The sequence below is a fragment of the Hibiscus syriacus genome, unplaced genomic scaffold, assembly GCF_006381635.1.
Source record: "Hibiscus syriacus cultivar Baekdansim isolate YM2019G1 unplaced genomic scaffold, ASM638163v2 tig00112343_pilon, whole genome shotgun sequence".
In the NCBI taxonomy this organism is placed as follows: Eukaryota; Viridiplantae; Streptophyta; class Magnoliopsida; order Malvales; family Malvaceae; genus Hibiscus; species Hibiscus syriacus.
The window spans coordinates 471,670-612,278 of NW_024063306.1; the positions used below are offsets into that span (position 1 = coordinate 471,670).

A 140,609-nucleotide genomic window follows, 5' to 3' on the forward strand; every position below is an offset into this window, starting at 1 on the left:
TTTGTCGGATTTCAGAAGTTCAAGTCGGCGTTTAGACGGTTTTCCGTTACGACGATTGTCGACTTTACTTGTTTGCACGAATATTGTAGTATAAAGACTATAGATTGATCGGTTTTGTACAGTTTTGGCCATGGCAGATGACTATGAACAAGCTTCCATTTTGTTGTCCTGTAACTACGGATGATTATATTTATTCAATACGGTAGGAATTGGATTTATTTGTTCCTTTAAATGCGTAAAATTGAATTAGAATAAAAACACTTGTGTATAATTAAATTAAATTCCAAATTTTATATAAAATATTGTAATAAATTAAAATTTGTGTATTATATAGCACGTTATACCAAAAGTAATGATTTTTAAACAAGTTGTTTGGTATACAATGCACTTTTGAACACGGAATATAACGTAGTAGTATCTGTTTAAAGATTTTCAATCGACAATGAAAGTTCATACTCCTATCGCTGTTCAGACTCCTTTAAGAAGAATAACAAGTTTCTTAACCATTGAGATGGCTTGGTTCATACGCAATATATTAATTTTTATTTTTGAATTTATCTTTGTAATTTGGATTTGAGCAATATAATCAATATATGTTCATGAGTTTAAATTTATCCTTTTCTAAAAAAAACTATTCATTATTCATAGCTCAACATAGTAAATAAATAAGGGTTTAGATATTATGATACCGTGAAGTTTAAAATATTTAATAATATATATAATTAAATTTTTATAATTGGTGTATTATTGTTATATGTGAAGTTTTCAAATTATTTAAAAATGTGTTTTAATTTAATTGGACTAGAAATAAAAAAATATATGTTTTTAGATTATAACACACCCAATTTAACGACATACATCCTAAATCATTGGTATTTGATGTAGTTTATCCAAATAATAATTAATTATGTCGATATTATCCGTTTAGATTAATTGATATTTTTAGGGTAAACTACACATTTAGTCTCTAAACTATTAGTTTTAGTTCGTTTTAGTATATTAACTTTTTTTTTTTAAAATCATACCTAATGTTTAGTTTCATTTCATTCAAGTACCCGTCTTTAAAGTTTTTGTCCGTTTTAATAAACTTTAAAAAAATTCAAAACTTAATTCTAAATTTTGAACGAGGATACTAAAATGATACAAAACTAAAGTTTTAAATGACGAGTACTAAAATGAAACAAAAACTAAACTTCGGGTATGATTTTGAAAAAATCAAAAGTTTAGGGATTAAAACAGATCAAAACTGATAGTTTAAGTATTAAATATGTTATTTACCCTAATTGTTAAGTATAATAAAAGAATAGGGATTAAATATAGAAATGAAGTGAAGTGGAAGGATCCTAACTGTAGTTCGACCAGAAATAAAACCCTGGCTAAAACCCACTGTAAGCGTTGCTTAACTGCTGCAAGTCTAATCTGCTTCCCCGTTTGTTTTTCTGGTTTACACTCACTCTCGCGGCCGTTTTGATTTTGCGGCCAATTCCTCTTCAGAAAACAAGAGACCAAAAATGGCGGGGCTTGTACCTCCTGGTACTACGGCGGTTCCGGCCGATGTTTCCCACACGGCTCACACCAAACATGACGAGAAAACCGATTACATGAACCTCCCTTGCCCTATTCCTTATGAAGAACTCCACCGTGAAGCTCTCAGTCAGTTTTCTTTTCTCTCTTCATTTTGTGTATATGTGGTTTCTTTGTTGACCGTAACTGTATCTTTAGATCATCGATGCGGTTCTTTTGTTCTTTAAATAAAAAGAAGAAAAACTTAGATGTTCCTTTCTTGATCTATAGGTTTATGTGGAATTCGACGGTTCAACATAATGAATTAGAGATTGTGAAGTCACTTGAAAGGAGAGGATAGAGATTTAGCTTTTCGTTGTTGAGTCCCTTTCTTAGAACCCTAGCTGCTCTGATTAGTGACTGATGTTTTGATGATGAAGTCATTTTTTTTCTCTTAAGAAGATTGATAGGATTTTGGTTTTTAATTGATCTTAAGTGAATTTTTTTTAAAGAAATTGCTGCTTAAGGTTTGGGGTAGCAGTGTCCCTGGATTTCATAAAATGAACAAGTAGACCAGTAATAACACACCCGATTATACATTATAGTGGTTTCTTAAGCTGCTGTGTGACAAAAGCATGGCCAATGGATAGTAATGTTTGGCAATGAGGGGCAGAAATGGTTTATGAGTGATACACTACTAAGATTTTTTTAGTAAAATGTTGCTAGGTTATTGAGGTTCAAATAAGGGTTCTTTGTGTGGATCTTTATCTTAAGTTCTTTGAAATTTGATATTTCTCTAGTGGCGTATCTTCTTCGACATCTTTTACATGCTAGGTGTCCTGTTCAGTTGTGTCTTCTTATGCATATTGGGATTCTAGGGTATTATGATGCATCTTTAGCAGAGTTATAATAGAGAAAGAAGAATGTTCTCAAAAGGTGGTTCGGTTCTGTTCTTTTTGTTGAAACACTAATATTTATCGCTTGAAAAATGTTTGGCAGTGTCTTTGAAGCCTGAAACTTTTGAAGGGTTGCGATTCGATTTCACCAAAGGACTAAATCAGAAATTTTCTCTCAGTCACAGGTAGCTTCAGCTCCTTCAATATTCTATTTTATTTATTTATAATTACTACTATTTTCTTTAATCTTTTTCTCTTCTATCTTAATTGATTCTGGTATCTGTTTGTTCTCAAACATTTCTCAGTGTCTTTATGGGCCCAACAGAAATTCCTTCTCAATCTGCCGAAACCATTAAAATTCCTACTTCTCACTATGAGTTTGGTGCCAACTTCATTGACCCGAATGTAGGTGGCTTCTCTCATTATCTCTACTCTTCTAGTTCACCCTCTTGTCCTCAATTTTTTCATCCTAATAAATCAAGTTAAAAGTGGGATCAATTATGGTCTTCTAGTTGATGCTTATTGGGAGGGTGCTGACTGATGGTAGACTCAATGCAAGAGTGAAATGGGATTTGACAGACAATCTTACTGTGAAGGCTAATGCTCAGGTAAATCATGTTTTCATATATCGTTTAGTCTTTTGCTTTTCTTGTTTAGTTGCATTATATGTTTTTCTCGTGTAAACACATTGATATTTTCTTGTTTCTTGTTCCAGCTCACAAATGAGCCTCATATGTCGCATGGCATGTTCAACTTCGATTACAAGGTCTGTCACTCTTAAACTGTATTATATCTTGCCTAGTTGACTTTCAACCATGTATTTTTGTTTGTGTCATCATTGCAAGTGTCATACCTGATATTCTGATTTTTTTGAGTTTATTCATCATTATTTTTGTGCTTGTAAACAAAATTTATGTGGTGGTTTGGGCTTGCCGTCATGAAATATGAGTTTGTCTTTCGTTTTGTGACTTTTTTTTCCTTGTGAAGGGTAAAGACTTCAGGTCTCAGTTCCAAATGGGAAATGGTGCCTTATTTGGTGCTAGTTATATCCAGGTAAATAATCTGAAGCCACATTATGATTTTGAATTCAGCTTAGGAACAATTTATTGGATGATGCCTAGAAAAATCACTTTTACTATACCCAGACGCAAAATAATGTGGTATTGTGATTTCTCTTGTATTGCTATAGTTTCGGTTCTCTCAATAAAAAATGCTTTAAGATACATATACCAATATTGATGCAAGCAACCTAGATCTTCTTTATGGAAGGCCTTCTGCATTGTGCATTCTGTTTCCTGTTCTAAAGAGGCATTGCATACATTAATTGTCAATATTCTGTTGAATCTGCTACCTCTGCAGGTATGATTCTGTTTGTTGTTATTAATATACTGAATCTAAGCCAAATTTGTGCAGAGTGTGACACCACATTTTTCCTTGGGGGGTGAAGTATTTGGGCTGGTCAGCACCGAAAGTCGGGCATTGGTTATGCTGCCCGATATGAAACAGATAAGATGGTAATGTAATTTTTTCCTTTATCATTGGCTTGTCAATATTTTGTGCATTTCCAATGCTTTTCTAACTTTGTTTCTAGACATGTTACCAAACTCTCCAATAACGTTTGCCTAGTTGTTAGAATCAGGATTTCCTTTCTTTCAATGTCTTTTGGGCAAACAAAGTCATTGGAATCAATTACATGGTTTAATGTTGCTTTTCTGATGGTAAAACTGAATGTGCATTCAAACTAGTTAGTATGTTTTTCATTTTTAGCAAGTTAAACTTCAAGTGGGCATGTGTGTTACAGACACGAAAGAAGATCTTGGTTTAAGGGTTTAAGCTCCGTGAAGGTTTAAGATATTCAGAATACCTGTTGGTCAATGGATATTTGATGGCAATGCTTCTTACAAATCTGAGTTTTTATCTATAAAATACTTAATTTGCTTCTTATCCCTGCCGAGATGTGGAATTGTAATTTTAATGTAAGAAATATCATCCGCTGGCTATATGCGCATGATACCCAACGAAAGCTGTCTTTGGTTCCAGGTTGCCACAGGGCAAGTTGCAAATACTGGAATTGTTGCTTTGAGCTATGTTCAGAAGGTATCTGATAAGGTAAGACTTCTCTCTTCTAATTATATTGCAATTTGATTCCTAGTAATTCTTACCAATATTTATTTCTATCAAGGTTTCTCTTGCGTCAGATTTCATGTATAACTACTTGTCAAGAGATGCAACTGCAAGTGTCGGCTATGATTACATCCTTAGACAGGTAAACATTTGGCTGCTTCATTTTCATTAATGTTCTCTGCATGCCTGTAAATGTTAGGGTTTAGCATTTATATTGTTCTATGTATTCACCGAATTGCCTTTCTCAAAGCAGTCTTTGGTTTCCTCTAAATACTTTGGTTGGCTCTTGCATGCAGTTTTTGTCGATTTTAACTGGACCATCATTCTGGTGAATTAATTTTTTTTCCACATTTTCAGTGTCGGTTGAGGGGAAAGATCGATTCGAACGGATGCACGACTTCATATCTGGAAGAGCGATTAAATATGGGCTTAAACTTAATTCTCTCTGCAGAGGTAAGATAAAAGAGAGACGTTTTGTTTAGTCCTTTTCGTGTTTATTGAACGGAGCCTTACCGTTTTGTTTAGTCCTTTTAGTGTTTATTGACTGGAGCCTTGCCGATTTTCACCGGTGTTGTGTTTTGCAGATAGATCATAGGAAGAAAGACCACAAATTTGGATTCGGATTGACTGTGGGGTGATTCCTCCATTTAGAAATCCGGGTTGAAGATTTATGGAACAAAATCTTAATGGTTGTTACCAGGTTGATGTATTTCTGAAAATCAAATGCAGTTTGAGATTCTTATCAAAAAAAAAATGCAGTTTGAGATGTTCAATAATTTCAAAGGATTGTTGCGATCTACGATCTAATTCGAAATGTCCAATTCTAGATTGATTAAATTTTTACTTTGATTAAGCACGAGCAGTAGAGATAAATTTTTACAAGCCTGATTTGTTGTAATGTAAAATGTCATGTTTCTATAGGTAACATTGTCCGCAAGACATGTTTTAACAAAACAATCATGAGTTGTGTCAGTGACAAAGTCAATTCATACATTACCTAATAAAACAATATCTTCATATTTTGTGAGGGCTTTCAATCATGACAAACCCTAAGCTCTCCAGAAAAAATAAAAATAAATATTGTATACGAAAACTTCATAGTTACTAACTCTTTTAAAGCATACAGTTCTTGCAATAAAAGGAAGTGAATGATTGAATCCTATTGTTGTATCTATCATCTTCAAAATGGAAAATACACACAGAGGCTCAAATACAGAGTAAGCAATGCATCTAAATGATCGTTTATGGATCAAAGGACTTGCCTATCGTGAAATTTGGGCATTCAGCGGAACTCGTCGTGATATTTGTAGTCATCTTCAGCTTCACTGAAGATGGCACTATAAAATACATATGGGTTCTCTATCATCTCGATTAAGCTCAAACGACCATCTTTATCAGAATCTGCCTGCAGTGAAAAAAAAAACAATTTTTTTTAGTACACAAAAGGAAGTGTAAGAGGAACAAGGGATCTCTCCTCTTTAAAAACTCCACATCAAACCCAGATTCCGTTGTCGGCATCGTATTTTCACATGGTTCTCCTTTCTCTGTTTGTCCATCTATCCATCTAGCATCAACACATGATAACAACCTTGAGAACACCCCAGTTTTGCCACTCGAAACAATCCGGATTTAGTATATTTTACCTCAGCTCTATTCTTCCTCACCATTTTTGAAACACCAAAAATACCAAAATACCTGGCAACCTTGAAGCATCATTATGATGTCATTGGTTGCCATGTCAAAATACACCAGTCTAACACCTTCTGTCGACCCCCATGTCGCACGGGTGATCGACAAAAAAAAGTGCCACAAACACAGTCAGCATCTGATGCATTAAAATGTTCCTCTGTCCACCAGCCCATATCATAGCCAAAAGAATTGTTGTCTGGAAAAGGGAACACAGTAAATTACCACGCGGTTGTTTTGTACAACAGATCACGGACGTTTACAGTGTTTCGGCTTCATGCCTCTATTATCTCTCAATAAATCAGAAAACTAATGGGATTATATAAAGCAACTAATTTTTGAAATCCACCCATCAAACACTTCAAGCCAAATAACAATTCAGCCTTAAAAACAAACCAAAATCACAAAACTAGAAGATATAGCAAAAGCACAGAGGATTTACACCGTTAAATGAATTAAAGTTATGTAATGGCATAAACAACTAACCATTCTTCACCCAACTGGGAGGCTCATACTCTGCAAATGAAACAAACCCATCGTGGTTCTTGTCACGAGTTTCCATCTCTCTCATAGACCTGTGCAAGACTTCCTTCGCTGCTTGTTCCAGGTTCCAATCGGTCAATTCGTTCTCAGTCACCAAACCATCTGCTGGGTTGACATCAATCTGGGAAATAGCAATACCAACCTGTTCATTACATTAAACCTCCACTCGATCAAAATCAATCAAAATGTTACTCTCGATGCATCCACAAGCATATAAGCACGGGTGCCAAGTTTACATAAACATTGCATCACCATGCAAACATATACATGGTACTATCAATTCATATTAACGGTGAAATCATCGCAATTTACCCATTAAACAAGTAATTTACAAAAAGTAAAGCCTACTCATATCACACTAGTTACGATAACAAAGAAATCTAGCATGTCTTTATTAATGAATATGGCTGTCCCTTGTTCCCATATGTAATGGGGTAAGGGGATGTAAGATAGTAGGCTGCCCCCAACACTTGAGAGCAGCTTTCGTAGAAGACCTCCGAATTATGAAATGACTTTAATGAATATGAACAAATGAAAAACTTATCTGAATATAGCCATTAGCAAAAAAACTAAAAGTAAGCATCGATGTGAACAAATAAAACACAGCTTCCTCGTGAATAGTAGCAGTAATCGAGTTTTTAAGCATGTGACTTCACAAAGCATCAATTTTTAACTACAATAGGCAGCTAAAGTATTAATCGAAGCTTCAAACTTTGGAACACTTGATAACCAAAAGAAGCACCAACATGAACTTAAAAGTGAATTTTAAATGTGATACCACGGACCTGTTGGTAACGTTGAACTTCTCCTCGTCATTCAAGTAATCCTCAGCGTTCATGAAATCCTCCCACTCGGGCTGCGACTCGTGACCCGGGGCGTGGTCAACAGTAAACTCGGGATGCGTGTGCTCCAAGTACTGCTTCTCCCATTGTCGGTCTTTACGGCGGCGCTCGATGTCAGCGACGAGAGGTTCAAAAGGCACGGGCTCGTGGCGGGTGGGATTGCTGAAGCTGAAAGAAGAGCGGAGCTTTAGGCGGCGATGGCGGGTGGCCGGAGTGTTTCTTAGGGGAGTGTGAGATTAGAAAGAGCTAGAAGAGTACGGTACTGATACGATGGCTGAAACTTTTCCCATATCAGAAACCACCAAAGAGTTGATGAAAATTTGTTCTGAAAAAAGTGATCTACTTAGAAGAATCTGGAAAAAAGGGTCATAAAAATATCAGAGTTTAAGACAATGCAAACAAGAGATCCGATCTTAAAATTGAAGCAAAGAGGAGAACTTTTTAGAGAGGTTGAAAATTTTGGACAGAGAATTGACAGACGACGAGCGATGGCTTCGGTGGAAGCGTCCTCAGTGTACATTTAGCTCATCCTCATCGTATCCATACGAGATTTAGTTTTTTTTTTAATTGAAAAGAGCCTAAACACTAGGGACAAACTAAAATCAGCTGCCAGAATCATGAGTGGAAACATTTGCTTCCAGAATGACGATGTCAGCGACTTCCATTGGAGGCAGGGCATATTTGTATCAAATCAAAATGTTCCACCGGGCTAGCTTTGCAATCTATCAGCCACCTTATTGCGAGAACGTGGAATCCATCAAAGGAAACTTCCCAGTTGGAGGAGCAAAGCTTTGCAATCGCGCGAACAAGGGAGAGTTGGTTGCGTCTTGGATTTACTTCGGTTACTAGAGCGATAGCTGAGAACTGTCAGATGGATATTTAGTTAGCACATCCAATAGACTTGGCAAGGAGAAGACCCTCATAAATGCCCCAAAGCTCAGCTTGGAGCACAGTACTTGACCCAATATTTCTGCTGAAGCCAATTTCCCAGCCACCGTCGTGATACGGATAATCTCACCAATTTTTCCGGCTCCATTAACCGTTGTCATGGCACCATCCGTATTTAAACAACACCAACCCGAGGGGGTTTAGTCAGCCTTTGTCTTCAACAATCGGCTTCTGCCTTCGTGCTATACCTGCAGAATTATCATAATACTTTGCCGACTAATGCTTCGATGAAGGGTCGTACCTGACGAGTGTGGAGTACCATGAAAGATATACTCATTTCGCTGTTTCATATTTGCCAAACAGCAGCTGCAAATAAAGAAGACCAAGAGACCCCACCAGCTTTCGCAAGGTTGACTTCATAGAGATTGGTGAGTATCAGTGGCGAAGGTCCATTTAAAAAATGTTGTGAACCGATGATGGGATGAAACTAGTCCCATACCACACGAGTATATGGACAATCTCTTAATTTAATGACCAATCACATAAACCTAATCATAAATTGAAGTTTAAATAATATAATGGGGATGACATGATAATTTTAAAATTTATACAATAACACATTTAGTTTTCATATTATATATTTAATCAGATTAGTCTTAATTTAAAATATGATTAATAATTTTTAATATTTATAAATTAATCAATTTAATATTATTTAATTCTAAATAGTTTAATAAATGTAACCATCTAATAAAATAGAAATAAATATCCTCGTATTGAATTTTTTTAAAATTTAGTGACCAAAATAGAAGAGAAGAAATAGTTGAGTGATGAAATGTGTGATTTACCCATTTAATCAATAAGAATTAACATAACCTTGGTCAAAGGGTCACATTGAGTTCTTTTTTTGAGTTGGAGGGTCACATTTAATAAAAAAACCCGATAGGGGCCACATTGATTTTTTTTTTTTAAAGTTTGAGGGCCTTGAATGCCTTTTGCTGAGTTTTAAATAAAAAGAGTTAGTTTATAATAGATTTTAAATATTCCTAAATACCAAATACAAACCGGTTAGCAGGAGGATTTTTTAATGATATAAGAAATAAGCAAAAGAACTAGTTGTTTCTATTATGCATGGAGCTTCATGCATCTCCTCCTGGACATTTTGAACGCTTGCATCGGGGTTGTTCAAAAAATTTGTAATAATGCCGGTTATGATCATGCCAATCTCACCATGTTATCCGCTACCTTATTCCTCTCCTAGGTACAAAGACGTATTCCTCAATCCGATCTAACTATAATTTCACTAAGAGCTTCCTTGTTATCAGTTTCCATAATGATGGTGTTCAATCACTAATTCCAAGCAATCAATATCCTTCAAAATTGCCCTAAAGTTCTGCATCAAGAATCGAACACTTTCCAATGATTTTGGAATATCCCACGATCCATCTTCCTTCATGGTCTCGAATTACACCTCCGCAGGTCGAAAAACCTACTACGTTGCAGCAAGCACCATCTGAATTAATATTACGCCATCCTTCAGGGGGCATTGCCAAGAGAGATACAGTTTACATTGCTTTCTCTTCTAGCTTCCCAAATCGGGCTATTGGCGATGGTATTGTGCTTCTGATTGGATCCGCTGCTTTGCACTATAATGTTCTATAAACACATGATTTCATCAAATAGAATTCGATTTCGACGGTTCCATAAACACCAAATAACCGAGCCAAATAAGAGGTCCAGTCAGCGGCGTTAAGAGGAAAGTGTTGAGGTCGAGGTAAATTCTTTTCAATCCAATCTTCTAGCGACAGACTATAGAATTCTCCACCAAGTTTGTTTTAATTAAACCATTCCAAACAGTTCGAGCGGCCACGTAGTCCCGAACGATGTGTAAGTTCGACTCAATCATCCACCACAGACTACAAATGGCTATCCATCGTCATGTGTCTCCTATAACGCTCCTCATTTGATTGAAGCTTATTCCGAGCCAGTAACCATAGACACATCTTTACACGCGGAGGACCGCGATAATGCATGATTTGGTGCCAGTCTAAAACGTTTCATTCTCCATTAGAGGACCTACTCGTTGTTTATAAGCGCTCTTAACTGTGAAATGCTGTGTTTGTCCCATTTCCAGATTGGGATTTCAAATCTCCATTGTCCACTGGTGGTTGATAGCAGCAATGAAAGGATAAATCTTCTTGGGCAGTACACCATTTAGATAATTCCAATCCCAGCTTCCGTAACTATCAACCATATCTTGCACCTTATTTTGTTATTATATCCAACTATTGAGCCAGAGTAAAACTCCTTTAAAGGGCCGAGTTCTTCAATCCATGTATCATTCCAAAATTCAACAACCGAGCCATGTCTAAGACTCCAACAGAAACCCTGGCGTACCTCTTCCCAAACCAAATTCAATCCTGACCACAGACGCGAACAACCTGTGCGATAATATGTTCTGGAACAATATCAATCATCTTGTATTTGGAGCGCAGTAAATAAGGAGATAACGGGTCCCCTTGGCGGATCCCTCATGACGGCGTGAATTCTTCTGTTTTGCTTCCATTCCATAAAATTTGAGTTACGGCAGTCTGTCATAGCTTTTTCAATGTCATAAAATTTGAGTTGGCGGATCCCTCTTGACGCAATTCATTATCATTCTACGGAATCCAATCGATATACCGACATCCGAAAGAGTATCATCTATAAAACTCCACTTGAGTCTGTCATAGGCATTTTCAATGTCGATTTTAATCGTCATCCATCCAATTTTTCCCTGCTTGCGTTTCATCGAATGTACTGCTTCCTGGGCTATAATGATGTTCGAAACACTAGGTCCCGGAACAAAACACGTTTGTCTTTCTGATATCCAATCTCGTAGGAATGATTTTAATCGGTTAACCACCACCTTCGTAATTATCTTGTACAGGACAGTACTGAGATTGATGGGTCTAAAACTTGCAAAATTTTCCGGTGACAAAATCTTCGGGATAAGAACTAATAAAGTGCGATTTACTTCAGTTGGTACCGCTCCACGATCAAAGCAGTCTTGGACAAAACGAATGACAGAGTGTCCAACAACCTCCCAGTTTCGCTGGTAGAAGAACGCTTGTAATCTATCAACACCCGGCGCCTTACTCGGATTCATATCAAAAGCAGTCTTGATTTCCTATTCCGACACTTCCTTCGAAAGTACTTGTATACACTCAGTTTCCAGCCGAGGGAAATTCCACGAACAGTGTAGGTATTCTCCCCCATAATTACTGGAAAATAGCTTTGAAAAGTAAGCTACAGCCCCTTGTCGAAGTACCTGCTGGTTTGAAACCCAATTCCCCTCATCTAAACGTAAAGAAGATAGTATTTATCCTCCTTCGACTCTTCGCACACGCATGAAAGAACTGATTCTATTTATCCCCAAAGTTTTGCCCTTCTCCCAGTTTGCTTTCTGAACTTCTGTTTCCCAACTGAGTTCCTATGTGTTCCCCATAAGTGATTTCATCCAAATAAATGACGAAATAACAACATTCTAGCTGCTTGGAGAGCCACGTGAATTTCAATTCTGTCAACTTTTGTTTTCCATTTCTTTTCCTTTGTTGTTTCTTGGTTTTATTAGAATGGGAAACCTATTTAAGCCAATTTACTAACCTCGCTATTCACATCAACCTGCTTACCCCACATTTTCGGCTTTACCATGTTTTTAATCCGTCCAACCACTTCAGGAACTAATAACCTGCCCACCAAAGAGCCTGTGGTTCCTCGCCTTCATATCATAGTTATATGACAGTTATAAGCCAACTTCAATCCCCAAGATCGAAACGACTTACCCTTCAGATTACTACAAGCTCATCGGAGTTCACCCTCCCAACTCATGACTGCCCTATTAACCTGGCAAAGGCCAAGGATATCCTGCCAAACCAAGAGAGACACCTCGCACTCAAAGAATAAATGATCTCTAGTTTCCACATTCGCACATAGCCCACAACCACCAACAATGTCAAGGCCAAAGGAAATAAGCCTACTTTTGGTAGGCAACCTATCTAACACGGCCATCCAAGCAATGAGAATTTTTAGGGATACGTCCCGGATGCTAGACCAAACGCTCCCAAGGAACCTTTTCCTTCTTACTCCGAATCCCTCCCCATATCATCGAAACCGACGGAAGTCTATAACCCTGGCACCGAACCCGCCTTGTCCCTAAAATGCAACAACGAGCTCCAACTACAATGTTGAGGACAAGAGAGATTCCAAAAAGAATTGTTCTTGATAATGTAAGAATGTATCCAAGCTACCCAATCGAGCCATCCTTCAACAAAACCTTCCTAATTAGGACAAAAACACGCCTGTTCCAACATTTCAGGTCTTTGAGACTGAGCCCCCCTTCTGATATCGGATAACAAATCGAGCTCCATCCTACTCTCGCAGCCTTATAGTCTCAGTAGATTTTGTATGCGCTAAAACATATTTTGGTGTGTCAAAATCTGCACAATATCGACTCTGCGTAAATAATCAGAATACTTGAAAGTCGAGTGGCTAAAAGAGCTATGGGTGTTAAGACAGTTCTTTTCTTTTGGATGTTTTAGTATCCTGTGACGAGTTAGTATCCCTGAAGATGATGGTTTTAGAGTTTCTTCTTCTTCTTCTTCTTTATTTTGGTCTATAGTGCCTTCTCCTAGCCTAGAGGAAATGTCCATAACCAGAATCTGTAGTTTGGGGCTCATCATATTACATTTTTAAATGTATGTTTAGTCACCCTATCCCTTTATCTTGAAAACAGGTTATTTCTTCTTGTTTGGGAAATATGGGAAAGGTGACTCGCGATCATATATCGGAACTTTGTTGTCACAAGAACGCCAACACAAGTTGCAAGTCACGCACAAAAATATTTCATTCTATTGAACTCCATAAACAAAGATAGGAGGCGATCTAGCATCCATGATATTACCAGTGTTGGCAATGGAGATATTTAAGCACCCCAAGACCGATCACTGGTCAAGCAAATGGTGCAGCAGCCGGAGTTTCATCAGTAAAGTCAGCCAAACAGCCCTCTCAACATCCCTCTTCGCCCTGCTGTTGGCATGTAGGTACTCCAACTATAGGGCAACCATGGTAGGAGGTCCCCTTGTCTCTGCAGTTGGCAGGCCAGTGAATCTTCCTGCCCGACACATATGGGCTACGGATCACAGTTCCCGGCACAAATGAACATGGATCCTGCAACATAGCCAATGCCGCATACAACCGCTCATAGGTAACATGATGTTGTGCTGCCATATAGACGATAGATACTACTCGGTTATGCGGATATGGGTTTCTGGATTTTCCATTCTTACCCGATAAGATAAGCTTTTTTGCAAACACAAGTTGTGTCTGTAATTTGTTAATCTCTAAATAAGCCATGGGTGAGAGTTTACATGAATCCATATGTGGGCAACTGTGGAATGGGAAATGTTAAATGTGGCAGATTTATGAGGGGCAGCATTTTTGCAACTATTTTTTCTTCCCTTTTCTATTGCAGCCATTAGCATTAGAACTAGTCAATGCGTTAGAGATTGTATGTCATAAGCTGCAAAAAGAAACCTTATATATATTTTGCTAATAAGAAGCCTATATATGTGTGTGTCTATATGCAGGAACATGTCGAACAATGGGCTTTTTCAGGTATGAGTTTCTGTTTACAGTTGATACTGTGTTCTCGGGGTATCTATGCGTGTTTTTAGCTTTGGAATTGTCTACCGACCCTTAGGAGGGTTACAGGGACCGTCTCGCGAACGTTCACACGATTTTAGAATCGTGTGGGAGCCATAAGAGTTACAGAGCGCTTGCACCAGTGGGGTGGGGCTCGAAGTCATGTCCAGAAAGAGATCCGGAATGCCCCTGATGTGGAAGTTTTAATGCTGCAAAGAGCATTAAAGTACAAAGTCATCCCATGGTATTCATTCCTTGATTCCCATCGTTCTTTTGTTCCTTTCATGTTAGCAAAAGCTTTCATTAGATCACAGTCCTCTGATTTTGGCACTGGAAAAAGCTGGAGGGATAGGCATGGCCTACTGCCCTTTCATTTCCAGTTAAGCATATGACAACAGCTTCATTTTCTTTGACCAATGAAAAAGCGTTTCATCCCCTTTTCAAAAGAGGTTTCTTTATGGATCCATGGGCTGATAGTGGAAAACAGAAGCAAATAAAATGAAGGTTTTGCTTCTTTTATTTCCCGGTACCGAATCGAGTTACTTTTGGATGCCAATAAGGGGTTAAGATTAGGGATGAGCATGGTTAGGTTGGACAGGATTTTTTGATCCACCCGACCCGACCTAAGAACAAGAAATCCTCCACCGAACTCGATCCATCAATCAAATAGATTTCAATCCGACCCAAATCCGACTCAATATAAATTAAAGACTCGACCCCACAAATAATAAAAAATATTATTTTTATTTAATAAAACAATGACTTAATTGAAAAAATAAATAGAGGGTATTATTATAATTATTCCTAAATATAAGGTAAAATTATATTTTTTCAAGTCGGATATTTTCACCCTAAACACGAACCCGACCCGACCAAAACAAGATTTCACCCGACCCAACCTAACCTGATATATAAATTAAAATCCGACCCGATCTGAATAATAAAAAATATTATTTTTATTTAATAAAAAACAGTGACTTAATTGGAAAAATATATATAGAGGTTTTATTGTAATTATTCCAAATACATAAGGTAAAATTATATTTTTTTCAGTTCGGATATTTTTTACCCAAAAGCTGAACCCGACCCGATCGGTCGGAACCCGTCGGGTTTGAGTCACATGCCCATCCCTATTAAGATCACCATTTCTTTATATAACATGAACTGAGCGATTTCAGTGGTAAAAGAAGTGTTGTTATTCTTGGAGGTTCTGGATTCGAACACTAAAAATATTAAAAGTGTGAGCGTTTAATGTCAAATAGTCGAGAATTATCTATACACAAATATTGTCATACACTTATTTCAGATTAATCGATTTATTCTTGGAGGTTCTGGATTCGAACACTAAAAATATTAAAAGTGTGAGCGTTTAATGTCAAATAGTCGAGAATTATCTATACACAAATATTGTCATACACTTATTTCAGATTAATCGATTTATTTTAGGAATTTTAATAAATTCGATTTTAGTTAAAATCACTTTTACGAATTTATCCTTAGATAGAGAGAAGTACAAAGTGTAAAGCAGTGTTTTGAAAACCGGACCGGACCGGCCGGTTCAACTGAGAACCGCTGCCTTGTCCGGTCCATTCTACCCTGGTTGAACTGGTTCTAGTGAACCGCAAGGAATCGTTCGAACCGGCTTTAAACCGTTTGAACCGGACCAGACCATGAATCGATTCAACATAATTTTTTTAAATTTGTTATTAAATGTTTTTAGTATTTTTATTTATTTTTTTAAATAATTATGATGTCGTCCGATTCTTACGACTGATCTGACCGATTTGACTGATTGAACCAGTAAACCGATAACAAAATCAATTCGCTGACCGATCCGATTCCGAAAACCATGGTGGAAAGCAAATGAATTCATTACTTAAGTCAAAAACTTTGGAGCGAGCTACTAGTGCTCTCTATCATGTTCATTATTGGAAAGCAAAGATGACCACTTATTACGCAAGTTGCATTTATTATATCATTTTAGTTGGGGGTAAATAGAAGTCGTTTCAATTCTAAATATCAACTTGAAAAAAAAATTAAATAAACTACTCAATTTAATTAATTCAACAAATTTTTAACTTCTCACTCAACTCGAATTTCATAAACTCGACATGACCAAAAAAATTTCAAATGAAATTTGAATCCTAAAAGAATTCACTGACTCAAATAATTAATTTTTTTACGCGACTTAATTCAATTTAATATTCGCCTTTAATTTTAATATTCACCACAAAGCTACAATGACAGTTTCAAAATCACATCTTATATAAAAGGGTAAGTTCCAAATTTTATCATTGAACTTTAATCTCTCCCCTATTTTATTCACAAAACTTTAAAAGTTTACAATTTTCTCATTGGTCTTAATGCATCAGGTTTTTTTGTCACTAAATTTTACTTTCTCTCCTATTTTGGTCACTCCACCGTTAAATAATTAATGGCGTTAAAACAATACCATTTTAAAAAGAAAATTTTCACCAAAACGATATCTTTTTGTATATATATAGTAACCCATTTCAACGTCATTAACTATTTAGTGGCCGAGTGAAAAATATCCAATGTCCTAAGTTCAATGAAAAAATTGAAAAGATTTAAAGTACAGTGAGTAAAATAGGGGAAAAAGTAAAGTTCACTTACCAGATTTATAATTTACCCTATATAAAAAGTTGCTTTAAAAAGGTTGTCCCAACTGTACACGGTATAGATCTTTTCACACTGGAGCTTTCGAAGATTTACTCGAAAGTTAATTAATTTAAACCAAATTAATTAGTTCCTTTTCTTCTCTTTTAATATTTCAGGTGGTTTCACAGTTTCTAATAGCTTGACATTTCTAATGGAGTTTTCTAGCTTTTCATGTTTGATATATCTTAAATACCGGGACGAAAGTAGACATTTACGTTAGGGATACGAACTTAAGAAGTTATATTACTTTTTTTTTATAAAATCAGATAATCAATAGAAAATACAAAGAAAAAATCTAAGCTATAAGGGAATCTAAAAATTCTAGGAGTGCGATTGCACCCCCATTACCCACGACGGTCCATCCCTAATTCGATACATTTTAGTCGATTACTGCATATAGACAAGATTTTTGATAGACAAGTCTCTGATAGATTAGCATATTACGCCATAACAAAATTTATAGTCTTAACTATCAAATCTACCTAAAATATCAACTTACAAATAGTCATGATAATCGTACGACTGACTCACTCTAAAAGTCTCTATAAATACCCTAAATTAGAATTGATAATTCACTTTCTTCCTCCTTCAAATACCGACCCATGATCGTTTTACTATGATTCTCTATTCACATTAGAAGGAGTAAAACGCGAACAAATGACGAATTAAACTTATTACCATCAAAATATATATATATATATATATATATGAAAAATCCGAATATATTTGTATCGTATCAACACGTTGAAGTACTTCATTAAGAAGAAGTTGAAACACTTCGTTAAGAATCTGAACCTTTTACTTGAAAGAAACCAAATCTTCTTATCACATTTTACTTTAAAATTTCATCTTTAAAAAGTGATGAGCGTATTACTGACGTAAGCGGCAAAAGAGTTGGATTCGACATCCACATCCCCTCTATATACACACCATTTGCCAGGAAACCAGATTCACCACAAAACATTCAATTCAACTGCTCATTTGAGTTCCATTTCTTTCATTAAAACAGAAAACAATGAATATTCAGCTGCTTCAACGAGTTATCGGAGTCCCAACGACAGATGGAGTTGAAAGAACGTCAAGGCTGTGCTTACCTGATGCCACCGGCCAATACCAAATTTCATCACAAGGGTCTGCAAAAAGTAGGTCTCTCTTCCGGTATTTCCTAGTTATGGGAACTTTCATGGTGAAGTTGTTTCCTTTTACTAATGGGAAAGTGTTCCTTTTGCAGGCAAAGGAAACTTTGTTCTTAAAAGGATGAACTTGCTGGGGAAGAAAGCTGACACTATCGCCCATGGAGTCCGAGAACTGGTATGAATCATGAAACACACATGTAGGATCTAAATGAGATGATTAGAAATCGAGCATTGATGAGCTCGATTAGACTTGAAAAAGTTTAAAGTTGTGTTTTCAAATTGGATTTAACTCGATTTGATTTGGAATCTCACGAGTTTAAAATTATCAAACTCAACTCGAATTCGAAATCAAAAAATCTACTTGAGCTTGAAGAAAATTGAATCTCGAAATATTCTCGAACTTAGCTACCTAGTTGGGTTGAAGCTTGAACTCAAGTTTGAACCTTAACATTAAATACATTAAAACCACATTTGAAAAAAATTATATAAATGTTAATATTGTTGATAATTTAATTTAAAAATTAAAATTTTATTTTTTCGAGTTATTCACTGTCTTTTCAAATTATGTATTAAGCAGTTCGTTTCGATTTATTAAGAATTCGAGTTTGAGTCAAGTCTACTTAAGTGTTGACCAAATTTGAACTAAATCGAAGTCGACTAACTTACCATAAATCTCGTCCCAGTTATGGCCTCACACATGCTAGGGTAAACTACACATTTAGTACTTAAACTATCAGTTTTGTTCAATTTTAGTACCTAAACTTTTAATTTATTCGAAAACATGTTTAACGTTTAGTTTTGTTTCATTTAGTACCCGTTAAAAACATAACGCGTTTAGTACATAAACTACTAGTTTTGGTCCGTTTTAGTACCTTAACTTTCAATTTTTTTCCTCAGAATTTAACGTTAAATTTCTAATAGAGGTATTAAAACAAAACAAAAATTAAACTTTAGGTATGATTTTAAAAAAAATTGAAAGTTTAAGTATTAAAACGGATCAAAATTGATAGTTTACCTATTAAACGCGTAATTCACCCCACGTGCTATATGCTTCAACATTCAATACTGTGAAATGGAAGCTAAAGTTTACTTCTTTTTTTGAAAACTGCAGTGAGATTGGGCCTAAAGATGAGTGAAACAGTGAAGGGGAAGTTGAGTTTGTGGGCAAGGATTCTTCAAGTAGGGGGCTTGGAGAAGATTTTCAAGCAACTATTTAGCATGAGAGAAGGGGAGAAGCTTTGAAGGCTTGCCAATGTCACTTATCAACAATAGCAGGCCCCATTGTTGGTTTGCTCTTCATATCATCCAAGAAGGCAACATTTTGCAGTGACAGATCAATCAAGGTCCCCTGTGGTAATGGAGAATTCCTCAGGATCCATTACAAGGTCTCGGTTCCACTGGAGAAGATTAAGGTTGTTAACCGGAGGGAGAACTTGATGAACCATCTCAAAAGTACATCCAGATCGTGACAGGATGGTTTTGACATCTGGTTAATGGGGTTCTTCAATCATCACAGGCCTTCAGTATCTTCAACAAGCAATATCAGTAAGGCAAGATGATGTACAAGTTACTTTCTAAGTGTTTTTTTATAACTATCTGTATTTGATATTGTCGTAACCGTCTTTCGATTGGGTCCCGGAATTGGGCTTCGACTTGAAAATGTGGATTGGAGTCGCCACCGACCACTTTAAAACGAATTTAGGTGGGCCGGACACCATCTTACCTGATCTGCGTTGTACCAGAAACGTATCGAGTTCGGGAGTCGGTTACGGTCAAGGAAGGATTAGCACCCTTGAACCGCCCTTTCGGTACCAATTAATTTGTCGGTTGTCTTTATAGCAAAAACTAGACATTTAAATTAAAATTTAAAAAATTCGATTCAAATTACTTACCTTTGATTTGTTGGAATTTATCTACAAAATTAAAAATGTTAGTGAAGACAAATGAAAGAAATTTTTAATAAAAATAGATATAAAAAATATTAAATAAAAATGAAATAAAGAAATAGTAAGAGGTAATAATAATAATATAAAAAAAAATAAAAACAAATGTACGAAATTGGAAATAAAATGAAAAGAATGAATAAATAAATAAAAGGGACCAATTTGGAAGGAAATGTAATTAGGGGACAATATTCGAATTAATGGGTGAACGTAAATTGAAACAAAATACGGGGGACCTGAAACGGGATTAACCCGCAGATAAATGCAAAACCCCCCTCTTCACAACGACGTCGCATGGGGGGGTATATATCTACCAAAAACGGCCCAGAACCCCTCCCCTGTTCTCATTTCTCACTCGGGTCTCTCTCTCAAACGAGAGAACTGAATCTCTCTCTGGCCTCTCTCCTCAAGGCGATTTCCGGCCGCCCCTCCGGTGGCCCCTCGTTGCTCCGACCGCCGTCTCGGCCGCCGCTCGCGTCGGCCGAAAAACCAAGACTCACCCCAAACGCTCGTCTCACTGCCCCCAACCCGAAACTGAAACCTAAACACTCAAGAAATCCCCCCACCGGCGTAGATCTACGCTTAAAGCTTCGTCTTTTGCCTTTCTCGTCGGTGGCTTTTCGACTTCCGGCGTGATCTGGTTATTTACTAGTTTTGCTCTCCTTGCATGTGGGTTTTGAAATGTTTTTTGTTTCGTCTTTGGTTGGTTTCGTAGTTTTCGTGGGTACTGTTGTTGTTGGCTTTCTGTGGGTTATGTGTGGTGGTTGATGTTTACCGTTTCGGTATTGTGGATTCTCTGTCTCGGTTTACTGTTTCTGTTGATGATCTTTGTTCTCTGTTTGGGTATGATGATGTCCTCCACACCGTGGGTACCGTCCCCTTTGCATGGCCTAACGGGGGCTTTTTTTAGCCCCGGTGTTGGCCGTTCAGGTTCCGATGAGCGGATCGTGGTGGGTTGTTGCCGAGTACCTCGGGATGGTTCAGTCCCGGGATCTCGGCCGGACTCTGGCCGTTTGGCATGACTGGCCGTTTGGCATGACTGGCCGTGTTGGTTTCCCATACGGCGCAGTGCTGTGAGACATGTGGGAAACCCTAAGGGTCTTGGGCTGGTTCAGGCCCAACTACTTGACCTGTGCACTGGACTGGATTCTTGGACCTGTACAAACACCCAAAAACGATAAAAAATAATAAAAACAAAACAAATAATAAATAAAAAGAATAAAATACTAATGATAAAAATGTTTTAAACTTTATATAATATATATCTCAAAGATATTTTCAAAATCATATATTATATAAATTTAAAAACGTTTTAAAACTATATTATATGTTTCAAAAAAAAATTTCAACTATATATTATATAAATTTCAAAATGATTTTAAAACAATTTATTATATAAGTTTTCAAAATGGTTTAAAAAACTATATAATATATGGTTTCAAAAATATCTTCAAAACTATATAATATATGTTTTCAAAAAAATGTTTTTTAAAACTATAATATATATGTTTTCAAAATGTTCAAAAACTATATATATATATATAAGTTTTCAAAATGATTTTAAAATTATATATTATATATTTTCTAAAATGTCTTTTTTAAAACTATATATTATATAGTTTTAAAAATATTAAAACTATATATTATATACGTAGTTTCAAAATATGTATATATATAAATATGTAGGTACATATAAAGGGGGAAAAAATGTGTCGACGAAAATTAGTGTCTACAGCTGCCCCTCTTTGTCCTTTTTCGTGGAACGAAAAGTAGGACAAAGATAAAAGACACAATTTTCGTTATGTGGAGTTGAAAAATAACTCCCTGTCGAATTGGGTTGCGGATGACTCCTCCGTCGTGAAGCCGAGTTCATCTTGGAATGATATAGAATTGAAGCCGTAGTTCGGATTGAATCGGGATGTGGCTTCTCGTTGTAGTCTGCCTCGGTCTTTTCCTCGGTTTAAAGACTCTGATTGGAAATTCGACTGGAAAGTAGTTCATTGACTCCATCATGTGGTTGATAGGCCCTCGAGCTGAACGAACTCGAACTCGAAAGGTCTTTGTTGACAGATAGCTTTTCTCGACTTAAGCTATACTGCCGGAAAATAGTTTCTTTGTTACCGAGGCACGATTAACCCGAGTCTTCTTCTTGACTTAGAAACCTCGACTGCAACCGAAAAGTAGTGAATGATGTGCCGTCGAGCTGAATGGAATCAAACTCAACGATTTTGTTGATAGATAGCTCTTCTTGTCTTGAGCTATTCTGTAAATATGATGTGCCTTGGAGCTGAGCGTAGTCAAACTCGAAGGTCTTTGTTGACAGATAATCCTTCTTTGAGTTGGATATCCTTCGTCGCGAGGTTCAAATCCAATCTAGAGATTGATGCTGCTTGTGTGCACGATTCCCTTCGTCATGAAGTTGAAACCGCGGGTGACCCTTCGTCGTTAAGCTGAGCCTGGAATTGGATATCCTTCATCGTGAAGTTTGAAATCCAAGTAAGTTGTATTGTTCCAAGTCCAATATCCTCCGCCGTGAAGTTGAAATTGGCTCTGGAACCGGGAAATTGTTTGTCGACAACCAGCGGTCCCTTCGTCGTGAAGTTGAACTTGCGTTGTCTGGAGTCCAATATCCTTCGTTGTGAAGTTGAAATTGGCTCTAAAATTGGGAAATGTTTGTTGACAACCAGCGGTCCCTTCGTCGTGAAGTTGAACATGCGTTGTCTGGAGTCCAATATCCTTCGTTTGTGAAGTTGAAATTGGCTCTGAAATTGAGAAGTTGTTTGTTGACAACCAGCGGTCCCTTCGTCGTGAAGTTGAACTTGCGTTGTCTTGAGTCCAATATCATTCGCCGTGAAGTTGAAATTGGCTCTGAAATTGGGAAGTTGTTTTTGACAACCAGCGGTCCCTTCGTCGTGAAGTTGAACTTGCGTTGTCAGGAGTCCAATATCCTTCGTTGTGAAGTTGAAATTGGCTCTGAAATTGGGCAATATTTATTGACAACCAGCGGTCCCTTCGTCGTGAAGTTGAACTTGCGTTGTCTGGAGTCCAATATCCTTCGTTGTGAAGTTGAAATTGGCTCTGAAATTGGGAAATGTTTATTGACAACCAGGGGTCCCTTCGTCGTGAAGTTGAACTTACGTTGTCTGGAGTCCAATATCCTTCGTTGTGAAGTTGAAATTGGCTCTGAAATTGAGAAATGTTTGTTGACAACCAGCGGTCCCTTCGTTGTGAAGTTGAACTTGCGTTGTCTTGAGTCCAATATCATTCGCTGGGAATTTGAAATTGGCTCTGAAATTGGGAAGTTGTTTATTGACAACCAGCGGTCCCTTCGTCGTGAAGTTGAACTTGCGTTGTCAGGAGTCCAATATCCTTCGTTGTGAAGTTGAAATTGGCTCTGAAATTGGGAAATATTTATTGACAACCAGCGGTCCCTTCGTCGTGAAGTTGAACTTGCGTTGTCTGGAGTCCAATATCCTTCGTTGTGAAGTTGAAATTGGCTCTGAAATTGGGAATGTTTATTGACAACCAGCGGTCCCTTCGTCGTGAAGTTGAACTTGCGTTGTCTGGAGTCCAATATCCTTCGTTGTGAAGTTGAAATTGGCTCTGAAATTGAGAAATGTTTGTTGACAACCAGCGGTCCCTTCGTTGTGAAGTTGAACTTGCGTTATCTTGAGTCCAATATCATTCGCTGGGAATTTGAAATTGGCTCTGAAATTGGGAAGTTGTTTTTGACAAGCAGCGGTCCCTTCGTCGTGAAGTTGAACTTGCGTTGTCTGAAGTCCAATATCCTTCGTGCTCATGGTTGAGTTTGTGTCGAACTGGATTTGTTTTGAACTGGTTCTCGAACCTATCTGAAATTGGTTCTAAGATGTCAAGTCGGTTGAGGTGTAGCTTCTTACTGCCAAGTTAATCAACCACCATCCTTCTTTGAAGGCGCTTGAGAATCGAGTATCCTTCATCCTGAAGTCAAAACTTGACTCTAAAAGCTGCAAAAACGTGTATGCTAAAATGATGAACGTGATGCACCTAAGTATGTTTAAGATGCATGCGATATGAATGAATTATGTGTTATCTTCTGGATGGAGTCTCGTGCTTTGTCTGTCAATCAGGTCCTTGGAATGGATCGTGCCCCATTTGCTTCCCGAGCTTTGGCTTACAGACCTTTCATATCTGAGACTGTTTTGCTTGAAAATGTTTTTCTCCTTTTTCTTGTTTTAAGAGAGACATGATAAAAATGTTGTAAAATATTGTTCGCAATTGAATCAAATTGTAAATGTGAGTTCAAAGATATCAAAGGAATCAATAGCTCTTTTAAACGTTTTCAGAGTTACAGCTCTTTGACAAATGTTCAAATGGATGGGTTGGCTTTCGCTTGACCTCTTTCTAAGGTTTGGAAAAAAATGTCATCATTTTTTTTAAAGTATCTTGACATGCTTTGGCACTTCAATTGGGTGCGGACAAGATGACGCAACTAGCATGATCACTTACTAGACCTTTTATTTCAGTCCTCTGAAATCTTCTATTTGTTCAAGCTTTGTAGGCTCCTCTAACAAAGGCAGTGCAAAACATCGGTCTAAAAATGAAATTCTTGATTGCTCGTGTGTAGTTGACTATAACAGGTGTTCCTTAACTCCCTTAGTCCGTTTTACCAAAAATTTCTTGCTTAGATAAATTTGATTTAACTTGTCATTATCTGGCTAGCTGAATCCATAAAGCCGGGGCATTAAACCAATTGCTTTAGAGGGACAGCTTAATATTATAATCACTCTTATCAAGTTAACTGAAGGGTTCATCTCATCACAGAGTCTTCGGCCTGACAAGAGCAGTGGAGCAAACACCGAATTGCCAAGTGTCCGAGCAATGTCATGGTTTGAACGTAATCTACTCATAAGGCCAGGGCTTTCAAGTTTCCTCTATAACCAATTGCCTTAGCGGAATAGCTTAATTTTTACGGATTCAATTTCTTAAGATTGTCAAGAAGAACCTGTTATAGTCTAGGTGTTTGTTGAAAGTAAAAAAATTTCATCTTTAGAGTTCAATTTTCAAGCAATTGACCTAAACTAGATTCACTTACTCGACTATTCCATCTGTGAAGATCGTTATCATCACTGAACGTCTTTAAATAAAAAGTATAATAATGTCATATGCAAAAGGATGCCCCATGTTGTCCGCACCTTATGAAAGGAAAATGTTATATTGGTTAATTTCAAGAGCAGGGTACGGTGTTTGAGTGTACATTCTGGGTAAAGTCAAATTCCTTGTTTTAAATCAAGTTACTTCGTCAAAGATATGTAACTTTGAACCATTTCAGAGTTTCTTAATTCAAATGATATTCAAAGAATTGCAAGTTTGCAAATGTGATCCATTGCTTAACATCTTTAAAGTAACATAAATTTATTTAAAAATCCTTATAAAAACTTGAGAAAAAAAATGAAAAAACAAATTCAAACAAAATGTCTCAAATGATGAAATGGTCTTCCTCACTTGGATGCCCCCAAGTTGTTGAAGTCGATCCGATTCTTGTTACGTACTTTCTGTATGATTCTCTTGATTGTGGAGTAATTCTCGATAGTGCGCCCTGGGACTCCGCTGCAATGAGCGTTCTCATCATACTACCTGGGGTACGGGGCTTCATGGATTTCTCTGGATATGGTGAAACCACATGTGCGTCGAACAAATGTTGGTAAAGCTCCTTATATGTCATAGGGTCGAAGTGTTCTCATTTTTGATGAATCATGTGAAGATAGTTAATGTGAATGTAAAGAAATGAACAAAATGCAAAATATTTAAATGCATGAAGCATGAAATGTCCGAGGCATTGATCCGAAAAAATGTGCCTATTATTCTGAATAATCCTTATTGGGGACAAAAATGTTACGTCTGAAGAGACAAAAAACTTTTTGATGGTATAGATCCCGCACAGCCTCTGGCAAGTTGATTCGTCTTCCGCTTCTTCACCGGTTGAATATCCTGTCGAACCGTTCCAGCTCCTTTGGCTAAACTTGTGCGGGTGACGAGTTGCTTGCCCCAAAAAAGATCTCGAATGACTGCATCTCCGGCCTTCACTCTATGCCGAGCTCGTTCCAAACGAAAGTGTCTTTGGAGCCTTCCATCCGAAGTTTGTCGACTTGTTTTTGGAATTCATCAATAATGGTCTGCAAGCTTAGCTGGGGTTCCGCCACTTGTTATCGTAGTTTTCAAAAGGAGTTTCTGGGCCAGCAACATTTTCCTCGTCTGCCCCTGCAACCTTTGCCTCTGAGTATTCTTGACCACGGCTGACTTCTGAGCTTTTTATCTCTTTGTATTATAACCCCTTTGTCCATTAATACAAATTATCATGTTTAACAACACATTTTTGGTGGATCAACACCCCGTTTTAATGATGCGAATGATAAAAACATAATAAAAGAAGACAAAAAATTAAAGAGTTAGTGAGGTAAATCAAAACAAAAATCCTACCCCACATGATATCTACCCCACATGCTTTAATTCCTGCCCGGACATGATCTCTATCCCGCATGCTAATTTCAAACAAATCCTAACCGCATATTTGTCTAGTTCGCATGCTTTGAACAGAAAATAAAGTAGGAAATAAAACATCCTAGGGTTTGGAATGAGGTTTTGGGGCGGGCTCTAATTCCCTGTACTCTCCCGGTTTAGGTTCTAAAAACGGTACTCGAGTTTCCTTGCCGGTGCCCCTTGGGCTTACCAGACCCTTAGTCCTAAACCCATCACAGGCTTGTGTGGACTAAGTTAAACTCGAGAGGACACTTCCCTTATGCCCATCGGAGAATAAATTCACACGAAGGCATAAGGTATATGAATCCCGAAGGCTACTTGCTAGGCATATGCGGTGAATAAATTCACACGAATGCGTCGCTTTCACCCCCACTTAAAATGGGTCCGGAGCTCGGTTTAGAGCTTAGAGATGACAATTTTGAAAAAAAATCTCCGGAGTCGTTTAGAGCTTAGAGATGACATTTTGAAAAAAATCTGAAATCATTAAAAAAACATCAGTACAACTATTTATTTGAAACAAAATAATCAAAGGTAAATAATTGGAATCGAATAGATAAATTAAAATTTAAATTTACAATTTTCGCATAAAAAGACAACGGAAAATTAATTCTGGCCTGACTCACTTACCTATCCCCAGCGGAGTCGCCAAGCTGTCGTAACCGTCTTTCGGTTGGGTCCCGGAATTGGGCTTCGACTTGAAATGTGGATTGGAGTCGCCACCGACCACTTTAAAACGAATTTAGGTGGGCCGGACACCATCTTACCTGATCTGCGTTGTACCAGAAAGTATCGAGTTCGGGAGTCGGTTACGGTCAAGGAAGGATTAGCACCTTGAACCGCCCTTTCGGTACCAATTAATTTGTCGGTTGTCTTTATAGCAAAAACTAGACATTTAAATTAAAATTTAAAAAATTCGATTCAAATTACTTACCTTTGATTTGTTGGAATTTATCTACAAAATTAAAAATGTTAGTGAAGACAAATGAAGAAATTTTTAATAAAAATAGATATAAAAAATATTAAATAAAAATGAAATAAAGAAATAGTAAGAGGTAAATAATAATAAATAAAAAAAAAATAAAAAACAAATGTACGAAATTGGAAAAAAATGAAAAGAAATGAATAAATAAATAAAGGGACCAATTTGGAAGGAAATGTAATTAGGGGACAATATTCGAATTAAATGGGTGAACGTAAATTGAAACAAAATACGGGGGACCTGAAACGGGATTAACCCGCAGATAAAAATGCAAAACCCTCTTCACAACGACGTCGCATGGGGGGGTATATATCTACCAAAAACGGCCCAGAACCCCTCCCTGTTCTCATTTCTCACTCGGGTCTCTCTCTCAAACGAGATAACTGAATCTCTCTCTGGCCTCTCTCCTCAAGGCGATTTCCGGCCGCCCTCCGGTGGCCCCTCGTTGCTCCGACCGCCGTCTCGGCCGCCGCTCGCGTCGGCCGAAAAAACCAAGACACCCCAAACGCTCGTCTCACTGCCCCCAACCCGAAACTGAAACCTAAACACTCAAGAATCCCCCACCGGCGTAGATCTACGCTTAAAGCTTCGTCTTTGCCTTTCTCGTCGGTGGCTTTTCGACTTCCGGCGTGATCTGGTTATTTACTAGTTTTGCTCTCCTTGCATGTGGGTTTTGAAATGTTTTTTGTTTCGTCTTGGTTGGTTTCGTAGTTTTTCGTGGGTACTGTTGTTGTTGGCTTTCTGTGGGTTATGTGTGGTGGTTGATGTTTACCGTGTTCGGTATTGTGGATTCTCTGTCTCGGTTTACTGTTTCTGTTGATGATCTTTGTTCTCTGTTTGGGTATTGATGATGTCCTCCACACGTGGGTACCGTCCCCTTTGCATGGCCTAACCGGGGGCTTTTTATAGCCCGGTGTTGGCCGTTCAGGTTCCGAGATGAGCGGGATCGTGGTGGGTTGTTGCCGAGTACCTCGGGATGGTTCAGTCCCGGGGATCTCGGCCGGACTCTTCTGGCCGTTTGGCATGACTGGCCGTTTGGCATGATGGCCGTGTTGGTTTCCCATACGGCGCAGTGCTGTGAGACATGTGGGAAACCCTAAGGGTCTTGGGCTGGTTCAGGCCCAACTACTTGACCTGTGCACTGGACTGGATTCTTGGACCTGTACAAACACCCAAAAACGATAAAATAATAATAAAAACAAAACAAATAATAAATAAAAAAGAATAAATACTATATGATAAAAAATGTTTTAAAACTTTATATAATATATCTCAAAGATATTTTCAAAATCATATATATATAAATTTAAAAACGTTTTAAAACTATATTATATGTTTCAAAAAAAAATTCAACTATATATTATATAAATTTCAAAATGATTTTAAAACAATTTATTATATAAGTTTTCAAAATGGTTTAAAAAACTATATAATATATATGGTTTCAAAAATATCTTCAAAAACTATATAATATATATGTTCTCAAAAAAATGTTTTTAAAACTATAATATATATGTTTTCAAAAATGTTTTCAAAAACTATATATATATATATATATAAGTTTTCAAAATGATTTTAAAAATTATATATTATATATATTTTCTAAAATGTCTTTTTTTAAAACTATATATTATATAGTTTTAAAAACTATTAAAAACTATATATTATATACGTAGTTTCAAAATATGTATATATATAAATATGTAGGTACATATAAAGGGGGAAAAAATGTGTCGACGAAAATTAGTGTCTACAGATATATTGATCGATTAATCCAGATCGGTTACTATAGAAGAAAGTGCGATCATCCCATCCTAGTTTACTCTATCTGTAATCGTCGGGATTCAAACACCTGACCTTGTTTAATGGATTTAATATCTCATCCCACTAGACTAACCAGATTGTTTTGTTGAAGTGATCTTACAAATGTAAAAGGAAAGTTTTCTAAAATGTAAAGTGATTATTTACAAGAACCAATTGGGTTAAAACTCGACTTCATTTTCCAATCTCCATCTAATACAAGTTTTGTAAAGAAAATATTATGTAAATTACACATTTAACACTTAAACTATTAATTTTGATATATTTTAGTACCTAAGCTTTTAATTTTTTTTAAATTATACCTAATGTTTAGTTTTCGTTTCGTTTTAATACCTTTACTAGTTTAACGTTAAATTTTGATTTTTTTTTAAGTTTAAGTACTAAAATGGGCCAAAATTAATAGTTTAGGTATTAAATGCGTTAAATTTTTAATAGTGGGATACTAGAATGAAACAAAAACTAAATGTTAGATATGATTTTAAAAAAATTAAAAGTTTAGATGCTAAAACAATCAAAACTGATAGTTTAAATATTACATATGTAGTTTTTCATGTACTTTAGAATGTTTGCAACAAGTGAACACACAGTCTTCCAAAAATTGGCTGAGCTTCTTACTTGTATTCATATTTGGGTCATTTTTGAAATAGATTGAGTTTTAACAAATAAAGTTATTTTCGTATTCACTTGTTTATTTTTAAAGACTTTTCATGTTCGTTTAAATTTTTAATGACGTGTTTGTGTTTATTTGTTTATTTTTGAAGGTGTTGGTGTAACGTTCGTTCAACGTTCATTCATATGTTCGTTTATATGTTAAAAAATTACACTACTAGTCCTTAATCTCCTTAAGCTTCATAATTTGAACTCTAAAGTTCACTCTATGTACAATTTTGTCCTCACCTTCACCGATATTTAAAATAAAAGTAAAACACCGATATTTAAAATAAAAGTAAAACAAAAATCGAGTAAAAGAGTCAATAAACAAGCTTTCAAATGATCTTGTTTGCGATATTTTTTTTTTATATTTTTATATAATTTATAAAGAAATTAATACGTGACCAATAAATTAAAACACTTTGTTAAAATAATATACATATTTAAATTTTTTATGTATGCACTTGAATAGATGGCCTTTTCAATAACCAAATCGTTTTGTTATGAAACATACTCTCAGTTTCTATATGAACTAATTACTGGAAATAGAAAACACCGTAAGGCAATGATTGATCAACTTGAAAGAATGAAGCAGTGAATGTATGGGGGTTTTCAAGTGTACCCTGTGCTGTTCATCCTGCCCCACCACCTCTTTTTCACCTTCTTAACTGCACCTTCTTCGCTCCCGAGTTTATTCAAGACGGCTTTCGTTTCTCGTAATCTCGCCGCCTAATCTTTCTTCCATGTTTCAAACATCTGCTTCAACCTTCTAAGTTCGCGATCCGGGTTCAGGTTCGCTTCGACTTGACCTGATTTTACTTCCACCAATAACTTGGCATCGTCGCCAAACACTTGACTCCTCTGCTCGAATTCCTCTGTCAACCGGCTTATAACGCTCAATCCTGCGCCCGTCGGTCTCAGGCCGTTTTTCTCGAGGGCCCTGTGATTACTCCCCGTGTGCCAGCTGAACTCTCTGTATTGGAAAACGTATAAGCTGAAAGAATAGACTGAATTCATTGATTTTTCACTTACAAGCACACCATTTTATAGCTAATGAAACTAGTCTGTTAAACTAACAATATATGCGAACATACTAACAACTTTGGCGACTAAGCTAACTAATTATACTATAGTGCAATCACGTACACAACAGTTCTGTTATAGCCTAACATTCTCCCTACTTTCTCAACATTCTTGATGAAAAGATAAACAATTGAATCGAAAGTATTTATGCTTTCTCCCGTTCACTTATATTGAAAGTGTCGATGCTTCCTTTATTTCTTCTTGAATCGAAAGTGCCGATGCTTCCTTTCGTTCTTCTTATTCACCTTCATTTCTTTCTTCATCCTTTTATACAAGGACCCTTTTGTTGGGACATACAAAAGACAAGTGTTATAAACTACATGGTTACCCTCGAGAGTATGGTTCTCGTTCTAAGACTTCTCATGCTGCGTCTACTGATGTAGTTTCTTAATCTTCAGGCTATGTTTATACTAGTAATGCTGGTAATGTCAATGGCACTAGCAATAACAACAGTACTGCAACTGATTACTTACCACACAACAATGTCAACAACTTATTGCCATGCTTACCACAAAATTGTAAACTGCTTTAGTTTCTGATATACCCTCCGCATCCATTAATCTCTCCATGCAAGGGACTTATGGGCAGCTTCCTCGATTGTAACTCTAACAGGCTTTCCATCGAATAGTTTCTGGGCAGTTACATTCGGTGCACAAGAAGGCAGTGAAGGAAGGGAGCCATCAAGAGCTTGGCGATAAGGGAATGTACGTGCATCTTCTTTACAAAGTAAGACTTCATTTACCTCTGAAAAAGTGACGGCGTGGAGAGGAATTGAAACTCGGGTCTTTTCGCTCCAACGGGAAAGAAGAAAATAAACCAGGGAGAAGAGAGTGTAACGAACACCGCATTCGTTAGATACAAAGGAAGGGGTAATGCATCAGAAGCTTGAGCGGTATCTTCCATTACAGGAATCCCTTTTGTTTGTCTGACAGCATGAACCGGTTTAGTCTCCGTACGCCGGCGGCCTTCCGTTTTAAGTGGCGCTGGAAACGGAAGCCGGCGGCAACAGAGGAGTATGCAGCGGACGAACAACAAGGTCAGAACCGTTTGGCGAATGATACCATATTGGAAAACGTATAAGCTAAAAGAATAGACTGGATTCATTGATTTTTCACTTACAAGCACACCATTTTATAGATAATGAAACTAGTCTGTTAAACTAACAATATATTCTAACATACTAACAACTTTGGCGCCTAAGCTAACTAATTATACTATAGTGCAAGCACGTACACAACAGTTCTGTTATAGCCTAACACTCTGTCATCACTTGCGTTAACTGATGCATCTGAATTTCTCCCGGAATCGTCAACCGCTAGGCTCTTCTATGCAATGGAGAGACTGGATTGTAGAGACCTCATTTGTTTCTGCCACACTTCTTCCATGGACTTCATTTTTAGCTCGTATTCAGACCATCGGGTTTCGCATTGTTGGAGCCTTTGGTGGAGGGTGTCATTTTCCTCTTCCTTCTCCCTGAGAGCAGCCTCGGTTCTAAGAACTCGGCTCTGCAGTTCAGCGAGAAATGAAAACTTGACCAGCACCTCATCTGATACACTCGCCTGTATCAAATTTTGTAATCAACTAGTGTCTCTAATGCAAACAATGAAACATCGATATCACATATATATAGTTTAGTAAAGTTTATAAGAGTTAAACTGTAAAAAGGTGGTTGTACCTTAGAGGTCAGAAATCCTACATTTCCAGAGCATCTTCTGACCAACCAACCACGAATAACTGCAGCATAGAGCACAAATAATAGTTTCAGCGACACGGTTTCGAATCACTATAAATTTGCAGGAAACAAATGTCCAACTTAAACCAGCTTTCTCATATATCCTTCGGAGTTTCACAGTCAAGACCAAATTATTAAATTCACTCATGAAGAGCAGTCAACTTGATACATATCTTAAAGTTTTCCTACCATCCTTCTTAAAGGCCCGTGTTATAATCGAAATGCCTTTCGATGTGTCCCTTTTAGCCAAATTACGGCATGTTTCAATATCTTTAGCATAAATGAAGTGGTGATTGAAATGAAGAAGCATCTCCATCCTCGATATTGTTCCGACTTAAGGCACAACCAGAAGCAAGCGATTACCTTTTCTTCCGAACCCAAGTTTCAACACAGAGGCATTATGTTGCTTTTACTGTTTAATCTGCTCTTGTATCGCAATAGCCGCTCTGTGTCTCTCCCGTAAGACGGCATATTCTTTCCTGGTTTTCTCTCCTCTGATAACTGCAGTAAGGAGATATAGAGAAATCAGGTCTATACAGTTTCCTACTTTGCAAAAATATGACTTCAGAGCAATGGAAAGAAGGGAAAAGAAAGGTTGCACTACAATGACTGAAGGGTAGCAGTTCCCCTTTGAACCTCCTTTAAGTGGTGGTCAGACCCGGTATTGACTATTTAAGGGTCCTAGATCAGGAGGGGATGACAAGAAGATAAGTGGTTTCCACACTTAATTTTCATTTCAATCATTAAAATGGGGCCTATTGGATTATCATGTTTTCGAGTTTTTTAATAAAAAATGATGTTTAAAAATATTTTTTAATTATTAGGGTCTACTGAATTATCATATTTTCGAGTGTTTGAAATAAAAAAATATGTTTAAAAATATTTTTTAATTATTAAAATTTAAAAAAAAATTTAAAAGTGGGTCCCTCCAAGCTTGGGCTCATAGGCGGTCGCACCTCTAGTCTATGCTCAGGGCCGGCCCTGGTGGTGACGAGCTTGATGTCCTCTGAAGCAGCTTTGAACACTTAAAATGCCATGAAGAGTACGTTTTCTCGTATCCTCAAGAGCCTCAATCTGCATTGATCGAATTTAAATAGCGTTCGCGGTCACTGTTTCGGTCGCGTTTATCACGGTTGCGCACATAACGGATGTTATCGCGGTCACTGTGAGTGCCGCGGTCGTGAATTTTCTTAAATTTCATACAATTTATCCAAAAATATAATAATTATAATTATAAAGAGTTATTTTTAATGAAATTAGGACTAAATTAAATAAAAATTAAAGTTTATATTTTAAACTAATAATTAAATTATAAATTCTAAAAGGTGAGAGGGAGTGGAATGAAAAGTAATATATTCTTTAAAATTATATTTTATAATTTATGGCAAAAAAAAGGGGAATTAGAGTAGGCATAAAACGAACAAATTTTGTATACGTTAATCACGTCTCTCGTTAGTAAAACTGTTAAATATTATTAATTATCATATAAACACTAACATATATTATATAATAATATAATATGGTATAAATGATAATTAAGTATTACAATAAATCATATGAATTTAGAGAAATGATATGTTACCTTCTACAGGTATAGTTTTTTTAATAGTTTGAGTGATTACAATATAGTATATGTTCAGAATTTTCTTAATCAATTGATAATACATACACACCCTACAAACGTAGTTGTTTGAATTTAAAATATTTAGAAAGAACAATATTCTCTTTTACCATTAAGGTGTGAGTCTATAAATATTTGTACGAAAGTTTTTGTTAATTCTATTGTTTTAAGACTGTACCTGTCATAGGTATTCCCCCCCCAAAAAAATACAAGTAGACTAGAGGTGGGTATACGTACTACCCACCTGTTTAGTCCGTGAGTTTTGATAGTACGAGCTTAAATGGAGCGGTTTAAAAATTCCGCAATCATAAATGATTTTGAATTTTAAGGCCTGCGGCCCGTCTGTTTAACCCGCGGGTTAAACGGAATTACCCACGACCCGTTAAATAAAAATAATTTTAAATGCTTTAAATGCAATAAAAAATAATGTTCTAACTTGCTACACCTTTAAAAATGATCAGTAACTTGAAAAGGAATGTAGCACCGTCAAAATAATAAATAATATTTAAATTTTATTTTAAATAACTGGAAATGATTATAAAATAATATTTTTTTAAATTTTTAATCATTAATATATATATATATATATATAACGATATAATTACTTAAACTCAAATTAAAAAAAACAATATTCACTTATATCACCAAATTGAAAAACAAATAAAACAATAACCACATTATACTTTTATAAAACACGATTATTCAAAGCTATAATATGAAGACACAAAAGTGTCTGCAAGCAGAAATTCAAACAGAAAAATTCAACAAAGTCAAACATTATACAAATCTAATAATTTTTCTTTTGCAAAAGCCTTTAAAAGTTGAAAAATATGCTTTCAATTTTTTCTTTTACTTTTCTTTCTTATTTTTAATCCAAATATTACGTGTTATGTGATATATTATTAGAATATCACGTAAATTTTTATAATTAAATAACGAAATAGATAACATACTTCATGAAAAAATAAAGGTCAAAATTAAATAAAAAATCTTTAAATACCAAAGCGATAATGATGTAAATTTTATAAGATTAAATACTATATAAATCTTTTAACTTTTATTTTTTAAAATGAAGAATAATTTGATACATTGTAAATGAAAAAAAATATCAAACAACGGTAGAATTATGACAAATACCCTAATAAATTTAAGAACAACAATAGTTATAAGTAACATCATATTTATAGGTAATTTATTTTCTTTTTCTATAAAATTCTTTAAGTTTATTTTCTCTAAAATTTTATAAATTTTAAATTAAGCGGGTTATTGCGGGTTTCACGGGCTACCCGCGGTTATACACATTAAACTCGCGGGTTTAACGGTCTAGGCTAAAAAGCCTGCAATTTAAACGAACTTCAGTTTTTGATGTCCAAAACCCGCACAGACCGCGGGTTAAACGGGTAGCCCGCGGGGCTTAGCGCATATACCCACCCCTAGTAGAAACCCAAATCATCAAATCAGGATTATAAACCAAAGATTATGGGACACGTCAACCCAAACCAGAAACTCACATTTTCAAGTGTTTCTTTTAGGGCTCTATCTTCACTCGGTCTAAAGAGACCATTTATATATTATGGGTTCATTTCATTACTGATCCCCAAGTTTTTCGGCTCACTTGAATTAACCCTGTCCGCTGTGCTCAAATGGCAGGCCTCAGTTTTCGAGCCATTAACCAGGGCCATCATTTGCACTATGGCTAACAAGAGTTCCCATGACAAGAACCATCGGAATAGGGACTTACATGAACCAACTTACCTTAGTGGTTAAAGGAATCGTTATTGTTTCTAGAGGTCATGAGCTCGAGCACCAGCGGCTGCAACAGAGTGATTAAGCATTCATTGTCAATGGTTGAAAACATGTAGAAATATATTACTTTGTAATCACATTGGTTTAATAAAAAAAATAGGGACCTAAAGTGTCATTTGACAAAATAATTGAGCAACAAGAGCCTCTCCCAAGCATTACATGGTTCTGTCACTCCTCTAGAATATAACAATCAATGACAATTTAAGAAAAAGAATTAGTTCATTGACTATCAACCAGCTCTATTACTAAGAGAGATTAACAAAGTCAATGACTGTTGTCTTTAATATTATCTTAGAGACTGGCAAATGCCAAAGGAGTGGAGAGAGTCGACGGTGATACCAATCTATAAGAATAAAGGAGACCCCCAACGTTGTGGTAATAACAGAGGTATTAAACTACTCAGTCATACCATGAATCTATGAGAAAGGGTGATAGAAGCTAGGTTGAGACATGTTACTAGGGTTTCGAAAAACTAATTTAGCTTTATGCCAAACAGGTCTACCACGGAGGCGATTCATCTACTTCGACGGTTTATGGAGAAATATAGGGAAAAATAGAGATCTTCACATGATGTTCATTAACCTTGAGAAGGCGTATGATAGCGTACCCCACGATACGATCTGGAAGACCTTGGAAACGAGACGAATCCAAACTGCTTATATCCGTGCGATTTGCGATATGTACTGTAGATCTACTACATACGTCAGGACTACAGTTGGCGACACCGAGGCATTCCTGGTGGAAATCGGACTCCACCAGGGGTCGGCTCTTAGCCCTTACATCTTCGCCTTGATTATGGACGACATCTATTGTGCGACACCAGACAATGTTTCATGGTGTATGCTTTTCGCTGATGACATTGACCTAGTTAATGAAACAAAAAATGAGTTGAATAGTAGACTGGCTACCTGGAAGACTACTTTGGAAGAAAAAGGTCTAAGGATCAATATTGAAAAGACAGAGTATTTATGTTCAAACTTCAGTGGGAACCAAAACGTTGAAGATGTAGAAGTTTGCATCGAAGGACACGTTCTCCCCTCAAAGAATTGTTTCAAGTACCTAGGGTCTATGATACATAAATATGGGGGTATAGGTGATGACGTTACACACCGTATAAAGGCGGGATGGCTAAAGTGGAGGGCTGCTACTGGAGTTTTGTATGACAAGAAGGTGCCTCTAAAACTGCTTATATCCGGGCGATTCGCGATATGTACTGTAGATATACTACATACGTCAGGACTACAGTTGGCGACACCGAGGCATTCCCGGTGGAAATCGGACTCCACCAGGGGTCAGCTCTTAGCCCTTACATCTTCGCCTTGATTATGGACGACATTGTGCGACACCAGACAATGTTCCATGGTGTATGCTTTTCGCTGACGACATTGACCTAGTTGTTGAAACAAAAAATGAGTTGAATAGTAGACTGACTACCTGAAAGACTGCTTTAGAAGAAAAAGGTCTAAGGATCAATATTGAAAAGACAGAGTATTTATGTTCAAACTTCAGTGGGAACAAAAACGTTGAAGATTTAGAAGTTTGCATCGAAGGACACGTTCTCCCCTCAAAGAATTGTTTCAAGTACCTAGGGTCTATGATACATAAAGATGGGGGTGTAGGTGATGACGTTACACACCGTATAAAGGCGGGATGGCTAAAGTGGAGGGCTGCTACTGGAGTTTTGTGTGACAAGAAGGTGCCTCTAAAACTGCTTATATCCGGGTGATTCGTGATATGTATTGTATATCTACTACATACGTCAGGACTACAGTTGGTGACACCGAGGCATTCCCGGGGGAAATCGGACTCCATCAGGGGTCATCTCTTAGCCCTTACGTCTTCGCCTTGATTATGGATGACTTCTATTGTGCGACACCAGACAATGTTCCATGGTGTATGCTTTTCGCTGACGACATTAACCTAGTTGCTGAAACAAAAAATAAGTTGAATAGTAGACTGGCTACCTGGAAGACTGTTTTGAAAGAAAAAGGTCTAAGGATCAATATTGAAAAGACAAAGTATTTATGTTCAAACTTCAGTGGGAACCAAAACGTTGAAGATGTAGAAGTTTGCATCGAAGGACACGTTCTCCCTTCAGAGAATTGTTTCAAGTACCTAGGGTCTATGATACATAAAGATGGGTGTAACATCCGCAATACCGGGTTAGTAACCAAATTGTAAAGTTTCAGAATTTGGGGACTAAAGTATAAGAATGAAATAGTTCAATGATTATTGGATATATATGATGAAGGTTATTTAGTAATTATTAAAGGAAATAAAGGGCAAAAGGGTCAATTGACCAAGAAATGAATTAAAAATGGGATTATAAATGCACGTGGAAAGGGAGAGAATTCTCCAGAGTTCTCTTCTCCTTTCTTCTTCTTCTTCACGTGGAAGCCAAGAGCCAAAGGTAAGCTTCTTTGTTTATAATTGAATTGTTGATATTAAGGTTGGGTTTTAATTATTAGATGATAACTAAGCTTAAGGAAAGCTTAAATCATCTTAAAAGCAAAGGATGGTGGAGTTAGGAGAGATTAAAGATTTAGAGTTTACAAATGAAATCTTGGAATAAAGTTCATTTCTTAAATTGGAAGTTAAATTTGACTTGTCAATGGTTAAATTAAGAGATTTGGAGTGATAGAATTGGACTTAGAACATATAGAAAATTTGGTATGATTCTTGAATTACATATGGAAGATAGGATTTTGAGGTTTAAGATGAAATAAATGAATATAGATTGGTTTAAGTATGTGTACTAGAGTTAAGAATGAAAAGGGGATGATATAGAAGTGTTGAGCTGAAAATGAAGTGATTTTCGAGCTAAAAATATGATTTCTGGGCAAGGGGAATCGGTACCCATTCAAGGGGAACCGATACCCCTTCAAACGAACAAAAATTTCCAGAATGTCATGAGGGAATCGATACCCCCTTAGTAGGGAACCGATTCCCTCTAAAGGAAAATTGTACATATTGGTTTAATAAGTTCGTTTAAGTTGCTGGTATCAAATTACAAGGTGTAGGTATCTAATGATTGCCTCAAAATGTACATTTATGTAGATTCTGCGCGTAAAGCATTCCGGAACATTTGGCAAGTAAGATCGATCAAGGGAAAGATAAGAGATTGGAATTGACTAGTGAGGCCAAGGTGAGTGCATACTAGTGACATGTAGTGTTTAATGGGAATAAGACTTGTGATGAGTCTATTTCCTAGAGTAATATGCATGAAGTCATAGACATGATTATGTGTTGGTTATAACTATATGTGATTATATGTATTACATTGATTGTATGTATGCATGACTAAAGATAATGATATGCTTTGTATATGCTATATGATTTATGTAAGACTTTATTATGTAATAATGGAAGAACATAGAATAAGTTATATGATAGAGTCATAAGAAATGAAATGAACATGACAGAATAAGATAATCAAGTATAAGTCATATGATATGGTATAAGTGATTATACGAGAAATGTTAGGAGACTCTAAGAGAATAGTATGAATTCGAGGGCATAAATAAGGATACATAAGTTATATAGAGAAGATTGATAAATCAAAGGAAACTATGGTTTATGTATTAAAGTGAAGAGCTACAAAGTTTTATTAAAGAGTATTGTGGAAGTCATGAGAAATTGAACTAAATAAATAGATGGTTTATGTGAGTAAAAGGGGAAAATGATATAAAATAAGTTATGAAATTATAGGAATATAGAAGATAAGTCGAGAGATGTAGGGAAATAGAAATAGATGTTTATTAAGAGTCATAGGAGAACAAATATATGTAATATGATAATGAAATATAAGACTATGTGGATACATGGTTATGAGATAAAATATGTAATAATAGGAAAATGATGAAAGTGAGTTTATAAGAAGTGATATGAACTAGGTAACATGGGTAACAGTATATGCATAATGGAAACATGAGTTGGACAAGTACCTAGTGGTATGATTATTATGAGAATTAGTATAATGGAGCTATATGAAAAGATTATAATGAATATATGAAATTGAATTAAGTAAAGAGATTAAATTAGTACCTAAATAAAAATACTATTAAATGATATATGTTTAGAAATACGACATAATTTATAATCTAAGGGAATACAAAGAAATAGAGCATAAGGTAGATAATATGATATCCGTTATTATATATCTATATGATATATGTCATCAGGTAATATGAAAGGACTCTGAAAATTGATATAAGCTATGAGAAAGTGTTCTAGGTGTTTCTATGTGTTATATGAAGCATATATGATCATATGTGAACAAGATATGATATGTATGTTTATATGAATATCTGAGAAATGATCTAAGCTATATGATATGATATATGTGATTATGTGCACTTTGGGATATATGTTATATGATATGGATCTATGTAACTACGTGAGAAAGTATATAAGCTATGTGACATATAAATATGACTCATATGAAAATGTTCTATGAGTAATTGACTATGTGTTATGTGAAATGATAAGTATAAAAGAAAATGCCCATGTTATGTGTCTTGAGAGCTAGGGGTATAGTTGGCATGCCGAGAGTTGAGGGTCTACGCGGTCCTTCGGAATATATGTATTCTTTGGAACATGTGTGAAGTCTGGTGAGACACATACTTGATCCTTGGCATATGTATATGATTCTTAAGGAATGATATGTAGTCCTTATGGACATTATTATATGGCACTACGGTGCAATTCTACGCGGCACTCCGGTGCAATTCTACGTGGCACTTCGGTGCAATTATACGAGCTGTGGTGACAGCATAGTGCACAACCTCTATAGACTCACATATCTATAGTTCTCACATGTGTACATGGGCTTTGAAAAGAGAACATAATTTGATATAATGATATGTGTATTTTTCGTGACATGGTAGAAGTGCATATATGTCTTGGTGATATGAGAACAATGTATGTGATATATGTATATGATTTGTGATATGATGTGTGCATGATATGATATATGTGTGATAGGGGTTATGGTATCTGTTACATAATATATATGAATATATGTTGATGTATATGTAAATGAGTTGTATAATTTGATAGTATAAAACAGTCATGCATGATTAGTGGGTATGAATTCCATTAGATGTGTTTCCTTTATGCCTCACTAAGTCATCGACTTAGCGTGTGAGTGTTTTACACGCAGGTTACAGAAAGTGAATATGGAAGCTGTGAGGAGCAGTACATGTCAGCATCTCCCTTACAAGATTTCAGATCAGAAAATAGATGAGTTAAATGATTTTTGTTATTTTGAATATAGTTGGCATGTACTAATTGATTGAGTTAAATATGTTCTGATCGATTTTGATTATTGTGGTCAAATTATGTAACTAAACTGCTTTTACTCTAAGGAAAGTTTTAAATTTTCTTTGAATTTTGTCAAGAGTCGAAGTTTGAAAAGTCAATGTGACACCTCGGACTCGTATCCGGGTCGGGTACGGGTTGGGGGTGTTACATTTAATGGTATCAGAGCTAAGGTTTAGCCGATTCTCGGCATAAACCGAAGTCCAAAGTGTCATAAAATGTGTACATGACAACATAGAGTGAAAAAAATTTCTGACATGATAGTGTAAGGAGTATGTTGTATTGCTAATAGAATAAGAATAGTTTAATACAATAGAAATCCGATCGTGATAATTTTGAAGTAAGTGAAAGGTGATATTCCTGATTATGATAGCTATTCACTTTCCCTGGCCAGGCAGGATGAAGAGCGGACACCTCAGGAAATGCCTAGTAAGATCAAAAGTTGATTTCAGAAAGCTGAAATCATATCTGAATAATGATAGAAAGTTTTCATTGTTCTGAATCGGAAACACGATATAGAGTAGTTTTGTTATTATGTGGATAAGATAGAATATGGTAAGCAAGTGTCACCATAAGGATGTTAAAAGATCTAAGGATGTGGTTAGAATTTGTGGAAAGTTCGAGAATAAGTGCATCAGTGACAAGCATATAAGATATATACAGTCAGAGTTGATGAGTTTGAAATAAAGGAATAGTACTGTGTATTAATAAGAATGTGGATAGAATAAGGGTTTGTATTTTGGATGGAAAGAGTTAGCGTTGGCTAACCAGATTATGTGATGGAAAAAGTATAGAATTTAATATTTTGAGATATTGTCATGATAAGACAACCAAATATGAAATGGATCTGGATACAATTGTATATTTGGATCATAGTACTGTGGTATAGTAAAGGGAATAAGGATTGATATATTTGAGTAAAGCTGAGGATTGATAAGAAGAGTTTAGGAATGGGTATATCGATAATCAGTTTATAAGACAAAGTAAGTCAGAATGTTCAGTTGAACAACGGAAATTATAGGATGTATGAGAATGGAGGTGAAATTGACAAGTTAAGTGAACGAATTTTGAGATAATTTCGATTGAAAATGATGTATGTGATTGGTTGATTAGGGTTGTGTTCTAGTTTGGACAGATGTTATTGATTAACTGTCAGAATAAAAGTGATAGAGTTATAAGATTGGAATAAAAGGTAAAGTTGAGTTAATCAATTATGATGTGAATCTGAATATAGTTGGGTATTTTGATCAGATAGCTATGATGTAGAAAAGGATATAAGTATTTGTATGGAATTTTAAGAAATGAAAATACAAGTATAAGAAATAGGTTATCAAAGTTATAAGGATGCAATGAAGATTGGTATATAGCGATGAATATAGGTGATAAGACAAGAGTATTTGAACATGAAAGGAAAGATATGATTTGTGTATAAGGAATAAATAAAGGAAGAATGGAATAAAGAAATGAAATGGGATTGAGTTAAAGGATCAGACACGATAAAGGTTATATGGAAGTGTAGGTGATAATTTTGGATATACAAGTGAGAAAAGAGGGATTGGTGAGGTGAAAAGATTTTATAAAGTGTATGTTGAATCATATTTAAAGAAGATTTAAGGTCGTGTTCTTGGTTAAATGATGATGGAAAACGAATTTGGTTATTATTATAAGGTAATTAGAGATGGATTTATGATGTTGATTGATGAAAATGGATTGAAGTTGCTGGTTGTTGTTTAAGTGATAAGTGACATGATATGAATATATATATATATAAAGGAAAAAGGTAATTGAAAAGCTAAAGGATTGAAAAGTAAGTTTCTGATGATGACAAGAAAGATTAATTAAATGAAGCAACATGAGAACTTTAGAAGATATGTTTCTATCAAGATGTCCAGTGAAAATTCAAGGACGAATTTTCTTAAAAAGGAGGGGAGATTTGTAACATCCACAATACCGGGTTAGTAACCAAATTGTAAAGTTTCAGAATTTGGGGACTAAAGTATAAGAATGAAATAGTTCAATGATTATTGGATATATATGATGAAGGTTATTTAGTAATTATTAAAGGAAATAAAGGGCAAAAGGGTCAATTGACCAAGAAATGAATTAAAAATGGGATTATAAATGCACGTGGAAAGGGAGAGAATTCTCCAGAGTTCTCTTCTCCTTTCTTCTTCTTCTTCACGTGGAAGCCAAGAGCCAAAGGTAAGCTTCTTTGTTTATAATTGAATTGTTGATATTAAGGTTGGGTTTTAATTATTAGATGATAACTAAGCTTAAGGAAAGCTTAAATCATCTTAAAAGCAAAGGATGGTGGAGTTAGGAGAGATTAAAGATTTAGAGTTTACAAATGAAATCTTGGAATAAAGTTCATTTCTTAAATTGGAAGTTAAATTTGACTTGTCAATGGTTAAATTAAGAGATTTGGAGTGATAGAATTGGACTTAGAACATATAGAAAATTTGGTATGATTCTTGAATTACATATGGAAGATAGGATTTTGAGGTTTAAGATGAAATAAATGAATATAGATTGGTTTAAGTATGTGTACTAGAGTTAAGAATGAAAAAGGGGATGATATATGAAGTGTTGAGCTGAAAATGAAGTGATTTTCGAGCTAAAAATATGATTTCTGGGCAAGTGGAATCGGTACCCATTCAAGGGGAACCGATACCCCTTCAAACGAACAAAAATTTCCAGAATGTCATGAGGGAATCGATACCCCCTTAGTAGGGAACCGATTCCCTCTAAAGGAAAATTGTACATATTGGTTTAATAAGTTCGTTTAAGTTGCTGGTATCAAATTACAAGGTGTAGGTATCTAATGATTGCCTCAAAATGTACATTTATGTAGATTCTGCGCGTAAAGCAATTCCGGAACATTTGGCAAGTAAGATCGATCAAGGGAAAGATAAGAGATTGGAATTGACTAGTGAGGCCAAGGTGAGTGCATACTAGTGACATGTAGTGTTTAATGGGAATAAGACTTGCGATGAGTCTATTTCCTAGAGTAATATGCATGAAGTCATAGACATGATTATGTGTTGGTTATAACTATATGTGATTATATGTATTACATTGATTGTATGTATGCATGACTAAAGATAATGATATGCTTTGTATATGCTATATGATTTATGTAAGACTTTATTATGTAATAATGGAAGAACATAGAATAAGTTATATGATAGAGTCATAAGAAATGAAATGAACATGACAGAATAAGATAATCAAGTATAAGTCATATGATATGGTATAAGTGATTATACGAGAAATGTTAGGAGACTCTAAGAGAATAGTATGAATTCGAGGGCATAAATAAGGATACATAAGTTATATAGAGAATATTGATAAATCAAAGGAAACTATGGTTTATGTATTAAAGTGAAGAGCTACAAAGTTTTATTAAAGAGTATTGTGGAAGTCATGAGAAATTGAACTAAATAAATAGATGGTTTATGTGAGTAAAAGGGGAAAATGATATAAAATAAGTTATGAAATTATAGGAATATAGAAGATAAGTCGAGAGATGTAGGGAAATAGAAATAGATGTTTATTAAGAGTCATAGGAGAACAAATATATGTAATATGATAATGAAATATAAGACTATGTGGATACATGGTTATGAGATAAAATATGTAATAATAGGAAAATATGATGAAAGTGAGTTTATAAGAAGTGATATGAACTAGGTAAACATGGGTAACAGTATATGCATAATGGAAACATGAGTTGGACAAGTACCTAGTGGTATGATTATTATGAGAATTAGTATAATGGAGCTATAAGAAAAGATTATAATGAATATATGAAATTGAATTAAGTAAAGAGATTAAATTAGTACCTAAATAAAAATACTATTAAATGATATATGTTTAGAAATACGACATAATTTATAATCTAAGGGAATACAAAGAAATAGAGCATAAGGTAGATAATATGATATCCGTTATTATATATATATATATATATATATATATATATATGATATATGTCATCAGGTAATATGAAAGGACTCTGAAAATTGATATAAGCTATGAGAAAGTGTTCTAGGTGTTTCTATGTGTTATATGAAGCATATATGATCATATGTGAACAAGATATGATATGTATGTTTATATGAATATATGAGAAATGATCTAAGCTATATGATATGATATATGTGATTATGTGCACTTTGGGATATATGTTATATGATATGGATCTATGTAACTACGTGAGAAAGTATATAAGCTATGTGACATGTAAATGTGACTCATATGAAAATGTTCTATGAGTAATTGAACTATGTGTTATGTGAAATGATAAGTATAAAAGAAAATGCCCATGTTATTTGTCTTGAGAGCTAGGGGTATAGTTGGCATGCCAAGAGTTGAGGGTCTACGCGGTCCTTCGGGACATATATGTATTCTTTGGAACATGTGTGAAGTCTGGTGAGACACATACTTGATCCTTGGCATATGTATATGATTCTTAAGGAATGATATGTAGTCCTTATGGACATTATTATATGGCACTACGGTGCAATTCTACGCGGCACTCCGGTGCAATTCTACGTGGCACTTCGGTGCAATTATACGAGCTGTGGTGACAGCATAGTGCACAACCTCTATAGACTCACATATCTATAGTTCTCACATGTGTACATGGGCTTTGAAAAGAGAACATAATTTGATATAATGATATGTGTATTTTTCGTGACATGGTAGAAGTGTATATATGTATTGGTGATATGAGAACAATGTATGTGATATATGTATATGATTTGTGATATGATGTGTGCATGATATGATATATGTGTGATAGGGGTTATGGTATCTGTTACATAATATATATGAATAATATATGTTGATGTATATGTAAATGAGTTGTATAATTTGATAGCATAAAACAGTCATGCATGATTAGTGGGTATGAATTCCATTAGATGTGTTTCCTTTATGCCTCACTAAGTCATCGACTTAGCGTGTGAGTGTTTCACACGCAGGTTACAGAAAGTGAATATGGAAGCTGTGAGGAGCAGTACAGGTCAGCATCTCCCTTACAAGATTTCAGATCAGAAAATAGATGAGTTAAATGATTTTTGTTATTTTGAATATAGTTGGCATGTACTAATTGATTGAGTTAAATATGTTCTGATCGATTTTGATTATTGTGGTCAAATTATATAACTAAACTGCTTTTACTCTAAGGAAAGTTTTAAATTTTCTTTGAATTTTGTCAAGAGTCGAAGTTTGAAAAGTCAATGTGACACCTTGGACTCGTATCCGGGTCGGGTACGGGTTGGGGGTGTTACAATGGGGGTGTAGGTGATGACGTTACACACCGTATATAGGCGGGATGGCTAAAGTGGAGGGTTGCTACTGGAGTTTTGTGTGACAAGAAGGTGCCTCTAAAACTGCTTATATTCGGGCGATTCGTGATATGTACTGTATATCTACTACATACGTCAGGACTACAGTTGGTGACACTGAGGCATTCCTGGTGGAAATCGGACTCCACCAGGGGTCGGCTCTTATCCCTTACATCTTCGCCTTGATTATGGACGGCATCTATTGTGCGACACCAGACAATGTTTCATGGTGTATGCTTTTCGCTGACGACATTGACCTAGTTGCTGAAACAAAAAATGAGTTGAATAGTAGACTGGCTAATTGGAAGACTGCTTTGGAAGAAAAAGGTCTAAGGATTAATATTGAAAAGACAAAGTATTTATGTTCAAACTTCAGTGGGAACCAAAACGTTGAAGATGTAGAAGTTTGCATCGAAGGACACGTTCTCCCTTCAAAGAATTGTTTCAAGTACCTAGGGTCTATGATACATAAAGATGGGGGTGTAGGTGATGACGTTACACACCGTATAAAGGCGGGATGGCTAAAGTGGAGGGCTTCTACTGGAGTTTTGTGTGAAAAGAAGGTGCCTCTAAAACTTAAGGGAAAATTTTATATAATGACAATAAGACCAGCGTTGCTGTATGGATCAGAATGTTGGGCAATCAATAAGGATCACGTAAGGAGGATGCAGGCCGCAGAAATGAGAATGCTTCGATGGGCATGTGGTAGGACTCTGTGGGACATGACACCAAACTTTGCAATAAGGATGTCCTCGGGGGTGGTGCCTGTATCCGAAAAATTGAGGGAGGGGAGATTACGGTGGTTTGGGCATGTCCTTAGGCGGAAACCGTCAGATGCGGTCAGGAGGGTAGAGTGGATTACAACCGACGGTGCCAGAAGGAGAGGACGACCAAGAAGGAAGTGGGCAGACTGCTTGAGATCTGATTTGAAGGATTTAGCCCTTACAGAGGACATGACATCTGACACGAAAGTATGGAGACTTAAGACCAGGGTAGCCGAGTAGTGTGGGTCATAGTTATAGGGTGTAGCACCTCTGTCTTCTTTTTAATGCCTTTGTAGTAATTTCCATGACTTCTACTTTTTATACGGTTCTGTCATTGGAATTTATGTAGGCTTAGAACTAGGATAGCGGAGTAGTGTTGCCTTAGTTTAGGTTTTAACCCTTTTGACTTTATAACTTATCGTAGCTTGCTATCGCTGACTACTGTGTATCATTCTCTTCATGTTTCCTCTTTTTTAAATTTAGCCGGACCTTACGTTTCTGTCTATATGCAGAGATTTTTACGCATGTATTACTTCTCATTACATATGTGCATATGAAGACTACATATGAAGTCTGTTCAACTATGTATTTATTTATTTACTTATACATGCATGTATTTTATCTTTATGTTTAATTTTCTGACTGCCGGAGGTCTTCCACGGAAGTTGCTCTCTACCTAGCGTTGGGGGCAGTCTACTACACTGCCTTCCCTTATCCCATTATATATGATAATAGGGTTTTGTTGTTGTTGTCGTAATGGTTGTTGTCTTCGTTTAATACATTATACTGTATTCATCTGTTCAACAATGCAAATATTAATTAGTAGCCCTAGACTTTTTATTACTGCAGATATGGTTTTCACTTTTAGGGCCAATGGAATGTCAACTCACAATTATGAAGCAGTACTGCTTAAAGATTAAGATTCTCTTAGGATCAGTATTCCTTTCTCTTTAGAGAAAACAGAAGCTTAATTTCGCTGTCATGGCATACCTCTTAAGTTCATTCAAGAGACAACCTAGTTGCCATCAACAGATTTAACAACATATATATAGTTATTAGTTATTGGAGTCACAGTTGAGCATATATGTATATATATATATATATATATATATATATATATATATATATATATATATATATATATTCTTTCACGTGTCAAATTTGCATCAGTAATACTATCTTGTATAGAAGAAGAAGAAGATATACTGTAGAAGGATGCTTGATATGTGATAATAATCGAATGAAAAACACACAAACAGAACTTATTCTTTTAATCTTTATCAGAATCTGTAATTGTATCGATGTGGGAGATAAGGTGCCAGCCAGCTGCTATAATCCTGAGGCTATATAAGCAACTCCTTTGTCTCCAAATCTTTGCAGCTCTTACTCAGAGGGTATATACATACATATATATTAATGAAGACGTTCCTCATTAACTCTACCTCAAAGGCTTCCCCAAAAGGCCATGCATGGGGCTCTTAATGCTACCTATGGAATTGCTTGGCGAAGCCTTTAGGGAGAGTTCATGAGGATTTGTCTCCAATGCGTTTCATTTTGGCTGATAGCACAAAGTTTCTGGGTCTGTTATACCTTCCTTCCTAACAGTTGACAAGTATGAGTTTCCGTATGGTTCGAGGCCTGAAATATTCGGAGCAAGCGTGAAAAAAAACTCGATTCGATTAAAAAAAATCGATTATTTGAACATGTTTGAGTTTTATGTTTGATTTCCTCATTCAGTTTGTTGGATTTTTTTTAACTTATTAGAGTCTGTGTGCGAATGGTATTATCTTTGGCATGGATTGTGTCTAACGACAACACTTAAACTAACAATTTCTTGTAAACAATACTAAATTTATTACAAATCAAGAGCATGTCTATATCTAATGATATTATATCTTTGATCATATGTACTATCTCACAGTGAGTACACTGATCGTTTTCAAGATAAACCATCGATACGATCCGGAATCGTACATCGGAGATGGATGCCAAAATCGCATTCCTTGCAATAGTAAACCCAGAGTTTGTTTCCTACATGTTGGCCACAAACATCACATTCAAATGATGTAATGCTATGGTTGATGCACGAGAAGGAGTAGTAGAGCGTGAGCCGATGTTGATGATCCACATGCTTTATCGTTTGGGGCAGCCGAGCACATCCGGCATGGAGATCGAAATCGCAAGGGGAGCAGCGGTAGTCGAAACCGGTGCCGTAGTCATCGCAAGCATCGCAAACGAAGATTCCGGAGCCGTGATCGTCGCGAGGAGGGGTGGGAAGAAGTTGGAGAAGGTGGTGGGGGTGAGATTGGTGTTGCATTAACGGTTTCAATTCGAAACACGATTTATGAAGAAGGAAATCGCAGTCGGACTTGACGCATATAAAGGTCGAACCGCTGACTTGTAGGCCGCAACCGGAGCAAATAAGCTCGTCATCTTCTCGTATCCCATCGATAGGCCGTAAAGGATGGTTGTGGCTGAAATGGTTCACGCATGGACGCAATGGGAAATATGTGTAGCGCTTATGCATTATCTTTGGTCTTCTACTAAAGAATATGAACATTATGTTCATTATATAATGTTGCACTTCGCCTTGTCTTGTTATATTTGTAGGTTCCTTACTTGAAGTGTTTATTGGGTTAATACCTTTCCTAGTCCTTTCTTGATTCCAATTCTCTTTATTTGGTTTAATTTTGGAATCATGATAAACGGTGGGAGTTAGCCCCTAAATTGGGTAAAGTTCTCTCAATCGTCAAAGTATTTTTTTCTTCTTTTTATTTATAAGATTTAAACTCGAAATTTTAAATAAACGATATTAAATACTTGGGTAAACTACACATCTAATACCTAAATTAATAATCTTGATCTATTTTAGTACCTTAACTTTTAATTTTTTTCAAAACTACACCTAATGTTTAGTTTTTGTTTCATTTTAGTACACTTGTTAAAAATTTAACGTTAAGTTTTGAAACAAATTGAAAGTTTCGGTACTAAAACGGGCCAAAACTGATAGCTTGGGTACTAAACGAGTTAAGTTTTTAACGGTTGGTACTAAAATGAAACAAAACAATAGGCATGGTTTTCAAAAAATTAAAAGTTTAGGTACTAAATTAATAATTTACCCTAATTCTTTTTTTTTTGAAAAATGGGTATTTTGTATCGATAAGGATACAAGGTACACCACCCCATGGATCTCATTAAAAAAACCTCCCTAAACCTATTAGAGGAAAAAGAGTGAACCATGAGGTGAAAAGGACATAAAGGCGGAGACTAACTCCTGAGAACCACTAGTTTCAGAGATACATGAGACTATAAAAAATGACTAACAACATAACAACACACACAACCACAAAATTCAGTTGACATAAATACCAGCCCATCCCACAAGCCTCTATAGGAATGAGCAAACCAGAACTGTCTGACTCCAAAACATCAAACACGTAGATCCTCAAGGACATAATCCGAACTTACTGTATGATAATTCCACCATAACATCTTATAAACCTAGAATATATCATCAAGGATCATTCAAAAAGCATTCCATTCGCCTTCTCAAGTAAGGAACCCGATATGGTCCTAGGCTCTCTACCTCACAAACTAAAATCGGAACAAAATACATACAAGAGAAATTTAACCAGATCCCCGCAGCCCAACGAACACAAACGAAGTTGCTCTCACAGACCGATAACAATCATCAAAACAATCCCGACAATGCACTCACTAACGTCAACGCATAACTAACGACGAAAGCTTCTAGAGAACCATAGAATCTGGACTACCAACCATAAGTTCAAGTTGCCTATCTAAATACACTGCCTCCTGCGCTTCAATAAAAGCTTCAGCCCACCTTTGTTTTAAAACAGAATCTAAGATAGATGTCCTTGATAATTTGGATAATAAAAGATCCGATTTCTTCAAATTGAGTTTCTTCAGCGCAAGATCTCTTCTCCTTCTCTCAGCTTTAGATAGAACTTTGCCCTAAATGTCCAACATAGATCCAAATTTCTTCAGCTTCAACTTTTTGGTAAATAACCGATACGGCATTACCAACGGCTCCCAAAGATCGCGCCCAACAGGAGACATCGATATAGACCCCTCATCCGCATTTCGAAAGGAAGCTGAACCTACATTCGGACTAACGACAATCCCCTTGCAAATCGTCCTATCCAAAGGCGATAGAGGGCCATCAAGAGCATTAACTACGTGACCAGCATCCAACGGCATTGTTGAGCCCACATGCACAATATTATAATCAGCCACCACATTTGAAACGTCGCTCCTCTGACAGGAGTCATCATGCGCCACCATGTTCAAGGGCACTACATAATGCGACAAGGCCACCTTTAAATGATCACAAGCACTTACATCCTCAATAGGAACCACGTGCAAAGATTCCTCCTCCACATAAGAATTGCCGTTACTTTGGCACAAAGCAACACGCTCTGCTGCCCCATAACTAGCTGCCTTGGAATCTAACTCCATAGACCATACCTCTTCGAAGCCGACTTTTAGCTCACGACACTCCTGATGAACATCCTCCATATGAGTGGATATAATATTAACACAGGAAAGCAATCCTGCACCTAACTCCAACTCGGTAGAATAATCTGACGAGCCACCATGGAACTCATCCACCATAGAAACCGGGTAAGCAATAGCCTCTTACACAAAAACAGTAAAAGACATCCCCAACTCTCAATTCTACATATTCTTCCACTCGAGATTGATGGTTTGTGATAACTTGAAACAACGCCCTATCAATCGAGCCAGGACACAAAGTTCATTCCTCTATAGAAATGAGCTCACCCCATTTTCCTGCAATGTTTCTGAAAGTTGAAGGACTCCACACAAACGGTGGGATTCCTTTACAAGATAACCATACTCGTCTACTGCTGCACCTAACATTTTCCGACCACACTTTCACTTTGTCGAAGCAGGTTTGAAGCGCCTCAAACTGATTGTTTAGAGTAAAATTCATACTATCTTCATCTTCAAATACAATTAGAATTGCTAAACCGCTTAATCTCATAATTCTCGGACACAATATGCCTTCTTTGTGCATGATAGCAGCCATCTCCTTCATTTTGATAAATTTTCTGCACCAACCTACCAAACTATCTTTAAGGGTAGATAGTATATCCTCGTCAATAACACCAACAATGGGGGCCTCAATAGGATTTGCACTCTCCATTCTACTCATGGGTACAGCTGGATTTGAAACGGAACACTTCTTTTTCCATAAAGCTTCACGAGGTTTAAATCTTGCCATGAAAACTCTAACTTTGCTCCCTTGAATCCTCGATCCGTCTGCACAATCTGGTGAAGTGAACAAAACCAAACATGCTACCACCCTTACTTCTTTTATTAGGGATGAAGGAATCAACCACCTCATCAAATTTATCAAAGAAAAGCCAAAGACCATGATGAAGAAGCAGCTCTGGAAGGTTGAAGATGATAATCGTAACACATGCTTTCCCAGCAGAACCTCGCACCTTCATATTCTTCTAACTTATCAATCGATGTTTAACCTATCAACTAATTGTTTTTTAATTTGGTCTTTTAGATATTACTCGAAATATTAGGCATTAATACATCTATTTGTATTTTTGTAGTGTTCAATCTTCAATTTAATATGTATACAATATTATTATGATTTTAACTCGGTTAATTTTATTGAATGAATTAAGAGAAAATATAATAAGATTATAATCTTAAAAAATAAATTTTTTATAAAAAATAAATTAATGTATACTGATCACATTGACTAATATAAAAGAATTTATAAATAATATTTTTCTGAAAATTTGATTGTTATGGTTTTTTATCATGTTTTTGAATAGATTAATTAATATAAAATAAAAAATATAATTTAACAGATTTGGGTTTGGATTTTTGGCCCATAACCCAACCAAAAAAAAAACTTAATCATCTATATATATATTTATATATTTTAATCTTGACACTATTTTTAAAATAATACAATTTTCGAAAATTTTCTATTTTTTCTCATATAAAATAGAGAAAAGAAAGAATGTTGGGTAAATTGCACGTCTAGTACCTAAACTATCAGTTTTGGTTCATTTTAGTACCTAAATTATTAGTTTTGGTTCATTTTAGTACATAAACTTTCAATATTTTTCAAAATCATATCTAAAGTTTAGTTTTATTTCATTTTAGCACCTCCGTTCAAAATTTAATGTTAACTTTTGAAAAAAATTGAAAGTTTAGGTACTAAAACAGACAAAAATTGATAGATTATGTACTAAATGTGTTAAGTTTTTAACGATGGGTACTAAAATGAAACAAAAACTAAACGTTAGGTATGATTTTGAAGAAAATTGAAAGTTCAGGTAATAAGACAAATCAAAACTAATAGTTTAGATACTAAATGTGTATTTTACCCAAATATTTTTGAGAATATCTTAAGAATGGCATATTAATATAAGGTTAAAGAATTATCGGGGATAAATGTAACTGAAAATGTTATATAAAATATAATATTTTGGATTGGACGTAATCTAAAATGTTAATTTAAAAAAATAATATTTTAAATTGCACTTAACTAAAAGTGTTATTTTTTAATAATAATTTTTAATTACATCTATTAAGTTATTGTCATGTAACAGATCTACCTGAATTTTAAATTAAATTTCACTTAACTAAAATATTATATTTTTTATAATATTTTCAATTACATATATTACGTATGAAAATGTTATATGAAATATAGTATTTTTATTGGACATAATCTATTCTTTATCATTTTTAACTTTAAATTAAGTTGTCGTGACAAAACTATTTGATTTTTTTTGGTAAACTATAACCCATTTTTATTTCGACTATCATTTTTGAATTCTTGTCAATGAGACCACTTAATTATTTAAATAAATTTAATCAGATCACTCCGTTCACATTTAAAGGAAGTGATGATGTGACAATTAATAAAACTGGTACAATTACACATTTCATCATTGATATTTATATATTCTTTCAAATTGATCATCATTTTAAATTAATTTAACCTAATTAAAGGGAAAATGAAACAAAGAAAATCTGGGCACCAGGGAGTCTCGAACCGGACCAAGTTGGTTCTAAACAACGCCCCAACGACTAGAGAAAACCCCGTGTTTGTTAATTGTATTCAAAATGTTTTGTTTATTATGCTTAAGATTATGGTAGTAAAAATGAGAATAAAAAGATATTGGTTGTATTCAACCTACCCGATTTGATTCGAATAAATTAATATTTTAAAATAGTTAAAATAATATACTTATTACTCCAAAACATAAAACCCAGGAGCCGATTACTCCCACCAGCTTCCTCCTCGTATTCTTTCTTCATCGTCATCTTCATCTTCCGTTAAATTTTTATAAATTTATCCCTAACGTAAAGTATTGCATCGATGATGCGTTATAGGGGTGATTTTAGGCTTGCAATAAAAGAGATCGAAGATTGACTTCTGGACTCTCTATAATGTCTAAGTCACTCCTTCGTGACATCACTATATGTTACGAAGACTTTGATTCGATTTAGTGAAAGTTATCATACATGTATCACTGTATCTATATCCGATACTAATCTGTAACTTCTAATTCTTTTCTATTTGTATATATTTCTATTTTTGCAGACTTCTGTTCAGAGTTTCCATGTGCTCCAGGGAAGTCCTACTATGGACGAGGACCGATTCAGCTTACAGGGAACATTAACTACGGGAAAGCAGGGAATGCTCTCAAGCTGGACTTATTGAAAAACCCTGAAATAGTGGCCACAGACACTGTTGTCTCGTTTAAGGCTTCGTTATGGTACTGGATGAACGCGTTTCGTCCCATCATCGGCCAAGGGTTCGGAGCGACGACCAAAGCCATCAATGGCCAACTTGAATGTGGGGTTGGTGGAGAAGCACAACAGAGGGTTAAACGTCGAATTCAGTTTTACACCAATTATTTTAAAAGATTCGGTGTCGATCCTGGACCCAACCTGTCTTGTAAGAGTTTTTGAGTTACTTTCAGCTCTATGTAGGAGATATAGAAGGCTACAGATCCTGTTGTTGTAGCTTTTGAATAAATTTGCTACTACAAGGTTTCTTTTAAGAGACCTGCTAAAGAATAAAGGGAAACTTATGTACTTTTTAACATTTGCCATGCTATGTTTTAAGTTAATAATTGATTGGTGTTTATATGCCATTCTACTGCTCTACACCTCTCTTTTTCAACCTTTCATTACAAAAAGAGGGGGAAAACACATAAAGTTTCGTTCTTTCTTTTGTTTTCCCCTTTCCCCTTTGTCCCCATCTCTGCAATTTGCGTTTCAAGTATTGTGAAATCAATTTAATTTGATTTTCATGGAAATACGGACAGCTGGGAAGTTGCTTAAGGATCTCTTGCGCCAAAGGGTTGTTTCAACTTCCATTGGACCCTCTCGACATTGCTCTTCTGCTGCTACTTCTGCTCCTAAAATCCTCCATTCTTCAAAGAAAGTAAGTTCCTTTCATGAGATATGTTTAAAGGCTTTATAGGATTTTGTTCATCCTTTTCAATATTTTAAGCACTGTTGATTATGGCAGGAGGAGCTTATGTTAGTACTGTTGATGAAGCAACTTTCTGGTACTTATTTTGTACATCCCAATGAAAAATCTCTTCTTTGTTTCATTCTGTGAATGAGGAGGGTTTCCCCTTTTTGGATTAAGTGGCCTATCTAGAATTTCCTCTTGGTCTTCCTTTTGTTGGATTTTGAAAATTGTTCGAACTCTGATCTGAAAAATAAATTGGAAGATGAACGAGTCACTTCAATGGGCACCCCTTTGCGAGTTATATGACGAAATTGACTGTAAGGAGTAGCAGAGCTTTTTGTCTTTTCAATAACAGTAACATGGTCGATGGAGAATTTGCTCGTTTTCTTTATTTTCATCTCTGTCGTTTTTTAGTCTTAAGTTATTGCTATCATTGAAGGACACAAAATCTTAACTGTCATATGTCTTTTATATGTTTTGGTTTAAAATTTAATGGATGTGCTGATAGAAATGCCTTATTCTTGAATGAATCCTCATCTTATATCCATTTGGGACAAACTTATATGACGTTGGAATTTGGCAGTGGTTGGCTCTTCTCGGCGACTAAACTTGTAAACCCCTTCTTTGCACTTTTGGATGCTGAGAAAGCTCATGCGCTAGCTGTTGCTGCTGCTGCTCGCGGTTGGGTTCCTAGGGAGAAGAGACCTGATCCACCGATTCTGGGATTAGATGTTTAGGGAAGCAAGTTTTCGAACCCCGTAGGTCTTTCTGCTGGCTTTGATAAAAATCCCGAAACTGTTGAAGGTTTACTGTGGAAGTCGGATCAGCAAGGCAGTTCTTTAGACTGCGACAAGAAGGGTGACATCTGATTCTCCTTTTCCACTGTTTCTTTGAAATATCAACTTACCAGTTTTATGGAATAGGCATGAGTAAGGCAATTCTTTCTTGTGGTCTTGACTAGAGATTTGATTGCTTGGACTCGTGTCGATTGGTGTTCAAGTTTTTCTATTCTAACTCGATTTGTTGGGCAGTGCTATCATCAACCTCTGTGGGTTCAATAGTGAAGGAATCGTTGTTGTTGCAAAGAGATTAGGTGCACAACATTGTAAGAGGAAGTTAGAGACTTGGAGTACTTCATCACCCTCGAATGAAGAAGCTAAACATGGGGGCAAAGCTGGCCCTGGAATTCTAGGAGTCAATCTTGGGAAGAGTAAGTCAAGTGAAGATGCTGCTGCTGACTATGTACAAGTTCGATGTACATGCTAACAAGGGCATGTTATCTATTCGTATAAAAAGTTCTGATACATTGGATCTGTTGGCCTTTTATTCTCCGTCTCTTCTATTTCTAAACATGATTATAGTGATTCGATATGATCATATCTTCCGCCTTTCCAAAAGCCACACACTCGAAATTACAGAAGTGGAAGTTTACTATACAAAACATCGGGGGTGATGTTTTATAATTTGGTCGATGTTCCTACGAACCGTATATGTTTTCCATATTTCATTACCTCATTGAACATCCCAATATGCTCCGAGGTCGTACTCTTGAGGGCATTATAATTTGGTTATTACGTTGTTTGTCTCGGGTTATACTCTGAATTTGGATGTGGGGATCGAAAGCTTCATAGTTCGACGAGCTGCCCGTATTATTAGAGTTTTGACGGTTTCTTGCTGTTTCTTAATATCTTCTCTATGCAACTCCATTTTCAAATCGAATTTGTAACGCATTCAGATACCTCGACTCGTCCGAGTTTCTGTTTGATTTCTATAGTATATCGTACTTATAAAGCTGACATGCATACTTCTTTGCAGGGAAATATCCCTTTAATAGATCGTGGTGGTATTAGCAGGTGAAGTCCGTATACCTATTAATCGTTGCCAATTCTTCTCGTCATCTCAACGACGTTACTATCACAGTCATCACCATCGTCACCTCCATTGTTAACTTGAATTATGCATTCAATGTAGTGGTGAGGATGCATTCAAAAAAATAAGATCCGAAGCAACGCTAGTTCAGCTGTATACAGCATTTGCATATGAATGCCCTGCCTTAATTCCCCGAATAAAGGTATTATCCGTTTAAATTTTCGAGTTTCTATATTAATTTATTTATTTTCTTTCTGCTTAACACATCCTAAAGGATGTTAAAGATTGCAAATTGCGACAGAAAATACGCGTCTCCTACGAAGACAACATACTTATCGAGTCTTCGATTTCACATTCAACTGTTGTTCTTTGAAGTACCTGTATCTGACATTTTCGGATAGAACATGAGAAATGACATTCTAAATGCATGACAGAACTTATGGAAGACTAAACCGTATCGATAGAGACTCGTGCCAGAGTCCGAGTAACATATTTTTCCGTAAAATGTTTGGTACCGTGATCGTGCCGGTGTGTTCTTGGCAGGCTGAACTTGCTGAATGCTTGGAAAGGGATGGTTTCAAATCTATCCATGAAGCTGTTGGTGCTGATTGCAGACGGTAATAATCAATACCCGCCTTAAACCAGAAACTTTCATCATTTATAAATTAATCCCCGTGTCCCGGATTAGTATTTCATCCGATTTGATCACTTTTGTTTCGTTTCCATAAAATCTATCCTTCCAACCTTCACGAGTATGAGAGGGATTTACAATGTACACTATGAGAAAACAATTGTGATACGGGGTATCATGCAGAATTGATTTAGCTTTTTTTCCCTCGAAAATGACGATCAAGTTCGTTAACTACTCGAGTCGAACATTGAGATATGGGATTTTTCTATTAAATCTGTTTTAGAACTCTGTTCTCTGGACCCTAGACAACCACTTCCAACTAATTATATTAAATATGGGACATGTACCCTTAAATGGAACACAAATAGATATGATATAACCACCCAAATTGGCTGAGTAGGATATCACCAAAATTATTTTAGAATTTACTATATTTGCTACAGAGTGATTTGAAACAAGTTACGACCACACGATGAGTTAATAAAATATTTTTTTATTAAAATTTGTCAACTTACATAATAAATTTTAATAAAAGAATTATATTTTATTAAAACTCACCACGTTGACGTAACGAGTTTGAATAAAAAAAATTATTTGAGCAAATTAGTCAGGTTAAAGTCACAAGTTTGTTGTACTACGACCTGTCGTAGATCCCAAAATAAAATTCGGATTGATTGGCTTATTGGGTCAATTTTGCACCATTTTTCCTCTTGCTTTTTTTTCTTTCCCTGGAAACTGCAATATCTTCCAACATTTTGATCCGTTCGAGAAGAAAAAAATACAAAAACAGTCACCACCTCGCCTGCTTCATAAGCCATTGCATTGCGTGGATTTCACCACACATTTACTCTTTAGGAAATTTTATTTCTCACCTTTGAATTAACTGCAGTCATTTTCGGATCCTCGAGTTGTATTTGAAAACCAGTGCAGTTAAATCCACTGCAGTGGTTAATGCTGACTAATTTTGAAGGACGGAGTCCGAAACAACTGCAATCCAAGGTTCAAATCCAATCCGGCTTACCGAATGCCATTGAATACGATACTCGTCGGTGATCGAACTAGACCGAGCAAGCCAGTTATGAAAGAACAGATAAACCGAACACGGACCGAGCATCGCATAGCTGAAAGATAATTTAGCAGCGGAAGCAGACTAAAAGTGCAGATGAAACCCGGAACAACAGATGGGTCTTTTTTATTAACACAACAGGCACCCAAAACAATCCACAACTTACATAGTTAACACATTATTTGCAAGCTGGGAAAAAAATCTAAGAAATGGCTACAAATTTTCCGAAACAGGGGTCTTACAGAGAGGAGCCGGAGCCGGTTATCTCTCACGCAGCAGTGCCGTTCGTGTAGACAAAGTCGACGACGATGGAAGTTGGAAATAGGGCACATCATGAGCCATAGCAGCAAAGAAACTAGTAATTGTCAAACACCATTAGCATCCCTGTCATAGAGCAAATCTCGGGTTGTCGGCATCAGCCACCCGGTATCGGTTAAACCGATTCGAATTCCGACAATGCAGTTTCGACATGGGAAATAGACCTACATGGTTTCTTCTTCAAAGCAGAAAAGAATGAGCAACTCGTTGCACAAAATCATTCTCATGAATTTTTTATTAGCAAACTTGACTAACCGCAAAACAAATCCCCAAATTCAGCAGGCAGCCGGTGGCGAAATTACAAACACCGAAACCCTAATTCTTGACTCTCCCTCTCCTTCAACATAATCCCTCGAAACCCTACAACAATCGAGAATGCTCTAAAACCCTAACTTGAATCACATTCATCATTCCAGAAATCATCTTCAACATTCACACACAACAAAAGCGACAACCATACACAAATATTTATAACATATATATACTCCCAACACGAATACGGGTAAAACGAACCACCGGAATTCAACGCGGATCCTCCTCTCTCCGACTCGATCCTCCCGGAGCTCCGGAAAGTGAGGCTAGTAAATTTAGATGACCGGGAAGATAATTGCCGACCCTCGCTGCCGACGCTTCTCCCATAGCTTGCTGTTGCTGAACGAACAACGCAGCGGCAGCGGCAGCAGGTTGCTGAGCAGCCGTCTGCACCATCATTTCCGGCGGTGGCGGCGCGAAGCTCCACATTTGACCAAAGTCGTGCCTCGTCGGAAGAGCCCAGAACCCACCCGTATGCGAACCCGTGGGCCCCACGATGGACCCCACGCCGCCTGGTCCAACGGTGAGCTCACTAGAATCGTCCTTCCCGGCGTTATCGTCGTCGGGCCTGAGCGCTTCCCGAGTATAAAAGGAGTGGGACCCAGCAGAGGCTTAGAAGTTGTCGACGACAAGGAAGCGGAATTAGCCCCGCCGCGAATGGAAACCGAGACGGAGGAGTAGCTGGCGGGGGTGGTCCCGGTGCCGGTGGCGGCTATGATAGAAGGTTCGGCCTGACGCAAGAGCCACTCGATGGTTTGACCGTCGGATTTATGACCCAACTCGCGAGTCAACTGGAAGACACGAGCGGCACAAATGATGGGCATCCTGATCCTCCTCCCACGGCCATCGACTTTGCTGTGACGGTCCTTGGTGGGCGGCTTCTTAACTGGGACCGAACCATTGGTGGACGGCGCCGTTTGCTGTCTCTGAGAGTCCATTAAGGCTCCGTTCGTAGCGCCTCCGGTACCATCTGAATTCGACATGGCAGGAGAAGTATGACTACTACTACTACTACCACCACCTACACTCTTTTCTTCACTTACCCTTCACTTCCTTTTACACTGAAATAAAAATATATATGTCTTTGTCGTTTGGGGTTATTGCTGGTGAAGAGATTAATGGAGAGAAACCCAAAAAAATGATTTTGGAATCGGAATTTTTCACAGAGAAGAAGGTGTTTTGAGAGAGATAGAGAGAGGATGGTGATGATTGAGAGGCAGTGGCTGGTGGAAACATGAGGAAGGGCACATGGGTGGTGGGTCCCTCCCCCAACAGAGCCACAGCTCATACCTCTCCCGCCCCCCCCCTTTCCCCCAATTTCTCTGTTTTATTTCACGCGCCTCCACATCAGCCGGTAAGGTAATTATAATTAGAATCTAACATCTGACCATGTAAAATACAATGGAGATAATTTAATTATAAGTTAGTTATTTAAAAAAGAATTAATTTAATTATTTAATTAACTCTATTATTGCAATAATTCATTTAATTGTCAAACTAGAAAATTTTTATATGAACTGATATTATAATATTTTTAATTGTAAAATTTATGTATTTTATTAATTTAGATTTAATTTAAAATAATTTAATAAAAATAGTTCTTTATATTTAAAAATTATATCAATTTTAGTTCTTTGACGGTAATATTATATTTTTTTAATAGAAGTCATTAATTTTATTAAAAATAGAAAATATTCAAGTTACAAGGAAGGTTTACAACTTCAATAGTAAACTAAACACATGATAAATATATTTTTCTAAATACAAAAATATAAGTAAAATAATAAAAAGGATTAAATTTGTTGAATTATTTAAGATGAAAATTGATGATATATAGAAATTTTTTATAATTAAAATCATTGCTTTATTTCGTTTAATATTTAATAGTTGACAATATACTTGTAATAATATTTTATTTGGTTGACTGAATTATATTCTTTTAAAAAAAAACTTATTATTTATAATCAAATTAAAAATTGAATGACGATATACTTTATCCAAACGAATCATTAATGTGCCACGGCATATATTAGCTGCACACTTTTTTAATCTATGAATAGAAATTATGTGCATCTTATCACTTTTGTGACAAATAAAGCAATGCATTTATCAAATACTTTAGTTGTCATGATTGAGGATTTGAGCAGCTTTTGACCTATGCACAATTTCTTTTTACTTTTCCTTTTAGGGTAGGTCTGATTTAATATTTAAATTTTTAAAATTATATCTAATATTTAGTTTTGAAACTTATAAGATTATCGTGTTTAGTATTTAAACTATTAATTTTGATATATTTTAAAACTTAAATTTCATTTTTTTTCAAAACTTAATATTAAATTTGAACAATAAAACTAAGATGGAACAAAACTAAACTTTAGTATGATTTTAAAAAAATTAAAAGTTTTGGTACTAAAACGAATAGCTTAGATACTAAACGCGTAATCTACCATTTCTTTTATGAATATAGGTTTTTAAAACTTAAACTAATCAAATTTACCGTAGGGCATTACATTAAGAAGAAAATGTGATTGTTTGAATGCTTAATACAAAAATAAGTGTTCAAACTATACCTTAATTGCTCGAATAGGTGTCTAAACTATTTTTTAACTTATCTAGGTGTTTAACGCTATAAATATTATCATTTTAGATACCCAGACCGTTAATGACATTAATTTATCTGTTAAGTTGATTTTGAAATTTATTTTTTAAATATTATATTTATAAAAACTCTAATTTCTCTTAAATTGTAAAAAAATACAAAAATACCTAGAACCCCCCAAATCATATCCTTAACCCGCTGTCACCATCCATTCTGACAACGACTTGCACCATTGACGTAGTCCCTATCATCCTCTTAGTCATACGTCGTCGTTGTTATCGTCGATATCGTGATTTTCACATAAGGTTCGCATGTCATAACGGTTGATTCACCGTCGATCGATCTCGATTTCACAGGGGTTTTGGTCGTTGGGGAAGACGAAGTCGGGTGAAACTTCGTTAACGGCAAAAAGCGATGGCTGGTATGAGTTTAAGGGTTGAAATGAAAGTTTTTAGCGTTTTAGGTTATTTCAAAATGTTTATAGTTTTCTTTAAAATATATATATAATTTTAATTTTTTGAATATCTAAATTGCGACAAGTGTCATTTAACGAAAAAATTAATATCATTGACATTTCGAACATATAAATTGATAATATTTATAATATTAAACATCTCGATGGATAAAAATAATTTAAACACCTGTTCAAAGATTGAGATATAATTTGTTCACTTGTTTTTTTATCAAGCCTTGATTGAAACCGTTCAGTTTCTTTGTAGTAAGTGGATAGTTCGATCTAAGAGTATGAGGAACGAGCCCCGAGTTTGAATTGTAATTCTATTGGATCTTAATTTAATCAAAATAAATATTAATATAATAGTATAAAAAGGATATTCTACTACAATTTAATCAGAGAGAAAATAGATTGGAGGAAGAAACGTGAGTGAAGGCGCGTGAGAAGACAGATAGATCAGCTTTAATGTAGTGAGTCAGTGAGTTAAAATCAGTCGTTGCAAACTGGCATCAAGCCACTTGTTTATTTACGTAATTGCCAAATGAAATGAGGGATGAAGGCCCCTCCCCTGTCATTCGCGACAATGATTTCCGCGGAGCATGTCTTGCCGTTGACCGACACCACGTGATTCCACACTTCTACCTATCCGACGGTTGAAATTGCTTGTTGCATTTTTATTTATCCTAGGCGTGTTTCGGGTTATCACAATACACACTGAACCACCGCATCACTTGTCTATTAAGAACCATACGATAGTCTTTTCGCTTAATGCTCCCTTGTAGTATTTGTCTTTCTAGTTTTGTATTTTTTAATAATTAAATTTTTAATTCTTTTAAAAGCATACCTAACATCTAATTTTTATTTCATTTAATACTATCAGTACATAAACTATCAATTTTGATAAAACTTATTACATTTAGTATATAAACTATCAGTTTTGATCTATTTTAATATCTAATTTTTTTAAAAAAAAAAACCTCAACGTTGAATTTTGAACATTTACTAAAATGAAACAAAACCTAAACTTTAAATATGATATTGAAAAAACAAAAGTTTACCATTAAAGTAAATCAAAACTGATAATTTTAATATTAAATGTGTAAATTACCCCTTTTTCTGTTTGATCTTATTAGTGCAATTCTTGTAACAATCCATTATTCAGAATGACCTATGTCATGTTTTTAAATATTAATCTTATAATGTTCGAATAGGTTAAAAAAATAAGCTTTTATCTAAATATTTAACCTTCCCCCCCCCCCTCTCTCTCTCTATATATATATATTCCACGTATAGAAAAACTCCTTAATTTTATATGAAAATATACTAATTGAATGAATCCAATTGAATGGTTAATTTTTTTTTTGAAAAATAGGAAAAAGAAATAATATTAACACATAAAGTTTTAATCTTTGTTATCCACTTAAATTTATTGATGACTATATTTTTATATAAAATTAATAAATTTTATACCATTAAAGTGGATAATACCTTGTAAATAATAGTAATAATAATTTTTGGTTATTGAAATAGGGAACATACTTTAAGCCACAAAAAATGATGAACATGTCAGTAAAGCTGGAGTCCATATCCCACCTGTTTTTGGAGCCATTGATGAAAAGGACTAATTCCATTTGGCAGCATCTAAGTGTTATATCAACATCAAAAATCATCTCTTTTTCTTCCTCTCCAAGAAAATCAGATGCATGTAGATGATTAGATATTATGCTTATGTAAACACCAATTGCATGTTGACACGTCACTTTGCATTTTCATTCTACAGTGGCCTCAATCATTTGGCCGCACTGTTTTGGGTGTGGGGATAATACTCCGAAACAATAACCCATTACCCATCCCTTTTTTCCATTTTTAGGTTTACCCCTCCTGTTGTGAACCACTTAGTCAAAGAAAACTTTTTGATGGGCCCTTTTTTTTGGGTATTTATATTTGGTAGAACCCTAGGATCGTGGAAATCATATCCCACAATCTTGGACCTAATAGGATGAAATTTAATCCAACATGACATAAATATAACTAAGATCATACATGAGAAAGTAATATGTGCAAGCCATGAATACACAAATTTGCAGATCTAATAAAGGTTACCTGATGGGTGGCCTAATATATCATGCGATGTGATCTTTCCCCCTTTGCAACTTGCAAGGCTCTGCCAGGCAGTGGGGAAACTGCTCCAAATCTCCATCAAAACAGGAAAATCTTGATTTGGTTCCAGGCACAGATTCATTACTGAAAAAATCACTTGGGATTCAATTGATAAGAAGCAGAACCCTTGTAAAATGTAGATAGATCCACTCCAGCCATATTTTGAATGGAAGGAAACAAATGCAGCAGGCAACGATAAGGTAAATGAGTTCCGACTTTGTATTGCTGTGTATTCAGATGCAAGTATGAAGAGATGGCATCTATGGCAGAATTTAAAGAAAACTAAATATGCCCAGGTATATATTGGATATGAATATTTCAAGGAAAATGGAAAAGTAAGAACAGCATAGAAACAGCACAGCTAGCAAATTGAACTATGACTTTTCTTCATTGATTCTACTTACAGACCTTTTACTAGAACCACATAAAGTAATGATTAAGAGGGGAGGATGTCGAGGAAGGGCCAAAGAATGTATGATAGAGTAAAGGGCTGTCATTGACAAACAAAGCCGTGAAAATTTCAGATAGATGTATTAGTTGCTTGAAACATAAACCATGTTAGTTCTCCATGTTTACACAATTCTGCTTCCCAACTCCAAAAGAGGCTGATTGATCACCATGTGCCCATGAAAGAAATAGATGATGGCTTATGTTTTGCTGTTGCTGCATTTCCAAAAAATTAAATTCAAGTTAGGGTACTATTGTGCAAATATGGCTCAAGAGAAGTATGTTTAAATTGTCCATGGAAATGCAGGCGGCTAATATACATATGTAACACATATATTGAATGAAAATACTACTGCACCATGCAAATTTAAGTTCCATCATAGATTCATAAGAAGGTAGTTCTGATAATATGCTTAATGAGTCGACAAGCCATAAGCCCCGACTAAAATTTCAAACACTAACGGGAAATCATTAGAATCAACCTTCTTTCTTTTGACCTTCTTATAAGGTTGCAACTTGGGGGATGAAGGGTGCATCTCTATGTAGATTTTATCGAGCAAACAAGGTATATAAGAAAATCAACTCAAGCATATTATATTTCAGATGTTCAGTTATTGGCATCTCAACAGGATCTAAGAATCGTTCAGGATCTAAATCAGGTAGTAAGTAATGCAAGGAAAGACATGCAGTACAAAAAGTTTACAATAAAAAACTATCAAGATGTTTATTATAACATCTCAACAATATAGTGTACCAAAAAAGTACAATTGACCTAAACCGCAGCAACTATGAAGTTTTTGAAAGCTTAACAGTGAAACAAAATTAAGACAGATACATAAAAGAAAACATAACACCAGCAGAAATTACCTAACATTACAACTTTCTGGGAGTTTCTTCCACTGAATTCGATGTCAGTGCCACAAGTTTATATCCAAGAAGTATATATAGAACTTACATTTCTACTTAGAAAATTTCTGAAACTCACTATCACCCTTTTTCTCTCACTTCTTAATATTTTTAAACTTTAAAATCAAACTTCTACTCTTACATAGCAGAAGCACCTCAACGAGTTACTTAAGTTCAATAAGGAAATCAGTAGCTCCTATAATCTTTCTACTTCAACATATTTCTGGAAACATATCTAACTCCAGTTACCTCATCTTTTAATACCCGAGTTTACATTCACTAAGCTCAAAGAACTAGTATCAGATACATTCAAAAGTTTCCACCTCTTTACTCGATACACATAAAATATTAGTTCTCACCACCTTAACCCTGCAAGATTGACTACCAACATAGTTGGATTCTTCGAAAAACATCTAAACTAGAAGTAACCGAAACCAAACATAAGAATGAAAAAAATAAAAGCCTTGCAGGCATAACATTGGACACAATCTGGGACTTCCAAGAAAAGAATGTCTATATTTTATTAATTTGAATAATAAATTCCTACCATATTCCCATAAATTACACATGTAATTTGTATAAAAAATCCAAGTTCAAAGACTCTAAAAGATCATCACAATCGACACACTGAGATTTCCGCATTCTTTGTCATGCATAGCAGACATTCTCATTTTCTTCTCCACACTCCTGTATGAGTTTGCCATACTCAGCAATGGACAAAAGGGACATAACCAAACATACCCAAAACTCAGATGACCAGGTTCACTATGGTAACTCATTTCATCATCATTGAACAAATGGCCTCATTAGTAAGAAATTGAAGTATTGAACTATAAATCAAATTCCCAACAAGTCAACATTGTTGGGAAATCTAAAATTAATAAAGAGGAAACATAGTACTCACGATATCAATCCAAATCTTCTTGCATGGTATCGGCATTATCATCTGATCCCGAGCCTGAAATGACCGAGGCAGTGATATCCTAAAGCTCCTCTCCACCGTCCGATTAACCCCTGCGGACCTCTGCCCATTATCAGCACCAGCATTACCTCCACTAGTCCCCTGTTCCCCACGAACCCTCCTCTCATAATCAGGATCATCCGTAGGCAACTCGTAACGGCACACAGGGCACGAATTATGCAACTCCAGCCACGGCAATATGCAGTCCTTATGATAAAGATGTTCACAGGGCATCCGCTTCCCTTCAATCCCTTCCTCGAAGTCATCCATGCAAACCGCGCACTGATTGGAATTTGAATTCAAGAGATCCTTTGTTATCTTCACCGACGGTAGCGAATCAATAGCCGACTTTGAAGCCGGTGGGGTCCCGTACCGATTCGGATCATTTTCGGCCAGCTGTTGGGTCAGTTGCTCGAGGCCCGGACCCATGAAATAATCCCCGAAGTTTGCCGGCAGCCGAAAGCCCGTCTCGGATGGATTGTTCTGGATCACGAACTCGATGTTCGCCCCACTTGAACGAAGATCGCCGAGATGATTCTGAACGAACGTAAACGGATCGAGTCCGAACAGGTCGCCCCCGGTTGACCGGAATAGACCGGTGACATGAAGGTCAACAGAAACAGGGGACGGCGAGGAATTCATCGTCGAAAGGAGCGGGAGGAAGGAAGAGAACGGATCCGACGACGAAAAAAAGGAATCGGAAAACGGATTCGGGTTATGGAAGTTGGAGCCCGGATCAGAGTGAGTGTTCTCGCATTCTCGAGGAAGCCATCGTGCATTCGGGACAAGACGGATCGTCGGAAGATGAGACAGGGACGTTTGCTTGTCACAGTAACGACGTTTGCGCCGCCGGTGACGTTCCCGTCCAACGACATCGTTTTCAAGTCAGGGATGGTTTTAATTAACAGGATGAGATCGATAGCCTGGCAGTGGTTGCTGAAGATTTGATATTAGAAGCTTCTAGAAGATTTTTTACTCTTTACTTTCTGAATTCAACAATTATTTTAATTTTGTCCTAATTAGTTTTTGTTCACGTTAATCATTTATTTTATAAAATAAAATTATGTAAATTTTGAATAAAGTATTTGAAATCCTAAAATCTCTTTTCTAATTTTTTTATAAACCCTAAAACTCTCTAAATTATTTCTACCAAATTAAGGAAATTATTTTTAAGATTTTAAAAACTTTGATGAAAAGGTTCAAAGGTTTTTAACGAGGTCATTTTCTTAAAAAAAAATTAAAACATTTTATCAACACAATATTTATAAATTTATTCAATAAAAGATATATATAATATTTGTTGAGTGAGAGTTGTAGCCCTTAATTTCGTGGGGTAAGGTATACAAATCGTCTTTCGATTATATGATATTATTTTATTAAGTTCATAAACCATTAAAAGTTATAAAATGATTCTCTGATTATAGAATGTTGTTTTGCTAAGTTTCTCGACTATTAAAAGTTACAAATAGTCACCCACTATCAATTATATTCCAATTAGTCATTTTCCATTAAAAATTTGAAGATATTATGAGCCGAACGTTAACTTGCTGACTGTGATATGATAAAATCTGATCTCAAACTCTCAAACGACTATCATATCTCAGTCATCATGTTAACGTCCAACTTAGACAACTACCAATTTTTTAACGAAAAAGGGTGAGTTTGAAACATAATGAATAGTCGGATGATCATTTTGTAACTTTTAATAGTCGAGGAACTTAATAAAGAAACGTTCTATAGTCGGAGGACTATTTTACAAAACAATACTCTATAATCAAGGGATCATTTGTGTACTTTACCCTAACTTCTTTTATCAGAATATATTTTAGGTCATTGTTAATTTATATAATAGTCAAATTAAAAACTTTCGTACTTTTAATTTTCATATTTAAATTCTTAATTCTATCAACACAAATGAATATCAACACATGTTTTATATGGTTTTTTTATGTAAAATAATATCAATATTTTATTAAGCATGGCAAAATCTAATTGGACTACATCAGAAATGAAAATGGTAAAAGGAGCTGATTTGATAACATTTCACTATATAGGGGCCATTTTCAGATATTTACCTTTTTTATAAGAGCAAACTAAAATTCACTGGCCATCTTAAACTAATAGCAACTTCAGCTGCATCATCGGCTAATATGTTCACAAGCGCAGCTGGTGGGCGGATCACGGTTGTTTCCTACGTGTTTTACTGACCGAAACCGTAAACCCTAAACCGAATTTTCGTTGGATCCATCCATGTGTTTCCGTTAACCATCCCTTTCCTCGAAATTACGGACGGTCAAACCGATGACGGCTTCATCGGGGATGTATTTTCCCCAGAACCAATGCTTCTTCCATATCCGGTTCATTTCTTCGATGGGGACGTTCTTCGTTTCGGGGATGAAGAAGTAAACGAAGACGGTCATGACGACGACGAAGCAGGCGAAGAAGAAGAAGAGACCGAACTTCAAGTGGCAAAGCATGGTGAGGAAGACCTGAGCGATGATGAAGGTGAAGATCATGTTGACGGCGACGTTGATGGCTTGGCCGGCGGATCGGATCTCCAGGGGGCATATCTCGCTCGGAACTAACCATCCCAGTGGTCCCCAAGACCATGCGAATGCCGCCACGTATGCGCAGGTGAAGAACAAGATCAAATTGGCGTCTCCCTTCGATAGAACTCCGACACCGGTTTGCCCGAACTTGATTGCAATAATCACTCCTACTGCAATCTATACAAATAAAACTGTTTGAATAATGTTGGTTATTAAAAAGTACGATTAAAAATTATATGTTATAAAAATAAACATACTAATGTGTCCAATTTGTTTATGTTCACGATAATTTCTTTGACATCTCTCTTATAATTCTGGGTTCACGAATAATTTCTTTGACATCTCTCTTATAATTCTGGGTTGAATACAAGATATAATATATTCAAAGATCACAATCAATTGATAATAAATGATCATATTTCTATCGATGCTCAAACCTAACTAGTTTTTTTAACTACTTGAGGCCGCTTAATTCGTACATATTATTGAAGTTAGGGAGTAAAATAAATATAGGGTTAATTTCAGAATTCATACCGTAAAATTTAAAGAGTTTAATCATTAGTATTATAGTTTCACCATTTTCGCGAACTTGTTTCATTAGGTTAAACGAATCAATGAATCAAAGATAAATAATGAATACCACTTTATTTATTTAATTTCGATTAATTTATACCTTTGAGTGGGGCAAAATTAGCTCAATACTTGGCGTTATAATTATTTAGGATCTATGGCAATTCAAGAATTATTTAGCAATATATTATATTTATTATAGTGAATTAAAACTCGTGACGTGATTATGAAGAGTTTAAATAAAATATTTTTGTATTAATTTTATCATATGACAAATTTTAATAAAAAATATTTTTTAAAACTTGTCAAGCTTATGTGACGAGTTTAATTAATAAAAAATATTTTTTTTTGAAACTCATCATCTCTATATGACAAGTTCGTCCTTCACGTATTAAATTCGATACACTACAAAATAAACTTTGAATTGTCTTATTGACCCGAATAAAATTCATTTGGATTATTGCACTCATTTTGCTCTTGAATGGAAGTGTTTTTTCTTCTTTTTTGGAGATTTTAGGATGATAAAAGGATGAAATTACCTGGCAAAGAACCATTTGAATACCACCTTCGAGGAACAAAATCCTTCTCCCGAACTATCAACTGAATAGATGGAAACAATGGTGGCGATGACATTGACGGCGCCGGTGATAACGGCGGACATGAGCGAGGCATCGTCGCCGAAGCCCAATGTCTTGAAAAGACAGGTGCGTAAACATGATGACGTTGATGCCGGTGAGCTGCTGGAAAAACGGTATCAAGACGCAAAGCACGAGTTGAGGCCTGTATCTGGGTTCGAGAATGTTCACCCCGGATTCTCGACCTTCTTGGCTTTCTGGACCGCGTCGACGAGGTCCTGAAACTCGGCGTCGACGTTTATCGTGCCGCGAATCTTCTGCAACATCTGCCGCGCTTTATCGGCGTTGCCTCGTTCGATAATGGAATTGGGAGTGTCCGGTAACACGTACGCGCCGACCGTCATTATGACGGCGGGAACGGCGGCTATAGCTAGAGAAACTCTCCATCCCCAGCCACCTTCTATCTCTGCGGTGCGTAGTTGATAAGGCCGGCGACTAGAATACCGATCGTGATGGCCATTTGAAAACCAATGTTCAATGCTCCTCTGATCTTTGCCGGCGCCATTTCGGATAAGTACACCGGAACGGACTGCATTACAAATATACATGAGATTCATATCATAAAATAAGATTATTTTTATATTTATATCGAGTCAATTCAAGTCGGATGTGAGTTTTATTCCAAAATCATGTCAAGATTTGGCTGTGTGGAACCTTTTTAAACTCAAGTTTGAGTAGAATGTATATATTTTTCGAGTCAAGTTGATTTTTAATCTAACTCCACCCATTATCATTCCTATAAACGACTATATCATAAATGTTTTCAAAGTCTCACAATACATCCAATTTAAAAACAAATTAATCTTTTCACGTATGATAGATCAAGAGAGTATTAGGGATAGTCGTACTTACACTCTAAAATTTTTAGATTCTCAAATAGTTTAAATATTTTCTATATATTTTATATTAATTAAATTTTACGTCTTATTTTTGTAATTTCACACTTATAACTTCTTAAAAGTTAAAAGTTGTATATCTGACGTAAAATCTCAATCGGGCAAGGTATCGTATATTCAAAGTATATTTGAGATGAAATTTGAGCTTACCTGATTAGCAAATCCAACACCCACGCCAAGCAATAAACGGCCGGCAATGAGGAGCTCGATGTTGGTGGCGAGGCCATTCAAGATGGAACCGAGGAGGAACGAAAGGCCTCCGATGAACATCGAGAAACTCCGAACCGAAGATCCTCGTCAACACCGAAGCGACGAAGGACGCTATGAACGCCGCCAGGTAGAGGGAAGAGGTGAACAACGTGAGCAGCTGGCTATCGAATTTGCAATACGCGCTCCATTCAAGATGGAACCGAGGAGGAACGAAAGGCCTCCGATGAACATCGAGAAACTACGACCGAAGATCCTCGTCAACACCGAAGCGACGAAGGACGCTATGAACGCCGCCAGGTAGAGGGAAGAGGTGAACAACGTGAGCAGCTGGCTATCGAATTTGCAATACGCGCTCTCGTGTGCCACTGCCTTGCTTTCTTGTTGCAAAACCGACGGGAAGAATTTCTTCAAGAACGGCTCCATCGAAGTCACGCCCCCTGCGAAATGTTAAACCGTAAAAAAGACAACGAAACATGCAAAATGGTCCTTACATTAATAATATTCTTTGTTTCCTAAAATTTTATATGTTAACGTAAGATTTTACGTTCATTTATATGAAGAAACCTGATATTCCGAGATCATATCCAAAGAGGAGACCACCGGAGGCGGCTATCAAACAAGTGCAGAGGACGAAACCGGTGACATGAGCTTCATAGTTGGCCGCTCCACCTACAGTAACATAACCTCCGCCTGCCATTAAACCTCAGTAACAAAGGGGCTAGGTTTTTTTCTTTTGTCCCCTTGTCTTTTCTAGCCCCTAGCTTGATCCTCGATGAAAAGCTAGGGTTTATATATATATACACACGTGCGTGTGTTCTTATAGTTATTGTCTCCTAATTAAAAGTAATTCATTTCCGACCAATTTGTTGAAACAAAACAAGAACAAATAGGATAATTGTTTAGGCCCCGACAATAGGATTTACTATTACTGGTTACAATCTAATCTCTTTCATTGTCCTGTGAAACCCTCGTCCACAAAATCTACTAATGGTTTGAGTTTGATATTGATATTTATGACTATGACTCTTATTCTTTTATGTGTGTTTCGGTTTGTAGACACCTAATTTCGCCCTCATATTATTACGATCATACTACTATAATATATTTATATAGTGATTTATCTCATTATAATTATATTATATGGTATGTATAACACATTTTTTATATATTTCTTGTATCAGGCCCAATGTTACAATGTTAAACCCTAAGGCCCGGTGCAACAGCCCCAAATCAACAAGCCCACCACGCTGAACCAATAGAAACCATAGGGGGCCCTTTGCTTCACGATTCCAACCCTAGCGCCGCATCTCTTACTTCCAGTCGTCCAAGACTCCCACAGTTGCACGCCTCTCCAACGACCAGCCGATTTAACGGCGCCATCAACGACGTGTTTCAACAGGATTCATTCACAACCAAACAAGAAGTGGTTTAGTCCAAATAAAATGCTAAAAAGTCGGAACTAAGACTTGTATTCTAGACTATAATACATGTAACCGATTAGGAAGGGGGCATATTCGAACAAGGGGAATTTGCTGCAGGCAGTGCCATCATCGACGCTCTTTTTGGTCGCCTGGCGGAGCTTCAAGGGAGGAAAAGAAAAATACACGCGAAAAATACAGAAAAGGGAAAGATTCTTACCGGGTGGTGGAGTCCAAAGGTCACCGGTTTCTGAGGAGTTTCGAAGGAAAAAGAAAAAGCTTTGCTTCATGGTGGCTTCATCACTCCTCTTTTGGGTATGTTGAAATTACTTTGCTTTGCCGACTCAAGATTTGGCCAACAGTGGACCTCTTCTCCAACTTCGTATGCTAAGGCAACGTGTATACCAACTTTTCACGTTTCTTTGTTTTGAATATATTAAAGATTCCTTTAATATTTGTTTTATTATAATAAATGTAGCTGAAAAGAAAGAAAGTCTACCCTACATGCTACAACCATTGCTTTTTTCCAATTGCCTACCCTATTTGCTCTCTCATCAGTACATGGTTATTAAATATTTCATAAAAAAACCCTTTAAAATTATATATATAGTATATGTGGATTTAGAATAAAATATTATATGTATTATTTTAATTTATTTTTTATTACTTTTAATTTTAATATGTTTTTATTTTTTTATTCTGTTCTTTTAAATATATTGTTTCATATTTATATATATATTTTTACGCTATTTTATTTTATATTTTCAAGACTGAATATTTTTATTTTATTTTCTTATTTTTAACATTTTTTTCCTCTCTCTTTAATTTTTAATATTTATCTTTTAATCTAATATTTTAACTTTTTAAGGGTTAATTTTAATTAATTAGATGTAAGTAATTCGAATCGAATGTTTTTAAATTTAAATTTAAATTTTCGCAATTAAAGATAACGACAATTATGGTACCGAAAGGGCGGTTCAAGGGTGCTAATCCTTCCTTGATCGTACCGACTCCCGAACTCGACATATTCTGGTAAAACGCAGATCAGGAAGATGGTGTCCGATCTACCTAAATATTGTTTTAAAATGATCGGTGGCGACTCCAATCCACATTTTTCAAGTCGAAGCCCAATTTCGGGCCTAACCGAAAGACGGTTACGACACGGTTAAATTAGGGAAATTACTTTCACGATTTTTATTTTTTTTGAAAACAGGAATAGTTTAAAACTAATTAAAGAAAGGGTACATTACATATTAGTACCTAAACTATCAGTTTTAATCCGTTTTAGTACCTAGACTTTTATTTTTTTTCAAAATCATACATAAAGTTTAGTTTTTTTTTCATTTTAGTACATGTTTAAAATTTAACGTTATTTTTTTTAATTACAAGTTTAAGTATTGAAATGAACAAAAAATGATACATTAGGTACTAATCGCGTTAAGTTTTTAACAGTGGGTACTAAAATGAAACAAAAACTAAATGTAGGTATGATTTTGAAAAAAAAAAAGTTTAGATACTAAAAATAGATCAAAATTGATAGTTTAGGTATGAATGCATAGTTTACCCCTTAAAGAAATATGGTCATTGTTATAATGAGGCAAAGTAGTCACCCCTACTACTTGTGGTATTGTAAAAATCCTGTCTTGTGGGTGATTTTTTCTGTTTATTTTGTAATTCTAAATGAATTGGATTCTTCCCTTTAGGGGATGCTTTTAAAAATCATTGCTTTAAAATAAAAGTGAATGCCTACTTTTGAAAATTATCCAAATGAATTGGATTCTTCCCTTTAGGGGATGCTTTTTGAAAATTTATTTTAGTTCTCTCATTTTTATTTGTTTTCATTTTAGTTCCAAAATTACAAGAAAATAGAAAAAGTCATCGGCAAGATATGAAAACTATACAATATTGTGGTTGGGAGTGACAATCCGGTCTCCACTGTAATAATACTGAAGATTATTTTTGGAACCTGTATACAATTAACTCATTTTAAAGTCATAAAAAATTGGGGATCAATTTAGAATAAAAGAATTAGTTTATGGATCAAATTAAAATAGATAAAATTTGGGGACTAATATAAAATAGAAATATAATTAGGGAATGAATTAAACATTCAAACTGGGATAATTTAAAAGGTATAATGTCAAAATTAACTTCCAATGTTTATCAAAAATGATTTTTTAACACATTCTTTTTTTAGAGTATTTTGGTCTTTAATGTTTTATTTTATGATAAAAGACCCATAACGTTAGATCGAATAGTCATTTTTGTTTTATTTTTTTTCTAGAGCCTTTTAACCTCTAATATTTCATTTTAGGGTTAAAAAAAAGCATATTTGAAGCGTAATCGTTGTTGACTAACGATTTCTATACATAGAGAAACTTTTTAATTCTGAAACAAAATATTGAAATTTCAATTTTTTTTTAGTAGAAAAGGAACTAAACTTAGCTAACTAACTATAGAGAGTTTAACATGGGGGGGGGTCTTATGATGTCTCTTTTCGACTGTGGACTGAATTGGGGGTGGGGCAGCGTCAAACACTCGAATGATGTAGTCTCTGGTGGGTCAAGTTTGGCTAGCGCCTGTGACCGTATTCCCTACCCAGGGAGTCCAAAGGAATTTCGTATATATACCAGCTTCGCTCTCGAAGGACATTTATTAGTGAACCAGGAGTAAGATGTTGTTTTCTATGCTTGGATTTATCATTTGATGACTTGGGAGTTGTCTGATTGTACTTGTAGTAGTTCTGTCCCGAGGAATCATACTATTTGTAGTCTGATATAGATTGCCTAGAGTTCTGCTTGGAGAGGGGAGGAAATGTCGATTGCCTTGTAAAAGCCCGCTAGCCAATTACCTTCGGTAGAGCGAATGACTATTCCCACGGACTAAAGCTGATGTGTACGTTGAATGATGCGTTGGTGTTCAAGCTGCACCATTTTTTTGTTGGAGTGGTTTCCATGAGATGAGGGCGGGCTGGTGTTGTAGTTGGGATGGTTTTGGTCTAGCTATTGTGGAATGGTTCACCCACGCGAGACTGGTTTTTATTTCTGCTACCATTAAAGGGCATGAGTCATTGAAGATGAAGGAGTTTCTACGTTTCCATGTTTTCCATAATATGGTGGCAAATAAGGGCGCCCATGATGTTGGTGTGGTGTAGAGGAAGTTGTGATCCGCTGGTTAGGTGAGCCATTCACGTAGGTCTGAGTTAAAGAACTTTTGTTGTCAGGATGAGATTATGTGGAGCCAAAGTTATCGAGCTGATGTACAGTCGCGCAGTACATGGAGCGTTGATTCTTTATGGAGACGACATATTTGAAAAGGTTATCAGTTGACAGACCCCGCCTTTGTCTCTTCAGGTTTGTTAATATACGTCTCTTGTATACTAGTCAGAGGAAGAAACGGGTCTGTTATGGTATTGGCAACGACCATATGGTTTTTCTGAAGGAGTTTGAGACTTCCCGTTGGCTTTCCATGAGCTGTCTGTAGATTGAACTGATGCAGAAAGAGTTTTTTGGGCCCCATCTCCAAACACGTGTCATTTTTTGAGGTATTGTCAGGTGGTTTGATGCTTAATATGTGTAATATGGTTTCCTGTTGGAGGATAGATATAAGCTTGCTAATGTTTCATTGTCTATCATCGCGCACAAGGTGCTCGAACCTATAGGATTTTAACGTATTGCTTGGCAAGTCTGACCAATTCCTGAGGGGTCCTAGTGGTGCCACCTAGGTGTCATCTCATATTTTGATAAAAGTACCATTCCCGGCTGTTAGAGAATATTGAAGCGTAGGAGTTCCAAGGAGTTTGAGATCAGGGTGAGCACATTGGTCGAGAGATGGACTCGGAATAAAGTTTTGTGACTAGATATTTCTATCGGATGGTTTGTATCCAGTAGTCGTTTGGTTTGGTGATTGGAGCACAACCTACTTTTAAGATGAATGTTGGGTTGCTCCGTTGTTCAGTGGATCCCGAGTCTGCCTCTGTTCATTGGTTGACATATGGACTCCCAGATAACAAGGGAAATTTTCTTCCTTCCGTTGAAAATACACATGAATTGGCGTAATAGTTTATCTAATTTGTTACACACCCTAGTTGGTAGTCGAGTGGTGATCTGCATGAAGTAGGTTAGGATTGCAGTAATCACTGATTTGGCTAGGGTGACACGTCCAGCTATGGAGAGGGTGCGTGTAGTCCATCCATTTAGTTTGGCCCTTATTTTGTCTAGGATAAAGTTGTAGTCAGTGTTCTTCAGACGTTGATGGATGACTGGGACTCCTAAATTTTTTCCAAGAATCTCGACTTGTTGGTAATCGAGAAATGAACATATTGGAGTTTGTATTTCTTTTTTGTGTTAGGAGAGAAGTATATTTGTGATTTCTATATGCTTACTCGGTGGCCTGAGTAATGTCCAAATTTGGCTAGAGTGAAGGAGATCAAGTATGCATGGTCGAGATCCGTGCGAGTATATAAGATGAGGTCATTAGCGAAGAATAGGTGGGACATTGACCGTCCGTTTCGGGTGAGGCCGAAGGGTTTCCATGTACTTGAAGCCACTAGTTTGTAGATGGTGTGCCCTAGTCTTTCTGTGGCGAGGACGAATAAATAAGGCAAAAGCGGGTCACCTTGTTTGATGTCTCTTTCAGGTTTGAAGGGGGTGAGCGATCCGTTCCTCTGTACTTATCTCGTTGAAGAGGATACGCAATGAATGATGATGTGGTTGATCCTCAGTGGAAGTCTTGCGTCTCATATTGTGTCATGGATGAAGTTTCATTGACTCTGTCAAAGGCTTTTTCGAGATATATTTTTATCGTCATCCACCCTTGGTCAATTTTTTTGTTTCGCATATAGTCGAGAGGTCGGGTGAGGTCCAGAATTTACGTGCATTGGAAGCTCATATCCCGGACCTAGTCGAGCATAAGGTATGATTTTAGAATTTACGTGCATCAAAATTCGTACCGGTACGATCCATAATTTACGTGCATTGGATGCATACTCAAACAAAAGATATCCGCATATCATAACATAACACAGAAGGAACGTCATAATACTAGAGTAACTCGGGTGTCCTAACTGTTTCCCAAGCTTCAAACAATTACCAGTCTTATGTCATCCTAACTTGCTTGATTTCTATGTGTAATTTCAGTTATCTTGATTGATTTCACTTGTATCGAATACTTAAAGCTTATACGTTCTCAAATCACCAAGCCCGAACACTCAAACCAATTGAATTAAAATACCCAAAAATCAACAGTGGTATCGATACTGTGCCATCAGTATCGAATAGCTTCAATGTTTTGAAAAATACCTCAGTATTGATACCTCTATGGGGAGTATCGATACTGTAACATCCTTAATACCAGGTTAGTGACTAAATTGTAAAATTTAGGAATTTGGGGATAAAAGTAGAAAAGTTGAATAGTTCAATGATTTATGTGGAGATATTTCCTTAAAGTTATTAGTAATTATTAAAGGAGATTAAGGGCAAAATGGTCTTTGTAATCTAAAGATAATTATCTTATCTTTTAATAAAGAGATAAGCTTGTAGGGAGAGTTATCTGGAAAACTCTTCTCCATTCTTCTTCCTCCTCCACGTGAGAGCTCAAGCAAAGGTAAGCTTAATTTCAGTTGGTTAATTCTTAAGTTTTAAGCTTAGTTTTGATTCTTGGGGTGCTAAGAAAGATTATTTAGAGATTAAAGTATGTTGAAACTTCAAAATGAATGAGTTATGAAGGATCAAATATGAAACTTCAGTTGGTTAATTCGATGTTTTAAAAATATTCAGAGTGCACGATGCATGGAGAATGCATCGGTGCATGGAATGCATTCGATGTTTCAATTAATTCACTAATGCATCGATGCATGGTTGATGCATCGGTGCATCACCTCAAATAATTGAATTTAGGCTTTGATTTTGGTTCAAAATACTTTGTGAAAATTGTTAAAAAATAGTTTAAGTAAAATCACAATTTTACACATTTAGTAAGGTTTAAAATTGATCTTGAAAACTTGGAGTAATAATTTGATATCGGTTAATTGAATCGAATATAAAATTGTAAATCTTAAAATTCATTTAACTTAATTTGTTATATCGAAATATCAAAATGTTTTCAACAAATAGGATACAAGAATTGTGAAATAACATGAAAAGTTGATAGAAATTATGAAAATGTGATATGATCTACGAGATAATAAATCATGTGAATTATATGGAAGTGATTTGTGTGTACATGTCTGATATGTCTTACATGATATGTATGATTTCACAAGAAATGACACGAGCTATGTGATTACATGATTATAGAGATCAGACATGCGATAAGAGATAGTGTTAGGAATGTGTGATTATGAAATGACATGATAATAATGCCCATGTTATGTGTCATGAGAGCTAGGGGTATAGTTGGCATGCCAAGAGTCGAGGGTCTACGCGGTCCTTTGGGACATATATGTATTCTTTGGAACATGTGTGAGGTCTTTTGAGACACATACTTGATCCTTGGCATATGTACTTGCCTTGGCATATGTATATTCTTAAGGGATTTTCTACGAGGTCCTTAGGGACAACCTTATATGGCACTTTGGTGCATTTCTACGCGGCATTACGGTGCAATTCTATGTGGAACTTCGGTGCATTTATACGAGTTGTGGTGAAAACATTAGTGCACAACCTCTATAGACTCACATATCTATAGTTCTCACATGTGTACATGGGCTAATAAAGAGATAATTGTGAAATCAATGTATGTGATATATGTATATGAATTGCATGATATGATATATGTGTGATATGGGTTATTGTATCTGTTACATGAATAGATGTTGATGTATATGTGAGTGAGTATAAATGACTTATATATGATGATATAAGAATTTGTTATAAGTTAGAGAATATGAATGTAAGAGATCATATGAATAATAAATAAGAGATATGAAGTATAATAGTATAGGAGCAGGATAAAATATAAATGATGATATGTATGTAATTGTTATATGAAAAGCATATGAGTGAGATGATTTGATATGATCATAATAGTTGTTCCTGAATGATTACAAGTTAGAGTTTACATTATATTTATTCGCCTCACTAAGTCATAGACTTAGCGACTGAGTGTTCACACGCAGATTCTTACAAGCTTATGGATTGTTGAGGTGCAAGTCAGGTCAGCATTTTTCCTTACAAAGTTTCAGATAAAAAAATAGACGATTTAAATGTATTTTATGATAAAATTCTAGTTAGCATGTATTTAAAAGATTTGAATTGTATAAACTCTGAATAGTTTTGTAAACGTTTTGAATAAGTTATATGTTATAAAAGTTTTTAAATTACTCACTATTTTATACAAGAAAATGTTTTAGAAATTCAATGTGACACCTCAGACTCGGATCAAGGTCGGATTCGGGTTGGGGGTGTTACATATACTCCCTTGAGTATCGGTAGCAAAAATAGCTACTGGAATCCTTAACTTGTCATTGGTATCGATACCACCCCTTGAGTATCGAAATCGAGCCATGAGTATCGATACCCTTGAGAGAGTATTGATACTACCTTCACAAAATGCCTTTGTTTTACACCATTCAAAGAATGATATCGATATTGTTCTTCCAGTACCGATACTCACAACCTGAAGTGCCCTACTTAGACACGAAAACGTATATCTTAAACTCACCTATTCACCCCACTAAGGCTCACAACCTTATTAGAGTTTTATTTGAGGTCTTAGAGGTCAAAAGGATTTACCTTTCATGTTTTCACACATCAAACATATAATTTACCATGTATTACTTATACATGCTTCATGAACCCAACTAACCAATCATTCTTATCAAAAGAGCTACAAAGAGCTACATGTGACATAGACAAACTAGAATTGCGTTACTACTATTCACTTGTTAGGTTATCTATTATCTTGATGCTTGACTCAGGTTTGTTAATTAGTGGTGACATTCTAGTCATTCTTATCATGCTTTACCTCAATTCACTCTTGAATTGAGTCAATTCACTCTTGAATTGAGGGGAGGATATACTTTTGTCATGCACACGTAACTCATATAGGTTATTTCATTCATTGAGACTCGTAAGGGTAAATTGGTAATTTCAACCCCAAGGGCATTTAAGACATCCCACACTCGAGCTAGATGCCAAATCTTAATCAATGTTAAATACTCACTCTTGAGTCTACTTGACATTTTGAAGTCATTAACCACTTTTAGGTATTGATATTAAGCATTCGCTATGGATACTCAATCTCGGTATAAAGACTAGTTTTTTGGTATAGAGACCCAGCGGTCTTGAGACAGAGCATCCGATCTCGATATCGAGCATACAATATCGATACTACAAACCTTAGTATCGATACCAAGGGATTGGTATCGATACCGATACTCCAATATCGATATCCAAGCCTTAGAAAACCCTGTTTTCATCCTGAACACGAAAAATATTGATATTGTTCATACAATAATGATACTATCGCTTATAACTACATTGTTTTGCTTGGAAAACACCCCAAACTCACCCCAAACACTTTTTATAAGGTCTAAGTTGTTTATTAAAACTTATGGAAATTATAAGGGGCATTATGCACCATTTTTATACTAGAATAACATCCAAAACGTCCAAGACAATAAATCAAGAACCCAAATCCCACATGCTCTTTCTATCCCATACAAGTAAGCACACTCATTTAAATGACATACAAGTAGTAAGGAAGTGTTATAGTGTTGCCTCAACTCCTAGCTACTCAAATACCTTCCTAGATCCTCCAAAAACCAACCTTGACAACCCTTTGCCTTTTCGGGGTTCTTGCACCATTCTTCCTCCAACCAAGAGCCATAAATTGATTCCAACATGGAAATCCCCTTAGATAACAACTATAAGACAAGAAAATCGAATGGAGACAATTGAGGAAGCTTTTGAAGCTTAAATCCCTTTAGAACCTTCATGAAGCTCAAAACCACCATTGGAGAAGATGGTGAGCTTTTTATGAAGCTTAAGAACCCTAGATTAAGAATTTTACCTCTAGATTTTTGGATTGGAGAAAGAGATGAAGAAAGGTAAAGTCTTTCTCTTTTGTTCTTGATTGAGTGGAGAGAAAGAGAAGAAAGAAAGTGAAGGAAGAAGAGAAGATGAAGGAGAAAAGGAGTCTTTTTGTCTCACCACAAAACCCACATATAAAATAGGAAAGAATCACCCCAAATTAGCCATGTTTTTCTTTAATGATAAAATTGCACTCTAGGTCCTTCCATATATTCCTAAGCTTAAAAATATCTTTTTTATCTTCTACAAGGTTAATTTCTTACCCGATTAAGCTCAAATTCGAATCAATAAACCATCATGTTATAATGAATCTATTAAATAAATGCTTGGGTTGATACAAAACTACCAGGCCTATATTCGGGGCATTACACAATACCATCCGATCAAAGTCCTCATGGGTTAACCATCCTGTGAAATAACGAAATTGTCTGTTGTGTTTGGGTTTGGAGCTTTGTTCAGTGCAAAGAAGTATTGGGTGATGGTCTTATCTTATTCGAACGCGATAATGCATTACTGTTGTTGGAAATATTCCATCCCAATAAGTCTTGCAGAGGGCTCTATCAAGTTGCACGTATGCGTTGCCCCAAGTCCATGTGTATAGGGGGCCTTGGAAGCCAATGTCTCTCAAACCGCATAAAAAAAACTAATTGTTAGAATTCTTTAATGGTAAGCAACCTTTTTGATTGAGGAGTGGAGTGTTGCGTTAAAGTCATCGGGGAGTATCCATGGACAATGGACGTTCTGTGTGAGTGCATGGAGGTGTGGCCATAGTGCTTTCCTCTTTGAAGCATTTGAGCTTGCGTAGATTAATGTTGCAAGAGTAGTGCTATCGTCTTTCTTGCTTTGGATACTTAATTGGAGGAATGTAAATGGTTAAGGAGTATCTCGACGTGGATCGTGTTTGACCAACAGAATCGTATGCCTCTTAAAAATCCCAGGGCTTCGATCCGATGAGAGTTTAGGAAGCCAAGGGAGCTGATAATATCTTCCGCTTTATCTCCACTTATGTGTGGTTCAATGTCGATGATGTCTGGCGTGTTATCGATTACAAATTGTTTTTTTCAACTCGTATGAATTTTAGGTCTCCGCAACCCTGTGCATCCTATGCTAGAATCTTAATCATTGGAGATAATTTAGTGAGTTGGTTCCCTGGTGATTTAATCCACCATTGCTTCGGTCTGACAATTAGCATGGATGGTTGTATGGTCTATCTCTGATGTACATTGGGTGGCAGAAGTTGTCAGTATTTTTTAGGGTCATGTTGCTCTCTAAGGGGTGGTTCTTCTAGATTCTGTTGTTCCGATTAGAGGTTTTTATCTGAGGGTTTTCATAACAGTGATGGTGATCAGGTTATTCAGGGGATGATAGTCAGAATACAAGAGGCAGCATTCTCGTATAGTATTACAGTGGTATGTGCAGATGGGGTCGAAGCTAAGATGGTTTTGAGTTGAAAGGGGTAGAGGTAGAGCGAGTGTTGGCATCGAAGGTGTATGACCGACAATGGGAATTCCTGGAAGTTTTTGTTGTAGAGGCTTGAACATTAACAAAGAATGGTGTCTTTATGAGGATGGACCCTCTTGGCTTTTGTGTTCAGTGTTCAGTTGGCGTTTGCCACGATTTGGGACGGATGTTTTTGGCTTTAGGAGTTTGATCCTTGGTCATGTTAGTTGGTCACCAGTGCCCAGGGTTTAACAATTGGTGGGCCTAAGGGGTCATCTTCAGTTAGGTCAAGTATTGGGTTGAAATGCGAGCCTAGGACAATGATGCTTCGTTTTTCATGTCTAGTGGTACTGTCCCTCGCGGTAGTGCATCATTGACGTATTTCCATAATCTTCCAAGGTCCAAAGTCTGAGTTTCGGATGAGGCGGGATGGGTTGGGAAGTCTTTGTGTGCGGGGGTGTCTCAGTCTGGGGTGCGAGTTCGATTGAAGGGTAGATGTCTTTAACATGTCCATATTTTCCACACGTAAAGTAGACACTAGGCACGTCCTCGTATTCAACAGTTTGGAGGTAGCTGTTAATCAGAATTTTTGAAAAAAAATGGTTTTTCAAGGTCGATATTGACTGCCAGGCATGTAAATCTACCTCTATGGCCACATTCGATTTGAAATCCAGTTTGACTACTTTTCCTATGCATTCTCCGACTCAGTCATCAGACCGCGTTTGTAGAGGGTAGGTGGTAGGCCATGGAGTCGTATCTAAGTGGCAATTTTGGTCGTGATTTTGACGTGGTGCAGTCGATCATCCATGGTTCAAAGTGACCAAAGATCATCTATGGTCCATTCGTGAAGGCCTTCACGAAGTTGGTATAGTCTTGAATGGTGGTAAGGAAGTAATCATTCTCAATGCCCATAATTTTGATTGCTTGGTTGGGTTTCTAGAGGTCATAGATTTTAGTTCGGAGGGCTGTGTATCCGATTTTCCTACCAAGTAGCTTGACTATTAGCGTTTGATCCAAGTTTTTAACAATAAGGTTTTGTGGTCTTTCAGATAAATCAATGAAGATTATTCCATTGACTAGGGTTCAGGTTACATCACATTTGAAAACGTGCCCGCTATGGCTGCTGCCGCTAATAGCATTGCCTTATGATATATCCGCTATGACCGAAAACACGACCGCAATTTAGATCCCTGTTTAGTGACGATCGATTCATTATATAGATTAAAAATGAACTTTTCTCCTTCCATTGCTTACAGAGCCGTGCAACACTGCAACTTAAATTTATCTTTGTTTTTGTTGTGCTTGGTTTTCGGTACGCCATTTTGATCGTTCCATTACTCGAATTAACCTCGAACTAGAACGAACGAATTCAAATGAGATTCGTGGGAGTGGGGGGTGAATTTGGTAACTGTTCTTGACTAGTTAGATTCACATCTGTTGATTGTTCTTATGATTGCCAGTTAAGAAAATACTGCAGATTATCTTTTGAATATTTTGGCAGATTTCTAATGCAGTGCTTTTGAACAGGAAAGTTTAATTGCAACATCTGTTATTTCAATGTTTTCAAAAATCGCCCAATCTGGAGGTCATTCTGAAGAGACTACTCCATGTTATGGATCCTAGTGGAGTGCCTGAATTTCAAAGTGAGGAAGATGGTCTGAACCAATTGAAACATAAATTAGAGCACATAGCAATGAATTTGCATGTTACTGGTCCTGGATGATGTTTGGTCTGGATGCATAATCCTTGTTGACAAGCTCATGTTTAACTTGGTAACATCAAGATCTGCCTTTCGAAGATTCGATACGTATTATTTGAAACCACTATATGATGATGGTTCTATGACCCTGTTCCGTCGGTCCGCGTTCCTGCAAAATGATACGCCTTGCATACCGGGAGATATCGTGAATAAGGTGTTTTATCGATCCGAAAACTTATTTTATCAAGAAGATATCCTGCAGAAATGACATGTTGTGTCTTGAAATTCTTGGTAATGGGAAGCTGTAAAGGACTTCCATTGGCCCTTGAAGTGGTCGGTAAGTCGCTTTGAGGGCAGCCTGTCGCAATGTGGCGAAAACAAGCAAAACAGCTTTTTAAAGGACTATCCATCTTGCATTCTAATGCTGATCTACTTGCTTATCTTGAAAGCAGTTTGGATACCCTGGATACTCAGTCAGGAATAAAGGATTGTTACCAAGACTTTGGTTCATTCCCCGAAGATCACCAGATTCCTGCCGCTGTGCTTATCGATATGTGGGCGGAACTATACGAACTTGATGAAGATGATGCCATTATCAACCTCAACAAGCTCTCCGATCGAAATCTGATTAATCTTGTACTCGTTTGGTATGCTGCTAGTAGGTTCATACTTTTATATCTATTATACAGGACATATCCTCAACCCTGCTTACAGTTCAGGTATTTGTACTATTGTTGTTTATTCAACAGGAAGGATGATCAAAGTGAAGTCGATGACTGCTACAACGATCTAAAGAAGCTATACATGAGAGGGTGCTAGGGGTTGTAACCTACCTCCAACGATCACAAAGCTTCAACATCTGAAGGAAGTTATATGTGATGAGGAGACAGCCTATTAATGGGAGTCTTTCGAGTCGAATCTCGATTTAAGGGTAACAGTTCCTAAAGAAGATATCAACTTAAATTGGCTTCTGACATTTATGTAAAGCTTTATGCCGTGAACAGATGGAAACAACTGGACAATGAAACTGGTATTGGTATTAGCTAGACTGCAGTTCCTGTCCGATCCTTTACTGGCATCCCCCCATCTTCTTGCAGCGATGTCTGTGCACTTCGACATGAGCCAGACATGTTTTTATTACAACATATTCTTCAAATCAAGTGTGAGAACGATTCCAGAGAATGTAAAATGACTGTGTTCTTAGTGAACCACTTGTTAGCTTCGATGGAATGTCAACTAATCAGGCTGATAATACAGTGCCAAAGATCAGGATTCTCAATCGGTCCTATATTCCACTTGGATAAACAAAGATTTCACTGTCATGGCGGCTACCTCTCATGTTCATCCAAGAGACAAGTAGAAACATCATCATACATTAGCGTCACATTATTAGGCTGCTTGTTTTGTAAGAATATTAATTTATTCACTTCATTTTAAGTCTTTCAAGTCTTGATTCTTCAGATTGAACCCCTCAACAAAGGTATTGGCGTAATAACATTTTTAGTCCTTACACTTTTCATGAAACTTCTCTCATCATGTTATTTCTAAACTTATAATTTTTTTCATCAAATTCAATCTTGTTTAGTTAATGTCTACTTTTTAGAAAGTGCCAACACGGGTTATTGTATTTTTGTCCGTGCTGATTAGGAATAAGCATTTTGACTTGAATTCGTTAGGTTTCGATCCAATTCAACACTATAAGATCAATTTTACTTTTTTCTTTTAAAATTTTGGATTTGGGTTGGGATTTTTGAAGGGTTAGACCTAATCATGTCAGGTTCGAATTTAGGATAAAAAATAAATTATATATATTTATGTCGGATCAGTTTCAAATTTGGTGGAATATCCTTGAACCTGGGTCTAGTGATGGACAGAATGGGACTAAGATCAGATTTGAGTATACATATATTAGATTTAGTTTTTGTGCCAGCATTGGATGGTACGACTCCTAATTATTACTCATATATTTCTGGATTGCTTAGCAATTAGCATAATATTATAACATGATCGAGGTAAAATTATAAATATAGAATCGAAAAGCGATTGTTTAGTGTTAAATTTTTTTAATTAAATTATTAATTTTTAGAATGGACTAAAAATAAAAATATCCAATTAACTGGAAGGCTTATATTAAAGGGTAAACCACGCATTTAGTACCTAACTATCAGTTTTGATCTGTTTTAGTATTTAAATTTTTAATTTTTACAAAAACATACCTAACATTTAGTTTTTGTTTCATTTTAGTACCCGTTGTTAAAAACTTAACACGTTTAGTACATAAACGATCAGTTTTGGTCCGTTTTAGTACCTAAACTTCATTTTTTTTTCAAAACTTAACATTAAATTTTGAAAAGCGAGGTACTAAAATGATACAAAAACTAAATTTTAGGTATGGTTTTGAAAAATTGGAAGTTCAGGTACTAAAACGGACCAAAATGATAGTTTATGTACAAAATGTGTAATTTACCATATATTAAATTATCATTTTTAAAATAAAAATAATAACATTTTCGCATTTTATCAAGGGGCATACACTCTTGGTTTGTGATAAAGTTATTTCCTTGGAGAAATTGACACCTATAGATGCTTTTGATCTGGAAAATTAAGAAAATGAAGAAGAACTTATTCTTTAATGATCTTTATCAGAATTATGTTCAAGTTGCACCACTAAACATGGACTATATAAGTGAGTCCATTGCTTCCTAATTTTCTTCAGACTCAGATGTGTATGTATATCTACAAGGCAAGTCTCATGTATCTCTCCTTCAAAGGCTTCATCAATCAATCTGTCATGTGTGTAAAGAAAGCTTAATGAATTTGCTTGCAGATGACGATTGAGTTGAGGAAGGAGCCATTGTCGGAGAGATCCATGGGACATGTCTTGAACTCTGTCGATTTGGATCAGCTATGAACCACCACCACCACCAACTGTTTCTTACACAGATTCAGACAGTTCATGTCTAACACCGTTTCCTATCTCTCCAAAAACAGTTCATGATGGCTATGCACACCAAAGATAGAGCGAAAAAGGTTATGTTATCCATGGAAGAGGCACTTCCACGGACCTCGTTGAAGCAAAGCCTTTGCACTTCCATCGATCGCTCTCTTGCAGAAGTTCACTGGTATGTCACTGCAATAATGTCAAGTATCCCTTAATAATTACCTCCGTAATCCTCGTTTAAGCAAATGTAGATCTTGTTTTCTTTACCATGGCGACTGATTCATGGCCTTCGCGCCTATTGAATTCCATCTTCATGTCGACGGTCAGCATGGCGGCGAAGATGCTGCTCTCGGTGGCGTCAAGCTCAAAAGCTGACAACACAGAGAAATGGAAGATAGTAGATCACTTGAGGTTTACAGTCATGCTGATAACTTTGTTGATGGTGTGGGCACTTAGGGTTTTGATGGATCTCTTCCCTAGGTGTCTGAGTTCATCACCGGACAATTTCCTCGGTGGCTCATCATCCGTCGAGTCATTCCAGGTAGCTTCAAACTCATGATGACGAGCCATTCCAGGTAGCTTCAAACTCATGATGACGAGCCATTCCAGGTAGCTTCAAACTCATCATTAGCAGTAGCAGAAGCATTGCCATTGCCATCTTCTGGTTCATGGATCGATGTTGATGGATCAGATGTCAAAGCCTAGGTGAAATCATTAAATCATGTAAGTCTACGATTCCATTAACATCAAATTTTTTCAAGCTTCCAAGTGTCTTTCCTCTTTAAAGCGATCGAGAAACATTTGGTCTTGGTATGCTGAATTTCACAAGCCTCGTTTTGCACGTATTGGTCTTGCTGAACGAGGTACCAGCTTCATCGACAAAATACCAACTCATAATGGAAAAGGCTGAGAAGATCATGGAGGACAATGCAAGACACGGCCACTCGGCTCTTCTCCATGTTAACCGAACGGCTTTTGCTTCGTCTTTTACTCGCTCTTCCACCCCGGCCGTTACACCACTGCCTGCAACGCCAAACCTCACCGTCGGGAGACTACGTTGACTCATGGCACATGCGAGTCATCAAGGCTACACCTTTCGGATCCTGCGTAGCGTCGTACGTGAAGGCCATCGCCGTGTGCTCCGATGCCGCGTTTTCGTTGTTCGACGCTGCCACGGTGCGTTATCGGGGGAGGAATTACGGTGGAGACCAAGAAATAATGGCTGAGAAGTTGGCACCGGAGTTGCCGTGGGTGACCAACAAACTTAGGTGTCATGGGGATGTTAATGAAGCATTAGTTCAATGGAGTTTTGCTTCTCTTTCTCTCACTGCTAGTCCTAGAGTTCAAGGTTCCATTGTTAAGATCTGAGGTCTTTCACCCTTAGGATGGGCACGGTTTGGGTTTGGGTCTTTGGCACCCTACCCAACTCAAAAATTTTACATCCTCTACTAAACTCGATTCGATCAAAAAAATATACAACATCTAACCAACCTGATTTATTAGAAAAAATTCAAATTTGATCCGACCTAAAATAATAATAAAATATTATTTTTATTCAATAAAAATAAGAATTTAATTGAAAAAAAATAATATATAAAGGGAGATTATTGTAATTATTTATAAATATACAAGGTAAAATTATATTTTTTTGGTCGGGTCAAGTATTTTTCATCCTAAACCAGAACTCAACTCGACTCGAACATCACCTTTAAAAAAACTTGACCCAAACCCGATTTTTTTTAAAAAAACCGATCCGATCAAATCAAGTTGAGTAGAAACTCATCATGTTCGATTCTCATACCTATCCCTATTCACCATCCTCTCTTTCTCTCCCTCTCTCCCTCTTTACAGTAATTAAGTGGTCGAATTGTACAAAAGGTCTCTATACTATGATATTTTTCGGATTTAGTCCTATATAGTTTGATCATTTCTAATCTTTACCTTTCGAAAAGTGTATACACCACGCTTAGGTAGAGACGATCATAGGTCGAATTAAGTCAAATTTTTTGTTCATCTAAATCTGATTTAAAAATTAAGTATTTTTATATGTATTTGTTATCATCCGAGTTTAGAAGAATTTCATGCGATTTGAAATATAATTTGATTTTTGAGATAAAAACTTACATCATACCTGATTTTACCTAAATATATATAAGGTAGAATAAGAACATAATTGAAAAAAATAGCATAGAGATAAGTATTATTATAATTATCCCTAATATGTAGTGATAATTATAATATCATATAGAGTCGATTTTTTTATCCTACCCAATTTGAATTTAAATTTTAAATTAAAAAAACTATCCCAATCGGGTTAAAATTCGTGAAGTTTGGGTCAAATGTCTATCCCTTTTGTATTCCCGGCCCTTTCAAAAATAAAAAAAATTCATTTAATTATATTAATATGTTTTTTCCTAATTTCATCCCCACCCTGTATGCTTAAGAAAAATGAGCTGCATAAAAATATAATTAAAATGTATATATATTCTCTAAACACGTATAATTAAATAAATTTTAAAATAAAAGTTTATGTTAGAAAAATAACTTTTTAATAAAATAATTTTATTATAAATTAAATTTATGATATACTACAATCCAAATTATTATTTTAAAATAAAATCATAAAATTGATATTATTACACTACAATTTAATGACTAACTATTCCTTTTTTTGATAGATTTATTCTTATAATATTTACGTTTTCAATTTAAATATTATTATTATTATTATTATTTTGGAGAAGATCAATTAAAATATTAGCACCTGTTACACATGCACTATTAGTTCCCCTCATAAAGGCAATGAATATAAAACTCAATCTTTTGTTCAATTTCAAGAAAGACTCTACCCGACGGCGTCTCTTCCTCTCGTTTAATATTTGTTTTAGATTCTTCAATTGTCCCCCGATTCTATTGAAAACCCATCGCCGATCTCTGCTGATCCACCGATTTTTCTTTCCGATATAAAACTTTGCATCGGAGAGAACTCCGGAGAGGAACGGCGAAGCGAAATTGGCGGTTATTGGTCAGGGTAGAAAGGGGGGAAAAAGAATGTCGGCCGAAAAGAAAGAACAGGAACCTAACCCTGGCCCTAATGGCAACGATAACGATAATTTGAACTATGGAAGTGAACAGGAAGAAAGGCGAGAAGAACGAGAACAAGAACAGGCTCCACGTCAGTCGTCGACAAGAACTCCTTTCACTAATATCAGTCAGGTTGATGCTGACATGGCTCTTGCTCGAACCCTACAAGAACAGGTAAAATTTTCAGCTTTTTTGTAGTTCGAAAATTGTTGTTTTTTGTATACTTATTTGTAAAATTATTTTCCTTTTAATTGTAGGAAAGGGCCTATATGATGCTTAGGATGAACAATGATGGGAGTGATTACGGGAGTTGGGAGACTGGAAGCTATTTACATGACGAAGATGATGATTTTGAGGATCCCAATGATGATGACATTAGCGATGGTGATGATGGTGAGGAAGAGGATGAAGGGGAAGATGATCGCACTAATGCCGACGATGATGGGGATGCATTTGATGTGCATGCTGAGAACAGCGAGGAGGAGGATGACAATGCTAGCGCTGAACTCGACCCTGCTGCTTTTTCGAGTGATGAAGCTTATGCTAGAGCCCTTCAGGATGCCGAAGAAAGAGATATGGCTACTAGATTGTTGGCCTTAGCTGCGATAAATGATAGTGAGTGTTTACTACTGTGTGATACTTGTTAGTCGCTTTGAGTGTATGCCAATGTTAGCATTTACTGAAGTTTTACCAATTTGCAGGAGGAATTTTTACCTTAGAGGATCATGGAGGTAACTCTCAGGTGAGAATTATTGTAAATTTGAGTTATAAACTTTAATTTCCATGCATATGTTGGAATCTCTATGTTCCATTATGGAATAGATTTTCAATCAGATAAATTGTTTGCATTCATAGGGTATAAATGTTTCGATTGAGTGCCCTTGATGTTGCTTTCTTTGCTTGTATACCACTTTGGCTGACTTCTTATCTTGGAACTCTGATTGGCAGTTTTCACTTTTAAAATGAATGGTTTAAGTTTATCTGAATTTTGGTCTCCATATTAGAATATTATGGGTCTAGTTTTTTCTTTCAGGACACATTTTTTTCGGAGTATCTTAATCAGGGATATGTTAATACTTTTTCTTTTGAATCTTATCATGGAACTTTTTGTTTGTCTTTAGCTCATAACTTCAGCTGAGCTCATAAATACTTAGATGACCATCTATTGTTATTCTTCATTCATTCCTACATGCATGTGTTGAGACAATCAATCAAGGAATGTGGCCAAGGAGAGGGGGATCGGCAATTAAAAATTTTGGTAGGAGTGTTGCAAGAATTGGAAGATAGACACAAGTATTTAGTAAAGTCAACACTTGAAAAACATTTTTTCAATATTTTACTTAAGAAATTTCTTTTAAAGCTGGTTTTGACATTTTAATTTTTGAAAATAAGTTTGCAAATTTAACAATATATAAGAGTTTAATAATACTCGTTATATCATAATCAAATATAAAGCTAGCAGAATGGAATTATGCAAGGTTGAAACTGCAATAATATGTTAGGAAGCATTTGGGATTCTCACTTCCTTGATTCCAAAGATGTTCTTGGAAAACTTTGGATCCATAGTAATGTGTTTAGTTGTAGTTAACAGAATGGTTGTCTATCCATGCTTGGTAAGCTTATATTTCTCATAAGAGTTTTTACTGGAATGGTTCTAGAGCTAAAACCTTAGCAAGTTTTTTCAATCTGATGCTTGAGATGGATACGTTTCAATGTCATCATTGAATCACAATGGCCATTTAATTATCTTCTTTTATTAGGAAAAATGCACATTGGTAATATTTGCACTTGATTCGCTCTTGTTGGCCAATTCATATCTTCAACTATAAAAATGTATATTTGCTGATTTGGTTGTAACATATACATTGTAATAAGAAAGGGTTCCCCAGATGACAATACGCTCTATTTTCTGTCTGAGGCAGTAGTTGACAATATGTTGTCTGGTTCTGTTTTAGGGTTCTACATGTAATGGTTAATTCTTTTACATTTAGGACTATTATATTGGGAATGAAGGGTGATATATTGGAAGAAACAGTTTACAGAGTATTTGTATCAGTCAACCTTTGTTTGTAATAACAGTGTCGGGAGTAATAACTTGTTTGAAAGGCAAGGATCATATTGTGAATGGTTCAGAATTTGAGGTTGTCGCATGCTATAGTTTGTTAACATTTTTCTCTTAGAAACCCAGTGTTAGATTATATATTTGTTTGTTGTCCATAGTCATTGTAAGATATCAAGTTGATTGGAGAATAGAAGCTATTCCTGATTGATACTTCTTTATTGAGTTTTAACTGAGTTCTCATCAATTAGCCGATAGCATGTATAGTTACCTTGGAATTTGGCCTCTGTTTAGAATGAGATTTGTTGATGCAACGATGAGGTTGTGGCTGTTGTTTAGGATGGTTCACCTAGAGGGCCGAAAGCCTTACAGTGGTTATGGAGGTTAAGCTTGGGGTAGGAGTGACGAGGAATAAGATTGGAGGAGGAGCCCTACAAGTCCCTCATTTCCTTGTGAGGATGCTTTATCTAGATATGATGTGGGTCCTCATATGATGCCATACTATGTGTAGGGTGACTAGAGGTACAGAGACGTGATAGGATGCTTGATGGATTTGATGATATATAACATACCGAATGTACATGGTTACTTGTGAGTTGTTAAAATACTTTCCCTTTAGTTAGACTACAGACATGATTTTCGATAACCAAACACTCAGATTATATGACATAAGTGAGTTACATGGAAAAAAAATGGAAGACACAACTTGGGTAACAAACATGCAAACCACCTTGAAATGACAACCTTACCAGTGTAGATCCTTGATTGGCAGCTTAAAATTCTTTCCAAGCGGTAACCTTTCTCTGCTCGATTCAAATACAGCTGAAACATCCTAATCTTGCTTTGGATAATATAGCCAGGGCCTAGGATCATGATGTTTCAACTGTATTTGAAATTGAGCTGAAAGACCATGAAGCTACCAATCAAGGATCTATGCTGGTGATTACAGAATAAAGCTTAACAACTGTATGACTCTCGGTCCTCCGGGCAAATTGTCCTAGATCACCACAGCCTCATCCCTGCATCAACAAGATTTTTCGTTCTCCTTCATTCTTTCCCTTTTTAGGAGTGCTGGAGCTTATCATTTTACTTGATTTCAAATCTGATTCTTTTTGGTGACGTACATTTGCAGGATACATGGGAAGTTGATCCCGAGGGCTTATCATTTCAACTCCTTGCACTTGGTGAAGTAATTGGTACTGAGAACAGAGGGCTTTCGGATGATTCACTTGCCACTTTGCCTTCCATAAAGTACAAGGCAGGAAGCAGTCAGTTTGGGAGCAATGATTCGTAAGTTTGAATGCACAATTACTTTCTTTTATGCCTGAATTTCATTCATTTGGTTATATTTGCGTTCCTTGTTTTCAGGTGTGTCATATGCCGTGTAGACTACGAGGATGACGACTCCTTGACAATTCTTTCTTGCAAGCATTCATATCATCCGGAGTGCATAAATAACTGGTTGAAAATAAACAAGGTATGCTTATCAGAATGGCAACAACCATAGATTTCCATCAAAAGAAAGTACTGTCAAATTTCTTCTAGTTGATTTGAACTTCTGACTCGCCTCTCTCCCCCTAATTTTCTCTCCTGTTTGTTTGTTGTATCATATACATTTTAGAACCCGGGTTTATACGATCATTATATGGTCACAGAAGCTTTTTTTGAACATATATATTGCAATGCAATGGATACCGAATAATATTCGTTGTGTTACCGCAGGTCTGTCCTGTTTGTAGTGCTGAGGTCTTAATCTCGGGTCAGAGCTAGTATTTTCAGATAATCCTCAAGCCACACAAGGCATCATCTACTTGTCATAAAACGCAGAGTGTAGGATTTCTTTATGGTTAAAAGACTCGTATCTATAACATCTTCCTTCTAGCATGTATCCATTCATCTATTACCTTTTGTGTTATACTCCCTTTGGAATTAGTTTACTATCTGTTTTATGTAGACTGGCCTCGAAAAATGATATTCTTTGATACAAAATTCTGTTTAATTTTGTATAATGTATAGAAATGTTTGTCTTTGTACACATAACTCCAGTGTATCCTCTTTTCATGAGCAAATAATGTAACACCTTTATACCGATACGGGTGACCTAATCCGATCTGAAGTGTCACATTAGGGTCATTGGAGCGACTCAAAGTAGAAATCCAGAAAAAATTAAAAATTTTGTTAAAATGTGTAAATCATAAAACAATTTATAAATAAAATACAAGTTCATAAAACCATTTGTATATTAAAAATAGAATTAAAATTATACAAGTTCCAGACTTGGTATATAAAAAAATAAAATGTGACTTACATGCTCCTTAATTACACATTATATTGTACTTTGGAGACAAAGCTAAATGAACTCTCAATACTGAAGTTGATAGTTGCACTGGATTGATTCTTTTAACCTGAAATAGTGAGTAAAGAGTGAGATTTGAGAAGTTCAGTAATACAGAACTAACAGATGAATGCAATAGGTCATCGGGTATAACATATATCATAAATTCCTTAGCGGGACAAACATCATCAGATTCTGGCAATGAATTCAGATTCTAGTTGTGAATTCAAATTTCATTAACTAAGTCTTCAGTTACAAACAAGAATTACGGTCTAAAAGAAGTATTCAGAGAGAGACAAATTCAGAAGATTGAATTGGGGAGTCTAATGTGTTCCAACAAAACAGAGAAATATGTGTAGATCCTTTAAAACAATAGTAGTTTAGAACATAATTTAAAATCACAGTAATACCCTCCAACCGAACACCGATATGTAGTTCCCTAGAACTGCATCCATAAGGACTTACCTTAGATCCATTGGGCGTAGGAGTCAACCTAAGGGATTATCTTGAGGCGTGAGGGCCTACCCAAGGGAGTATCTTAGGGCCTAAGAGCCTACCCAAAAAAGTACCTTGGGGCCTTAGAGCCTACCCAAGGTTACCTTAGGATGACTCATATACCCAATGGGTATAAGATAAGCTCTTAAGGATGCAGTTTTGGTGGAACTGCATTTTGGTGTACGTTATGAGGGTAATTATGAGTTTTAAATTCAACTTATCGATGATTTTTTATGATACCTTACTGAAACACTCCAGATTATTTTACCTACCATGTTTATTTGCAGTATTGGGACACACTGAGCTCCCTAGCGCACCATTTTCAAACTATTTTTCCCCCTTTAGATAATTTTGGATAGACACCCAGAACCAGACACTTGGAGGATCGACACATTCTTACATAACCTTTTGTTGTAATGTTTCTATAATTTGAACTGCTTTTATTTACGGTGACATGTGTCTTTATTTTGAAATACTTATTTTATGATTATTACTGCGATATGGATATTTGATTTATTATATATTACTCAGTCACTGACGGTTATATATATATTTACTTGTTTAGTTTTTTTTATCAATATTAACTATATGACATTTTTGTTAAATATTGTTTATAATACGATTTTAAATTATCGAAAATATTTTAGAAATTTTAATGTACTCCGCTAGACCTAGTTGTAATGCATAATCCGGGTCTATGAGGTTTTATTTATTTGGTATAAGAGATTTTGGTTTTAAACCTCGGACTGTGAATGTGTCTTAAATTAATAAAAATACTATTTTAAAAATATTTTAAAACTTCATATAAGTCTATGTCACCTGTTTATAAGTTTAACTATGTTCGGTACTCCGAATGCCTAATTTGACCCTAGGTTTAACTCTTGTGTAGTGAGCCTTAAGATCATTCTCGATGAGTACTAGATGAGGTCATCGGCTTGGCCGTGGGTGAGGTCGAACTGCTAGGATCCATGAACCGATCGACGATCCGATGGTTGATTCATCGCCTGTCTTTAGTATAGATATGACGACGCCTACGAGAGTGGTGTTAAATGATACTCTCGGTAGGCAGTTTCTACAACTGATTCAGGGTGCGATCAGAGCTTCTGGTACCGCACTTGAAGTTTTGATTACACAGACCCTGATCGTCAATGGGGTCAGGACTTGTGGAGGTCTGGCTGGCGGAGCTCATACTGAAGCTGAAGACTGGCTCTGTGATATAGAGAGATGTATGGATCAGCTGATTTTGGATCCATGAAAAAGGTATCTAGGAGCTGTTTCGATGCTAGATGGAAATGCCCACACCTGGTGGGAATCGGTAGTGAGCAGTGTTCCTGCTGATCGTCTGACGTGGGATTTTTTCAAAGAGCGATTCAGGAAGCGTTTCCTTAGAGAGCGTTATTTGGCTAAGAGGCGACAACAGTTCCAGGACTTGGTGCATGGAGATGTGTCAGTCTCCGAGTATAAGATGGAATTTTTGAAGCCGCTGAAGTATGGTGCTAGCTTGGTTCCCACTGAGAGGGACAAATGTCACAAGTTTGCTTTAGGACTCATATATGAGTTACGTAGGCAAGTTGTGAACCATTAGGATGAGATTTTTGATGTTTTGGTGGGTAGAACAAAGGATGTTGGGGAGGTGAAGGCCTTGGCTCTAGTTAGAGATTGAGTAGATCGAGATAGGCCTAGGAGGTCTCCTGGCCCGACCGAGTCTTCGGTACGTCCTGAGAAGAGGACTCGTACTTCAGCCCCCCATAGGACTAATACCAGTTCAAGGGCTGCAGTACCTCCACCCCCAGCTGTTAGTCGAGGGAGTTCATCGAGTTTGCCTCAGGTGCTCGTTTGTGACTTTTATGGAAATCAACACGGGGGAGAGTGTCATAAGAATACGATAGCTTGCTTCCATTGTGGATCCAATGGTCATTTCCCGAGGGATTGTCCACAACTAGCTTCGACAGAGCATACAAATGTCCAGACTCTTGTATGTTCTTAGGCTTCCGTTCAGACCCCATCTAGAGGTCATAGCCAGGGAAAGACTCCTGGAATAGTGTCCATGACATATAGTAGAGCCCGATCCCAACAGAGCATAACACCAGCAGTATCAAAGGCCAGACATCCAGCTCTGGTGTATGCCACCAGACGTCGGGATGAGACGAGCCAGAGGTTATTGTAGGTACATTTACTATTTATTCTGTTACATACTTTGCATTGCTAGACAATGGCTCCACCCACTCCTATATTTCGAGTTCAATATCCCGAGACCTTCATATTCCAATTGAAGACACTGAGAATGTTGTTACTATTATAACTCCAGTAGGACAATCAGTGGTTGTGAATAAGGTATTCAGGCATTGTCCTCTGGAAGTTCAAAGTGAAATTTTCTTCGCCGACCTTATGGAGCTTCCTTTAGAGGAGTTTGATCTGATTCTGGGGATGGACTGATTAATTAGCATTGGGTCAGTCTGGATTGCGAGTACAATAGAGCTACTCTAAAGACTTCAGATGGTCGGACTATCGTGTTAATTGACGAACTTCGAGGTTATCTTTCTAATATAGTGTCAGCTTTGGCTATTGATTGGATGATCCGAAAGGGGTATGATACTTTCATTGCCTGTATCTTGAACACTAAAGGCTCTCTGTCCAAGATTGAGGATATTCGTACAACTAACGAGTTTTTCGATGTCTTTCTTGAGGAGTTGCCAAGATTACCTCTGGATAGAGAGGTAGAGTTTGAGAATGAGACTTACCTTGTTCTGCACCTGTCTCTATGGCACCATATCATATGGCCCCGAAGGAACTTTAGGAGTTAAGGTCCAGTTGCAGGAATTACTTGATTGAGGTTTCATCAGATATAGTACATCACCATGGGGAGCTCTAGTATTGTTCATGAAAAAAAAAAGATGGATCGCTCAGATTATGTACCGATTACCAGAAGTTGAACACGTTGACGGTTAAGAATAAATACCCACTGCCTATGATTGATGACTTATTTGATCAATTAGAGGGAGCTACTATGTTTTCGAAGATTGATCTTCACTCGGGGTACTATCAGTTGAAGGTTAAGGGGTCAGATGTTGCGAAGACTGACATCTGCACTAGATTTGAGCATTATGAGTTCCTGGTGATGCCATTTGGTTTTACAAATGCTCTCGCAGCTTTCATGGATCTGATAAACCATGTGTTCTGATCCTATTTAGATCAGTTTGTAATGGTTTTCATTGATGATATTCTGGTCTATTCCTGGACTGAGGCAGAGCATGATGAACATTTAAGGATTGTTCTGTAGACATTGAGGAAGCACCGTCTGTATGCTAAGTTGAGCAAGTGTGAATTCTAGCTTCGAGGGGTGTCTTTTCTTGGGCACATTGTTATTGCAAAAGGTATTCATGTCAATCCGAGTAAAATTGAGGCCATTGTGAGTTGGAAGCAACCTAAGAATGTCTCTGAGATCTGTAGTTCCTTGGGTGTAGTCGGGAATTATCGATGTTTTGTCGAGGGCTTCCCGATCATTGTTATCCCTTTGAAAAAACTGTTGCAGAAGAATGTCACATTTGACTGGAGTGATACACAGTAGGAGAGCTTTGAGAAATTAAATGCAGTTTTGACTCAACCTGAGCATGATAAGGATTTTACGGTGTATAGTGATGCTTCACACTCTGGAATTGGTTGTGTTCTGATGCAGGAGGGGAGGGTAGTCGCTTGTACGTCCCGTCAGCTGAGGCTGCATAAGTGCAATTACCCGACCCATGGTTTGAAGTTTGCAACTGTGATCTTTGCTTTAATGATCTGGAGCCACTATCTCTATGGAGAGAAGTGTTACATCTTCATTGATCAAAAAAGTCTGAAGTATCTTCTGGCACATAAGGAACTTAATCTGAGGTAGTGTCGTTAACTCAAGCTTTTGAAGGATTATGAATGCGAGATTGACTATCATCCGGGTAAAACTAATATCGTCATAGATGCTCTGAGCAGGAAAGTGACAGTTGATCTGAGATCTTTATTTGCCAGGATTAAGTTATATGATAACGTTTTGTTGGTATAATTACATGTTAAGCCGACCTTGGCCGAGACGATCAAGGCCAAGCAAAGTTGAATCAATAGGGGTCGAATCATTAGGCCAATGCATCCATTTGGTATACATTGGACAATATATATATATATATATATTGTATCTTAGCATGTAAATCCTTTACTCAAAATTAATAATATTTTATATATCTTAAATTTTAAAAATATCTGTAATACAACAAATTTTGGTTAGTGATAAAAAAATGTAAATATTAAAAGTTTGGTGGCCAAAGTATAATATTTATAAAAGTTTAGGGATCAAAAATGTAATTTTTAAAATTTATATATTTTTTCCTGTAAATGAATAGTTTATTAAAAAAATAACGTTTTTATGTGAATCATAATTTTGATTCGGGATTTGTATTAAAATCTATAAAGCAGTAAAGTCCCATAAGAATTCGAATAATCAGATCGAACCGAAATTTCAGGAAAATTCGAAGGATGATAGAAAAATATGGAAATATTATTTCCATAATTTAGAATAGTGAAATTTAATATAGATCAGTGGAATTAAGGTATATTTTCCATGTTAAACCAAAATTGGGAAATTTAATGATTAAATTGTATTTTTTGAAAATTAAAAGGGCAAATGTGGAAAGTGAAATTTATTTGTTCATATTTGGCTCTTGAATATTAAATTGGAAGATATTATGGTGGCATGGTGGAAATTATCAAGAATTTTTAAGGACAAAGTTAGAATTCCTCATTAATTGAATTTTAAATTTAATTATATTAAAATTAAGCCATGTGTATTAGATATTATTAGAGAAATTTCAAGAAACTTTCAGCCATCTTCTTCAAGTTTGTCGTGAACCACCACAGCCATATAGGTAAGGATTTCAATTTGACTTTTAAGCTTTCATGGCTGATTTTTGGATTAAGCTATTATATAGAGAATTATATTAAGCTATTAGATAGAGAATTAATATACTTACTATTCTCTATCAATTAGTATAAAAAGTTCTAGAAAACATGCTTCGATGATGAATTTTATGATTTGGGTGGATGAAGAACAAGTTGGATTTTGGTGATTTAAAGCTTGATTTTTTATGTTATTAATGTTGTATATTAATTTCCAAGCTTATGTGATGAACAAAATTGATTAGAAATGAATATACAAGTTTCTTCCATGACTAGGGTTATAGGAGAATTGTTGAATTTTGATTGATTTTGATGTGAGAATGATTGGAATATCATGAATTTGATCATAGGAGCTTGAATCCATGATTGGAATTGAATGAAATCTTTACCCTAGTGTGCTTGATATGTTTGGCCAAGGGAAGAAATTAAGGGGAAAATTATTCAAAAAAATTCATATGGTCTATAATTGATATTAGATTGATTCTACATGCTTTGGAGATTGAATTGGATCTATTTGGGGCCTTGAGATAGAAAAAAAGGACAATTTTGCAAGTTTTGGAAATTATGAGAAATTGAAGTGTAATTATTCAATTATGGATATTTATTGCTGGAATTTAATGTTTAAATGCTGAATTTGAAGTTAGATTATTGTTTTAGATCAAGTTGCAAAATTTGGGGAAGTTTGGTGGCTAATTCAAATGGATTAGGAAACTTGGGGATGTAATTGCAAATTTTTAAATGTTAAAGTATTAGATTGGTTACATTATTTCAATGTTGGAAAATTTAGTGTTTGATTTGAAATAAATAAAATGGTAAAGGGCCATTATGAATTAATTGGAAAAGTTAGTGTGAATTCTAAAAAATTCATACATGGTGATTAGAATGGTGATTAGAATGCAAAGGTTATGGAATTTGAATGGTTGGTGATTAAAATGAATATTTATGGAATTGAAGATTTGTTTTGGAAATGATGAAGTTGTTAGGGATTAGTGAAGTGATTTTATATCGATTAAGTATCTATTGTATTTTATGGAATTTTCATTATTGGGTTTATATTATGTTAGTATAATATCATCATATATTCTTTTGAATATTGTGTTCTTTATATAATGATGTCCAGACTACAATAAATTTTGCGATCCAAGTGAATCAAAAGCGAAGGATAAAGTACAAAAATAAAAGGAGATCATTATAAAAGGTTCGGTAATGAGGTAAAGGTGAGTGCATTTTATTTATTTAATTATAATTGGTTGATGACGACTTGAGATAAGTACGATTTTTAAGAATGTTTTGAATTAAATTATGAAATATTTTCATAATGTTTATTGAAAGGATTTGTGATTTAAATCATGGTATAAACTACTCAATACACTGTTTTCTAATAAATGATATATGGACATGCTACTGATTGGAAATGTTTGAATTATAAATGATATGATTTTAGTGTAAAGTCCATTTTATGTTGCATTGAGAGACTTAGATACAATTGGCATGCCATGAGATGGAGTGATCGCTATTTACTGATGTTGATATAGTACATTCGTGTACAATTGATGCGATATTGTTGGTGCAAGTTATTTGAGGTACTTTTGAGTGCATATTACTGTCTACTGATGATGGCAACTAGAGTGCTTGTTGCACACACTCGTCTAACTCACGTACCTTGCATTCTCTTAGATATACATTGGGCTAGGAAATTGAAATGTGAAAGTACTAAAATGTGATCGAATGGAAATGAATATTGATTGATTATTGTGATTTGATAATGATGTTGATTTTACAGGTTTACTGATGTGGAAAATGGCTTAATTAAGTCGGTTTGAAAAATTCAACTGTTTTATTGAGTAAATTATATTGTTTGAAGTTTTACATTATTTTTATATTTAAAATTACTCACTAAATTTTACTTAGCGTGTAATGATTTTCAAACGTAGGTACAAATAAGGATAAAGACATGAAGTGAGGAGCCTCGCGAGCATCTTTTTAAAAATCGTATCGACCTACAGTATCAGCAAGGCATTTATGATGATTATTTTGATTTTTTAGTGACATGTATATTATAAATGCTTGGTTGCTCTTATAAATTAGTTAAAATGGTTTATAATAATAAATTAGAACTGTTTTATTTTGGTTAGTTTTAATTATGCTCGGTGGTATAAATGAATAGTATTTTATAATATTATGTTTTAAAAGCTAATTGATTAATTTTTAAATTGCCTATAGGCAGTTTTATATATGTTATGAAACAACATCGAACTGTCTAGTTGTTGCCTAAAATCGGATTTAAATTGGATGATAAATTATCATTTTATAATTTTACATGATTAATTTAATTGGTTTTAATTGTTAAATTAAAATTTTAAAATGGAATAAAATTTTACGAATTTTTGTGCAAGAAATGTTACAAATAAATAGTGTGAAATCTTTAACTCATATTTTAATACATATTTTAATACATAAGGTAAAGATTGTTACAATATCTTTTAGTTTTTTAATTTATTAAATATTTTTATTTTTATTTTAACTTATTAAATATATTTTATTCTTATTTTAAATTAAAAAATATATTTTATTCTTCACTTAAAAGATTTTTTTATTTTATATGTTTTATATTAAATTAATAATAAATATTTAAATATATTTTAAATTAATATATTTAAAAATATATTTTTAAGTGATAATAATGATAAAGTATATATTTTTACATTAAAATAAAAAAATATTTAATAAGTTAAGACAAAAGTAAAATATATTTAATAAGATAAAACAAAAATAAAAATACTTTTAAAATTTAAGATATATAAAATATATATTTAAAATATTTTTAATTATGTATACACATTCTATAAATATAATTTTTTGAATTAAAAGATAATAATTTTTTAATTAAAATTACTTAATAGCTTCAATAGAGATATTTTTCACCTTTACTCCCTTTTAGACCAGTAATTTTCCCACTGCGTCATTTTCATTTTCTTTTTCTGTATGCTTAAACATTTACAAAGCTTTTTTTATATTAATCTTGAGTAAATATTTAAAATTGAACCCTTGCACTCTTGATATTTTTTCTGTTTGAACTCGAAATCTTAAGGAATAACAATAATTCATTTACCATCGAAGTCGATCGATCCGTACATTTCTTCGATACACACATCACCCTGTTTTCTACCTGAATAAAGAGAAGAAAGAGGATGATTTCCTTTGAAGAAACTCTTGATTCCTCGCATCTCATGTCATCTGCCTTCATTTATAGCACTCTCTCCCATCTGATCTCACGCATCACTCTACTTCATGTTATTAAAAGCTTCCCAATAGACATTTAAAACTTTCTCAGAGCCATTAGAGGTACGTCGTAAAGTGAAAGAGGTTAGCTGAAGAAGAAAACACCCTGCACCATGACAATGGCAGCTCTGGTTCTCAAGTGTTCCCTCTTATTAATGGCAGCAACGGGCTGTTGTTGTTTTCTGGGTAAGTTTCTTCCAATGCTTGCCGTGATCTCCTGTTGTTTCTTGTTCTGGAATCGGTAATATTATATTATAACCTGATATTGTAGTTCCGACGACGGGAACATCGGTGGAAGAGAAGGCGGATGCGGCGATTCCGGTGACGACCCTTTCACCGCCGGAAGGGAACACGACTTTCCTCGACGGTATAACATGGTGCGTGGCACGGGCCGGGGTCTCCCAGATCGACTTGCAGAATGCGTTGGACTGGGCGTGTGGGCTGGGAATGACCGATTGCGGTGCGATCCAGGAGGCGGGCGAATGCTACGAGCCCGACACGCTTGTTTCTCATGCCTCCTACGCCTTCAACAGCTACTACCAACAGAACGGAAACTCCGACATCTCTTGCAATTTCGGAGGAACCGCCAAACACAACCCTAGTAAGCCTCCCTTCATTCGATTATCGAAAAGGGTGTAAATAAATAGAACGTTCGAATAATAATATTTTATCCTCGGATTTACACTTGTAGGTTACGGGAAGTGCCTCTATGCTGCACCAGGGTAATGTTCATTGTCATCTCGCACATGTTACGACATTTTTTAGTTGTTCGTTCATGTTCGTTTATGTTTTTGCAGATCTGTTCGGCCGTCAGCAGCACCTCCTCGATTCGAGTACAAATGGAGCTTCTTATGGGTTAAATTTGTCGGGTGTTTAGTACTGCTTTTGTACAAGGGAAGCTAATGTTTGTGATTTTGGGTTCGAGCTTACTTAATATTTTGGTAATAAGTGTTATCTGATTCCTATCTTTCTAATTGGTTTTAGAATCTAATGTTTGTATTACCACTTTATTCATGCATGCATGAATCCTTTTGCTTTTTATTATTGTTATTATTATCCAAATTAACTAGGCTAATCTCTCCGAATACATCACTTTAAATATTGTTATTATACATATAACACGTGGACCGGACGACGTATAAATATGTATAAATCTTATTTTCAACCGCTCAATGAATATATAATAAAAGGTTTAAAGCACTTAAAAAGGCGATAATTAATTAATATAAACTTTATTTAACATTTAAATATAATCTATTAACAAATTTATTTAGTGATTGGAGAGAAAACAATATCATAGTTATCCAACTCATGTTGTTAATACTAATTATTGTTTTGTGTTTTTATTATAAAATTTATAAAATTTTCTCTTTGATTATTATTATTATATTTTTTAATTTTATTCTTTATTGAATTCTTTATCGGACATGATTAACACAATGCGAAATAAAAAAGAAAATATTTCGAAATGATAAAAATAAATGTTATTATTCTTTAAAAATTTTAGTCTAAGTTCAAATTATTTTTAATTACGAAATTTTATAAATAGATATTATTATTAAAAATATATATTTCAAACGGCAGTCTTTGTATATATAATATTGAAAAAGATGTTATTTTATTAATATTGAAAAGGTTTAATTTTTATATATAATGTTAATATATATATATATATATATATATATATATATGAGTAAATTTAGCAAATTTAAAATCGAGGGAATGATTAAAAGAATAGATGATGGTATTATTAGACATTAGGTGCTTCATATTTAGAAGAGCAAATACCAACAGTGGTGAAGCTAGTAAGGGTGAGCAAAATTCGATTCGACTCGTAAAATCAATTTTTTTTCAATTTTGAGTTATTTGAGTCAACTCGAATTATCAATTCTATTTTCGAGTTTCGAGTCGAGTTGAAATTTTGAAATTTCGAGTTACTCGAAAAACAAAAAAAATCGATTAAGTATTTTGATAGGTTTACAATTTAGTCCCTTATTTAATTGTTCTTTCGATTTTCTTTCATTTTCAGTATTTTTTTATTAAATTTGAACCACATGCTCCTAAAACATCGTAGAACACATATGTAATTTAATTCCTCTTTTTGATAATAAATTTTCTATTTTTCAATTTAGTCTCTCATTTTTTCATGATTTACTTATTTCTTCATTTCATACTTTATTTTAAATCCATTTTTAACTAAATTTGAACCACTTACTCATATATCATGATAGAATACCTACGTAACTTCAATCTCTACTTTTTTTATTACTAAAAATGTACTCTCTCCCTTTTTTATTTAGTCTCTTAACTTTGTATTTTATTCAATTTGGTCTTTTGACTGCAATTGTTTGCAAATTCTTTCTTCCCATCAATTACTTGATTATTTTATACTCTCATCAATATTTTACCCTCAAAATATTTTTTAAAATATAACATTATGAATATATTTTATAATTTTAGATTGTACTTTTATATTAAATAACATTATAATGTGAAAAGAATATATATATATATATATGGTTAGAGAAAGTCAAAAAATTGAAATAAATCATTGTCATAATACTATAAATAATTATAATAAAAGTAATATAGAAACTCGAATAACATGAGTCGAATTTCTTAAACTCGACTCGACTCGAGAAAATTTCAAGTTGAGTTCGAGTTGTAAAATACGACTTGTCAACTCGAATAACTCGAAAACTTTTGACTCGACTTGATCGAATGCTCACCCTTAGGAGCCACAGCTTGATGAGAGTGGGCACTTGCCCACCATGAAATCCGAAATTTCTTTGATGAATTATTTATTTTACTAGTGGTGTATATCTTGAAATTTTTCGTGTCCACTCTAAAACTTGAGTTTTCTTTTATTAGTTATTTATTTTATGAATTGTGTTCACTTTAAAATTTTATTTATACAATCTAATTTAAAAATTTTATGTTATTAATATTTATATGTTCATCTTAAAAAATATTTAAGTATCTGTCACTAAACACCAAATAACAAATACAAGAGGGATAGTGATTGATCGAGTAGGAGATAGGTGGGAGTAATTCTCCTCTATAAAAATTTAAATTATTTTATATTTTAAAATCATTTATATATTTTTTTTGTTAAAAATTTAATTTTTTTCTCTTAAAATTTGTTAAGTTCAACTCTCATATAACATAATATTTTGGTTCGTACGTGAGAGGTGAGTCTTGAAAGAAGAGATCCGGAGTGACAGAAGGGGGACCACAAACTCACTATATCGTATGTGTCGTCCTAGACTGTCTGAAATGTTGTGTCAGTTTACATCAATTTGCATGGGGCAGTGTTCAAAGCAATTGGCTTTGGTTTGGAGAGACCCGAGCTAGAATTGAAAATATTATATTATTTAAGAATAGAAATTTATTAGGTATTTAAATTTAAAATTTAACATGAATTAAATGATTTTAGTGATTAAGGAATTATTATTATTTTTGAGATCTCCTTAGTACTACACATATAGATGTATAAATATTCATTATTAAATAATTGAAAGTCTTTGTATCCTAAATTGTTACTAGACCAAAAATTTTAAGAACACGTGTTATCTTTATTGAGTTCGATCATTACTTGATTAAATATTTAATAAATTCTCATTTTTAATTTAAATATTTATTTTTAAATGAATCAAAATATTATTTATCTAAAATTATATCGAATATATAAATTTTAACATGAGTCATAATCTTATTCTCTAAACTCCGTCCCTGTTGCTGTCGATGGCATGAAATGAAATGATGATGGTGATTCTCAATTATTTATTTTCAAGAGTAAAGTTAATGATATATTTTTACGAAATATAAAATTATCATTAAAAATAATATTACTGAAATGTAACATTAATATGAAAATATTGTATTATCCTTTTTAGTTTACTTAACAAGAATGTAAAATTACATCATTTGATTAGATAATGTAAGATTATTTGAGTACATATTTTACTATATCATCTTTTTTATTTATATTTTTTAATAAGTAAAACTTATTATTATAAATATTTGAATGAAAATTTATAATTTTTTAATTATTACACTATATAAGTTAAAAGAAAAAATAAATTTAATATATAATTAATATAATTAGTATATCAAACTTATAATTTTAAATAATGTTCATAAGTATCATATTTATTTATATAAAATATAATATATGTAAAATAATATTACGAACCCAAATGTTCGGGTTTTGGTTTTGGTGACCGGGGAAGTTTTTCAACAATCAGTACCATTACCTTTCTCGAAACAAAGGCACCAATGCTTCTTCCATGGCATAGATGGAAGTCGCATACACTAATTGTTTCAGCTTAATTTCATTGAAGCAAATGATGTTGCCAAGTCCATGGCCTCGTTAACGTGCGATACATCGGTTCCCTGAAATTGAAGAAACATAAGCTACATTTAAAAACAGTGGGGTGCGAGCAAAACTCGAATTCATGACAAAATTGCAGGTAACCGAGTTACCAACCTGTCCGGTAGCAAGGCCACCCTTCCCTTTGCCACACCTCCCCTTAAGAGGCCCTAGTGCATTTGTCAACCACTCTGATACTTCCAACAGCTTGCTCTGTTCAGATTTATCAGGAACACCAGCATAAACGACAGCCTTGTTTGTAGTTTCATCGATACTGAAAACCATAACCGCCATCCCCTGTTTATTAAATGAAGACATTTAGCACAAATGATGGAGCGAGTTTTGATTTTAAAAAAAAGGATGGAGTGAGTTTTGATTAAAAAAAAGGATCGGAACTAGCTAGAAACCTTCTGTTGAATGACTTTCGAAACTGCTTCACGAAGAGCAGCTGGGTCTAAACCGACATCAATACGAGTGACGCAGAAAGTCTTTCCCTCTTTGGCAGCAACTTCAGCCAATTCAGTTGCTGTGGCGACAGCTTTCTGCATATTTTGCTCGGCAATCTTCTTTTGTGCCTTTCTGAGTTGATTCTGATAAAACAAACCAATTTAAAAGGGGGATCTAAGATCAATAACTGAGACAAAAAAAGAGCTTCCATGTCCTCTTCTCTGCTTTAAAGCATCTAATATGGGTCTAAGATAAGGGCATTTGGGAAAATGTTGAGCTAGGGTAACATAGGTGATAATAAAGCTGCAAAATCTTATACTGATCGTAGATAGCTATGATACCTGAAGTTGTGCAATTTTGGCCCTAATATCAGCCTTCTGGGCAGCAGGAATTGATGCAGAATCCACGCTAGTTTTCAGAGAAGCCACTTTCTGTAGAGATGCAAAGAAAATTTTCAATAAGGCAGGAGGGGGTGAAAAGGTAAGATGAAGGCAAATATAGTAATATACTCCTACAATGTTTTTTGTTTAAATTGATAGAGGCCTCTTAAATTGTATGATATCTATCACCATTCGAAACGGAACAAAAAAAAATGAGAAACCAAGCATTTTATCCACTATCACAGTTTAGGTAGGTTTTATATAAAAGATGACCATAACAATTGCACATAAGTGTAAGAATACTGAAGTAGGAGATGTATATCCACTAATCTGTTACCTGAAAAACCAATACAAATTTCACTGCGTGATAAGGAGAGAATAGTATTTTAACAAAAAACTGGGAACTAATATCCAAGAAATATGATGTGGAAACACAACATTTAAGATTCGTGAAGACAAAAACCACCGGACTCACCTTGAAGCAGAAAAATTTGAAGTAGCTACTTAAAACGAAAACAATAAACTATAAAGCCAATTATAACAAGAAGTTTCAAGAATTGAAGTCTTATATAGCCCAAGTAAGAATATAAACCTTCTCCAACAAGCTCACTTCCATCTTGGATGCATCATCTACTTCCTTCAAAAGCTGGCCACCCAATTCCATCGCCTTCAAAGCACTCTCAGTAGTGACAGCAGTTATCCTTCGAACTCCTTTGGCAATTCCCTCCTCCGATAAAAGAGCAAATGCCTTTGCCTCCCGTGTATTTGTTATGTGCGTACCTATAAAATTCCTTGAAGACTGCTTCAACACAAAATTCATAGCAAGGCTTCTATAGAATTCATTTAAATGAAGAAATTAACCTCCACAGAGTTCTGATGAAATGGATGCCCATTCTTTGTTTTCTGGGTCAGCAAGGATGTCCTCCACTTTTTTACCAATGGTCACTACTCTAACTGGATCAGGATACACCTGCATTGGAGATACAATTGAAACATGACTTTTCAAATGAACGAGCAAAGCCAAATTAGAAAGCCATAATGAAGAAAATGCTTAAGCTTACTTCTCCAAAGACAGCTCGCAAACCATTGATACGCTTGGCTTCAGCAAGAGTTGCCTCCTTTGAATATACATCTAACTCGGATTTTATTTGGTCATTCACAATAGACTCAATTTTTCTCAAATGATCAGCATTTATAGCACCATCTCTGTTTGGATCTGATAGCATTGGATAAATTTTAGCATACTGCAAACTAAACAGCATAATTTAAACTATACTACAAACTAAATAGCATATCAATTAGAGTTCAACTTCTAGTTTAGATTGAGAATTGAATATCCATGATATAAAAATTGGTTGTGTGGTACTGAAAACTAAATGCTAAAATGGTTATCTGAATCTATTGTAACAATTTAGAAAATTTGAAAGACTGAATTTATGATGTAAAAATGGTTTGGTATGTGTTTACAAGTATTTTGAATAGATAAACTTAAAAAGGAAAAGATGTGAGATTAGCATAATTAGAAAAATATTTTTTCCTTAAATTGAATTGACAGGCTGACAAAATGAGTAGCTAAATATACTTGAGTTTTCTAATGTTTTGACATTGAAAATGCTTCATTAGGTGGTTCAACCGATTTTTTATTTTCAATGGTTTATAGATTCAACCGATTATCAAAGACACCTCGAATTAAACTTACCATGGGAAAAATCAAATCTCAGTTTTTCAGGAAGAACAACAGACCCCTTCTGGTCAACATGATTACCAAGCACTTCCTACATTCAAATTATAAGAATGTGAAACATGCAAAATTAATAAGAAATAAAAAATTGCTAAAGAAATATGGATATCAGGATATAAGTCGCACCCTAAGAGCGAAGTTCAACATATGAGTGCAAGTATGGTTAGGAGCAATCAACATCCGTCTGTCATAGTCAACCTACAGAAATAATTACAATAATGAAGAAGTTGAAAATAAAAAGGATCAAATCATTTTATAGAAAAAAATAGTAGGTTATTTGAAGTTTATGGTTTTACCTTACAAGTTACTTTATCACCAACAGAGAATTTTCCAGTAACTCCAGAAAGAGAACCAACATGAAGCACAAAACCTCCAAAAATTTGAACATTACATACTTGGAAGGAACAAAGGAACCATCAAGAGATCCTGTATCAAAAATCTATGTCCACAAGTAAATGTGTTAGAACTTGGAAAGTATGGAAACATATGTATATGTAATATACATACATCCTAAGGAAAGCTTGAAGTGATGCCCGAATCATAATTGCCTTCTTTCTTATTTCAGGAAACTTCTCAAATTTAAAAAATTAGATGAACAGGCATAAAGTTAATTCCCCGTAAAACCTACTATAGCCATCTAGAAAATCTTGACCAATCCCTGATCAAAGCAACCACCAAATTTCTCCGAATCATAATTTACTGTCCCTCAGTCTAGCTAGCTAGATATTTCTGCCATTTTGCTTTTAACCAGCACGATTCAACCTTTTTCATTCTAAATCAATACGAAAACATACTGTCCTTTCCAAACCAATAGTCCCAAAAGCTTAAATATCTTGTTCACAAATGTAACTGATATATTGAAAAAATTTGGTGGCACTATGCATTATATGACTAGTTCATACCGACCCAAAATGTAAAATGAAAACATTGTTAAGATAACTTTTCACATACTGAAGTTAAGTACCTGACCACCTTGCTCAGCATAGAAACTTGTAGATTCCAAAACTAAACCAACATCATCACCAGCACTTGCATTTTCAACAAACTCAGAACCAGTATATGGCCTTTTACACTTTCATGGTCCTGGAAAAAGAGGGAAACATCATCATGCAATACTCCATCATCAAAAGGATGGAACAAGTAGCTGACTTCTAAAGTTTCTACTAGAAATAAAAGAAAGTCATCTCGTAACTTCAGGCACACAACCAAAAAAACTAAGGAGTTAAGAGTTTGAAGTTTGAACAGCAAAGTCCTATAAGAAACTCGGTAAAAACACATTTTGTAAAAGGCCTAGCTCATAGAGAGAGAAAATGGGAGAGAGAAAAGCTGAGAAGATACAAAGGTCCTTTCCAAGAAGGAACGGGTTAAATGGTTTTCAAGGGATTATTGAATCTCCAGCTATTGGTTCTTCAGGGGGGTTATTATGTTGCTGGGATGATAATGTGTTTGAGATGGAAGATCACTGCATCAAGTGTTCTTATAAATGTTTATGGGCCTTCAGTGGAGGAGGAAAAAGAAAGCTTCTTTGAAGAACTTAGTGTGTCCATTTCTGGACAGAATCTACCTGTTTGTGTTGGAGGGGATTTTAATGTTTACTTGTGTGAAGATGAGAAGATGGGTAGAGCTCAGAACAGATTCTCAATGAGGATTTTCTCTCAATTTATTCAGTCTGCAGGTTTAATTAATCTACCTATGGAGGGGGGAAAGTTCACTTGGTGTAATAACCAAGATGATCCCACTTTCGTTAGATTGGACAGGTTCTTGGTGGATGGTCAATTCTTGGCTAGTTTTCCTGAGATTATTCAGTCACTTATTCCTAAATCTATTTCAGATCACAATGCTATTTTTTTACAAAATGGAGGAATTAATTGGGGAAAAAAGCCTTTTAGACTTTTCAATTATTTGATGGAGGAAGATGGATTCGAGGAAATGGTCAGTCAAACAATTACAGATTGCAAGGAGCTTAGGAGAAAAGCTGGAATCCTAAGTATTTTGAAGAACTCTAAATTAGCCATCAAAAAGTGGGCAGGGAAGAAAAATCAGTTTCCGGGAGCTGCAATTTCAGATTTAGAAAAGAAAATTCAAAAGCTTGAGGAGGATGCACAGCAGTTGCATGACAGTTCGATTCAGGGGATAGTTGATGAGTTAAGTGTTTGTAGATCAGAATTATGGAGACGTCATAGATTTGAGGAGCAAATTTGGCATCAAAATTCTAGACAGAGGTGGGTTAATGATGGAGATCGAAACACAAGATACTTTCACACTTGTGCCTCAGTGAGGAGAAAGTAAAATGCGTTGAATGCTTTAAAAGTGGATGGGAATTTTACACATGATCCATCTGTTATCAAGACCACTGTTAAAGATCACTTTTTTAAAATATTCAATGATCGGTCTACTGTAGATGTTGAAGATATTGGGTTGACTTTTCCTAGAATTTCCTTGGAACAAAGTGGTCTTTTAGAGAAGGTTTTTTCCGAGGACGAAGTGTGGGAGACTTTAAAGTCTTGCAATAGTAACAAAGCTCCGGGACCGGACGGATTGAACTTGGGATTTTTCAAAAGGTTTTGGTCTGTTCTAAAGGGTAACATTATGGATTTTTTTCACAAATTCTCTTTGGGGAAAGAATAGGAGCATGGTATTAACCATACTTTTATCACCCTTATTCCTAATGGAATTAACATTGGGAGCCTTGATGATTTTAGACCCATAAGCTTAGTAGAAGGAGTTTACAAGATTTTATCCAAGTGTCTTTCAAGGAGGCTTAGAAGTTGTATAGGAGATATCATAAGCCCGACTCAATTTGCTTTCATACCCGGTCGACAAATTTTGGATTGTTCTCTCATTGCAAACGAGGGTATTGATTATTGGAGAAAGAAAGGGTTAAAGGGTTGTGTATTTAAAGTTGATTTTAATAAGGCTTATGATACTGTTGATTGGCCTATTCTGTTCAAGGTGATGGAAAAGATGGGTTTCGGCTCTACTTGGATCAGTTGAATCAAGAGATGTGTTACTACAGCTTCGATTTCGGTGTAAGTCAATGGGGTTCCATCGGAGGAGTTTCCAATGGCCAAGGGGCTTCGACAGGGCTGTTCATTCTCACCCTTATTATTTAATCTAGTAGGGGAATTGTTGAATTTATTAATCCTAAGGGTTGTTTCTGAAGGATTATTTTCTGGTATGACAGTTGGTAAGGAGGAAGGGTCTCTTAATCTTACACACTTACAGTTTGCGGATGATCTAATCATTTTTTGTGGAGCTTCGAAGACGCAGATTATAAATGTGAAAAGAGTGCTTAGAGTATTTGAGGTTATGTCAGGGCTGCAACTAAACCTCAAGAAGAGCAGACTGTTCGGAATAAACATAATCTCAAGGGGAGATTCAAATTTGGGCAGATTCCATTGGCTGTGCAGTTGGAAATTTCCCCTCTAACTATCTAGGCCTTCCACTGGGTGCTACCAAGAATTCCTCAGTTATTTGGGAACCGGTGGTGCAGAATTTTCACACAAAACTAGCAGGTTGGAAGGCAGCTACTCTATCATTAGCTGGGAGATTGGTTTTGATCAAATCTGTCTTGTGCTCACTGCCTACGTACTTCTTGTCAATGTTTAAGATTCCATCTACAATCCTTAAGTCTCTCAATTCTATTAGTCTAATTTTCTATGGGGAGGTGGCAATGGTAAAAAGAAAATACAATGGGTTAATTGGGCTGAAGTGTGTAAATCTAAGAATGAGGGAGGGTTGGGAGTACGTAATCTGAATTGCATGAATAGAACACTGCTAGGGAAATGGTCCTGGAGGTTTGCAAACGAGAGAAATTCTGTTTGGAGGAAAATTATTTGTTCTAAATATAACATTGATTCTTCAAGGTTATTGTATGATAGTAAGCTTCCAACTCATACTTCTTGGCAGTGGAGAACAGTGGTTAATAACTATTTCAAGCAAGACTCCTTTGGTTCTAAGTTTGGTAGTTTGTGTAGTTTTCATGTTGGTGATGGTAAGCACATTCAATTTTGGCAGGTTATTTGGGCAACGGATTATCCGTTACAGGTTCTGTTTCCAAGACTGTTTTTGATTGCTTCTAATAAATCTGGCAAGCTATGTTAGTTTGGGGATTTTCATCCATCGGGCTGGATTTGGGATGTTAAAGTAAGAAGAAATTTAAATGATTGGGAGCTGGAACAATGGTGTAATTTGATGAGCATCATTTCTTCTGTTTCTCTGTCTAAAGATTTCAGTGATGGCTTGATTTGGAAAGACAGTGGGGATGATGTGTTTACAGTCAGTTCTTGTGTTAAGAGGTGTGCAACAGGTTCAGAAGAGGTTCGATTCTGGAAGAATATTGTTTGGAGAGGATTGGTACCCCCAAGAGTTGAAATATTAGTGTGGCAAATTGTGCTGCAAAAACTGGCTGTTAAAACTGAATTGGTAAAAAGAGGAGTTCAAGGAATTGAGGAAGATTTATGTCCTCTTTGTAAAAAGGTTGAGGAGTCTTCCTCGCATTTATTCTTTACTTGTTCGGTAGTGTAGTCATTATGGAACAATTTTTTACAATTTTGGAGGTTCAGCTATGTTTTTCATGCAGATGCTAAAACTTTTCTCTTAGCTTGGGACGAGTTGAAATCAAATTTTGCTATATGGTCATTCATTCCTGGGGCTGTTATTTGGACCATTTGGAAAATCAGAAATTTTATTGTTTTTGAAGGGGGAAAGCTTGAACAGATAGAATTATTCTTTTTAGCAAGAGTTAGGCTTGCTACTTGGTTCCTAGCTAAGCATAAGGATATTTCTATTCCTAAGGACTCTTTAATTTCTGATCCTTCAATAGGGGATTCTCATTCGTCCTATAATTTCTTGAAGTCTTCTATAATCCCTTGGTTTCCTCCTCCTATAGGCTTCATAAAATTGAATGTGGATGCTGCTACTAGCAGTGATTGGAAGAAAAGTGGTCTTGGAGGTATTTTAAGGGATCATTCAGGTGCAATCTTAGGATCTTTTCAGGAGCCAGCTGGTCCGGGTCCTCCGACATTGATGGAACTCAAAGCTATTCAAAGGGGTTTTTCTTTCTTTGCCTCTTTCCAAGGGATGGATAAAGATCGACTGATTGTTGAGAGTGATAACAGGGTAGCAGTTGACTGGATTAACAATGTTGATTCATATCCAGTTGTGTATGCTTTTATTGTTAGAGATATAGTTGATAATCTTAGAATTTGTGGGGGGATTGTTAGATGGGTTGCCAGGACAGCTAATACGGATGTTGATGCTTTAGCAAAGGCTGGTATAGGTTGAATTTTATGTTTTTTGCACTGTTCGAGTGGGTTTCAGGTTCTTGTTCAGAAGGGGGTTTTGGCTTTTTGTAAGAGTTATTTGGCTTATCTTTCTCTAGGGTGTAATTCTTCTTTTCTTTAATGAAGTTCTAAGACACTCTTTTCCTCCTTCCGCTGATTAAGGAGCTTATACATAAGCTCCATTAATCAAGAAGGTGTTTTTTAATGAGGCCTTCAAATCTTATAAAAAAAACAGCAAAGTCCTATCAAATTACAACACCTCCAACAGAGAACCTTAATTCAGGCCATGCACATCAAAGGTACATCACTACATATCAGTAGAATGAATTTCTACAACAAAGAAAATTCCTAAGAATTCCATTAATGCAGATAAATAAGATGAAAAATGAGATAATCTAACAGACAGAACTTGTTAATTTTCAAATCTAGATTCTAGATAAAAAGTGTAATGCGAGGAACACAATTTTTCTGATACAATAAGCAATATATAACCATTTAGCTCTAACATTAGCAGTCACCAAACAGGAGAAAGGAATGGTTTTAAGACTGAAATGAAAGTTAAAATAACAAAGAACAAAGATATTCTAACATACAAAATTATAAACATCCTTTCCAATCTTCACTAGATTTTTCACTATTATCTTATTGATGTTATCAAATAGAGAGAAAAATCTGTTCCCATCATTTATGCAGCAGAAATGGAATTATTTCAGTAGCAAAAAATCGTTAAACTTCCAATATTTTCACTAGACAAAATAATAATCCAGACTAAAAGACATCTAACTGAAGTGCCATCTAAAGATGCATGAAGACCTTGAACCAAATGAATTTGAAGGAATCGTCTGTTGTAGACACCCCCTTCTTGTGAAGGGAAGAGGTAGCATCAGCATCCATGACAACAGCACCACCAGATTGCTGGGGAAAAAAGAAGAAGCTTCTCTTAGCATGAAATATGGAGAAAAACTTGATGAACATTCTATCTTAAGATACATTTGTTTACCTTTCAGGTCATAAATACTGTGTCTAAGAATGCCTAGCATCCTTTATTCATTCAAAAGAAAATAGCAGATTATTAACAAAGTTTATTGGATACACAAACCAAACTCCTATTACCTTATTTCTGGCACTCCTTGACTTCTCCCTGGCCTCATTCATGGCATTGTTGAATCCCTCAACATCTACTATCAAACCTCTTTCCTCTGCCATCAACTGCAGGAATAGAAAATTAGGATGGAGAGGCAAATAGATTTATATATAGAAAAAGAGACCCAACTCCACCTGTCTACCTGAGTTAAATCTAATGGAAAACCATATGTGTCCCACAAGATAAATGCATCCTGAAAAAATAAGACAAAAATAAGGAAAGATAGCCACTGATATGTAAAGGAGGTGCAGACTCTTACCTGCGTAGCAAAATTATTCTTCAGGATCACTAGGCTTGAATAACTTTAAAAAAGTAGTTCAAATTCAGATGGATTATACAAACGTAGGCATATCTCTGTATCATATGTGCTTTGGCAAGCGAGTTGATAATTTGTTTATCACCATAAATTCGTTCCCATTGAAACCAGCTTAGATAGGTAGCTTAAAGTTACTCATAACCACTTTAAGTGCAAAACATAAGCAAAATAGCATAATTCAGAAAAATATACAGTATGAAGCATTGATAGTTTGTGTTGCTTATGAAAATAGAAATGACGAATTAAAGATATAAGTACCTGCCCACTTAATACCCTCCCTGAACATCTTGAGCTGCCTTCTTAAATTTCTCAATTCCCTGAACATAACAACAATTATTACGATTATCATTGAACACGCGGGCAATACACTAATCATTACAGGAAGATCATATCTAAAAACAATTAAGCAACACAGCCACTAGAAGGAACAAAGAAGAACATATCAAAAGTTTGAAACTCAAAATGCCAACTTATTACCGTTACAACCGATTCATAACGTTTTTCATTGTTTGAAAGCCATTTGCTATCGTAGCAATGCGTCAAAACAAGAAAATTAAGGTGCATGAAATTCATGTTATGTTACATGCTCACCTTCACCAAAGTCTTCCCAAAGCTTGCCTCTTCTGCAGCAATTACATCTCCAATGCGTGCCTCATGCTGCTTTAACTCTGGGAAAATATCGCCCATGACTTCCACCACAATCTTTACAAGCCTGGATCCAACTCAATAATTAAAAAAAATAGAAACCAATTAAAAGTTAATGACCTCGGTTTAAGATAATTCTGCAAAACCTCATGAATCTTGGATAAAATTAATAATCTCAATTAATTAACTAAATCTCTTCGTTCTGACTCACCATTTTATTTAGATAAACCTTGCTGAAAAAGGAAAAAGGAAATAAAAAGTTGTCCCTAACAAATATATAAATTAAAAAATTCCTAACAAATAAGCACTTGCTCAAAATACACACCTAGTTTGAAATGCCTCATTTGGAGAAAGACTTGGCGAAGCACAATAGTCATATGAATCTTGATAACCATTGACAATCATATTCATGACACTTCGTGGAACTTTTTCATCTATAGGTGATTCTATCACTATATCTAGTGTTTATATGAAATTCATGCATCTTAGTAAGAAAACAAAATGATACATTTACAACGATATAAAACATAAAATTCTCAGTAAGTTAATAATTTTTAACTTACTAAGAAAAAATAATTTATTAATTCAACAATCAAAGAGAAAAATATTGGCTGTTCCTACCTGCTGAAAAATCCATCAGGTGCTTTTAAGACCTCACTGCCATAGCGAACAGCACGGCGAAGAATACGTCTTAAGACATATTCGCGTCCCTCATTGCCTAATCACCAAATACAAACATATGGATCAGATTTTGAATACTATATAGTGTATCCAAAGAGAAACTTCAGTTTGACCATGTAAATAAGGAAATTTTTAGCATAAGGTGTGCAGAATTTAAACAAACTTTTAAAGAAAAAAACTTCGAAGAACTGAATTTCAACTAACCCTGAAAATAGGAATCATGAAAATGAAGACAACAAAACTCTACCATACAATATAAACTTGGAGATGGGATTTATCATTGTCAAATGACCCTGAAATCTTTTAAGTTCAACAATCACCAAATAATACTAATGCTTTAGCAGTTCTTAAAACAGATAGCAAAAAGGAACTCACAATCTCGTCCACACTGTTATATAGGCTAACAGCAGATCCAAAGAAGCAATAACTAACCTATCAGTGATCACTCTTCTTTACAGACGCACATAAATTCACCAACATAAAATCAAAGAATTTCATCCAAAAAGCCTCCCCGGCAATCATAAGAGAAAATGTTTTTTGTTCAATGGATGATCAAATATAAGAAAGAATACCACTGACGCTCAATATCTACCTGGACAAGCACCATCAGCAATTGCAAAAGATAAAGTTCTAATATGATCAGCAACAACCCTATATGCCACGTCAACTTTGTCAGCATCATCAGGCCCAACTTTTCCAGAATATGAGCGTGCACCTGTGACCTGTTAAAGGAGAGAAAATGATTGATTATACATTCAGTCCTCCTCATTCTAGCTTCAGTCACCAAAACCTTTAAACAAGCCCAATCAATAGGAGCCAAGTCAGTAAACTGGAGAAAAATTCTGAAATACTTCAGAATTTGAATATCCATTATCTAACAGAATAACTTGCTAAAAAAATTAAGAAACCATCAAGTGTTAAAATAAAATATATGCTCAGACTAGTAACTACAGGACATTCTCTGGCATTAATTAAAAATAGGGGCATATACGTCATTGTACAGAGCAATTTATACAGTTAATTTTTCTATCCTATGCAACATTTACAAGAATTGTGATTTCAAGAAAAAATAAACATAGGGAGAAATAGAACAATTGTATCAAGGTCAAACCATCCCTAATGAACAGTACGTGAACCAGTATCAACCTTTAAAGGCCACATCTATGAATACACATTCAGAAACTCACAGATATATTTATTATTGGCATTAATAAAAAAGAAACAGGGAATAGAAGAGAAACTAAAAAATACAGGGGTATCATTATCTAACCTGTTGGATAACATCAAAAATCGGCAAGAATACATCTGTATCGTAATTGCTCATCTTGTTCTGGAGTACCGAAGTCAATCTCTCAAATCCCAATCCAGTGTCAACATGCTTTGCTGGAAGAGATTTTAGAGAACCATCGCTTTCCCTATTAAACTGTATAAGATTAATGCATATATCAGCGGAAAACCTTATTGCTGTAAAAGGTTTGCATGAGATGCTAGCATAAATGAAGTTAGCAAGATCTACTACTCTCTCTAGGCTCACTTCTTGGATAACTTTGAAATTTAAACAGTGATTGAACGGATGAATATCAGATAGGCTAATGAACAAAAATGTAGTAAATAACATAAGATAATACAAAAGTGTACCTGAATGAAAACGAGGTTCCATATCTCAATACATGTTGGATCATCATTATTCACCAATGAAGCAGCGTCACGATTGCCTACTCGGTCATAATGAATTTCAGTGCAAGGCCCACAAGGACCTGTATCACCCATCTCCCAGAAATTGTCCTATGAACAGGATAAACCCAATTAGAAAGATCACAGAACCTATCATATAGTTAATCATAAAGGCTTTCATACATTTTTAATGCAATGGAAACATTAAAACTAAACCAAACTCTTCATTTCAACCAAATAATTTATTTCCTTCTTCAAACAAGTCATAAACAGATTACTCTAAATCTCAACCATAAGCTTCAACACAAGGACACAACACAAACGCACACACATATATGTATATAGGGGTATGCAAAATCCAAATCAAATTCAGGATAAGTTTTGAAGTACACAAGGTGCACCAAGAATAGCTTGGTTTGTCAGCAAAGAAGAATAAATGAAACCACTTAAAGGAAGATTCCCAATATACCCTCAATATAGCAGAAAATTTAAGACGTCTCGAGGACATGCATGATAATAGACAAACACAAAGGGGAAAAGAGACACAAGGGAAAACTTACTTTGCAACCAAATGGCAGTACACGTCCAGGGGGCAGAAACTTGAGCCACAAATCTCTAGCTTCATTATCAGGCGGAAGACCAACTTTCTCATCACCACCGAAATAAGTGGCATAAATACGATCGGTAGGCAGGCCATAAACCTGCAGTTCCAAAAAAAAGTTTGGAAATTGTGAAAAGAAAATTTAAAAAGCAACTCGGACTGATCAAGTCCCTAATAAATTAGCTATATAAACAGAATATTATCCAATATATGATTGACAATGGTTGATAAATTATTTATGCTTTGCAATGAGAATAACAAATAAATGCATAAAATACCTTAGTGAGGAGTTCCCAAGCCCACTCAATTGCCTCCTCCTTGAAATAATCCCCAAAAGACCAATTTCCTAACATTTCGAAAAAGGTATGGTGATAAGTGTCTTTTCCTACATCATCAAGATCGTTATGCTTCCCGCCAGCTCGAATACATTTTTGAGTGTTGCATGCCCTGCGGAGCTTACTCATAGCAGTGTTGGGATCCACGGTCCCCAAAAAAATCGGCTTGTACTGATTCATGCCTATCCAAACACCATTAAAAAAAGTGAATCAAACTACTTTTAACTAAATTTAGTAAATTTATACAGTACCATGAAAAAGAAACTAGGTATCACAGAGCTGAGAGTTGGAAGTTGCGAGATGATACTTTGTCATACCCAAATCAACAAAAAATTTATCCAGATAACAAATATATAACAAAAACAAAGAGGAAATTAATAAAACAAATGATAAGAAGAAGAAGAAGAAGAAGAAGGGCCTGATTGGTCTGTTTGAAGTTGTAAGCATCTACACTGAAAATAGAAGAAAATAAAGCGTACCGGCATTAACGAACAACAGAGTGGGATCATTGTGAGGAACGACGGGACTGGATTTCCAATAGACGTGATTTTTGCCTTCGAAGAACTTGAAGAAGGTGTCTCGCACCTTCTTCGCGGGCCACTCCATCTGCGGCGGGTCAACGCCCGGCATCGTCGCCGATTTGCGGAGTGATGAAAAAGAATAAGGCGCAGGATTAGGGGTGATGGCAGAGAGACAGGTGAAAACCCTGGATAGGCTAAGTCTTGGCGCCGCCACAAGACAAGCAAGACCTAGAATACAGTCACAGAGGATAGGGACCCTCATTCATATTCTAACGCTACACTGGAACCAGATTTTATTAACACGCGCCAGCGCCAGCGCCAGCGCCAGCGCCAACGAATATAATATCTTGAAATTGTAATTACCTTTAATTGTTTGGGTAAACTATGCTGATGGTCATTAAACTTTTAAAACATTTACTTTGGTTATCAAAATTTTAAAATTATCTTTATAACCCTTAAGTTTTCAATTCACTTTCATTAAGATTATTATAGTTGATTTATGTGACAATAAAATCTTCTTTCAAAATACAATCAAGATAAATTACAAAGATGATATTTTTTTCAATCGGAAAAACTAACAAATAAAAACAGAGACGAAACGAAAAGAGAAGCAGTGAGCTAGTAATTATCAATTTGAAAGAAGACAAACTATATTTTTTTAGGGTTTTTTAATGCACCGTATCAACTTTTCTTAACGAAAGTGATCAGGATAAAAAAATTAAAAGTTTAATTATTATAAATTTAAGTTTTAAAAGTTTGACGACTAAAATAAAAATTTCCTAAAAGTTCAATGATGGTTACTGTAGTTTACTTTTAACAATAAGATTTTTTTTACTTTTGTTTTTCTCCAAACATTTTTCTCCCGAAAATATCTTTAGATTTTCCTCATCATTTTGCGGTTCATTTTCCTTAATGTCATACGACAAACAGAATTTAGAAAAAGAATAATGATGTTTCTCTGCTTAGTTTACACGTAGATTATAGTTAACTTCTTAGGGATCATTTTATATAAAAAAATCAATTTTTATATAATTTAATTATTTTTTATATATTTTATATTGATGATTTAATTTTATATTCTCTAAAATTTTATAGGATAAACTACGCATTTAATACATAGTTATCAGCTTTTGTACATTTTAATATTTAAACTTTCAATTTTTTCAAGATATAGCTAACATTTAGTTTTGTTTCGTTTTAGTACCTCGTCTTTAAAAACTAAACGTTAAATTTTGAACATGATACTAAAATGAAATAAAAAACTAAACCTTATGTATGATTTTGAAAAAATTAAAAATTTAAGTACTAAAATGGATCAAAACTGATAGTTTAGATACTAAATATGTAATTTACCCAATTTTATATGTTGACCTATCCGTATCTAACCACTCAACATCAAACATCAAAACCCGAGAAAAAAATTTCATCTATCGTAGTACTCCATTTGTCTCACTAAATGTGTCTCTTTTTATTTTTAAAATTATCTTATTTAAAATGTTATATTAAAAAAATAACAAAAAACAACACTTATATTTTTTTACCCTTATATATCATATTCTTTTACACCTATCAAAACGAATTTGTCAAATCTATCAATCATCTTTTAGGATGATTTTGTTGTTTTTCTTGATCAAATATATATCCTAAAAATATGTGCATAATTAATATCAGACACAAATTATGGGACGGAGGGAGTAATTTTATATGGTTGTCATTGACACCATCATAAACTCTTGCCATCACTAGGGTTGTTCAAAAATACCTAACACGATTGACCCGACCCGTCGACCCGAACTAAAAAATCCAGTTTTTTCTATAAAAAAATTTTGGGTACCTGGTTACCTGAATACCCGGTTAATTTTTTTATATATTATAATATTACATATTTAATTATTAATAATTTTATCTATTAAATTAAACTAATAAAAAAAACCACCCACCCAATAATTTTGTATGTTGATAATTAATATAATATCTTTTAATAATATCAGTTTTATTTTTTAAATTTAATAATTAGAAAATGATAAAAAAAATTGGGTACTTGATTACTTGAATTACGGTGTGCCTGGTCACTGGGTACCCACAATATCTGGATTTGTACAATGGCCGAAAAATCAAATACCCGAAGACCCAGGTACCCGGATTTGAACACCCTTAGCCGTCGCGATCAAAACCTAGTCTTCTGCCCATTGTGAAATTGTGTCGATCGTCGTGAAAAACACCGTGAATATCGTCAAATTTTTATGTTTTTCGTTATTTTTTCAAGCGACTTAAATGGCTACAGTTGTTCGTACGTTGCACGACCATCACCGTTGAGTTCCTCATCCTCCTCCGAATAAAACTCGATCGGTGGTGACCCTTCATCGTCAACAGTAGGGGATGAGAGGGAGATGGATGATGCAGTGGGGGTTGATTTTTTTTCCTTTTTAAAAAATAATATTTCTATTATTAAAAAATAAAATAAAATAAAATATAACAGCAGACATCTAAAAGTTGAAAAAAGTAACGTAGACACCTAGAAGTGTAACGAAGAAAACGTTAAGCACCTATTATTTGCAAAAAAAATCTTTAGGCACCAACTTATAATTTAAGGTATAGTTTTAAGCACTAAAAAGTGTATCAAGCCTTTTTTAATATAACATCATTCTCCTCAAAACATCATGGATAAACTACATTAAAAGTCATTCAACTATTAAGTTGTTTATAAATAAGTCATTTTCTTAAAATAATATAATTTAATTATTCAACTAAAATATTATTACAAACACGTCATTCTGATGTTAAAATTGAAACAAATCTCTAACGTGATATGATATAACAACAATTTTAATCTCAAAAACTTGTACACCCTATCAGTCTAGTCATATACAGAAAATTCAATAAATCCAATATACATATTTTATCAATTCAGTCTGTAAAATTAATTTATAACTAATAACGAGTTGGTATATTAAAATGAGATACTAGATCCGAATTGGGAAAGTCGCTTTTGTAATAACTATTTACAGTATCCGATCTGAATTAGTCCGTCATCACACATACACATACCAATTAAACTAAATTCCGGATTCTTTCGAGTTGGGAGTTTGTCTTCATACTCCTCTATTTGGCTTTACTTCAGTACTCTTTATTATTTCATGAGAAAATCAAAGACGGTAAAACATGTCAAGGGAAAGGTGAAGGTGAAGCAACAAATTTATTCTTTAAGATTGCATTGCATATCCTTCAACTATCAAGATTACAGACATTAATTGATGCATCGAGTTTATCCGGTTCAAACGAAAAAAGTTTGAATGTTGAACCCTATGTCACAAATGTTATCCTAAAAGACTCGACATATCGGCACAAGGGTGCCTAGAGAAAGAAAAACATCGGGACGGGCTGTAACGGAAAAGGGTCGCACGTAAAGATCAAAGGGTAAAACATATTTGCATCTTTTTACCGGTTCAAGAGAGTCGAGCGCATCCGAAGAAGTGCTCCAAGGATGGAGAGCTGAAGACATTTGCTGCAGTCCTTTCAGATCCGACAGGAGAAATGTGGAGTTGATATTTGATGAACCTCTGCGAAGAAGAAGAAAAGAACTCTCAAAATCATTGGCATTGTGACGAGAATGACTCCGGAATCTAATATCAGAACATAAGCATCGTGACAATAATATATTCAGAAATCTAATATCAGAATATTCCGAGTGCTGATTGATTAACTATGTCGGAGATTATGGCAGGAAAAAAAATATACAGCTAACTGAGAAAGTATTTCGGGATTTGTGTCAATATGCCAATCCGGTTCTAGTTGCCGAACAAAAGATGTCCGTCCATTTTCTGTGCTGCAAAAGAGAACCTGCAGATTCATTTCAGGCAAAGTAAAAATATTAAACATGTTACCAAAAACAAGAGGATATAACACTAAATTTCTGAAATTAGCAAAGAAAGAATGATCGATTAGTTTACGTTCTAATTTTTTATAGCAGACACCAGATTTCACAGTCCAGACATAACCCCCCCCCCCCCCCACAAAAAAAAGGAACATATCGATTTGATATATCTAAATCTAAGAAAAATTACTATACAATCAAAATGATCACAAATCACAATTACAGACCTTGTCCTTTACCATACCACCAGAGGTGAAAATTCCAGCATTTTCCAAGGCCAGAAGCACATTTTTCTATAGACGAACATTTTTCACAATGTTAGTCACCAGGAAAAACACATGATATGAAAATCTGCAAGTAGCCTAATATAAGCACCACTATGAGAAAATACTACAGCCTGAAACAAATAAGGAGGAATACTGCACCTGCAATGCCACACTCGAGAGTGTGGGCACACACAAAGAAAAGTAAAACAAGGAGGAAAATTTCGCTTGTAATTAGAAGAATATGCCTATCAAAACCTTCAAACACCTAATATATCATAGAAGACATTTAAGGAAGTTTAAGCTTTGACAAATTAGCATAAATTAATACAATAGAAAAAGGTTTGAACTCACTTCACTTTCATCATCAATAACTCTTTCCATGAGATAAAGATCGCAAAATTTGGTTATCTCCAATAGCACATCCAACACAGAGGACCTCACTGTTGCTTGTTTCTACCCAAAATTAGACAAATCAAATTAACCATATGCAGATAAAGTTAGAAACATAAAGCTCACAGAAAAGATTAACACCTGCAGCTCCTCTGGACTGCTTTCCTCAAGGATAACTCCAACCAAACGGCATGTTACCTACAACAATAAGTTGTCACACCATTAAAGTTAGACGAAGACCTTAAAAAGGCCCTGACCAATGACTTGATAAAACAGCATATGGATTAATACCAACGTGCCCAAAACTTATGCATGAAAGTCTAGAGGTAATTAGTACGGAGAGACTAACGTACTTTTGCAGTATGATAAAACTAGAAGGTTATATAGCTACTGGCAAAGTTCAGTAGATTACCAGTACTGACGTGAGAGGTTAACTAGCTCATGTATTAGTACGCAAAGGCTAAACTAACAGCACAGAATCAATTCAACAAATTCTGCCACATAGTAGTACAGCAGCTAGTTATGACAATACCAGGTAATGGCTGTCGGTAATAACCAAGCATGTCACATAAGACTCAGGTGCACATTCAAGGTGTAGGCAGATTTCTAGATTTACAATAGCAATATTCCGTGATAGCTTCAGTTAAAAAATTGACCAACACAAGTTAATTGAAAACAGTGGATATATGGAATATGCTGAATCTTGGTATTATTTTCACATTTACTTTAGCAAGTTATTCTGACAAATAGACCCATTTAAACAATTGATAGCAACAATGAAATCCAATACTAGAATCAAAAACCCACTCAAAGAGGATCCAGGGATTGTATGAGATGACAATAAAAGCTGCTCAGTTAACCTGGCCAATTTACCAAACTACAAGCATAGAAACTGAAAAATTTTCAAAAAATTTAAAGTTCTTTCCAGTTGTTAATCAGTGCTAAAGGAGAATGGTTATCACATCAAAAAATCCTAAACAAAGCAACCAATATGTTTGAATGAGCAAAAAAAGAAATCCTCATTTCTAACTCTGTCCATAGTCTCAGAACATATCAAAGAATCCAACTTCCAGAAAAAAAAAGGACACAAACAAAATATTTTCTCATTGTATTAACCATTAAGGACTAAGGAGTATTTGTAGGTTACCTTCCTACCTTCACTCAGTTTCTGCCTAATTATTTGCCCTAATGTTGGCTGCAAAGAGGAAAAAGAGGGACGCAAATTATAATTGGAGAGTAAAAAACATATCAAAACGCCGTAGAAAGAGGTCGTACCTTTACTGGATGGAAGAACTCATCAACAACATTTTGTGCTCTTAAATCCTCTGAAGGTGAACAAACTCCAGACGGCGTCAATGTTGCATTTGACTGGGTACTGATAGAAGAGCTACTAGTTGATGGAGTTTGACGTTTGGGTTGCCTTCCTGGGGGTGCTGCAGGTGATCTCATAAACCTATAGGTAAAGATAATTGCAACAGCAAGCCCTGCAATAGCCCCAACAGATCGTGGATCCTGATGCCAATATGGACATGGTAAGAACATACACATCACCTTCGGAAACATTGCTAAAAAGAACATAATAGCTTCATACACATTGAACAGAAAATGAAGGATAAAACTAAGGGCAGCTCTACAACCCCGGATGCCCATAGCTAAAAAAAGAAAAGAAAAATCATTTCTTGATTCAATAGCAGACAGTAGTGCATGCCTTCTTAAAACCATCATTCTGAAGTAACTTCTGTAATGTCAACAACTGATTTGAGGTGCCTTTCACCTCAATATAGCATTTTCATTCTTCTTATAGCAGTAAAGCTCAAAAATCAATAACGTCAAGAAAGAAGCTCGCATTGGAGACGAATCAACACCATTTATTGTCCGTAACAATTATCATATAGTAAACCAGTAGAAGAAGTAAATAATTTATCTAAAATACGAGAATTCAAACCTGCAATAAGATTAATTTCTCCATTATTATAATTTTCTTCAGTAGACAGATTTTCAAATAAAAATCAATATTCCGCTAAAATCACCAATAAATACCAAAATCATAGAACTAATTATGAAAAAGTAAGAATAAAATGTCGTTTTCAAGCAACAAAAAGGTCGCATCGGATTCGCAAAAAAGACGAGAGAAAAGAATTCAAGAGAGAGAGAACCAGTTTGTGTAACGAGATCGAGAAGAGATTTGACATCTTGTGGGCCAGATAAGTTCCGAGACGCTTGATGAGCTGAATCAGCTCGTCCTTGGATGACGACAAAGACGAAGATGGCTCCGCCATGGCAACTGGATTAGTGAAAGACAACGCCGCTCGATCGAGCAAAAGCTGTTCTCGTTGCGAGCGAGAGGAAGCTTTTTTTTTTTTCAGATTCTCAGCACCTCAACACCATTTAATTAAATCACTCAAATATATAAAATGAGAAATTCACCAATTTCGCTCTGTAAATAAAGATTTCTTCTTTTTTGCGTCAACTATGGATATTTTGTTGTTGTTCATTTTCTTTCCTTCTTAACCATTAAAGTTAATTACATCATACATCCCCAAACTATATCCATCATTCTAAATTAGTCTTCATATTTCTGAATTCTCTAATTTCATCTCTAAACACAGACTCTCATTCCAAATTAGTCCTAAAACTTCTAAACATTTTAGTTTTATCCCAAACTATGACTCATTCTAAATTGATCATCAAACTTTTGAATCTCCAATATCAACCCCAGATTCATTCAAATACAATTTCAACCATAACTTAACCTTTTTTTCTCAAAAATATAATAATATTGCATTACCTAACAATTTTATTAACATGAATGTGATTGGCTTCGTTGGTTATATGGGGTGGGCGGGAAAAGTTTTGAAAACTATGGGTGTTTGAGAATTATTTTGGGATCTAGGTCATTTGGTACAGTACACGTAGAACTCGTCTGAAGAGTTCCATAAAATATATTAAAAAATTGAAACTTATCACAAGGGGGTGAAGATTCCATACAAGTTCCATGTGCAATGTAGCAAATGCCCTAGATTCCAAAGTAATTTTTAAACACCCCTATTTCTTTAAAAAAAATCCACCCACATTATTCTTAAAATTTAGTGGGATGTGATTAGCATAAATCAATAGTTTGTGACGAAATTTAATGTTTAAAAGTTTGGAGACCAATTTATAATGAGGATCATAATTTAGGATGAAATTGAAATATTCAAAAGCTTGAGGATTACTTTAGAATGAAAGTTATAACTTGGAGATTTAATTAAAATATTCAAAAGTTTAGAGTTCAATTTAAAATAAGAATCATAATCATAATATGAGAATATGTAACGCAATTAACTCCAATTTTTATTTAATTAAAAAAAAATTAGATCAAAGTATGATTATACATAATACATACAAATTTTTCCTTTTAATACTCTAGAGTAATTACAAAATATAATACTCTAGAGTAATTACAAAATAGTATACTCTATTAAAAAAATAAGATAGTATAGATTTTTTTAATTTATTGATTAATAACAAACACATCTTGTAAATGTAGTTATTCGAACTCAAATCTTTTAATAAAAATAATATTCTATTTCAAGGACTGACACAAAATTTTATGTTAGAGGGTGAATTAGAACTTATAAAATTCCAGGGTAGCGAAAACAAATTTTCAATAGAAAATACATAAAAAAAAATCTAAAATATACAATAATTTTAAAATTTCAGGGCGACTGTCCCACCCGTCCCTCGGTCCATTCCAGTTCTATTTTATTACCGAGCTGACTAAATGTACTCAACTCATACAAATATAATTATACGAGTAAGGGGACTTGAGTGATGGAAGAATTTCGGGTCAACCCATGGCTAGAAATAGAGAAAAAATCAACATATATCGTCGATGGTATCATCGACGGCTATGGGGTTTATCCCCTTCCGATTTCCCAACCAGCACCATTAATGAACATCTCTTGTTCAAGTGGAAGTAATAGGTCTTGAAAACTCGTTCCAAAATCCAAAAGGAAAAGCAATTTCATTTCTAGCCGGTTCAGTTCAACACTGGTCACTCCTCCACCCGGGTATAGAACCCATTGTTGTAGTGCCTCAAACATTGCCAATAACTATAAAATATTCCTCAAAAAACACCAAGTTTTTAAAGAAGAAGAAGAATAATACTTACGCATCATCGAGAACCTTAGCAGCAACCATGACACAAGTAACAAGCAATCTATGCACATTCAACGATACGAGGGGCGAATTCAGATGTTTATGTGCCAACATGTCGATATAAACGTATCCCAACACAAAGCACGAAGGACTGCAATTTGTGTATTTATAAATCCTCTCCAAGTACTTCGGTATGCTTATATTGGGAGCCCTAACGCCATGAAACGCATGCAAGCATTTCCCTAGGGGAGCCGAAGTATTATGTCAAGTGGCGTTCGAGTTCAGCCCATTCGACTGCTCGGTTAGGACTGTTAGGAAATAAACGAGTAAACAAGTAATTTCCCTATAACTAGATTAGTGAGAATGCGAAATAAAAGCGGAAAAATAATACTCGAAATTGATAACGGAGTTCAGCCAATTTGCTTACATCTCCGGACTGCTGCAGATCTTTTACTAAGAGAGAAAATTTACATGTGTTTACAAAACACTCATTACTCACAAGAAAGCTATCTAGTATTGGGAGAAAGAAATGATTTTTATGGGATTTTGGGATGATATTGAAGCTAAATGAGCTAGGGTATTTATAGTTGAAACTTAGGGACTAATCTTTGAAAATACCCTACAGTGCAATGACTAAAGTGAATTTACCCATTCCTATTTTCAACAAACATCTACCAAACTTTGAAAAACATTTTTCAAAGAAACATTTACCAAACTTTGAAAACCATTTTCAAAGAAACATTTATCAAACTTTGAAAACCATTTTCAAAGTTGGTTGCCAACCTTTGGACTTTTAATAATCTCTCACTTGAAGACTGATTTTAATCTGTCTTCACATCTCGATCGATGCAGCATCATTTCTAGTCTTGTTATTCTTGCATGCCAACTGAAGCTGAACACAACTTCAGTTTGTCCGTGGTCACCCTCTTTGTCAACATGTCTACCGGATTTTGAGCTCCGCTAATCTTTTCAAAATCCCATCTTCTAGAAGAGACCGAATAAAATGATATCGCAATTGTATGTGCTTCGTCCTGGAATGAAAAGACAGATTCTTTTCTAGATGGATAACACTTTGATTGTCGCAATACAAGACATTGTTTTCTTGTTTCTTGCCTAACTCTTCCAAGAAACTTTGGAGCCAAACCATCTCCTTGCTGACTTCCGTAACAGCGACATATTCTGCTTCAGTTGTGGAGAGAGCAACTATCTTCTGTAGTTGAGAAACCCAACTCACTGCAATTCCTCCTAGAGTATAGACATACCCTGTAGTGCTCCTTCTGATGTCAACATTTCCGGCTAAGTCAGCATCTACATAACCTGTCAGTATCGTATCTCCACCTTTGAAACAAAGTGCTTTGTTTGTGGTACCTCGCAGATATCTGAGGATCCATTTGACTGCTTCCCAATATACCTTGCCCGGATTATTCATGTACCTGCTAACAGCTCCCACTGCATGAGAAATATCTGGTCTGGTACAAACCATGGCATACATCAGACTTCCAATTGCTGAGGCATACGACACCTTCATCATGTGTGCACGTTCTTCCTCCGTCTTTGGTGACTGTTCTTTGGAGAGTCTGAAATGAACACCTAAAGGTGTACTTACTGGTTTAGCATATTGCATGTTGAACCTGGAGAGTACTTTGTTGATGTACTCAGCCTGTGATAACATCAAAGTCCCCGACTTTGTGTCTCTCTTGATCCTCATCCCAAGAATCTGCTTTGCAGCGCCCAGATCTTTCATTGCAAACTGCTTCGACAATTTTTGCTTCAAGTTTATAATCTCTTGCATGTCTGAGCCTGCAACGAGCATGTCATCAACGTACAACAATAAAATAATAAAGCTATTACCGAACCTCTTGATATAACAACAATGATATGCTTGGCATCTGGTAAAACCACTGCTACCCATGAAGCTATCAAACTTCTTGTACCACTGTCTAGGAGCTTGTTTTAAACCATACAAGCTCTTCTTCAACCTGCATACCTGGTTTTTCTTGCCTGCCTCTATGAAGCCTTCTAGCTGCCTCATATAGATTTCTTCCTCCAAATCACCATGAAGGAAAGCTATCTTTACATCTAACTGCTCAAGATGTAAATTCTCTGCAGCTACAATTTTCAATTCCAGTATAATTGTAGACAGCTTCACGACCAGAAAGAAAATTTCATTATAGTCAATACCTTTTTTTTGTTGAAAATCTTTGACAACCAATCTCACTTTGTAGCGTTTGCTCCTATCGTGCCCTTCCTTGATCCTGTAAATCCACTTGTTGTGGAGTGTTTTCTTGTCTGGTGGTAATTCAGCTAATTCCCACGTCTGATTTGACATAAGGGAGTCCATCTCATCTTTCATGGAAGACTCCCACTTGACTGAATCCTCCACTTATATTGCTTCATCATAGCACTCTGGTTCACCATTGTCAGTCAGCAATAAGTAGTGCAAAGAAGGAGAATATCGTTGGGTTGGTTTAGGAATTCTGGAGGATCCTCTCAGTTCTGGTGTGACTGGTTCTTCTTGAACTGCTTCAGGACTGATCTGAACATCATTTCCAGAAATCTCCTCGAACTCAGCAAATTTCTTTGTTTCAGCTTCAGCATTGGAGCTACTTGATTCTATGGTTGACTTGTCTTTGTACATCACATTCTCATTGAAAATGACATATCTGCTTCTGATGATCTTTTGATTTTCGTAGTCCCAAAACCGGTAACCAAACTCATCACTGCCATAACCAACAAAGGCACATTTATTGGACTTAGCATCAAGTTTACTTCTTTCAGCAGAGTCTATGTGTACATAAGAAATACAACCAAACACTCTTAAGTGTGAAAGGTTTATTTCTTTCTTGCTTCAAACTTCCTCTGGTATTCTGCCATCCAAAGGAACTGAGGGCCCACGGTTGATCAAGTAAGCAACAGTGTTGATAGCTTCAGCCCATAGAAATTTGGGCAATCCGGCATGTATCCTCATACTTCTGGCACGTTCATTCAGAGTTCTGTTCATGCGCTCTGCTACGCCATTATGATACGGTGTCATGGGAATTGTTATCTCCATCTTGATCCCATTGTTTGCGCAGAAATCTCTGAATCTTCTATTTTTGTACTCTCCTCCATTGTCAGACCTCAACTGCTTGACTTTCAAACCAGTCTCATTTTCCACCATGGCCTTCCATTTTGTGAAGGTATCAAAGACTTCTGATTTCTTCTTCAGAAAATAAACCTACACCTTCCTTGTAGAATCATCGATGAAGGTGACATAATATAATGAGCCTGCAAGAGATGGAACTGGAGATGATCCCCATACATCAGTATGAACCAACTCTAACTTTTCAGCCTTGGGTGTCTTACCAATCTTTGCAAAGCTGGCTTTCTTTTGTTTGCCAAAGATGCAATCCTCGCATAGTCCGACATCTACATTCTTTAGATCCGACAACTTCCCCTTTGACAAAAGTGTCTTCATCCCTTTCTCGCTCATATGACCAAGCCTTTGGTGCCATAGGTTTGATTTTCCATCAGCATCTGCTACTGCAATGATATTCTCTAAATTTGAGGTTATATAGAGAGTACCAGTTTTCTTACCACGAGCAATGACGAGTGCTCCTTTGGTAATCTTCCATTCACAGCCTGAAAAGGTTGTACTATATCCTTCTCCATCAAGCTGTCCTACAGAAATCAAATTCCTTTTGAGGCCAGGAATATGTCTCACTCCTGTCAGCTTCCAGGTAGTCTGGTTTGGCAACTTTAATCAGATGTCTCCTTTTCCAACGATCTTCAAGGTTTCATCATCGGCTAGATGAACCTTCCCAAAATCACCACTAACATAGTTCTCCATGATTTCTCGGCATGGGGTGGAGTGGAAAGATGCCCCTGAATCCAAGATCCATGATTCAATCGGAGTGTTGACGCTTAGAATCATGGTATCACATGTCTCCTCTGTCATGTTGGCAGATTCCTGTGCACCGGTATATTTCTTCAGTGCTCGACAGTCTCTTTTAAAGTGACCCTTCTTGCCACAATTATAACAGGTAAAATCTTTCTTTCCCATTCTTGATTTTCCCGTTCTGGATTTGGATCTGCCACGATTTGAATTTCTTTCTGAAGTTCTCCCTCTGGACTCCGTGCGTAAGGCTGAGGAGGTTAATGTTTCACCCGATTCTCTCCGTCGAATTTCTTCGCTCAGTACCATATCCCGAACATCGTCGAATTTCAATTTATTATTTCCCGAAGAGCTGCTAACTGCTGTAACAGTAGCATTCCAACTGTCTGGTAGAGATGATAAGAGAATTAAAGCTCGAACTTCATCATCGAATTCAATTTCCACTGAACTCAACTGGGTTGTGATTGTGTTGAGTTCATTTAGGTGTTGTGCCATCGATGCCCCTTCCGTCATCCGCAAATTGAATAATCGCCTCATCAAGTGCACTTTATTTGAGGCCGATGGCTTCTCATACATACTGGAGAGAGCCACCATAAGACCCACCGTGGTCTTTTCCTTTGCTATGTTGAAAGCAACATTGCGGGATAACGTCAGTCGGATAACTCCGAGGGCTTGTCTGTCGAGAAGAGCCCAGTCTTCATTCTTCATGCTATCTGGTTGCTTTCCTGAGAGAGGTTGATATAGATTTTTCTGGTACAAAAAATCTTCGATCTGCATCTTCCAAAAGCCAAAGTCCACACCATCGAACTTTTCAATTTTCACATTCCCTTCGTCTACAGCTATCGATCCCACTCGAAACTGGTTTCGTTTGGATCGTTTCTGACAATTCTTGCAAACCACCGTGTATAAGAACACCTCCGTCGACAAACTCGTATCGCCGACAAAATTTTTACTATTCACGAAATTTACTATTCATGTGAATAGTAATAAATAGTAACCTCGCAAAAATTTTTTGACAAAATTCACAACCAAAAGCTCTGATGCCAGTTGTTGGGAAATAAACGAGTAAAGAAGTAATTTCCCTATAACCAGATTAGTGAGAATGCGAAATAAAAGTTGAAAAATAATACCCGAAATTGATAACGGAGTTCAACCAATTTGATTACGTCTCCGGACTGCTGTAGATCTTTTACTAAGAGAGAAAATTTACAGGTGTTTACAAAATACTCACTACTCACAAGAAAGCTCTCTAGTATTGGGAGAAAGAAATGATTTTTTTGGGATTTTGGGATGATATTGAAGCTAAATGAGCTAGGGTATTTATAGTTGAAACTTAGGGACTAATCTTTGAAAATACCCTACAGTGCAATGACTAAAGTGAATTTACCCATTCCTATTTTCAACAAACATCAAAGAAACATTTACCAAACTTTGAAAACCATTTTCAAAGAAACATTTACCAAACTTTGAAAACCATTTTCAAAGTTGGTTGCTAACCTTTGGACTTTTAACAAGGACCTTGACGAGCCGGTCGTTTCGGGCCACTAGCTTTTGTAAGACTGAGGAGATTATGGTGAGGACTCTCGGTGTCGTTGTTGTCTCGGATACGATTGGTTCCGGTTGCCGGATCCTTTCTACTTTTTGATATTCCAAGGTAAGGGGGTTAGGGACTTTGGTTGTAGTTTGGACGGTGGAGATGTGGTTGGCTTGGTGCGACAGAGTGAGTTTGAGCCGTTAGATGGACACGGACACACGTGTGGATGGGAGGGGATTGGGTTTAATTGGATAGCAACAATTCGTGGTGGAGTCGACAATATATCCAACTTTATATAATTCATTATATACTTTTCACATCCAAATAAGCCTTTGAACATTATTTCATATTTTTCAAATCCAAATAGCTTACTTTTTACAAAATATATTAAGGGCTCATTTGGTTATCAATTAAAGTGTGTAAGGGCTCATTTGGATATCAATTAAAGTGTATAAGGGCTTATTTGGTTATCAATTAAAGTGTACAAGAGCGTATTTGTTTATCAATTAAAATCTATAAGGTCTTATTTTGGACTAATAAAGCGTATAAGGGATTATTTTGGACTAATAAAGGCTATAAGGGCTTATTTGGACTAAAAAAAGTGTACAAAGGATTTAAATGAAATGGTAAAGTTTAAGGGGCTTATTTGGGTATCAACTATATTTCATAGGTTTACTTGAACGTAAAAAAAGTGTTATGAGCTTTTCTAAGGAAAGTGACAAAATTGAAGGGCCTATTCCAATATAAAAAGTACCATTAAACAAAGTTCAAAACGGCATCATTTTCTTTAAAGGGTAACAGGAAAATGCATGGCCCATGCAGGTCTTTAACCTGCCACCTTCGCGTTATTAGCACGACGCTCTAACCAAATGAGCTAATAGGCCTTTATTTTTCGGGGCTATAATTTACTTTATAGATTCTAATACTTATTACTCAGATGAGAGACTGAGTTGCTCACTAGGTCAAACGGCATACCAATTTGACAATGTGGGGTGTTGGAAGAGACTACATACTGATGGAGAATACCTTTTCAGTAACTGAATCAAATGGTCATATTGAGAATACATTAGAGGTTTTTCTAAATCAATTGCTAAATATATGCATCATAAACTTAGCATCTGATGAAATCATTAAGCAGATGAGACAACTGACTTCTCCCCTCACTCAATTCTCCCTACCCCATTTTCTGATGAAATCGGCATGACGGATCTCTTCTTTTCGGCTTCTCCGAAGTAAACAGCGAAGTGGCCTTTAGGCATCACTGTCCTCTCTGAGGAGAACGAAAGGCTCCGTTTCGGACTCGTCTTAGCATTCACAATTCTCGGCAACCGAAAACTATAATTCGAGATTGTTGTGTGACTAGTAGTGTGGATGAGGAAATGCTGCAAGTAATTGGCAGAAGGTGGCTATCCATTAGAATTTGTATTTGTGAAAGACCAAATGCCTTATTAGTAATCATGTTGATTGTGTGGTGAAGAGAAAGCCCCCAAGGAAGATCTTTAAAGACATAATGGCTATGTGGAATCACATGGCATCGCATTCAAAATGATATAGTTATTGACAAATTAACCCCACCATATAGTCTTTCTGTCGCAATCTACAATGCCTTACCATTCAATGAAACCAACAATGATGATCCACTTGAAATCAAACACTATCATTGAATCATCGCCTGTTAGTTTTGATAACAACTTTATCTAGCAGATCATATAGGTGAAACATTTTGAAGCAAAATAATATTTGTTATTGATTCCATTCGAGTCGATACTGAGGGTATGTATATAAATCATCCTACGAATACGGTCAGTCAACCTACGAATAACCATTATCATCCTAGACATCAATATTAAAGGTCAGTATATAATCATCAGGGTGAACCACCAACATAGGTTTAATAGGGTACTTCCAAGGAGGGAGAGGGATTAGGCAAGGGGACCCTTACCCCTTACCTATTTCTTCTCTCAATGAATGTCCTTTGAAGGCTTTTAGGCTTTGTTGTTGAGAGAGGAGTCCTCAAATAAAGTGCATATTCTATTGTAGGATATGGTATATTCTTCAGGGGTACCATAGATCAAAGCAAAATAACAATGGCAAGAATGTCTGATAAAAGGAATTTTCTCATTTACAAAGTCCTTACAAAAAGTAATCAAGTTCACCATTTACACTTGCTTTTATGCTACATTGTTATTCTCTGCTAAGTTAGCCATTTTAATATCAACTATCATGATCTTTGCAGACAGCAAGTGAGATCAAGGAAAGCTTCTTCGCTGCAGGGAATCACCAACGCACCCAAAGGATGATTGAATCCGAACTCTTCTTCTGCTTGACTCAATAAATTTTGGAAGGAAGGATGCTTGAGGAACGAAATCGGTACAACGAATCTCTTCTTTTTGACTTCTCCAACATAAACAACAAAGTGGCCTTTAGGCACCACTGTCATCTCTGAGGACGAAAGGCTCCGTTTCGGACTTGTCTTAGCATTTACAATTCTCGGCAACCAAAACACCATAATTTGAGATTGTTCTTTAACAAGTAGTGTGGACGAGGAAATGCTGCAATTGGCACGAGGTGGCTATCCGTTAGAATTTGGTATTTATAGAGTAAAATGCTTTGTGGGTCAATAGTCTCGAGTGGTGAAGAAAGAACGCTTTCAGAGACATATGTAGTGAGGAATCACATGGCCCTGTATCCCTAACGTCTAATGCCTTTTGCAAATTGCAGCTTATCATAATTAACCATTGTGGAACAAACAACAATCATGGCCCATTTAAAATATTATTTATCATGGCTAGATGATGATGATGATGATGATGAAGACTTGACACATCATATGGATGAAATGCTATAGAGTGGAGACCAACAAGATATATATAAAAATTAACATCTCCACTAGCTAATACGAGTCTTTAGGTTAATTACTGCCCTACACGTTTCCTCATAATTAGGATTTAAGGCCTGTTCTATGCCTGTGTTTGCAAGATGAAACACAATGAAACCAGGTTATCAATCCGACATTATTTGATG

General features: G+C 35.6%; 9 protein-coding genes, 1 non-coding gene and 7 pseudogenes across 14 annotated transcripts; 8 read left to right on the top strand and 9 right to left on the bottom strand.

Moving 5' to 3' along the window:
• The first annotated feature begins 1,371 nt into the window (after nt 1-1,371).
• Nucleotides 1,372-5,353, top strand: LOC120177938 (annotated as a pseudogene).
• A 452-nt stretch (nt 5,354-5,805) lies between these two features.
• LOC120178029 (reticulocalbin-3-like) lies at nt 5,806-8,643 on the bottom strand. Its single transcript, XM_039183996.1, has 7 exons — nt 8,551-8,643; nt 8,328-8,458; nt 7,531-7,813; nt 6,696-6,894; nt 6,338-6,408; nt 6,167-6,226; nt 5,806-5,928 (listed from the first exon to the last, which is right to left on the bottom strand). Exons 1-7 carry the CDS (start codon nt 8,641-8,643, stop codon nt 5,806-5,808), a joined length of 960 nt encoding a protein of 319 aa, XP_039039927.1.
• A 9,215-nt stretch (nt 8,644-17,858) lies between these two features.
• On the top strand, nt 17,859-19,557 carry LOC120178030 (annotated as a pseudogene).
• A 29,950-nt stretch (nt 19,558-49,507) lies between these two features.
• Nucleotides 49,508-50,098, bottom strand: LOC120178031. The gene has a single exon (XM_039183997.1). It carries the CDS (start codon nt 50,093-50,095, stop codon nt 49,508-49,510), a length of 588 nt encoding a protein of 195 aa, XP_039039928.1. The 5' UTR covers nt 50,096-50,098.
• Nucleotides 50,099-50,764: 666 nt separating this feature from the next.
• Nucleotides 50,765-61,470, bottom strand: LOC120178068 (transcription factor TCP7-like). The gene is given in 3 exon segments (XM_039184020.1): nt 50,765-50,776; nt 60,163-60,842; nt 60,845-61,470. Coding segments are annotated over 2 exon segments (771 nt in total). The 5' UTR covers nt 61,254-61,470; the 3' UTR covers nt 50,765-50,776; nt 60,163-60,480.
• LOC120178032 (endochitinase EP3-like) lies at nt 52,986-55,563 on the top strand. Its single transcript, XM_039183998.1, has 2 exons — nt 52,986-53,025; nt 55,193-55,563. The coding sequence occupies exons 1-2, from the start codon at nt 52,986-52,988 to the stop codon at nt 55,561-55,563; spliced, it is 411 nt and encodes a 136-aa protein (XP_039039929.1).
• Nucleotides 55,814-58,758, top strand: LOC120178033 (annotated as a pseudogene).
• Nucleotides 61,471-67,744: 6,274 nt separating the features above from the next.
• Nucleotides 67,745-68,716, bottom strand: LOC120177996 (annotated as a pseudogene).
• Nucleotides 68,717-69,957: 1,241 nt separating this feature from the next.
• On the bottom strand, nt 69,958-73,354 carry LOC120177993 (annotated as a pseudogene).
• A 12,990-nt stretch (nt 73,355-86,344) lies between these two features.
• On the top strand, nt 86,345-87,237 carry LOC120177998 (probable disease resistance protein At4g33300). Its single transcript, XM_039183972.1, has 3 exons — nt 86,345-86,460; nt 86,538-86,893; nt 86,996-87,237. The coding sequence occupies exons 2-3, from the start codon at nt 86,613-86,615 to the stop codon at nt 87,063-87,065; spliced, it is 351 nt and encodes a 116-aa protein (XP_039039903.1). The 5' UTR covers nt 86,345-86,460; nt 86,538-86,612; the 3' UTR covers nt 87,066-87,237.
• A 4,761-nt stretch (nt 87,238-91,998) lies between these two features.
• Nucleotides 91,999-96,245, top strand: LOC120177997 (E3 ubiquitin ligase BIG BROTHER-related-like). Its single transcript, XM_039183971.1, has 6 exons — nt 91,999-92,445; nt 92,529-92,886; nt 92,973-93,013; nt 95,463-95,620; nt 95,699-95,807; nt 96,053-96,245. Exons 1-6 carry the CDS (start codon nt 92,239-92,241, stop codon nt 96,098-96,100), a joined length of 921 nt encoding a protein of 306 aa, XP_039039902.1. The 5' UTR covers nt 91,999-92,238; the 3' UTR covers nt 96,101-96,245.
• A 2,194-nt stretch (nt 96,246-98,439) lies between these two features.
• LOC120178034 lies at nt 98,440-101,037 on the top strand. The gene is made up of 7 exons (XM_039184000.1): nt 98,440-98,726; nt 98,838-98,988; nt 99,148-99,295; nt 99,370-99,494; nt 99,605-99,877; nt 100,207-100,332; nt 100,837-101,037. The coding sequence occupies exons 1-7, from the start codon at nt 98,440-98,442 to the stop codon at nt 101,035-101,037; spliced, it is 1,311 nt and encodes a 436-aa protein (XP_039039931.1).
• A 4,385-nt stretch (nt 101,038-105,422) lies between these two features.
• Nucleotides 105,423-106,268, top strand: LOC120178035 (glucan endo-1,3-beta-glucosidase 13-like). The gene is made up of 4 exons (XM_039184001.1): nt 105,423-105,551; nt 105,637-105,966; nt 106,057-106,087; nt 106,163-106,268. Exons 1-4 carry the CDS (start codon nt 105,479-105,481, stop codon nt 106,266-106,268), a joined length of 540 nt encoding a protein of 179 aa, XP_039039932.1. The 5' UTR covers nt 105,423-105,478.
• A 3,309-nt stretch (nt 106,269-109,577) lies between these two features.
• On the bottom strand, nt 109,578-123,806 carry LOC120177992 (annotated as a pseudogene).
• Nucleotides 123,807-126,690: 2,884 nt separating this feature from the next.
• Nucleotides 126,691-130,516, bottom strand: LOC120177994 (peroxisome biogenesis protein 22-like). Of its 5 annotated transcripts, none has more exons than XM_039183969.1 (8): nt 130,194-130,516; nt 129,313-129,549; nt 129,185-129,232; nt 128,179-128,235; nt 127,999-128,100; nt 127,609-127,674; nt 127,220-127,347; nt 126,691-127,159 (listed from the first exon to the last, which is right to left on the bottom strand). In XM_039183969.1, exons 1-8 carry the CDS (start codon nt 130,314-130,316, stop codon nt 127,024-127,026), a joined length of 897 nt encoding a protein of 298 aa, XP_039039900.1. In that variant the 5' UTR covers nt 130,317-130,516; the 3' UTR covers nt 126,691-127,023. The 5 variants fall into 5 exon arrangements, with proteins under 5 accessions (XP_039039900.1, XP_039039899.1, XP_039039898.1 ...); XM_039183968.1 differs by lacking the exon at nt 130,194-130,516 and having other exon boundaries at nt 126,691-126,861; nt 126,950-127,067; nt 127,246-127,347; nt 129,313-129,702; XM_039183967.1 differs by lacking the exon at nt 130,194-130,516 and having other exon boundaries at nt 126,691-126,888; nt 126,950-127,067; nt 127,246-127,347; nt 129,313-129,702.
• A 1,411-nt stretch (nt 130,517-131,927) lies between these two features.
• LOC120178036 lies at nt 131,928-140,025 on the bottom strand (annotated as a pseudogene).
• On the bottom strand, nt 138,396-138,469 carry TRNAI-AAU. Its single transcript has one exon. It is a non-coding gene; the product is annotated as a tRNA-Ile (tRNA).
• Nucleotides 140,026-140,609: the final 584 nt, after the last annotated feature.

Bases quoted from the DNA above. Each gene is read 5' to 3' on its own strand.
- LOC120178029 (XM_039183996.1), bottom strand. From the start codon at position 8,643: ATGACAACGGTTAATGGAGCCGGAAAAATTGGTGAGATTATCCGTATC. The intron at 6,895-7,530 runs GTATCACATTTA...TGTAATGAACAG, and splicing joins ACGTTACCAACAGGTCCGTG to GTTGGTATTGCTATTTCCCA. The intron at 6,409-6,695 runs GTTAGTTGTTTA...TCCCTTTTCCAG, and splicing joins TCCCAGTTGGGTGAAGAATG to ACAACAATTCTTTTGGCTAT.
- LOC120178031 (XM_039183997.1), bottom strand. From the start codon at position 50,095: ATGCATAAGCGCTACACATATTTCCCATTGCGTCCATGCGTGAACCAT.
- LOC120178032 (XM_039183998.1), top strand. From the start codon at position 52,986: ATGATGAAGAAGCAGCTCTGGAAGGTTGAAGATGATAATC. The intron at 53,026-55,192 runs GTAACACATGCT...CTATTTTTGCAG, and splicing joins GAAGGTTGAAGATGATAATC to ACTTCTGTTCAGAGTTTCCA.
- LOC120177998 (XM_039183972.1), top strand. From the start codon at position 86,613: ATGTGGCGAAAACAAGCAAAACAGCTTTTTAAAGGACTATCCATCTTG. The intron at 86,894-86,995 runs GTATGCTGCTAG...TTTATTCAACAG, and splicing joins ATTAATCTTGTACTCGTTTG to GAAGGATGATCAAAGTGAAG.
- LOC120177997 (XM_039183971.1), top strand. From the start codon at position 92,239: ATGTCGGCCGAAAAGAAAGAACAGGAACCTAACCCTGGCCCTAATGGC. The intron at 92,887-92,972 runs GTGAGTGTTTAC...ACCAATTTGCAG, and splicing joins CTTAGCTGCGATAAATGATA to GAGGAATTTTTACCTTAGAG. The intron at 95,621-95,698 runs GTAAGTTTGAAT...CCTTGTTTTCAG, and splicing joins CAGTTTGGGAGCAATGATTC to GTGTGTCATATGCCGTGTAG.
- LOC120178034 (XM_039184000.1), top strand. From the start codon at position 98,440: ATGCTAGATGGAAATGCCCACACCTGGTGGGAATCGGTAGTGAGCAGT. The intron at 99,495-99,604 runs GTATTCAGGCAT...CTGATTAATTAG, and splicing joins AATCAGTGGTTGTGAATAAG to CATTGGGTCAGTCTGGATTG. The intron at 100,333-100,836 runs GTGTTCTGATCC...GTTCTGATGCAG, and splicing joins TCATGGATCTGATAAACCAT to GAGGGGAGGGTAGTCGCTTG.
- LOC120178035 (XM_039184001.1), top strand. From the start codon at position 105,479: ATGACAATGGCAGCTCTGGTTCTCAAGTGTTCCCTCTTATTAATGGCA. The intron at 105,552-105,636 runs GTAAGTTTCTTC...CTGATATTGTAG, and splicing joins GGGCTGTTGTTGTTTTCTGG to TTCCGACGACGGGAACATCG. The intron at 105,967-106,056 runs GTAAGCCTCCCT...TTACACTTGTAG, and splicing joins AACCGCCAAACACAACCCTA to GTTACGGGAAGTGCCTCTAT.
- LOC120177994 (XM_039183969.1), bottom strand. From the start codon at position 130,316: ATGGCGGAGCCATCTTCGTCTTTGTCGTCATCCAAGGACGAGCTGATT. The intron at 129,233-129,312 runs GTACGACCTCTT...TCCTCTTTGCAG, and splicing joins AGTTCTTCCATCCAGTAAAG to CCAACATTAGGGCAAATAAT. The intron at 128,236-129,184 runs GTAACCTACAAA...TTATTGTTGTAG, and splicing joins AACTGAGTGAAGGTAGGAAG to GTAACATGCCGTTTGGTTGG.